This window comes from Aythya fuligula, chromosome 1, assembly GCF_009819795.1.
Source record: "Aythya fuligula isolate bAytFul2 chromosome 1, bAytFul2.pri, whole genome shotgun sequence".
NCBI classification, from domain to species: domain Eukaryota; kingdom Metazoa; phylum Chordata; class Aves; order Anseriformes; family Anatidae; genus Aythya; species Aythya fuligula.
The window spans coordinates 60,955,753-61,068,806 of record NC_045559.1 but is presented as its reverse complement, the minus strand read 5'-3'; the positions used below and the strand labels follow the sequence as shown (position 1 = coordinate 61,068,806).

Below are 113,054 nucleotides of genomic sequence, written 5' to 3'. Positions count from 1 at the left end.
CTGTGAAGAGAAAGAAGCTTTAGGGAGGACACTGAGCCATGATGAGCGGGGAACTCTTGCAAAATAGACTACAGTGGCATCCTTCTCTCATTTCCACCAAAGGTAAAATAATAAAAAGGCACTTGCATAGATGAATTGGGCATAAACTAGAAAGAGTGTCTGCACACCAAAACTCACCATTAGCTCACGGAATCAGGCACACGTTTCACAATCACTAATGTGAAACACCTTTTTAAAATGGCACAGTGGGGGTTGATCCAAAGCCCACTGTAATCCACCAGATTCTTTCCACTCCCTTCACTGAGCTTTGAGTCAGGCCTAAAGGCAGGCAGCAAACGGGATATCAAAGGGAAAAGGTCTAAAGAGAATGAAGAACAAGGAAGGAGCAGGTATGGCAGCTGCTGTAATAAAATACAAATCCAATATTTTACAAAATAGAATACTTGCAGGAAATATCTACTGTACATAGTAAAAAATTACTTGTAAGGCTAGGTTAGTTTTTCCCTTATTTATCACAAGAAAAAAAAAAAAAAAGCTACATTTTTTTGTGTGTGTTTTTGTTGTTTTTCTTTTTTTTGTTTGTTTTTTTTTTTAATTGACTTCTGGTAAACCATAAAGTAGCTATGCTAGCCTGCTGAATTAGGATTTCCCCATTAAATCCATCCTCAATGGAGTCTGAGTGCCCTTCTGAGCAATCAGATAAAACCCAGCCCAAATCCTGGGCTAGATTTGGCTGTGCCAATCCAAGGATAAATTCCAAGAAGCACAGCTCAGACAAAGGCATGAGCAGGGTACCAAAGGGACACAACCCTTAAACGCAACAGCTATATGGGACAAGAAGGAAACAGTGAAGAAAGAAGTGTACTGGACCAGGATCAAATGTGAATACCGCTCTTGGCTTTTCCACTAGACTTGGGCCAGTCGCTTCACCTCCCCGTGTGCCTTTCTCAGCCCTCTTTTGCCCTGTCTGCTGCCTGCATACAAAACCCTTCAGGTCAGGGACTGTCTTGCCATGCAGTCACCTCCAGGCCTGAACTGTACACATCTTTCTGGCTAAGCGGTTGGTCTGAGATCACATCTCTGGAAAAGGACATAAGAAGAGGAGACCCATAAGAAGAGGTGGGGAGGAGGTGGAGGAGGAGTGGGTGTTCAGTGATATTTGTATGTCCAATTTCAGAGCTTGCCCAGACCACGTGCAGGGTTAGGGAAGGTTAATTCTCTTCATTGTGACTGCTTGAACAAAATCTTGCAAAGCTAATAAATACTATTTACAACAGTAACAGGAAGATGGCAAGAAAAAGAAAACACAGGACAATTTGAGACCTGGTCTACATGAGAAATTCCATCAACGCATCTAGAAGCCAATAAATAAAATCCATACGGTGCTCTCAGGAGGCACTTCTGGTTTAAGCCTTATATTGATTAAGTTTGTTGGGAAGGAATTGATCCAAACTAAACAGATTAGCCTTAAGTAGACTAAAGGACATCCACCCAAAACATTGCATGAAGTTAACAAAACCTGCTTTCTAAATAGATTTAGTTAAACTAGTCTAATTCTCCCACACAGACAAAGTGTGACCAAGACAGTGACTGATCTTTGCTTGAATTCCACATGGGTGGAAGCAGTAGAGATGCCTACCAGGACTGCTTCCAACCCAAAGAAAAAGCTAACTCCACTAAATGACAAAGGGGTTGGTGGGGAGAAGAGAGGAAGATGTAAGGGAGGACAATGCAGCACCATCATTGCACACCCCTCTCCTGCCTGTGCTGTTCACAAAACAGAACTGGGGCCCGTTCTTGTGCCTTCAGAGCAGATGAAGCACATGTTTCTCAATCTTCCCCAAAAGGCTCAAATGCTACAGACCAATAGGCATGGAGCTGTGGCTAGATTCTGAGCAGCATCGTGCCGCCTCTCCTGTTTCTCTCAATTACCTCCTCCCAAGGATCCCATCACCCACATGCTCCCATCGGTTTTGCGTATTCCACTCTTTTACCAAATGTCTTTGTGCACAGATGATGATGTGTACATGCAAGCACAGGCACACATACACAAATCAATCATCAGCACACTGCTGGTATCTTTTGCAATCATAATTCAATCCTGCCCTTGCAATATCAGACAGGAAAGAAATAAAAGCAAAGAGGGATTGTGTGTGAAGTAAGGAAAGGAGTTACAAGACAAGAGATCCCATCTGCAGTCACAGCCTCACCAGTCAATGCAGAATTTGGTGAACTCCCTCTCTTTTGTGCTTTGGTTCACTGAGGATGACAAGTCAGGGGGACTTTGGTTGAAAATATGTGGGAAAGAGGGAAGTCAAGAAAAAAGGCCTTTTTATTTTTAAGAGGTGGCATTGACTCTTCTATCTATTTCAATTATCTTCAGTGTTTCATTTCCTTCTATTTCAGAGTTGACTCTGTAGGAAAAAAACAACAACAACAACAACAAAGGTTAACACTAATAGTTAGTCATTTTTAAAAGCACATATCCTGCTCAAATTAGCTAATGCTAAAAAGGCGCTCAGTATTTACCAGGTACCCATCAGTTGGAGTACGGTAACACATTGAATTAGTCATCTCTTTGGCCCTGGGTATAACTTCGACACAGACGCTCAGAAGGCACGCTTGGTGTGATATGGCTCAACCTAGGCCTCTGAAAAGCATACTTCTAAACACAACCCACCTCCACCGTTTGGTGTGCTTGCTACTGCTTGTTAGCAGAGACCAAGACTTGAGCCATCAGGATAGTGGTGGGACAAACAAAGTTACAGTGGAAGGAAAACTGCACCCACATATTTAAACCAGTAAATTTGTCTTTTTGCAGAGGCTCCAAACACAAACTTACGTTAAAAATAAAAAATAAAAAAATGAAAGAACTTCATGCTAAGAAGTTCAGATAATAGATTTGCCTTTTAAGTCTGAATCCTGCAAACTTTCTGCAGCATGCATTAGTAAGATCACTGCTGTGAGAAGCTCCAGCTCTTCACACCCTAACCTCAACAAAGCCCAGTGAGTCACAGCCTCACACTTCCACCCAACTGGTAAAAGCTTATTCCTTTAGGAGACACGCAACTAAGTGCTTAAAGAAGCGGAGTGGGCATAACTAACAAGCCTACAAGGGCTAGGTTTCTGGTAGAAGCACCGAGCTTGGCAGCTTTGTTACTAAAATATTGTTGCAATCACTTCTCCAAACAAGAGCAGCAATACCTTTGTCTATAAGCTCCCCAGACAGAGAGTCCAAACTCTTGTTTCACAAGCAGCCCATCCGGCACTCACCTGTGCTGCTGCAGGCCCAGCAGCACTGATTTCTCTAGCCTCGTCTCGTTGGCTATTGTGAACTCCATGATATCATCCCGCTGCATCCCCGGCACAGCTTCCAGAGCTAGCGCCGTGTACTTGGAGCTGTCTGCGTGCCTGTCGTTTCGATCTGCAAAGGAGATCGGGCTTGACGACTCCTCCAGCTGGTGAGGCTCTTCATATATTAGCAGACTCCTTGATCTCACTGCATATAAACAGAAGGGAAAAAAGAGGTGAGAAGGAGGCAGGTCAAAGAGAACAGCCCTGGTCATTTCAGGAAATGGAAACCATCAGAGCAGAACTAGAGCTGCAAAGGTCTTGTCATTGCAATTAACTGGGTAGGTTGATAGCAGTGGGAAGATACCACAGCAGTGGTCCGAACAGGCATCAAAAAGCTCTAAACTCTTCACAGAACAAGAGCAAAATGAAATAATCACTTTAATAACATACGTTTAAAGCAACTTGTTCTGAACTGGCATGCAATACTAACAGCTTCTCACTCAGTCCTTGGACCTTTAGTTGACACTGGCAAAGGAAGCACCAGCTGACAGCCGCTGTGTTTCCTGACAGTATGAGCAAGTGGTACAGAGCAGAAAGCAAACTCTCCTGCTACCTTTTACAGACTACTAGCCTTAACTCCTCAAATAGAAACATAAAGGCTTTAAACAGAAGTACCAAGCAGGCTAGTGGAGAAAGGCTTTGCTCATCTTGATGAAGTCTGCTGCCATCAACACACTTTGCCAAGCTATCTTTCTTTGTTATATACCCTTCTTCTATATTGATGCATGGCCAGCTAAGGAGCAGAAAAACAAGAGGTGCTTGGGGATGGCTGTGGGGATGGGGGTGAAAAACAAATGCCAAAGAGCAAGACTGAGGTGGTTGTGACTTACCAATGGAGTCTGTGTAGGACTCTGGTGAGGAATGTTGCCTGGGCAACACCATCTTTGTAGCAGAAGGATATGGCCCATAGCTCTGAGAGAAGCTGCCAAAAACTACTGCAAAGCACAGCACCACCATCTGGCAAAGGGAAGAGGCATAAGAGGTTAATTGCACCACCTCTTGGCCCATGCGTACACATCAAGACTAAAAATCGACACAAAGCAGATCTCATAGGTCTTTGAAACAAAAGACTTGAGGCTATTTTCATCGCTATCTACCATGCCTCTTAGCAAAGGCACATACACAAGAACAATTCAGTGCTTTAATCCTGGGGTTTGTTTTCAGTGTCTGCCATCATTTTGGCCTGTTGCCTTATTTACTCCCAAAGTTGAAAAGCAGACACAACCGCCATGTGTGTTTTACAGATACTGTCGGGAATTTCCGAGGTTATTTCTGCTGCTGGCCCCAGTCTTGCTTCAAAGTGACAGAGAGGCTGGCAGCCAATGAGAACAGCATAGGCCTTGAATATCATTTCCATCAATTTATAGCACCAGCATAAAGGGAACTTGCTGGCTGGGTGTAAGGTGGGAAGAGCTTCATTCTAACCCTTTTCATATCCTGACAAATATTACTGAAATAGGAGAGAGGTAGATTTACAGCCTCAGTCATATTTTCATTTGGATGAAAAGGTTTATTTTTACTGGTATCTGAAAATCCAAGCATCAAAGGGCACCCGTGTTTTCATTTTACAACTCTAGACACCATTTCTCACATAAAATATTGTAGGAAATAATAAAACAGGTTACTCAGAGGAGCAGTGCTGCTTCTTTCATCACTGCAGCACCCCGCCAAAAGCACAAGCCCAGTCTCCTCCAGAATTTAATGCCCATTAACAATCATTAATCTTCATCAGCCAGGATTCTCACCTATCTCAAAATTAAATGTGAAATTATCAAGAGAAGTTTCCCAACCTGAGCATTTGGAAGTGAAGGGCTTCACAGAACAGAGGATGTGCCTTTGAGCAGTGGGAAGGGAATCTCATTCCCCTACAATTCCCAGTTTTAGGGAATACTCACCATAAGACAGGTCCCTGTCTGTGTGCTAGCTGCCTTACATGAACGGGACACCTTTCCAGCAACTATGGCTTGGAGTCTCTGCAGCTGCTGAAGAAGTGTTCTGGAAAGCAAAGATGAGGCATGACCATCAGACGTAGTGATCTACTTGCTGGCTAAACAGCTTTTTGCTTCACATTCCACACCTGGCAATAATGCATTTAGTTCTTGTGACAAGGTACAGATAATTAAAATCACCACCTTGAAATCAGAAGTAAGGAATGTTTTTAACTTTTACAAAGTTCTTGCATGCATTAGCAATGAATCTTTCAAAAATATCTTTTGCCTTACCCTCAGCTGACGTCCCTGAACAATGACTTATTTACCTTTTTCAGAAAGTTATTACAAATAAAAACTGCTTCTAGGGTTTCTATGGGAAGCAACTCTGGTAGGTGTACGAACAACTGAAACTCTCTCCATGCAAGTGACTGGCTACTTATATAACCTGGTTCTATGGCATGAATTGAGCAGGAGTTTCACCATTATTTGAAGTGGTGCAAAAGCAAGCTTGTAGTTGCTGTAGTTGATGGTACAGGTATATATGTCTACCCCCTTTTTCTGAAAATGCCCTGTACAGTGAATTGCTTCATTTTCAAAGAAAGGGATTTAAAACACACACTTCGTTTTCCACAATTTCATTTAATAAATAAACTATTTTATTGCAATTTGTTAAAACCTCCAGGAGTTCATGAAAACCACAGTTGCTTGAAGCAGCTATTCTGACTGTGCCGTTCAGAGGTAACCTCCATGGCAATTCTGTTCTGGTTGGAGTCAGCAGTCATGGACCAGGAAGGTATTCTTCTGCTTTTCTGACTATGTTTCTTCTGCTGTAGCATCATTACTTGCTACAGTCAGGATATTAGTCATTCAAGACGGCAATGATCTCAAAGAATAAATGGTATAGGGTTTTCACAACTGTTTTCATTAAAGCTTTTTTTTTAACAGAGGAGTAACCCAAATGCCTGTCCTCATCACAGTCAGATATAGTACTATTTTGCCTCAAGATGTTAACTTTGCTGTTTGTTTCCAATTTTACTTTTTGCTTCTCTTGTACGTCTCACTACCTATTGCTGAGGGTAACCCTCGCAAAACTCCAGGCAACAGCTTTGGAGACCATGACGTCAAACACTAAAGCAAGAAGCAAGGTTAGGGTGTCAGAGAAAATAGAAGGTTTATTTTAAGATCAAACCAGCTAAAAGCTAATTGTAGGACAGACCCAGAGGTGCCTTTACAGCTCAATATATACTTGTCTGCCTATTATTATAGATTTTTTTAATCATCAATGATCATTGCTAATTAGGGTTTAATGAATTCAAGGACTTCAGGAATGCATTCTGAAATGAGCACAAGGCACTACAGCACATTTATCTGGGCCAGCAGATCCTTCCCAACTTATTAAGGAAGGATGTCTTGCATGCTCTTGAGAGCACCCTTTATTCTGCAACTCAGTGTTAAAAAGAAGAAAGCGGTTTCCTTTTTCCTTCTTCAGTCCTTTATTCACAGTTAGAGACCATAGGCAAATTAAGAGATGGAAACAGCATCCATCACATAGATGAGACCAGCCTAATGCTCTGCTCCCAGCTAACATTTCTCCCCAGTGTCTCCCTTCCGTCCACTTCATGGCTTAGGGGTCACACAGACTTGCATACAAGCTATGTATCATCTTCTGGCACCGAAGAAACTATTCCTTCCATATGCCATGTTACACAGCAATGCCTTTTTAACCCTGCAATCTCTGAGCTATTACAGAAGACTAAATCCCCCCCAACCTGCTTCAGGCCTGAGTCACTGCGACTGACAGAGAACAGCTCTGAGGCATGAGAGGAAGGAGCTCTCCTCCTCCCCAGTTTGGGGGCTGGCAGCAGCAGCAGACTTGAAATACATATCACTCCTGCCTCTTTTTGTGGAGGCGTCAGTGAGAAAACAGTTAATGGCTGTCGAGGATAACGACAGGGAAGAGGCGATTCTCCTTGGTTTTGCTCATCTCGGCCTTTTTGTGTCCAATTTAAAAAACCTGCTGGGCAGAGCGGGCCCAGAGAGCTGACACCAAAACACTCTTGTTTCGGAAAGTGTAATTAAGCAGGTATTTGAATCTGAAATGTTGGAAGATTGGATTCCAGGATGTGAAGACCTTTCCAGCACACCAGCTGCCTTCATTGTTACTGGATGGCTACAGGGATGGTCTGGTCTAAGAAGAGAGGACCAAGGAGCAGTTCTCCACTCTGAAGAACAAGAACTTGGGTTATACCGTTTCCTCTAAATATCATCAGGAAGGCCAAGAATGCTCTTAGTGCAATGTACTGCCAATGGCTAGATCCTAACAGGAGAAAATACAATCCCACGGCAGCGTGTATAAGGGGCTTTGCACCCACAAGGATTATTTTCCACTGTGTCTGACACATTTCCCAGTGATATTCAATTAGAGGGTCACCTCTGTAGGAGGTGTGAAATGTGCTTTCACGCTTTTCCCTGCCAAGGGAAGCACCTCAAAGGAAAGCTGTAAAGTGACTGAAGACTCCTGCTCTCCTTTCCAGCACTCCCAGCAAATCCACTCTGCCCATGATGTCTTATTTTCATGTGTGAATTCACATAATTATCTTCAGAAGGACCCCTTTCACTACCAGAGTGAGGAACAAGTCAAGGCTTCCCCTCTGCTTCCAGTGACACTTTCAGTATGGAGAGGAAATCTGTCACTGCAGGACCTAGCCACCTGCGAAACTTCCTCAATACAGTATGTAAATTTAAAATCCAACATTGATTTAAATAACAGCAAATAGCTTCTAGGGGAAAAAAAAAACAATGTTTATTTTGACCTTTTTTACTTCAGAGAATGTATCTACTTTGCGAGGCACAAAACTTATCATAAATGATTAAAAAGCAAGAAAAATATTCTCTTTCTTTCATCTCTACACACAGAGTCCTTCTCTGCCTGTCCTATCTGTAGGACAAAGCAAACCCCAAAGTAAGGTTTTCATTTAAAGACCAGAATACCTCAAAGGAAAAATAAACCCAACAACAACAACAAATCATGATTCTTTCTGTTTTGAATTACAAAGGAAAAAAAAAAAAAAGAAAAGAAAAAAACAGCATTTTTTTTTCATCAGTGTTGCTTCAGCACAAAAACACTGTCCTGCTGCTTTCAAAATAAAGAGTTGGGTCCAGGGCTGTCAAGCTTTGTCAGCTGTTATGGGGGTGGTCTGAAGCGAAGTGCAAGATGTCTCACTGTATGTAAATCCAGATCCTTCTCGTCTTGAAACAAGACTTGGTTAAAGGGATTTATCAGCCTCAAATGAATGAAGGGCCATGTAAATCAGTACCTTTCAGTACCCTAAAGGGGGCCTCCAGGAAAGCTGGGGAGCGATTCTAGGTCAGTGAGTGTAGTTATAGGACGAAGGGTAATGGATTCAAACTAAAAGAGGGTAGGTTTAGATTAGACAGGAAGAAATTCTTTACTGTGAGGGTGGTGAGGCACTGGCACAGGCTGCCCAGAGAAGCTGTAGATGCCCCATTCCTGGAGGTGTTCAAGGCCAGGTTGGATGGGGGTTTGGGCATGCTGGTCTGGTGGGAGGTGTCCCTGCCCATGGCAGGGGAGCTAGGATTGGATTGTGTTTAAGGTCCCTTCCAACCCAAACCTTTCTATGATTCTGTGATTGTCTATTTGTGATAATAATATTTATGTACTCAACCATATGCTAATTGCATCCTATTTCTATCTACTTCTCCAGGAGAAGTGAACATCAGTGTATTTATTTATAAATATAGACTTAACAGAATCGAAAAAGAAAAGTACATCTCACATGTCATACACATAGTACCCAGTCTTTCAATTCTGTCTCTTTAAGCCCAAATAGCCACAGTTTCCAGTTAGACAACACTGGTGTATGGACCACAGTAAAAGCCTAGACTAACATCAGTTTCTGTCTTCGGTCCCAGTGCCACCATGTGAGTGGATCAAGCCCTCTTGGTGACAGGGACAAGTCGGTTCAACTCTTGATGTCAGCCTCTTCTCACACCCTTCTGATACAGCAGTGCTCAACATGTTTGGACGCTACCCAAACCAATGAGACCCTTGCTCACTTGCGGCTACAAGGCATAAGAGACGTGCATATAATAATGTGTTCCTGTAGTTTTGAGAAAACTCCTTAGAAAGGAACTTGGATGGGTTTCTTGCAAGGCACTGAGTCACATAAATTAGGAGAGGAAACATATGCCAGTGTTCTAATACTGAAGATGCCAAAAATGCTGCTGTCACCCACTCACATTAATGAAAATTAAAAACTCCCCCGCATCTTGATCCCACAGCCTCCTGCCTTGCCTTATAAGATACATGAAAGTCAAGGAAGATTCTTCTGGATACATTTTTTTTGGACCACATTTGCACCTCTTACATCCAATCTTTTCAGTCCCAGAATTTCAAGCTGAGGCAGGTTCTTGGGAAAGATTCTTCTAAAATTTTTTACGCTGCTTTTTTTAGCAAGAAATTGTGGTGCTTCCATGGTTTGGAGCCAGACTTTGAAATGTAAGCAGGGTTTCCCTGAAGTCCTAGGTATGTATCTGTGTAAAATTTGTTCTATATATAGACTAACAACATGCTCTGAAAAACTGATTGCACATACTGAAAGAAAATCCTGCTGCTCAATAGTTGTATGTGCTGGAAATTGCCTGTCAGCTCTCCTCAACTCCAGACAGACTATAAAAACACAATAGTGACTGCACATGCATGTCCACAAACTTTTAGGTGAGCAGCTATGGCTCACTTTTCCAACAAGGAAAAAAAAACAAACATAAATTTTGTCTTCATCCACACTGAATGCAAAAGGATTTTGTATGTAATCAAAGTGCTATTTTATTGTTATATTTTTCCAGTCTTACATTTTTTTGCTATCAGAAACAGCTCTAACACTTGTAGATCTACTTTCATATAAAACTGTCACTGAGGTCTTTATTTTTTTTACTACATTGAACACTCAAAGTTGCAGCTGAAGTCAACTTGGACTCTGATTTGAGCATATTAAATAAGTCACGTATGACTGCGTGCTTAGGAACTTTGAGAAATAAGGTCCTAGATATTTAAATTTGGACATCCAAGAATAAAATTGGCAATGCATAATTTGACCTTCGCTTCTCTATGAGCTTCGATCTCTGACTGTAAGTATGAGATGAAAGTACCAGCTATAGGATGCTATGAAGACAAGTTCTGAAACATTTGAGTAATTTCTGGATGACACATCAAGGCAATGTACCAATGAGGAAACTGGTCATTTTGAGTTCAATGTAGAAAAATGGATTATGTATATTAAGCAAGGACCTGGAATCATTCTCTGAACAAGACGTTTACAAAGCTATACACTAAATTAAAGAAAGTGTCTCTTTGGGGTGAGGTTTAAAAAAAATGGTGTTACATAATTCAGGCTTGATGAAAGCAGGCACTCTTACAAATCTCCCCATACTTGGATTTGCAGCCTTCACAGTTTTTAGGTACAGTTTGCATCTAAATACCCAAACCAGATCACCATGAAATACAAGAATTTCTGTGAGGAGGGTCAGGAACATCTGTTTCTCTGCAGGAGATTACAAATCAGCACTGATGCTCGTGCAGAGAGAAGAAAACAATGCAACTCATCCCATATGCCCAGAATATGAAGATTTCAGAGATAATATCATGTAGGTAGGTAAATAGTTTTAGACCAGTTAGCTTTAGGGAACTAAGATTATACAATAACAGAGAAGAGGTCCTAAAAGAACGGAAAATATTATTAACAAAGCCATTCTCATGACTTCATCCGCAACAAGAGATGTAAATCTGGCCAAATTTAGCCAAACTAGGGAGAACAATTCAAGGCTTGACAACTTCTTGTCCCTGAGTGGATCATCCACAGCTGCACCCTCCCTTTTAGCAGCTGTTTTCAGCACCTACTGGGATGGATCCTAGGAGAAAGAACCCTATTCCACACCTGCAGAACAATTCCTGGCTCTTTTACATAAAGCACTGCAGGAAGATACAGGAGGGACAGAAATGGCTTGGCTCTCTTCAAACAAGCAGCAGATGTCTTTATGCATGAGCAGTGTGTGGGAGACACTCTCTAGCAAATTACAGTGCTACAGGGTCTGGCTCCATGAAATTAGAGATTGGATCCGGAGATTAGAAACAACACATGCCACTCAATTAGCAATACATTGGCTGCCAGACAAGCTCTGGGGCCATTTTTCACGATCGTGGGTCTTATCTTGAAAACCAAGTTGCCTCCCACTTCAGTGCTACCATCATGTTTAGTGGTAATATTCAGCCATCACTTCAAATGCCTCTAAACAGAAGGTGTTACCAGTGGGCTCACCTAGTACCTACTCCTTGGAATTTGCCTTCAACAGAGAACATGCTGAGCATAAGCCATGACTGACACTCCATTCTCAGCTAACATACAATTCAAAGCTCAGCTATAGATCATTTTCTGCCACGTATCCTTTGAGAGTCACCATTGAGACACCTATTTACTCAGAAATGAAAAAATGAGAAGAAGCTGATTCCCCCTCCAAAGGAAGCAGTATTTCCTAAAATGACAGATATTCTGTGGTGTCAGATGATCAGAACAGCGTACAGTAACTGCAATGGTAGCTAGTAGTCCAGAACAAACTAATACTGACTCTTGAGCTTCAACAGTAAGTTCTACGAGTGTCATGTTCCTGGTCACGGCCTCCTGTCAAAGCAGTCTTTCACAGACAAAAGACAATTTGGAGAGTTGGGCTGCAGTCTTTTGTTTGTTATGCATCACTAATCATGTTTCCTTGGGCAGTGGAAGAGCTCAAGGAAGAATACTAAAAGGTTTCTCAAACACACCACAAGCTAGGAGACAGTTTAGCAGCTGACATCAAAGGCCCTGCATTTTACATCGTGCTGCACTGTCATGGTAACTGTTCTCCATCATCTTTCTTTGACACTAATCAGATCAGATACAGCTATTCTTCACATTTCGATTGATCTCTTAACTTTAGTGTTTTCCTTTTTCCCTGTAAAATCATGCTACAGTTTTGTTTTATTCCCCTCACACCTTACCTGTTAGTATTCTCCAAGACTTCGACCTTCTTACGCAGCTCGCTATTTTCATTTGAACAGTTCTCAACTCTGGAAATAGCAGAAGGAAAAAAGGATATAAAAAAATCAGTCCTTTATTCAAGACATTCTGAAACAAAACAAATTTGCTTTCACAGAGAGCTCTGTGATTCTGCCTGTATTTACAAAAAGTTACACCAACTGACTTTAGTCATAACCTTTAATCATGCTTCAAGGTGCAGAAGACATTGCATTAGATACTACTCGCTATAGAGCATCTGCTTACAGTGCTCAACTACAACCAAGTAGGTGCAGCTTATTCAGGGTAATCTGTAACTACTTTTTGCCCCTTGAAATAGCTACAGCAAAGACCCTGCTCCAACCTTCTCTGTGCATCAGGCCACAGGACAGATACTTAAAAGTCACTGAACATGTTCCATCTGTATTGTTAGCAATTATTTTGTGCAAGGGTGTTCCATGTGTGCATTTCATTTCTAGGATGAAGCACCGAATAATTTAACAAATACCATGCTTCTGAAATCAGATCCTTGAGTTTCATAGAGGTTCAAGTAAAAATATGGCATTCCTAAAAGACAACTATGCTATTACCTGCCTGAATAGCTTTAAGAGGAAAAAGGCAAAGGAAATACTTTCAAATCTGTTTATGTATGCTAGAATTTCACAAAAGTCTAACTCTGAGAAAGCAAGTCTCACCCATAAAGACATGAGAAGAACAATAGGAAATTTAATCAAGGATATCACTAAAGATAGTACACAAGAGTTAGCAGATCCATCTGGTGAAGTGCATAAGAAAAATACCAGAATACTTGTCTCTTGGAAGACAGATTAATTTGGGATATAAATCACTAACTGGGGATTTGGCTCCTTCTTGTTAAAGGAAGTCAATTGGTCACATGTTGTTTTCCTGAGCCCTGCTTATTCTCCCAAGCAGTCTTGACTCACCCACTTCCAATTTCTGTCTCCATCTGTGCTAGAAGACAGAATATATTCCCTCTGACCCTGCCTTTTCCTGGACACTGCCCACCCACTAGACCAACACAGTTGCACAAGAGAAAGGCTGGTAGTAGATGGGTCTTGCCTTATTTGAGGTTTAAGGTCTTTGGCAGCATGTTACCTAAGCGTTGGAGATAGACACAGTTATGTATGGAGCATCTCAGCACATGTACCACAGAAGCCAGAAGAAGGGCCTTTTCTCAGTCACAACCACGAGATGGCAGCTGGCACTTTGTGCACGAAACAGTCCCAGCATCAACAGCTGGATCCCTTCCCACTGCAGCAACCAGTGCTATTGGAACGTTTGAAACAGGAGGGAGGCTGGCTTACTTTTTTTCCAGACTGTCCATGTATTCTTTCTTTTTTCTTCTACTTTCCTGGGCAGAGATCTAAGGAAAAGGGAAGAAAAACACCAAATATTTGCAAAGAAAAAAAAGCAGCAGAGATGAATTAATAAACTGGTAAAGAGCCCTGACATTATTTGATTCAAGCCTCGGTACTGTTCTCATTCCTATTCCTGGCAAGCAAAGCACTGACTTGGTCTGTTTCCACATCCTGAAGCAAGACTGCTCCCTCTCAGTAGTAGGAAAAAGATCACTCTGCTCTTACAGAACTATCCTTAAAAAGCAAATCAGATTCATCTGCAGAGAGTATCTTAGGGCAAATACTAAATACTAAAAGATGATGCCAGGAGAAAATCCTGCAACTGGGAGAAGAAAAACCCATGCATAGGTTAGAAAGCAGCTTTGCAGAAAAAAGACTTGGGGAATCCTGACGGACAACCAGACAAACATAAGTCAACAATATGCCCCCATAGCAAAGAATGACAACCAGAGCTGGGGCTATGTTAGCAAGACCATAGCCAGCAGGTCAAGGGAAGTGTCTCTTCCCATCTATTCAGCATCTGCAAGACTGCAGTTGAGAACTGTGTGAAGTCTGGGGCTCTGAAATAAATACTTTGGACATATCGAAGCAAGTCCAGAGCACGGCCATGGCTATAACAAGTATGCTGGAGCCCACGACATAGCAGCAGAGGCAAAGAAATCTGGATTTGTTCAGATTTAAGAAGATAAGGAGGGAATCCTATTGCTAAAACAAAAATGAATTAAGTCTTCTCAGAGGTGTATATCAAAATGAGAAGAGCACTGAATACAAGTTACAACAAGGGAAATTCCAATTAGACATGAAGCTTTTATTTTATTATTTTTATCCAGAAAAACAGCCTAATTTGGAAATAGGTTGCCCAGAGAGAGGCTGAGGACGCAGCACTCAGACAGTAAAATGTGACTGGACAAGTCACTTAGTAACTTGATCTAAGCTGCCTGCTTTCACAGCAAGGGGTTGGACCAAAGGACCTGCAATGATACCCTTGAATACAAATTAGTAATTATATGTAAGTGGTACATAAAAAGCACAAGGAAATTTAAAATATTTTTGAAAAATTGTGTTAGACCAAATTTCAATTCAGTGTGGGTAAATTTACACCTGTCTGCCAAACCAGTAACAGAATGCATTAACCTTCAAAAATGTGCTAATATCATCTAGAACAAGCAAATTTGCCAGGTCTGAAAAAATGCTTTCCTCCCCATCGCTAGCCCTTTGCCATCTTGGGAGAAAGAGGACTTGCAAGGCATTTCACAGCCTTGATATCAACCATTCATCTAAAGGTCATGGAATTCAGTGATAAAAAGACTGGAGTGCTGAAATACGCAGTCAAACTTTAAAACATGAAATGGTGAAAAACACCTTCATCACCATGGAAAGGACACAGAGGTTCTTTGCCTACCCATAAGAAAAAGATTGTACTGTTTTTAAAATGGAGCCAGGCAACAGCAACTTGATACTCTACTTACTAAATACTCTATTGTTCCTGTGTTCAGGTAAATACCTAGACAGAGAGGCACTGTCACAGTGACAGACAATTTGATGGATGTGTTAAGGAGCAAAGAAGAATACTTTGTTAAAAGACATCTTACAGCATTCAGCAGTACTACAGACCATTGCTACTGAAATGTTGCAAAAATTTGTAGTGAAGGATGAGTAGGTATTACCCAGCAAAACTGCTAAACAAACATTGATTTACCTTGTTCTTTATTTTTCTGCGGATTTTCTTCAGCACTTTCTCCTCTGCTTTTGTCAGGGGCAGTTTGGTAGGGATTGGGTACCCCTCTGCTATAAGTGTCCTCTTCTCTTCCTCTGTCAGGATGAGCGGGCCAGTCCCCTGCAATTTCTGCAAGTGTCACAGAAACAAAATAACATCACAGTAAGAGCACACAGCCCTAGAGAAAGGGGGTTAGGGAACAGTGCAAGGCAGCAGCTCTCCCACTTCAGAGTGGATTCTGTCTACTAACCCAGCAGTTTCTTGCAATTGGGAGTGTGTGGAAGGGGAAGACCTTTTAGGTAGCTTCCATTCAGAGACTGAACCTTTGGGGCAGGATTGCCTCAAAACAGCTGCTTTCAACCCTGCTCTGAAGCCAACAGAAAAACTCCCCTTGGCTCAAATGGGAAGGAGACAAATAAGAAGCACTGCTGAAAACGCCTCCCTAAAAATCACCACTTGATTTCCAAGACATAGCAACAAGTGGACAGATCTACCAGTGACAAGTTAACCCAGCAGAGCTGGGTGCTAATGCAAAACACAAACCATGATGCGAGAAATCTCCTAACACTGCTCAACCCTGCCTCAAGTCAGAGGAGAGGCACGCACCATTGCCAGTGGGAACAGGACAGACAAGAGAGCAAGAATTGCTGGATCTCCAGTTTTGACCAGAGCTGGACGCATCCAAAAAACAACAGAAATTAGCAAATGTATGGCAAAAATAGTAATTAAAAAACAAAAAACAGATTCTAGAAAAACTGAGCCCAACTTACATGTGGTGCAGTCAGGAGAGGGGAATTGGAAAGCGCTGAAGCTGTGCGCGACGTGACTTTAGCCGTGGCTTGCAGCTGGATCGGGCTTGAAGGAGGGAGCGATCTAGCTGGGCTCTGCCCTCCTTCCGAGTCACTGCCATGACTGCTGGGAGGGGTTGGAGGCAAATGCAGGGGGTCGACTGCTGAATGGCAAGAGAGAAATACAATGTAAGATTTGGAGGTGCTAACCTAAACTTCCACTAGAGCCACTGCCGCCACCACCACCAGCAGCTTTCCAGGGCTAGGACTGTCCGCTAAAAGATGGGTCAAGCAAAAGTGGAAACTTGAAAGATTTTCAGAGCATGCAGGTCTCTAAAGGAGGCATGAAACACAGCAGCTCTCTTTAGGTTCAACAGACAAAGCAGGGCTATGATCATGTGCTCTGATTATTTCTACCTACCCCTTCAGCTTCTCCAAATGCCTTGAGATTTAAGTATAAACCTCCAGTACAAGTATCCTACTTGTGAAACCACATTAGCAGAGAGGGCTCTGAGCCACTAGACCTTTCCAAAAACAACAGCCTTTCCCAACCTTTCTATGGATTTAACAAATTGCCACTATTTTTCAAGAGAAGATAACATGCCCAAGATGTTACATCAACAGTAAGAGAAGAAATATTTTAGCCCCTAAGGATCTAGTCTGGCACAACTGGCAGTTAGTGACAACCTTGTGATTGCTTTGCCATACCGATGGAGCAGGAATAGCATAGGTAGCCACCGCAGGAACCTCTTTCATATTGTGCTCTCCAGAGCTATAAGCAAACTTCTACTGCACTTGCAGACAACAGAACTTGTGCTGCAACTGGCAAGCAAAGTGCTGCTTATGACCAAATGGGGTCTGGACCAAGAGAAACGGTGCAGTCTCAGATTACATGGACAACTTAGTTATGGCTCTTTTGGATGTCCACTAACTCATTTTTCCTCTGATACATTTACAGCAATCACAATTGGGAGTAGGAAGATACAGGGCTCCATTTTCCACCTTCCACTTCTTTGACGCTTTGCAAATTTGAGTTGAAAAGCTCAAATCGGTGTGGGGGGGAGAAGGAAAAAAAAACAGTAACAAAAAAGTTATTACCAAAAAAAAAAGTTATTAGGTCTTTTTGGCTAGCATCTTAACACTGGTTGCCAGATGTACACTTGTAAAACAGTAATGCCCTTAATTGCACAAATTGAGCAATCCCATCTATGTTTTGGATTAAGATATAGGCTTTTTTTTTCCACCTGCTAAATCAATTGCCTCTCTTCCTAGAGCAGTTCTACTTGTCTACATAAACGAATTCACTAACAGAACACCAAGTGTTCCTAACTGAGATACAGTTATCTCCTTAAATTTCAGTCAAAATACTTGGCTTTTTCAAACTTTTCCCAGGTTAACAGATTATACGCCACAATTCCATGTTTTACATTTGGGGCAGGGAAGATCACTCCTTCCCCCTCAATTTATATATTTCAAAGGGACCCTGGTGGTTTTTAAACCTGAACTGTAACAAATATGCTAAAACCAGATGTGCCTAACTTAATTTCATATACACTCTCTTCCTTGCTTTTGCAGCAGAGGTCAAAGAGGTTAAAACCAGCCAAGATTCCACTTGTGCTCTTCGTATTTTCTGTGCCTTAGGTAAGTTCCCTCAAGCTGATTTCTCTCCTAACCTAAATAATCCCATACTTTAAGGATTCATGCTCCCTCCAGCAACTGCGTTAATTGTTAGGACGTTGCAGACAAAATAGAGATAGTTTTCTTTGTGATGCGCAAGACAAAAACAAAGAAAAGGAAGATATAAATGGGTCAGAAAGGCTGGCTTTTTAACCGCCTGAGTCAAATCCCTAGAAGGCAACAGCTTCAGCCTAAAGTTTAACATGGTAAACAAGGAAGCCAAATATTTAATCAGGGTAAAGTACATTCATCACGCATTCTGGTCATCTCCTTTGCATGTGTTGGGTTGGTAATTAACAGACCTTCCTTAGAAGAGAGGTTCAGAAACTGATCCACTTCATGGGGCTCCAATTTAATCTCCGGAAGCACTTTCTGGCTCAGTGGTTTCATCTAGAAAAGAGAAATTAACAGCATGAAAACCCAAAGCACACTTCTTGAGGTCTTTATAGAAGGATACAAGGATGATTTCTCCATAAATGGAGAGCTTTCCCTCTCATACTCTGCTACAGGCCATGCCTGAACTGCTTTACACAGTTTTGCTAAGCCAGGCTACAGAGAATGCTGCCCTGACTAGTCCTGCCATGGCTTTTCTTATTACTATATTTAGCTAAATAAAAGATTACGCCTCAGAGATGACATTTCAGACTGAAAGCTAGCAGGCAACCCACTCAAATTACTTCTCTTAGCAACAGAGCTGCCGCTAGGATTTGCCGGACTGCACAGCCAGTTTGAGCAGAGACAGAAATGCTCCTGGAGGCGGGGGAGAGCCTGTTCAAGGCCATTGTCACCTGGGAGCGAGATCCAGGTGCCACTCACTGAGCCCTGGGTTGTCAGACCCAAGTTCATTTCACAGTTAGGAGGAGAAGGAACAGAGACAGCCATGGCCAACAGACTTTTGGAGGACACCTGACTTGCCCTGTTGACAGGGCTGGTTCACCAGGCTGCCAAGCTGCTGGCCAATCTGCCTGAATGCTGCATTCCCAGGCTTGAGGAAGTCAGTCTGGCATACCAGCATGCTCAGTGCAGCCAGAATCTCTCCCAGTAACCTGTGTAACTAATCCATGAGATGGTAGCGAGCCACCAGTTAGTCCCAAGATGCTCTTTGTAGTATCACAGCACCCCAAGCTACAGCAAGGCTATGTACTGGGGACAGTGCATGCAGGCTACAAGAGAACTATGGGAGAGATGTGTTTCAGTTTTCCCAGTTTCTCATGAAACAGTTTATGTCGCACATATTTCTGACCCACATCCTAGTGGGAATGTTTATTTCCAACATTTTCTAGCTCCAGATGGACTGGGCTGCCATCACACCCTGGGGAACAGGGATGTCACAGTACTTTCTCCACTGGTGGGGAGCTCTGGTGAGCCATCAGCTGCTGCAGTTTGTTCTCCTAAACAGCCAAACTAAGCCCTTGTGAATGCCCACTGGCTGCTCCAGCTGTGGTCAGAAAGGGATCACAAACACCTTACTAGGCAGGCTGGAGTGAAAGCAGCAGCACCTCAAAATGTCAAAGCTTGACAGGCCTGGCAAAAGTGACTTAGTAGGCAAAAAGAAAAACACTCCAGTCACCTCAAACAAGGAGTCTCACCCTGATGAAGGGAAGGTGCAGCACTAAAGCAAGTCATTGTGGAAGACATTTAGCTTGTCAGGGCAAATGGGTTAGTCACTTAAGGTGAGGAGAGGAGAAGAGAAAGTCTGCAAGTACCAGGGCATCAGCCTGCAGCTCGGCTTGCTCCCCGTCCAGCGACGTGGCCGTGACAGTGAGACTGACGGAGGGAGTAAGGCCTGACGTCTCGCACAAGGCTGGCTCAGTCTTTATTGCTGCTGGAGTCAGCTCGGTACCCAGACACCATTCCTCATTTTCCAGGTCACCTGCCAGGGAAGGAAATTGGACACCACATGTTTAGGTCAGAGACAGAGAGACTACAAACGAAAATAATGTCATCCCTCCTGCAGAGAAGGGAAACAAACACAGAAGGTATTTCAGTCCATCAGCAACACTCTGCCCTTACTATTCAGCTCTCAGTCAATGCAGACAACTGTTTTGGGGCTGTAACCTAATCTTAGCCCCAGGATACAGAGAGGAGCAGTGAGGAAAGACACAGAGCACTAATCACTGCACGCTGCTGAAAGCTGCTTACACCGAGCAGAGCAAGACTAAACAAGCCTTCAGGTAGAGCAGCCAGGGAGCCACATCCTACACACGCTAATGCCTGTTGACTCAGTTTTATTCCTCCTTGCAGAGGTAGTGCTTAGCCAGCCCTCTGCTCCTCTCACTGCCTGCAGTCACCACATACCTGGAGTGGTGGCATTACACTTCTAAGAACAAAGGATTTCACACTTTCAGGAGCTTTCCCCAATGACTCATTTAGTAAGTATAAAAGAAGGCAGTGGTTTTGATGATTTCACAGGAGCACCAGTGGCATGGTGATGACGCTCATTTCCTCCCCAGAGCATCTGGGGGACACAGCACTGGATGCATATTTTGGCAGCAACAAAACATGCATCATATGTTGGCAGAGCTGGCCCCAGCCCCCACTTACTGCAAGCTCACTAATCAGAAGAAAGCCATGCAACCTTTAATTGAATAAAGCTGACCAGTTTGTCTTGCACTGTCAAGAACTGGAAGAAGGTTGGGCTGGTAAGTTGCTAGCTCCCTGTTTCCATTCCTGGGGTAGCGACTGGGGAGGAAAGATGTTTGGCTTGCTGAAAAGGGATTTATTTTCTTGGGTACAGAGTATGACAGAGGACCAAGAATTCAGGATTCAATCTTTAAAATAATTTCCCAAGGCCATCAAAATCCTTATTAAAAAAAAAAAAAAAAAAAGGCAGATGCATTTTTGGCAGTTGCAATTCTACCTTTAAAAAATCCCATTCCCATTGCTGCTGCTGGGGTTCAGTTGTATACGGTGGTGTCTCCTCCTGTGGCAGATTACCCCACCTCATGACCCCACCCCTCTGTACTGTACCCCAGCAGCACACAGCGCAGTCCTCTGCCACAACTTGTCAGCAGCTGCGAGAAGCGCGTCCATAAATCAAGCAGCTGGAATCCAAGGCCAAACATACAGAAGGGAAAAGGGTGTTGATTTTCCTTTCAGAGCTCTCTCCTGCCTTCATCCTGCCTCTCCTGCCTGCAAGGCTGATACAAGACCTTCACACATCTCGGCGGACCATGCTGGTGAGATGCCACCAGAGCCGAGCTGCAGGTAGGTAACAAAAATAAGAGCAGTCTCACAGCCTCCGTGTTCGCCTGCCGCTGCTGTTAGGACCACACAGACAGGCTGCAGGATGGGAGAGGTATGCACAGCGCCGGGGCTGGTCCTTGCTCTGTGGTGGGACCTAACCTCCGCCGCTGGCAGGGAAAGGGGTAATCTGAGCAAAGGCACAGCGAGGGATTAAAAATGAAAACACCTATCCTGTAATCAGACGCTCCAGAGCTGCCAGCCCAGCTCTGCCAAGAGGAGTAGCTGTACAGCAAGGGCTGAGCACCGTAGTTAAGTTGTTGAAAGGCTCACTCCCAAAGCCTTCCGGGAAACGCAGAATTATAAAAATAGAAGTATTTACAAAAAAAAAAAAAAAAAAAAAAAAGAGGTAGCATTGTCTAAATATTAACTCAGGAGAGAAGACGTTGCTCTCTTTCCACCCTCCCTCCTGCACCTCCCTCCTTACACACACAGAAACGCCATTCCCTCCCCCTGCCAGTTGTAACGAAGTATTTGGTGGACTCCCTCTCGATTGGTGTGTGTAGATCATTCAGATAAGAGCTTTAAAGGGGTAAGTTTGCCTGAAAATCCCGAATCCCTTGGCAAATGCAGCTTTCAAATGTTTATTTGGATAACTTCTGCCAAAGCCTTCCCCTCGTGGTACTGCGTGGAGGCTCCACTTGCTGCCTGTCTCACCTCAGGGTCGAGCTGCACTGTGGCAGTGCCAGCAGCATCCACAAGCTACCTCAGCCTCCCTTAGGGACGGCAGGCTACTTTTAAATGGGAGTTGTCAGTGAACCAAGTAATTAGCCCTGAACTTTCTGAGATTTCTATCATCATGCAAGTCAAAGAGGCTTTTTCCAAGGCCATGGGTGCCCAGCAAAACAGGGCACATCCTCTAAGCCTGCGGGTCTTGATGTTTATCACCTCTCATCCCCTGGCTCATCATAAGGGCTTAGCTGCTGTAAGGCAGCAAGACATGCTAGCCTTCAGCCTGTCTCCGTCCTCCCTGGAACCTGACCGTGCTGACAAACCTGACGTCCCTGCCACCGCCACTTAGCTCCGCACTACCTGCTCCGAGTTATTCGAGGCATTAAAGCCAGTCTAACCAGTTCACGGGGTTACAGATGGTTTTGGAGACAGCAACACCGTGCATTTGACACTGAGGTAACTTTGAAGGACTGCATTTAACTCTTCTTTGACATTGCCTTTCATGCGTGCGTGGTGACAGCTGTCATTCCAGATGAACCCTCTTGAAGAGCAGTGATGGAGCAGCACACTGGTCAAATCCTACCTCAACACTCCCCTCTCCCTGCTTTTTCCAAGCCCCTACAACACAGTCACCACCTTGGTCACCAATGAATCACTTTCTTCTGACGTCTTCCAGGTCCTGAAGTCGCCGGTGATCTCTCCTCCAAGCCAGGAGAGCTGCGAGTACATTTCCCCTTCCCCTTTCCCCTCTTTCTGAGCACAGTAGTATGACACTACCCGAAAGTCATTATAAGTTTATTATTCTAACAACCCCTAAGAGCTTTAGTCTACTCTGCAAAGCCCTGTACTAGCCAAACAAGGAGCCCTTGCCCCAAACTCCTTGAGAATACCGCACAAAACAAGATACATTTAGGCACACAGGGGAAAAACTGACCAGACTACACAACACTGGTCATATTGAAAGGCATGGCACACCCTTCATGACAACATTATTTCTGATGGAGAGGTCTGAAGAACCATGACAGAAGGTTTATGGGGGATGAGAAGAAGCAAGAAGGTGCACATGAAACCTTGAAATGAAATACACACTGGAGAAGAAGGGCAGCGTCTTCTCCAAAACAAGCGAGACGTTGTAAGAGTAGACGACTGGGGTCTGGAAGTTAAAGGTGAGTATTCATCTTTATATCTGTCATAATCTAGGAGGCACACATGAAGTATTGAGACAGAGTCCAAAACAACAGGCTGAGAAAATGCCCTTGGTGACTGTATTGTGGATGGATATGGACAGGGCAGCACTGCATTGCCAAGTTGAGATAAAATACGCTGCAAACCACTCAAGAATAAGAAAAGAAAGCCTGAATGAGAGATTTAGCTATCCAAATGGCTAGGAAAATCCACATCCTAAAGATGGTCACTTTGGCTGTTAAAGATCTCTTCTCAGCCTTCAAATCCCTGACACCAAGGTTCACTGCCGAGCAAATGATCCTGGCTGCTAGGACCCCTTGCCCAGATGAAATTTCCTATGAACTTCACAGCTCTGTCATGCAATGACTCTCTAGCTGAGAAGCATTCCCCTTCACCTACCTTCTCAGTAAGTCCACAAATGCGAGGCCTTTTGGCACATGAAATCTGTCACTTAAGCCATCCATATACTTTGTGAAAACTCAGCTAAAGATCCTACATGCAATGTACTAGCACTGTTAAATTGCACATACAGCGTATGTTAACTGAACATACTGTTACAGCTGCAAAGCACCCTGGTATTCAGAAATACCCATGAAGGTTTATTTCAGTGTGTCTTTGCATATTATATAAATCTAAAAATAGCAATGTTCCTAATGTGATTGAAAACGTTCTCTGCAGCACCTGAACCTTACCCAACACACAGAGTGCACGGCACTCCCTTAGCTGGGGTGAATGCCATGTTTTGTTATTCCCATTGCCTCTTGCACAGCCTCAACTCTCCTTTACCAAATACATTTCAAATTCAGTTCCTACAGAGTTGTTTAATTCCCTCCTAGGGAACAATCAAAACGCTTCGCCAACTGGAATTAATTTCCACAGCAGTCCTGAAAATTCAACTGAGCCACAGAGAGATTAAGGCCAAAAAGTATCTATTAATTTAAAATGACCAACTGGAGACAACCGGAATTGGATTTTTAAGATGATTTAGCACTGTTATTATACTTCACTTTATCAAAACAGTATGCATTGAGTTCAGGTGCAGCTGTGAGCATCTAGCACTTCTGCAAGTTAAACTTCCATTTCAAATCAAGCATCCAGAAAAACAATTCACCACAGTACCCAAGAGTTTGTGACATGCATCTAAGATCTCCCACGTCCAAGACCAAAATTACATTTCTTTAGAAAGCTTTTATGTGCTGCTTTGGTAATTAAGCTGCCTCACTTTTCCTGAAGGCTCGTTTAGCATGCCTCTTCTACCTTCTTTTTTTAAAAAAAAAAAGAAAACAAAAACAAAACACAACAAAACAAGGCAGGAGCCTTACAAAGCACCAAAGAAATTCAGTCAGTGTAATGAACAAAATTGTCACTGATAGGAACAGCTTTTAATATGGACTTTTCTTTGCCAGCTGAGCTCATCGTGTGTCCTGCATGGTCCGAGGTACAACACTGATAACACGTTCTAAGAACCGGTGTATGCAATAGCACAGGAGAAGAAGCTCAAAATAAGATGCAATTCCCTCTTTGTGTGTTTAAGTACTGCACATGGTGCATATTTACACTAACTGTCCAAGTAGCAAGCAAACCCTTTCTGTCCTCCACCTTTAGTTTAGAGCCCCTAATCCTACCCCAGGTTCAATCATCTGCAGTTAAAATGGACGATGCTAGTAGGACCTACCCAACATACCACAAGTGGACTTTCCCTTTTTCCTTTCCTTGCTCCACATCCTTATATCCAAAAGGGAAAAGGTTGTTCAACGTTTTGCTCAGTGAAAGCTTAAGATCTTTAAAATCCATTATGAAGACTGAGTCACGTCAAAGTGCTTGGCTTTCGGTGCACAGCACACCCAAATTCTTAATTTCTCTCTACACTGCTCACCACATACATTACAAAAGTAATTTGCAACAAAAATGGAGTTCACTGCTTCTCTAAGCATCACAGCTGTAGCAATAATCAGTACATGTGATTTAGGCATACATGAAAAACATACACAACTAAAAAAGGCTGTGTTTGTACAGAAACCAAAATACCACCTCTACAGGTTCCTAACTTTGTCCTTTCAGCTGCCAATATTTCCTGTGAAGAGTCCTGGAACTAGAGGGGGAAGGAAAGCAAAATAAAGCAACCCACGTGCTTTGCTATAAGATGTTTATCAGGTCCCTTTTCTATGCAAATCAGTCAAAACTCTCCCACAGAGCTCTCAGGTAGCTGCCAGCTGCTAAAGTAAGAAGCCAGGTTTCTTCGTTCTTTCAAAACAGCACTTAGGAGGCTGTGGTAACTTAGAGAAAAGGACAGAACTACTTTGCTCCTCAATGTGCTTAAAAGGCTGTTAAGAACCTATAAAAATATGTCAGGATTAATATATATATATATATATATATATACACACACATACTACTTCTGTATTCATTAAAAAACATGTACACACATACATATATACATTTATATATTTAGACATATTCTCTTAACAGCACCATGTGGCACTTTCTGGGATACTCATATTTCTCTGATGACCTACAACATTTTACTTCTTCCTTGGCTTTCCCTTTCCTTTTTTTTTTTCTTTTTTTTTTTAATTATTTATTTCTATCCAATGTATTGCTTTGCTTTTTAAATACAAATTCTTCAGTCTCACCCAACATACCAACTCCCATCCTCAGAAAATATGTGTTCTCCAGTGTCAACTGAATTTCACCCTCCACAATAGACGTGCAAATAGAGCTTATGAAATAACTGAAAAGACATCCCTTGCTCTTCACGTTCTGCACTATTCATTGAAGAGTATAACAGAGGCACTTTTTGCATGCATAGCCAAGTTGAATCATGAACTTGCTCTGTATCTGAAATGAAATTAGAGATGCGCTACACATCTCCACCCGTACCCAGACAAGTGGTGAGAACACGAGCATTCAGCAAAACACCATCTTTTTCACCTCTTTCCTGCAGTAAAAAGGAAGGCAGCACCACTAGGCAAACTAAGCCACACGAAGGATGTACCACAGAACCTAATCTTGATGGGCAAAAAAAAGAAACCCAACCAAAAACCAAGGCATACCACCCTTACCATCATGTCAGATGGCAATCACACTGAAAACAGATGTGTGTGCTGCATCGTCACTTGAAACAAGCCTGCAGGTAAGACATGTAAAAGCATCAAGGGTTATGCTTATATGTATAAGCAGAACAAAGAGGCTGTCCTTGCCTCCTCAAAGTTCACTTTCCAAGGAAAAGATAAAATGGCTAGAGAGGGACAGAACGGGAAGCTTAAGGAGACAGCAACAGTCTCCTTAAGAGACTGTTAGATGTGCTTTGCACATCTATCAGAAGAGACAACTCAGGACAGCATAACACTAGAAGACCCCTAATGTCTCCAAGTACTCCCCAGCTCCCATTAAAAAAAATCCCCTCTTCAGCTGCTTCATGGATTTCAGCAAGAGGGCTTGAATTTGCTCCTTTCAGTCCATGACAGACCTCGCAGTGCCTCCCAACGCAGCACCCATCACACGTTAATAAGTGGCTCTCAGTCAGAGCAGGAGCTATGCTCACACCAAAGGCCTGCGTGTGCCAAGCATCCAGCCCTCCGCCTGGCCCCACCAGCAGCAGGATGACTGCTCCCTTGTCCTTGCAGGGCCTGGGCTCATGTAACCGCCCGTCAGACATAAGACACCTTCACAACACCCGAAGCACTCAAATCCCACCTCCCCTCAGCGAGGCGAGAGCCCGCAGCCATGACAAGCTGACACCGGGGCCCTTGAAATGGCCTCCACAAAGAAGATGCTGTTTGACTGCCAGACTGGGGGCCTTTTTAAAACATCAGGAAGGGGAAATTAAATAAACGGGGAGAGATACAGAGCGAAATAAAGCAGCAGCGATACACGGACATCTCAATGCACGGCAGAAGCGGCCTATCATCTAACGAAGCCTCCTCCCCTCCAAGCAACCCAGAACCCACCCAAGCCCCTCACATTACTTGCAGCACTACCACAGTTGTTAGGACAGAAACAGGGACACATTGTTCCTCCCACACCTAAAGAAAGCAAGGTCAATATCCTCTTTTCTGGGGAGAACTTCATAGTTTTTAAACCAGAATCAGCTTCTCACATAAACCCAGTCAGGAGGTATCTCAGGGTTACAGGCTTTGCTTCAACCACTCTTCAGGCTGAGACTGCACAAAAACACAGTTCTCGGTAGTTTTATTTTGTTTACAGAGAATAAAATGTTATTTTTATAGCATCACCCTTAACACATGTGGGAGCGAGATGCTGAAATAGGGGCAAGCTCTCAAATGCCAGCCGCCCAGTTGATGCTCCGCAAATGGGCTTTTATTGCCTCCACAGATTTGCTCATGCCTGACAAAAAAAAAAATTCTGAGAAGCAAAAGCCACCATAAAAGAAGATAAATTCAGTCTTTCTAATCATTCCAATCCCTATATAGGCTCCCCCATCACCTTTCTGGGCAAAGTACACTTTGCACTGTCAGGGAGGTCAGTAGAAAAAAATTATATATATATGTATAAATATATATATATATTTGACTTACTGACAAGAGGTGCAGACTAAGGTGGTGACTGGGATTTACAACCTTAAAGCTCAACAGTATAACGTGCTATGAAAGATTTATTTTTTTTCCAGATATGTGACAATTACCCATAGAAGCACTGTGTTCAATTTAAACAGTTCTCTCTCGGCACTCTGAATTTTTCTCCCCACACGGATGCTGTGAAGGCACATCTGCATTAAGGCAGCAATCGGGCTTTGACGCACATTAAAAGGACTTAATGCTCACAGCAAATCACTAAGTGAGCATGAGCTCCCAGTGCAACAGTTCAGCTAAAAGAGAATGAGATCACTGGTTCCAGAAACAGCAGGACTGGAAGTGGGAGCAGTTATTCCCCTAATATTCATCATCTGGGACATTATTCCAGGGAAATCAGCTCCCACAGTCACTTTATACAGAGTTTTGAAAAGGAACTGCAAGCGTTCCTTTGTTTAGAAAGGAAATGCAAGAATAGCTCCCTGTCCAGAAGATACACCATATAGGGCAGCACCAAAGTGCAGTTCATTTAAACTGTATCCAAGCAGAAATCAAGAGGGAACATAATCACAGCCTACAAACACCTGGGGAAAGAGGTTTCTGAGCACAGATGGTTCTCTACTCCAGCAGGGAAAAGGCCATAAAGAGATCTCACATGTGGAGCTGGAAGCTAAAGAGGGTCTGACTGCAAATACGGTTGTCAGTTATAACAGTAAGCGTAAGTGATCACCAGAATGCCTACCTCTAAATCAAAACTAACATTTTTCAGACACGCTGATGCAGAAGTAGAAGTTCCAGCTTGATTCAGAGTGACCTATTGAGATTTTGGACCTCAGACATATGGAAGGTCAAAAGTCTTTTCATCCTTTCGAACTGCAGATGCTGATAAAGCCTGATTGTTAACCTTCCACATAAAAATCACTCAAATACAAGTTATCATCACCAAACAGCTTCCTCCCCATAAGGAAACAAACAAAAGCAAAAAATCCACATAAGAAAAAAAAGTAAAAAAAACAAGTGCAAATCAAGTTGCATTGGCATGCACTCATAAAAATTATCGGTATGTTTTTCAAGCATCTTTTCCAATCACATATGAAATTATTTAAAGAAAAGGGAACTGGACAAAGGCAGCATAGAAGAGATTCCACTTCCATTGTTCACATCCCATGGATTTGGAATTGGGAGAAAAACATTGTCCGAATTGTCCGAAGCAGGACAATGCATATAAACTATATACATATAACCTATTATACATATAATAAATACATGAAATATCAGTTATACATATACTATATATAAACATATCTATTAAGTATGTATATTCGTATAAAAAGTATGAAGACCACCCTGAGCCTAAAGCCCATGGGTACCTCCTGTGCAAAAAGGTGGCACGCGGCAGATCACTGCATTGCAGACTCTACACATAAGGAAGCATTTTCCTGTACAAAGCGCTGTCTGGGATGAGGGCTGGATTTGTCATTGCCAGGCTATTTGCACTGGAGAAGTGGGAGCCATGCACAGTGATTTTGTGGGTGTTTCTTTTTCTTCTCCAAACCATGTAGGGAGATTGAGTTGAAGCTTACAAGAAAATTTTGGCTTTAAAAGCACATTGCAGGAAAACATAACCTCAACAATAAAAGTTAAAAACACAACAATACAGGTTATATTCTGGGGCCAGCCCCAGCTTTGGCACAGGCAAGCATAGAACAGAAACACGCCATTTCTGCAGAAATCACTGTCAAACCTTTAGCCAAGGCAAGCTGCTTCAAATCCAAGTGCAACTTCAAAGCATTCCTGAGAAGGAAAGCATGAACAGGAGGGCAGGTGGGGACCAAGACAGGCCTCAGAAGCAGAGCCTGTGGGGGACTAGGAAAGGAAAGCACCCAGCCACCTGGCCCCAATCTGAGGAGAAAAAAACAAGTAAAGGACTAGTCAGCTGTTCACTCTCTCACCTCTGCAAGGCTCACCAAGTGAAAAACAAACAAAAAAAACAAATGCACCCATTGCTAGCCACTGCCTGATCATTGTAGCTTATCCCAGTGGATTAAAAGCCCCACACAGATGCTGCAGCCCCTGCCCTGTAGGTTTTCACCTACTGACCTAACAAGTCCAAAACAAGAGGCAGCTGCTGTCCCAAGGAGTTTGTCCCTTACAGCAGACAACGAATGGTGAGAGGGCAGGGCTGGACCCCAAGCCATACAGGAGGCTAATCACAATCACTGCTGAAATTTCTGGCTCACCTTGCTTGCCTTCTTTTCCAACCACTGCAAAGACAACTGGAGAAAGACATGCACCAACTGTAACAGAAAGCTTTTCTTCCCTAACCATTTACAACTACTGGAGGCAAACCTGTGCCCTGAAAGACCCCGATGGGTCCAAGAAGTTTCCTTACCCACCAGCCTTGTTCTCAGTCTCCCCTCTCAGCTTCTTCATATGTTCTTCCAAGAAGCATTTTTCACTTCATAAGAATCTACCATGCATCCTCAGAGCTACTCTGCAGTTATGTCTTAAAAGCTGGGGCTCACAACCAGAAAGCAGAAACCTGCTGTGAGCAGGGCAGCAGCCAGTGGTGCTGTCAGTACCTGGGATGCAGTCTCCTTTCTTGTCCTCCCCTGGATCCCTCCCCAAGCCAGGATCCTTACTCACCGACTGGTTCCAGCAAACAAAAGTGTATGGTCAGCCAGCTGCAAACAAGCAGACCTATAAACCTTTCTCTCAAGTATCTTTAGTCTTAAAAGTTTATGCAAAATTGAATATAAGAATAGATTCTGGGGAAAAAAAAAAAAGGCAACAACGTACCAGATGTCTTGCACACATCTGCTTTAAAATAGTTACACCTGCGAGCGCATTCATAAGCTGGAGATTTCAGGACTGGTGCTTTCAGAGAGTGCACATGTTAGCAACAACCTGTGAGTGCTTGAAAAAGCTCTTCTGCACAAAGCCAGGGAAATAATCTGAATACAAACAGGTCAGAATGAATAATTGGGAAAAACTGGCGCCTGGACCTTGATCTTATGAACACTTATAAACATTTTCACCTTGCAGTCAATGGGACTTCTCAAAAGAGCTGAGCCTGGGCTGACACACTTGCCAGGCTTTATACCTCCAGCACTGTTTTTTTCTGTTGTTGTTGCCCTTTTTTTTCTTTTTTTTTGACTCTTTAGCTAAGATTGCCCAACAGGACGCTGCTCCAGCTGCCCCAAGGTGCTGCTCCCATGGGAGCCCCCAGCCTTGGCCAGGTTGCAGGATGCAACCACCATCTGCAACGCACCCATTGCCAAGGAAACAAACTTCAGGCTATTTTTAAAGGCAGCCAGGCAGGAAAGGACACCAGGTCCATGCCAAAAAAGCGCCTTCCCGGCCCCCACTGCCCTCTGTGGGGGCATCCTCCTCCCTCCTGTCCCACCTGAAGGCTGGGCCAGCACAGGGCTCACCAGCCACCTCCAGCTCTCAGATAGCACCCAAGGGCTGAGCAGCAGATTAGTCTCACGCAATTAAAATGCACTGAGTTAAAAGCAGCGACGCGCTGGAAGCCAGCTGGCGTCTAAATATACCGAGGCACATTGCACTTGAGACTTTACCTTTGTGGCAAGGAGCTAGCAGCTCCAGGTTACACTGACAGAACGCTGCTGGCATGACAACTCCAGCAGGGACCAAAACAGGTGCCTTTGCCAAGTACATATTCACTACTCGTACAGGCTAAGGGGTCTGGCCCTAGAAATCCCTCCTTTTCCCCTCCCCTTGCACGTTCTCCCTATTTGCCTGCCCATAAACTCCCCCTGACAGAGGGGCCAGCAGTGCTGCACACCCTGGAGATCCAGCCACCAGCACTCATTGCTAGGAGAATTACAAAGGGTCTAAAAAGAGAGTTAGAAAGAAGAAATGTCGCATTATTGACTTTACTGTAAAACGAGGACAAAGCCTGTTTACCACATGCTTTGTGCAAAACCCCAGGCCCTTAGTCCTCTGGAGCTAAAGGTGAAGATCTGAAACAGCATCCAAGCTCCGCTTGATCACTGTGTGCCCTCTTCTTTTTTGCACCACTCCCACCGCAGGCAAGTGCCCATGCATGCACACACGCATGCAAGAACCTCACGCGAGCCTCCTCATCAGCCTGTTTCTGCCCTCGGTCCTGCAGGGCTGGATCCATGGAAATGATCGTGGAAACACAACAGCAAGAGCTCAGCAATCTGCCCAGTAGGGTAGTTATTTGGAGAGGCTGGATATTTTGCACATTTTTTGTATTAGCCCCTTTGCCAAGGGAACTGGAGTTCACCAGGGTTGCCAAGAGCATTGTGTGCCTCCGCTGTCTAACAACGAAGATGCTTTCAATCTTCAGCACCAAATCCTGCAGTACTGCCACCTGCAAAATACCCCCTCTCTCTCCCTCGTGGGCTCGAGGACTGAAAAATTATCAGCATGATGCAATTTGAATATATATTTCAGACATCCACGTTAACTGTAACACTGTGATTTCCTCAAGTGTTTCTCTGAGCTTCAACATTTTGAAGTCAATACATATTGAAAGGTTCATGAGAGTCATTCCAGGGTGAAGATTAAATAAAATCCCAAACACCAAGAACAACTCCTCCTCCTCCTCCTCCTCCTCCTCTCTTACGAAACACTGCAGAATGAGCAGAAGATGAAATACTTTCCATTCATTTTCTATTTTTAAACCCACTTGTTAATGTTTCTTGGCTTTTTAAAATATCATTTGACTAGAGCTCTATTAATTACCCAGTAGTCTCAGCAGTATGAATTTCTTCAGGATTTTTCCCCAAAGGAAACTCCCCTCACTTTTAGCCTAGTTTGGAGCTTCTCTCCGTTAACTTCTGGGGAAGCTTGTTTTCTGAAGTTTCTTCTGCTTGTTCTCCTGCCACAATAAAAGTTTCTATCATCTCCTGTGTGTATTAATTTAAAGATATTCACATAAAACAGTTTGGAAATACAAAAAGGGAAGGCTTTATGTATATGATGTTTCCAGACCATCTCTAAAAACCCGGTCTCACCTTGAAAAGCCTTCTCACAGGTTTTACTTGTTGTCCTCAGCGAAACACAGCCAAACTTGTGAAATCTGCAGCAGGCCCCACCTTGTCTGAAGAGAGTGTTTTGGACTACAAAACTGTCAGCCTTTGTAAACTCATGACCTGGTGGATCTTCATAAACAGCTTAGCCTGTTAATGCTCAGACATAAGCACTAATCTCTCTCTGCCTTTTATTGCGATGTAGCTTAGTACTCTACTGCATTTCACTGTAAACCTCATGTTGAACACATAAACAGATCATTAGGAGTGAAATTCTGCCACATCGAGTAGTCCTAAGAGATGCCAGTTATTCATGTCCTCACTCCTCCACCAGCACTAGCTTTTAACTTGAACTCCCCTCCCTGCCAGCAGGTATCTTCATACCAGAACAAACAGGTTGGATCCCATCCTCCCACCGTTCCTGCATTTCCATTTTTTTCCCCTCCAGATGTTTATAACAGCTGAATTAAACATGACTGCTAAAAAATGCCAGCGGCGTTCATCATATCCTGTGCATCACCATTTCCCACAACATTTACAATGCTGCAGTCACTGCCTTCACAAAATCACCAATGGCTTCTTGATGCTTTTCATTCTTTGCCTTTGTTTTCTTCTTTTCTTAGAAGTATAAAGACAAAAAAAAAAAAAAAGAAATAAAAAAAAGAAACAGGACTTCAGCAAGACAGCTTTAAAGACTGGAGCACCTGAAGTTGCATTCCTGCACATGTATTTAAAAAATAAAATAAGATGAGCAAGTTTTCAGTTGGGGATACCAGAAAGCTCCACATACTCACTACTAAAAATAACTTTAGTTTAAAGGGAGGGGGGTGTTTTTTATTAAACCTGAAGTGATGTAGGTTGGAAGAGACCTGTGGAGATCAGCTTTCCCAATCCTTTGCTCAAAGCACAGCCAGCTCAGATGAGATTACACAGGGCCTATTCTGGCTCAGCCTTGGATACGTCCACAGACAAAGACAGACTCTGACACCTGTTCAAGCATTTGACCCACTCGTGGTGAAAAGGGTTTTCTTAGGATCCAACTGGAATTCCCCTTCTTGCAACTTCTATTGTTACTCTTGTGCTATCACTGTGTATCTCTGAGAGGAGCCTGACTCTGTCTTCTCTGCATCCTTGCATCACGGAGCTGTAGACAGCAATAAGATCTCCGCTCTGCATTTTCTGCTGAAGACTTCCTTACATGTCCCATTCTACAGTACCCAGACTTTACTCATTTGGTTTATTGATCTCCATTTATCTTCAACAGCCACAGATTTGGATACACGGAAACAAGTGTATTTTTGGACCTTCTCCCATTTCTTTTGGATGAACACTTCAGTTTAATTCAATACGTTAACAGTGAGAAGTTAGTGATTTCTGTTGAACACAATTTCCTTGTGTGTGGACAAGTTTCTTTACCCACAACGCCCACAGACTTAAAGAAATCCCCTCCGTAACTTCACTGTAGGTATCCCAGCTAGCACAGAAAGTCCATATGCACCCTTGGTGCATCACCACCCCACCAGGAACATTTCATTACTCCATCACCATGGCAAGCAAATGAGGACTCAGTGGAACAACATGATTTTTGCACACATCAGTACTACCTTCATTGAAGTTGTCATCAGTGGAGATGTGGGTGAGGGGAGACTGGGGCCGGGAGTCCCCACACAGGGAATAGCTGTGCTCTGCCTGGATGAGGGGCGCCGGGGATGCTGGAGACAGCTCCACCTCCATCACTTCATTCTTCTCAGACAAGAAGGGATCGTTCAAGAGCTGGCCTAGGACATCTGGAGAGAACTCATCCAGGAACTCTGTGAAGTGCTGTGGAGATAAAAGGGGGAAAAAAAAAAGTCTATCTCCTTGTCTGTCTGTCTTGTCAACAACAGGAGAGCACTGATCAGAAGAATCCTAGTATCTGCACCAGGCATCTGTGCCAGCCAGCAGCAGGAACTACCAGCCCTGCTTACAGACCTGCTGCTACAATCACTTCTTCCAGTTGAAAAACTACAGCTAGAACAGCTGTCCTCTCATAGGCATACACTGAAACAGAAAGGTCTGTGATTAACTCACAACAAAAACGGAAAATAGAATATTTTTTAGTAGCCATACCCTGAAGCAAGCTCCTTGTTCGCCCCAAATGTACTCAGCACGCCACCACCAATGTGCTACCACACGTCACCAGACAGCGTGAAAGCTCCTGCAGGATTTATTGTCAGAATGCTTTGTGTGTGGAATCGAACATACTGGGTTAATGTTCACTGAAGTACAGAGAAAAAAAAAGGAAACGTACCCCGGCACAGACCCTCTGCCACTGCCAAATGACAATTCCTACTGCCAAGACCAGGCGATGTGCTCTAGCAAAACAGGTCCACACACGTCTCCAGACAAGCAAGCAATGCATTTGCTATGCAGTAGATTTCCTGGCCAATTTATATATCTATTTCAGAAGTAGCATTCCAGCTAGGACAAGAGCACTCATCCAGTTTCTAGGCCCCACAGCTGGAGCTCCTGCCAGCCAGTACTAATTACCACTTTATTTATTACACTGGGTGCATTACACTGACAATGCATGGTATGTCTGTGTGCACCACAAATAACTTTGTGCTTGTTTCTTATTCAAAATGAGCACAAACCAAATCTCCTAATCATGATTTGCTTCCTTGAGACCCCAGTGCAGTTCCCATCAATATCCAACAACTCTGTGGCTCTTTCTGTTTTCCTTTCAAATGTCAGAAGACATCTTCGACAGACCAAGAAACTGCATTGCAAAAAACTATTCCTGCTCATCTTATTCACACAAAGAATTCTATTTTAGTACAAAAATGTTTGTACAATGAATTATAATGAGTTTTTCCAAACAATCAGGCATTATCTACCATTTTATATAGGAGTCTTTGTCAGCTGGGGCACAGTCCTAAGTCTGTTTGATTTGCTCTGTTTTTGCAGGCAGTATTGATCTTGGCTCTTCGTCTTGCTCTCTCCTGCAAAACAAACACTGAAATTCAAGATCTGACTTCCTGTAGGCTAAATTAAGAATTAAACTAGTCAATATTGCATGAATCCACGAGGGAAGCGGTGTGCTTACACCTCTCGCATGCACATTGCACAACTCCAGCAGCATTTGTGGCCTCAAGGCCTGATGCTGGAAAACACTGAGCTCAGTCATCTCTTACAGAGCCCGTGATACATTTGAAGGGACACCAGCGCCTCTTCCAAGATGCTCACTAATACTAACTGGAACTTCTTTCAAAATTAGAAAGGCTTCAGTCAATTCTGACAGACACTGAGGGAAAGAAAATATTTACTAAACATAAGGCAACAAACAGAGAACCACAGTTACTATGCACAAACAACAAGCTGGCTAAAATAAAGCATTTACAAATGGCAAAATGGATTCATAGTCTTGTATTAGCTTGCTGTGAATGATAGCTGTACTAAAATTCTCAGACGACTCAGCAAGAAGGTCATCACCACATTAGAAAGGCATTTTTATTTTAATTTCAATACGCAAGGACTCACTCTTCACAGCCAGGGCTGCTTCCCAATATCTGCAAGGCTAAATGTATAAACTACTGTTCCCTACTAAGCAAAGCAGAAAGAGAAAGGATGCTCAGGACTAGCTGAATACCCTCATGTAGCAATAAGAACACTGAGTAAAGCAGGGTAAGCAGCTGTCAAAGTGTGAACAGGGGACAGTAATGCTTCCCCACCATGATAAAAGGCAAGGATGAACCTACAAAAAGCAGTGCTTTGCTTAGAAATAACTTTTTTCCCCATAGTCTACGCGCTTCTTTTCCTTCAGGCTAGTAGTAAGTGTCAATTATATTTGCTTGCATATTGTCCTAAAACTGGCTAGAACATTTCCCTCTATCTAATTCCTGCATACATTACTCTGACTGATGACTAACATAAGCTGAAAATGGGCTGCTACTGCATTTGTACACTGGTTTCAAGACACAGCTACATTACCAGCAGCAGCATCTAACCTGAGGATGTCACCCTGGAAAATATCATACCTAAGCGCTGACTTAGTCTGACACAATTCAGTTGTTCTAAATTAAAACAGACCCAGCTGAAAGACAAAGTGACCACAAACTACTCAGCTATTTTTGGCAAATTCACACAAAGCTTTCTGCTTGCTTTCTACATAACACTGCTTCAATACGGACGAAATTCGTATCAATTGCTATTTTACTACTTCCACTTGCTTAAAGTTAGTTTAGATTTTTTTTTCTTTCTACATGAGAAATTTTCCTAAAACCAGTTCAGGGAAAGCAACAGAGGAAACAAACATTTAACTTCCCGAAACCAGACAAAAAGAGGAGCTTGGGGTAAGGAAGGGAGTTCAACATGTTCCTCAACATGCGTCCTTTCTCCTTCTCAATTGCAGCTGCAAGGCTGACAAGCAGCAAGCTGTGAGGAAGAAAAGAAAGTGCACGTACGACAGAAGTGTCTGACAGTAAATAAATGCTCCGGCCATTTTTAAAATAGTTCTTTCATTTTGTTATCACATTTTAATCTTATTTTTAGTGATCTGTGATGTAACTTTGAACACTGACCAACAAAGAAGCCTCCAACAAGGACCACAGGCCAGACTGGTCTCAGTGAAGAGATTCAGTTTTGGGGGACCTGGACTTCTCAGTCATTAGAAAAAACAACAGTGCTTGAATCACAGGAATATTTTGTTTATACACGTCTCTACTACAGTGAACACGTGAAGCTATCTTGCTTTTTTTTTTTTTATAAGGAAAACAATAGTCTCATTGAAAGCAGCCCTGTTTGCTTACAGAATTAAAAAAGAAAAGGCATTTAAGCAGCAGCTACAGCTGAAGCTTTTAGTAGTTAGGCAGCCAGCTCCTCACAGTTTCCACCTAACCCTAAACTGCTCTCCTATACCTTTTCAAGGCACATCCTCCCATCACCAACCCTCCTCCTCTCCTCACTGTTTCCACACACACTGCAGGCATCAGCAGCCACTTCCAGAGCCGAAAAGCCACCGAACAGCCCTCCATCCTGACAGTGCAGCAACCACCCCTGCACTCAGGAAGAGGAAAGGGCAATTTCGGGAGGAAACGGAGAATTTTACACTGCCAGAAAGTGAATATACATTTGGTTGGAGAAGAAAGAAGTCCTTTGTCTGCGGCTTTCAACTTGGCATCTTTCCCCACCAAAGTTTACCTTTTAAAAAAAAAAAGACAAAAGAACACTTGCATGAAAAAAGTGCTTTTCAGAAAACAAACAAACAAACAAACAAAAGCCTCTGCAGAGAGCTCTGTTGCCAGCTTCCTGCTATCCTCACACACCACTGCCGGTGACAGCACTAATTGCAGCTACACTGCTACAAGGAGTCCACTTGAATTATTAAACTCTCCTCCCCACAGAGCAAAGTGATGTGTTCAGCTGGGATTTTAACCTCCGTAAAAAGTCGTGGATTTAGGACAGCTGTAACCTTATCTTCCACTTCCCCTTCTCCCAGAGCACTGCAAAGACAAACAAAACACCAGGGCTCGCGTTTGCAGGGGGAAAGCTGCAGCTCCACAGAGTTTCGCCGCCAACCTGCTTGGACGTGGGCTCCCGCCTATGAGCCAGGTGCTCTGGGGGAACACAAAACACCTACAGACATCGGCTCCACGGTGAGCAAACAGGAGAGAGCTCTTGCATCCGGGCACGCGGTGGATTTTGGATGGCTCTTAGAAAGTCCTATCTGGCTGCAGGCCAAGTGAGCCGCAGGCTGCAGCTCTCACAGCCTCGGACTGTTCCTGCCAGACAAAGCCCCTTTTCTCCAGCTCTGCCTAAGGGACAATTTTTTGTCTTGCTTGTCTGCTCAAATGAGCATCTCTGAGGTAAAAGACTTGGTCAGGTTTTGGTAGTTTCGTGGGAGGGCTGGCTTCTGCAGCAGATAGCCTGAAGGGCAGAGATAGCGCTGATTATCTCAAGGTGTCACGTTATCAGGACAAAGAATGAAACAGGCGTGCCCAGGAAAATGGCTTTCGAAGAACTCACTAAAAAAGGAGTGAAGCCGAGAACCCCAGACATTCCGTAACTACGGTTAAATTATTAATCAAGTGACATGCTTGGCTGAGCCTGGAAAATGTACTGTGTCAAATAGGAGACCTACTACGTGCTTCCCACAAGAGTACACACAAGGTTTTCCAGCAAAGATATCCCAGATGGGAGCTGCAACAGCGGCACCTTGGCCCACCACAGGCACCAGGACCCTGCTTGCCAGCCAAGTGCTACAAGCAGGCCGTGCCCCGCACTCCAGACAAATCCTACAAGCACGCCGTGTTCTTGAAGTGTCAATCCAAGAGCAAGCCAGCCTACATGCAATGTGCTGGGGCGAGAAACAGACACAAATTTAAGATATTCCCCTCCAGGGAGTCACTGCTCCTGCCCAGCTCCCTGAGTCAGGGCAGCAGGCCTGCTGCTCCTGGAGGGATGCACAACGGGAACCCCCTGTGTGGGAGCATTGCTTCTGTCCACCAGGCACTTGGGATAAAAGTGAAGCCCACCATTGGCCTGTGGGTAAAAAACTGCCCAATATTAACCACTTGTAAGGTCTGAGCTTCAATAACGGGAGCAGGGAGCAAGGCAGAGACTGCATCCTTTCCTCTGTACCAAAAGAATACGCATAGTGGACATCATGTACAAGGCAGTACTCACAGACAAGATATGGAGATAGGGGAGACAAATCAGTCCCCATCTGTAGGGATGTAGATACGCACCCCAGGCATGAATTTGTCCCCACCCACAGTTTCCTCTCTCCCCCTAAGTTAATTGGGAGAAGAGGGAATCATCTCTTCCACAGCTCTTTCATGGTTTGTATAATCAAAGGTGTGTAGGAGATAAAAGAGCATCACAAAAGACAGCATCATTTCCAGTTAATAGCATCAAACACCAAGAAGAGTGGCTACATGGAGATACCATCTCCTTTTCAAGGAGCCAAACACATTTCACAAGCATCTGGCAGCTGCTTATATGGTAGCTGAGGAGGTCTGACTAGGAGTCACAGCTGTTAACACAAGGCTTCAAACCCTGGGGCGTCCAGGCAAGGTGCCAGTGGTTAAAGATGGCACATACGTGCTATTCTGTCTCAGTGGGCTCAGCCCTAGACTTGGTTGTATGACAAGAGCTGTCAAAGGCACCACACACAGCTCTACCTGGGTTTGAAAGTGCGGCATCTCCCTAAGTCCTGAAGCAGAGATCTGCCCTCTCCAGCTAATGAAGAACCATGCCTAGAGACGTTGCTCATGGAGGACTGCATACACAATCCTACCAATGGTGATGATGCAGCAGAGAAGTCCATGACTTTCTGCATACCCCCCCCCCCCCGAAGGCAATTTCTAAAAAGCTCTCTGAACACCTGTGTTTTCTTCCCAGACATGTTGCTGGTGGTGCAGTTGGCCTTCCTGTTTCAAGTTCACCAGCAATGCCCTGGAGGTGTGAGCCAGCTTCCAAACAACCAAGACAACTGTTCTGAGCACTCATCAGCACTTGGGCATCAGTTCATTTTCACATAGATTCAAACACGAACTCTGCAGATTTTCAGGTACATCGCATCCCTCAGCTTCTTCCTCTTCTGGCAATTCTTTATTTTTGCAGTAGGGAAGCTGGCCAACACACATTTTTCTCCAAACTCAGCCACGGCTTGGATCACGCAGTATTCATCTTTGTCAGCTTTGAGAAGAGCTACCAATGGAGCCCCCTATAGCCTCACCTCCACAACTCACTCACATATACCCTTGAGGGAACAGAAAAGCTCATCTACTGGCATAGGATGCGTTGATACATCACTGTTATGAGGCACAGATCCAAGCTCCTGCTGAACTGCTCTTACAAGGATGAAAAATGAAGGACGACCTGGCAGCAACACAGTATTTTTCCAGCAGACTGATTCCAAAGATGGGGGGCTGAAAGAGAATCAAGGCCAACTCTCTCCAGCACCCCCACAAGGAAAAGAGTGGAAGAGCAGATGGCTGCACACTATACGATTTGATATACTAGGGTGCTTACCTTTGGTATGTGTTAATTTGGGGAAGGAGAAGAATAGGGGAAAAGAGAAACCAACTATGTTTGGCAGTGTATAATTGAAAAAAAAAAGTCATCTGACTGTACCTGAACCGGCTGAAATTTCAGTTCCCCAGAAGACCTCTTGGACAGACCATAGTATTAATGAGGATGCAACTGCAGGCACATCTAACTGCTCACTCTTAAATGAGACACAAAGACCCTCCCTTTTGGCCTGATTAAGAACCAGAATAGCTGGAAGAGCTCTCTGATGGCAGGAGAAACATCTTACACACAGCCACTGCAGAGAACAGGGAGACTGAGGACTGTAAACAGTGCCCACTAGTCACGCCTCAAACAAGCTGATAAAACAGCAGAGATTGGCTTATGTACCTGCCCAGGACAAACAGAAGGAACCTCAGATTTCTAGGTGTATATCTTTTACAGTGTAAAAAAAGTCAAAACCAAGATGCAGAGGAATAGTTGCTCAATTTTTTTACTCTACTATAAAATTCTTTACTATATAGTCATTGACTACACTGAAATTGCCTCATTTGCAGGAGGATGTGAAGAGTAACATGAAAGTGGTATTTGAAAACAGCGAAGAGATCTACCATAACAGCAGATCGGATCATTTGGAGTCTCACACCAGCAATTACTCATTTTAATCACAAAAAAAAAATAAAAAAAAATTGGATGGATTAAAAAAAATCCACTAAGTGAATAACATTCAGGTTGTGTCATCAGCAAAACAAATGCCAGGAAATTCAGAGCTAATGGATTTACATGGTAATTAAATCTGCACATCTTCCCAACTTGCTCAGGTTACACAGCTGGAAATGCTGAAGTTCATGCTGAGCAAATCTTATAATCCACCCCATTATGCACACATGCATGCACACACTTCCATTGCAAACACTCAAGTATTTCCAACCCACAATCGGCAAAGCAGCAGCCTACTTATTTTTAACTAATGGGGGATTTTTCAAGCAGCATATTTATTCCTTCGCCGTTCCTCGTTCAAAAATATTCTTCTACTTTCTGTAACCTGTCCTCCTCCAAAGAACTTTGGATTTGAAGAGGGAATTAAAAATAAAATTAAACTCTGTAATAACTAGGGGTAAAGAGGAGTTGAAAGAAAAAGGAGGAGCCCCTGCACAGTCAAGGCAAGGGTGAGAAGAGGGTGAACCCTGAAGTTCAGTGTCTCTTAAGCCCAGTGTCCGCAGACAGAGAAAAGGATGCTATTGCTCATTCCTAGCACAGGCCTCTTGGGAGCCATTCAAAATAGGAAAATCCTTCTCACATTCCCCTGCCCTCCCCCCAGTGCACAATTCTTGGACCCAGTCTAACTTTTCAATAGGCTGGGTGCATGTTTTTCTATTTCCCCTCCCCATAGGAGCTAAAGTCAGAGAGGAGTGAGTCACGGGGGGCAGCACACCAGCGCGGTGACTCAGTGAGCTGGAAGCCCTTCAGGAAGGCTCCCCATCTGGGTCCCTGGGCGAGACCTCAAAAAACATTATCAATTTTGTGTTGCAAGTGTCTGGATTATGCGCTCAGGTCAGACATATTCATTTGTTTGTTTCAACTACCGATTTTTTTTTCATTTTTAAGGGATTTTTGGTTTGAAGATTTTTTGTTTGTTTGTTTGCTTGTTTGTTTATTTTTCTCCTCTGACACCAGGGTCACTGCTATGCACTTCATTTGTCTCATAAATCAGCTCTTGGGCTGCCAGCTTGAGCTGCAGAACTACAGAAAACTGAAGCTCTCCCTCACTTTTCCCCATGCCCTTCACTCCATCCGTGAGCAGCATGGCCACAATTATTTACTCAGAGTGATTTGAGAGGCTCCGAGACAAGCCTGGCTGACAGGTCTGCCTTTGACAAGCCTCCGAAATGCCAAGAGCAGCAGCAAGCCTCCCCCTGCCACCTCCAGCTGACGTGACTCACCCTAGACAGAGAGGGTAGTTGAGCTTCCAAACCTTAGTCATTCGTGTCTCTGGTGGTTTCTGGCATCCAGGCAAGGCGTTTAAACAGACCAGTTATGTCTTTTTAAAAATCATCCAGTGAAGAGCAGATGCAGCTGGTTTTGTTTGTTTTATTTTCTTTTTGCCCCAGCTATGCTCCATGCATTTCATGCCAGTCAAAAGCATTTGCTGTGCGGGTTGGTGCACCTACTGCCTCTTCGGAAGGAACTTACATTTAACTTATATTTGCTGCAAGTTTTGCATCGAACTAGCGTCTTCTGGGCAGCCACCCAGTGTTTAGCCAAAAACAAGCAGTGAAAGAAAGCCTTCAGACAGGCTGAAATCTCTGTATACAAATTTTACAACTCACCAGTGGGCATTTATGGTCTTGTTAGCTGCCCAAGAGCTAGGCAGCGGGGATAATACGTTTTGTCATTGCACAGCTGGTTTAACTTATTGCCACTTTTGAAAGAAAACAGTTACTTTAGTTTCTTCTTAAATACACACAGAACGGCCTTAACATTAGAGCACTATTTCACAACATTTGGGCACACTGCACTTGGTTTCATTTATCACCTTCGCTCACCGGGGAGGTGGGAGGGGGGGGAAAGCAAGGAAAACTTGTCTCAGTCCTGGTGTATCAGCATGGCTTGTTGAAGGGCACAAATAAGCCCTTTGTAAAGGGCCTTGCGCCCATCTTAAAGTGTAGCAGGAAGAAGAAAAGGATAACCAAGAGAAGAAATCAGAAGTCACGGGGATTAACCAGCGGGACTACAGCGGGGCAAAACCCTGTCCCCATCACGGACTAGCACCACACCAGTCAGACAGTTACTTAAAGCAGAGATGCTGTAACCTGCCCTGCAAGCACTTGGCTCATCTGCTCACCCCACAAAGTCTCATTACCATCCCCATACATCAAAAGCAACACCTGAAGCTGCCAGCCTCAGGCCAGGGGCACAGCCTCTCAGAAACAACCACCCCAGCGGGCACACTGCACGGGGATGCTGGCAGAGCCTCGTCTACCTTCCCCTTTGTGCAGAGGGCTCCTGCAGAGCACAGATGCTCCCCAGCTCTGCCTTTTTCATGTTTAAAGTGTTCCCAACAGCCTCCTCCCTAAGGACCAAACCAGTATCTTTCAAAGGAGGATCCTAAATTAGTCTGAACAGTGTAGGTAGGAAACAACAACTTCTGCTCCATCGCTGGAGCTCGCTGCACGCTCTTGCTTGCCACTCATGACTGACAGGACACTTAACATTTAAACCAAACATCGCTATTTTAGTCTCCGAGAACTTTACTTCTTTAAGGGCTGCGAAGTTTAAATGGCAGAGATCCAGCTTGCAGAGGTTATCGTTCCTTCTTTTTTCATAGCAACAGCTGCAGACCTACATTATGACCACAGTCATCATTCAGGTCTTTAATTAAGGTTTTCTGGTTATTATAAAATAAGTAAGGCTTTACTACTGGTATTGGGCAGCTTAAGGGTAGACTTAAGGGTAGAGTGGGCGTTTTATTTCACTAAAGAGTTATCAGGTTTTGTTTTACAAATGCATTTTTAGTTGGAGGGAGGGGTGTCTTTTGGGTGTGCTTGTTTTAAGAGTAGGAGTATGGAAGCTGAGGCTGGAAAAGAAAGGACACAAAGTTAAGCTCCTAAATGTTTATTTAAATGCTCTTGATTTTTGAAGAGTCAGGCTCTCTCCAGGTGTCCAAATGTGGACTCCGTAAGTTGATTATGGCGAACATGATAGCTTTTATAAAGTGCTGCCTAATGTATGTAGACATAGGGGCTAACATTGCAGATGCATGTAATATTTTAGAAGCAAAAAGAACACCGCACACATATAATCCTTCCTTGAGCTCAAAACAAAAACAAAAGCCAGGTGCTTGATCACAGGGCAAGGAGAAATAAATAAATCAATAAATAAACAAACAAACAGTGGTTCCGCAAAACAAATGTGAAGAAATCCACAGGTCACAGCACCTTACCTGGGAGGTGAACTGCCCGGCCTGAATCAGAGCTCAAGGACCAGCAGCCTTTGGCTGACGATGACCTCAGCTGCCACGGTGCTTAGACCCTGCCCAGCAGAAACTGCTGCCCCCTCTATCAGACAGATATCTACTATCAGGCAGGAAGAGAAACAACACTGGCAGGACTTTGTGTTCTGTGCTGCTATCGTGGAGCGTTACACATTAAGCACTGTGCACTAGGACAGGCAGTTTGATGTCAAATCCCACTCCAGCATGTGATCGAGCCAGACAGTGGAAAAGCCATCATGTTAAAGAACCCCTTACCTGTAAGCAAGTCCTACACCTTGCTTCCAGTAAAAACATCCTCGGTTTTGATCTGATATACCTCTCATCCCTCCCACAACCTTGCACTGTGGCAAAGTATCGTCTCTGTATGCACCCAACACCGGGTATAATCAAACCCAGACCTTCCAAAACTTTTCCAAAACTTTCAAAAATCTTTCACCTTGCACCTATGCCCTACGCTTCGTGTCCACACAGCTACTGCCCTGGGAAGCTAAGAAAGCAGAGTAATAGGACTAGTGAAGACACCTGGGGGGACTGCCCCTATCTTGTACCTGAAGCCATGACACTAGAGAGCTGCACTGAAGCAGCGAGCTCTGCCCAAACCCACCCCACAGAAGTACACCTTGCATTTCAAGCTGCCTCCAGTGGCCCTCCTCACCATGAGATGGAGGCTTCAAAACACCCACTGCACCGGTACATCCATAATTCTGCAGAAATCCACAAAGAAATTCACAGAAATAGTTCTGGCACCGTGCTTTGTATGGACCAGTACCTTCACCAACCTCTAAGAAGAAGATGCATTTTGCATTACATCACCATGAGAGCGGTGGGGGTCACTTGCTATTACTTGTGTCGGAGGCAGACCAGTTTGTTTTGAAACTGTACTGAAAGCTGGAGAGAGAAAGGAAACAAGGAGACAGGATGTGAACGAGATAAAATAAATATACATAGAGAAGTATGCGCAGCATTTGTCTAGACACATTATTTTAAGGCACCCCATACTTTAGAGACAGAATTCCAATTTCCTACAACAATTCCTTTGTCATGGAGCCAGAAAACATTACTTCAGTCATCTTTATTTATATTAAAAAAAAAAAAAAGGAAAAAAAGGAATGGTTCTGAATGAAGGTTCAGGCCTTAAAATAGCAGTAGATGGAAACATCTGTATCCTAACACACGGTCTTAAAAAACGAAACAAAACAAAAACCAAAACAAAGTCTGTAAGCTTCGTTCTCCATGCTTTCCTGAGATACAGGAACCAGGGGAACAGCTTATTTAGTAGTATGTGCACTGTCTCTCTCTCTTCACAAGTCTTCATGATACAAGGGAGACTTTTTAATTTGGCTGTGAACAGGCATTTCAGCATCTTCTGACAGCCCTCCCCCATTTAGAGCGTCATAAATCATAGGTTGGAATAAAGCATGGGTTTGAAGGGACCTCAAAGATCACCTAGTTCCAACCCTCCTGCCATAGGCAGGGACACCAACCACTACACTGGGTTGCTCAGGGTCTGATCTAACCTGGTCTTGAACACCTCCAGGGATGGGGCATCCACAGCAGAATTCCTGCTGTTCCTGCAGTTCCCTGCAGACCTCTGCATCTCACAAAGGTCTGGACATCAACATTTCATTTCCAGACCTTTGCTCCCAAGCAGCAGCACTTCTCAGGGTGTAAAGGAGTTCCTGGGAATTGGGAATGATGCTCCAAGCTACAGGCGAAGGCTCCAGGGGAGGAGCAGAGCAGAGGCATAGGGGCAACAGAGCCAGAAGAGCAGAGATGCACAGGGAAGGCAATGGGATGGGAAAGGGGAAAGTCACCATGCTTCAAAAGGAATAAAATTAAATCTACAAAAGATATGCAGCACTCTAAGGTTACACAAGAACTTCCTCTGTCCCCAGTTACGTATTTTTGCCAAGCATCACTGACTTCTGTGCCATGATATTTAAAAAAAAATAATAAATCATAAAATGGTCATTCTTGCCACTGTTATGGACTTACTCTGATTTTTTTTCTTCTTCCACACCTGAAGCGAGTTCAGGAAAGAGATCAGAAATATTAGGGTACTGCTGGGGGCTCCAGCATCCCCAGGGCAGGGGGAAGCTGGCATTCTGCTGTGGGAACACCACCGTCAGTGCAGCCCAAGCTTGACTTCACTGAGATTTCCCTACCCTTCTGCAACAAACCACACAAAATATACACATTTCCTCCAGCCCATGCTCTGCAGTCCTGATGAGCTGGTCAAGCTCTTCAAGCTGCCCCTGTACAACAGAGGATCAAGAGAACCCAGGAGAAGGCCTTTAAACAAGAAGGCATCAAGGTAGAACCAGATGATCTCTGAGGTCCCTTCCAAGCTGGGCTTTTTGGATTGTAAATCATTTATGAACACTTCAGTATATGCCTAAATAAACAAATAACAACAACAAAAAACCCTGCCAACTCACCGTGGCAGGTAAAGAGAAAGCCATACGAGGCAAACAACCCTGCCTACCACAGATATAAGAGCACTCACAGGACTCTTACATATTTAGGCTACTGGAAGAAAGGAGAAAATTAAGGAGAGTTAACATGTATCAGAACGTAGAAAACAAGAAAGAGTTAACAGAAAATACAATTCAGAGGGAAACAAGACCACTTCTGAGCTTGTTAGGCCCTAGAAGAATGTTAATTATATATCGGGCAATTGCTTGGCTGAAGCTTTGTGGGGGAAGGGGAGAGGACCAAAATGTTTAATTGAACACTCCTGGGAGGGGGCGGTTCTGAATTACTGCTCTTTATATGAGAAATAACAGATGATACAGCCATCCCACAGGATGGTAATGAACCGATTTTCAGCCCAACAACAACGAAGGAGAAGATAAAAACAACAGCTACTCAAAGCTGACCATTTTAATTAGCAGGCCTAGAAAGCCTCCATCTGAAAAGTCTGAGCAGAGCTGCTAAGGAGGTCTTGAAACTATTTTCAGCAAGAGACAATACTGATGGACTGAAAAAAAAAAAAAAAAAAAAACCACAAAAATATTTAAGTGTAAATAAGGCAGCCGAAGTAACAGCAAATTGACCTACCTGCTGTTCATTCCTGACTAAGGGAAGAGATGGAGAAGGAAGAGAGTAGAGTCCAAGAACAAAAGGGAAAGAAGTCTAATTTTTGCTTATAATTCCAGAACCATTTATAATCCAGCTTTGCAAATGTTACCTCTTTTTGTAATAATCTTACAAGCTTAATACACCTTTTCTCTGGTAAGGCAACTCGCATGGTTGTACAAAAAATGAAGCCACAGCGATACGAAGTCAAGATGACACATTCAGTGGGCAAAATAAATAAGAAATCTTTTGATGTGAAACATAAACCAGTAGATTGCGCCATATGTTTTCAGTGGGTTCCCTCAGGGATCAGTTCTTGGCCCCAGACTCTCCTATTTTATCAGTGACCTGAGAGGAGAAGTCACAACCACTGAACTTTGCAGATAAGGCAGCTCCAGCAAGAGCAGTGAGTAACGAGGTCAGGTCACAGAAACAAAACGCAGATTAGTTGACAAGTGGCCATAAACAAGCACCATGTGTTAAATAAAGCCAAAGGTAAAAAATCTTACTGCTACAAAAGAAAGGCCCCCAGTCACGCTCACCTGATGGACGAGTGGACAATCAGAAGTGGAGATCTCAAAGTGGAGTTGGGTTTGTGGGAGGAAAGTGGCCAAAGGAGCACCTGCCAGGCAGGTGCTGCAGGCTTTGGGGCCTGGGGAGGAATTCCTGCACCAGGAGAGCCCTCCCCTCCCTTCAGCCCAGCTCATGCCCTTGGCCAGAGCCAGAGCATCGCTGCCTCACACAGTCCTGGGCCCAGCCCTGGGATGCTCACGGCCATCCCGAGATGGGGGCTGGCACCCGGTCCCCACAGCTAAAGAACTGGAGGGAGGTAACAGTACAGCCTGCCATGCAAACCTCTTGCTTTTTTTTTTTTTTTTCTTTCTTTGTATTAAATGAAGGAGGAATTTATTTTCTCCCTGCTCATTGTGGATGAAGCTGCTACTGGCCACAGCCACGCTCAAATCCTGTACTGCCAAATTCCAAAAAAAAACCAGCAAAAGATGTTGATCAGCCAGGGAATTCCAGAGGATCGTCAGAATCACTGCAGAGCTGGAAATCCTGCCTCAAAACAAAAACAAGTAACAAAAGCAGAAACCAATATATTTAGCTTGTCAAAGAGGAAATGAATGCAGAACAAGAACTTCAACTACTGAAACTGGGAGTAAGCACTGGCGAATGGCCCTACCAGCTTGCAGATAAGTTTATATGTTAAAGTCAGATCCATTCATAGTGGTTATAAAGGAACATAATATTAAAAAAAAAAAAAAAAGAATAAAGAAAAAGGAAGGATGATCAGTCACCATTGACTTTCTAAGCTGAAGCCAGATCCATTCATAGTAGTTATAAAGGGACACAATATATGTATTTATTTTTTTTTTAATAAAGGTGGGGGAGGATAACCATAAAGGAATGGCACGAATTCTTTGACCCAAGACATTCTGAATCCAAGATTGGAGGTTTCCCCACAAAGATATGCAGGAATTCAAACAGGAAACAATCTGGGGAAGTTTTACAACCCTCGATTTACATAAACGTAAACTAATTAATCATAGTAGTTTCCTTTGGCCTTCTTGCAACAAAACAAGGCTGTTTACTAGAGCAGCAGCACGTATAGGAGAAACCTACACATACTCAGAGCTGGGAAACCTGCTGATGCTGCTTTGCATTCCTACACTCCAGATAACTCGCTATCCTTATCAGGAAGGCAGACAGGGAACACAGTTCAAGACCCAAGGTTTAAGACCAAAGGTTGCTGCGCTACACACAACCCACCCACTCAGGAGCAAGCTCCAAGCGAAGCGCTCGATAAACTCAGCACTTCAACTGGCAAAGGCAAGTGGCAAACACATCCTGCGGCACCAGCCCATGGAAAGCCTTCTCCCTGCATTTATTTTTAAGGCTGGGCTCCCGAGCCCTGCTGTGGGAGTGACTCAGTGCTGCTCCCCACACCCGAGCTGGTCTGGTGAGGGCTGTGGACACCACAGGGAAAGAGAGGCAGGCAGGGGCTGTGAGAGGGAGCACTGGACTTCAGGGTTTCTCAATCAAAGAGATTGAAAACAAAATCAGCCAGCAACACCCACACATACAAACTGTTCCTTACCCTTTTGATACGGATTTTTTTCCTTAGGGGCAGCTGCAGTTGTACCAAAGCAAAAGTAAACACTCGCAACAACCTGCAAGGACTCACAAGCAAATGCTATGTGATCGTTTTCAGATCCCATACTGAATTTCCAAACACACCACACATGATAGATGCCTGTTTTCAGTGGCAATGGGAAGTTCCCAGCAGGCTGGGTGAGGGCAATGCCGGGGCACGTGGGGGAATTAAAAGGAAGCCTCCACGTGGAGGGAGCGATTTCAAAGGAACTCATTCAGCAATTGCTCTTTTCAAAGTCTCCTTTACACTTCCTAGTTAGCAAAGCTGCACAAGTCTGGGCATCTCTTTAACAGCCTCTCCTCCTTTCCAAACACTGAGTTTGCAGCATCAGAAGGCTGTCCATAGCAGAGATCATCCGAGGCAAGTCATTTTATTCTTGCTTTCAACCCAAGAAGGAGCACAAACACAAGCATCCCCAATTCAAGCACACAGAGAACAAGATACTTTGGGCTTTTAATAAATAAAAGGTCAATAAAACTTCCTTAATGTTTTTCTTTATAAAATTTAAAAAATAATTAAATAAATAAAAAATGAGCGAGTGACAGAGAGGAAGCAGAGGGAGCATCTAAGGGAAGAAGGAGTTTCATCCTGTTTCAAGGATTAATTACAGGATTAACTCCACCAGGCGATGCGAGTTTCTGGCACTAAAAGCAGAGCTGCGTTCTAGCCAACGCCTCCAGCCAGCACACACACACGCACGCACCCCTTCCCAATCCACATCCCTCAAATGCTAATGCACAAACAAAGGCACTTTCCCTCGCAGCACTGTGATTTAATTAATTGCCTGTATCGAGCGAGCGCACCGCGCGGAGCAGAGGATGACTCTCCCGAGACAGCCAGAGAAGTTTGCCAGAGTCCTGGGGATAGAGACGGGCGGAGGGAAATTTCAGACATTGCATAAGCACCGGCACATGTAATCGCTCCCTGGCGCTATCCCAGCCAAGGCAAACGCAGACCTGTGCGAGCTGCAGCCAAAAGCTTACTCGAGCCATTCAGAGGCAACTCGGTGCCTGATGAGCAGGCAGGAAAGGGACCGAGAGGCGCAGCCCGTGCGGGAAGGACGGGCACTCGGCCTTCTCTCAGACATCCGCCCCAGCATCCAGCAAGCGCTGGCTCCACGTCCCCACAGGCTGACCCCTTGGCCCGTGCTTGTGTAGTGATTATCCCAGAGCTCAGAAGACAGAAAATGGTGTTCTCTTCCAAGTTCTGTCAAAATTTCTGTAAGGCATGAAATACTGCCTGGCACCCAACTGCCCCTGCCCAGCCTGCAGGGCCACCAGGCTGGGCTCCCCTCACCAGCATCCCTCCCACTGCTCAGCGAGGGATCTGAGAGGGGGCAGGCACCCCTGCTCACCCATCAGCCAAAACACCCTGGCACGTAGAAAGGATCACTGTGAAGCAACAGGCCCCTTTCCGGACCGAAGCAGCAGCAACCAGAACACAATCCGCATTTAAATGGAGGACGTCATGTTTTTTTTCCACGCATTCTGCGAGCCAGCTGCAACGCACAGCCATGTGAAACCCTGTTTATCTCCCAGCCAGCACTGCCCCCGGCATTCTGCCTTCTGCTAGCTCAAGCACAGAGCACCTGGCGGAGGGAAAACACTTTCCTGGAACCAAATGAGTCTGTCTGGTTCTAGGAAAAGAAAGGTATATAGCCAGACAAACAAACGAGGGAACCTTGCACTACCTATCTGCAATGCACAACTCCAAAGCCAGTTAAGGCTACGCACACATACACACACAGGAAGACATATACTTGTGCGTGCATGTGTCTCTGTGTGTATTAAATATAGTTTAGTTTTTCATACGGCACCGTTGGCTGCGGAACAGCTCCAGCGAGCATCTGCTACAGACCATCTGGGCCGGGAGGGAACGAGAGAGAAACGTTGCAGGACTCCTGAGGAATTGGAAACTTGCTGAGGATTTTACACACAAGGTCGTTGCGCAAGGTACACCAACAAATGTGCGATACCAGGAAGGTTCTTGTAGTTAGAAGGGGGAAAAAAAAGAGAGAAGTTATCCTGAAACTGCTACTTTCTGCTGGGGTTGGAGTTGGCTGCAGACAATTCAGCGATCTCACTGTCTCACTGTGATCTCACACCGCTGAAATTCAGCATCATCAAAAGAAACAAAAATCAGGTTCTCAGGGCACGCTTCAGCATGGCAGAAGATGTAGAGCTAGACTGGGATTGTCCCGAAGAACTGAAAATGGTGCTTGAAGTTAAATGAGTTACAATGGAGTATCTTAACCTTCCATTGAAAAAGTTAAAAAAAAAAAAAAAAAAAAAAAAACACAAAAAGCAGTATTTTTATTCCTTACATTAAATTAACAAGCACACATGGAGATGTTATTTAGCTGTAGTCTTCTCCAAAGGCTACAGCTAAATTCAGTAACGGAGCAAGATGTTATAATTCAAGGCTCACGGTGACCATGCCTCATCTATGCAGAACCAATACAAAGACCCTTAGATGTGCCAGAACTAAAACCCTCTCATTTTCAGTCCTGCTGAGCACTCTCCTCTGGGTTTTTTGTTGTAGTGGTGGTTACAAGATCTACAAAGGATAACAAAGGAAACTAAACAACATCAAGTAAGTTCAAGTTTGCAGCGTCCGCCAACTTCCCCAGAAAATTGTTCAACACACAAAAACAAAAAAGGGCTTGAAAAACACTGCTCTGGTTCTACTGAGAAGCTGCAGTTTCAGGTGGCTTGGGAAGATCGGGTACTTGGCAAGAGCCAAAATGACCACAGTTGGCACTAATGCCAAATGGGAACTCAGCATTTCTGGGATTTCCATAAGCTGAGTTGTACTTGTTCTGTAACAGTCTCGGGATGAGAGTATATTGACACCAGGAATTCAAAGAGAGGACAATACAGAGGAATAGCAACTTGTTTTTAGAAAGAGTAGTTCCCCTTCTTTTCCCCACTACCAATCATGCTTATTTTCCCAAGATTGCAATAAACTTTATCTAATAACACTTCAGAAGGGGCAGCAGAGCAGCATTTTGTGAAGGGAGCCCACAAGCCTATTTCACAGAAGGGCCTAACAGCTCCGTTCCACAAAAGGATCCAGTTACACAGGCTTCCAGTTTGAGCTTTATGGAGACAGTCAACCATAGAGCAAAAAGCCTGCAAACAGTTGGAGATAATAGAAATGTAAACGGACCAGCCAGCTCTCTCTCAGTATAACAACTGTATGCGATATTTTAGAAGTTGCCAGGTGAGTGGGAGGGAGGGAGGGAGGAAATAGAAGAGATCATTGGTGTTGCTCCAATCTCTGGTTCACGCAGTGCCAACCAAAACTATACCCCTCTTGAAAGGGATTGCTAGGTCTGTCACGAAAGGTCAGGCTAAAACGTGGAAATAGATTTAGACAAGATGTCCATGCTAACAGCAATTCAAACTCCATATTCCTGACCTAAAATGCCAATATCAAATAAAAGCATGACATTTTGATATGCTTTTAAAGGTCTAGTGCTCTAGCCATTTTTATTTAAGCAATTTGTCTGATCTCAATGCTAACCAACGTTCAAAAATTCAAGAAGCGAGGAAGGATGCACACTGAGAGGCAACTCTTTCTCATGTGTTGAAATCTGTGTTCATGGCTTTTTGGTTGGCAAGACAGCTGCCACACACAGAGCTAAAACTGCAGGAATAAAAGCTTGATATGAGTTTTCATACCATATAATGCACTGTAAATAAAGCTTCCTATTATTAGGCAGCATTGCTACCATACAGCTCCAGGAGGTGCAACCAGAGCAATAGGAAACGAGTTGGCTTACTGACCCAGACAAACCATGTGAAATTTCTCATTGCTGTGGGATGCCCATCAGACAAATACCATGTGTGTTCAGATGCTTTCCTAATGCACTCTGAAGCTGATGTTTTGTTTAGGGAAGAAATTAAGCAGTTAAGAAGGACTACAAAGGAGCTGCCTGCTAGTACCTGTGAGAACCATGGTACTGACCTGGCTAAGGCCATTGGTGATGAGACGGGCAAAAAAGAGGTAAAAAGGCACAACAGAGGAGCAGTTAAGGAATGCACACAGCTCCTTATCTTGCTTTTCAGTGATTAAATTTCCCTGTCAATGACTGTTTCTTATCCCAGACACCACTTGCATAACTAGCACAAGAACAGCCACAGGCAAGCCTCCTCTGCTGAGATACCCAAGTTTCATACCAGGCAAGATAACCTGGAGCAGCAAAGAGATCATGCAGTCGTTCACCTTCTTCAGCCTCTCTGCCAATAATGCCACAAGAGCACTCTGCTTGTGATGGGGAGAGCCCTGGGGGTATTGGAGACAGGGATGATACTTAGCTAAGAGCCACCCAGAGGCACCCAAGGTGCATTTTGCATGTGATACCTGCCCAGCCTTGGGATACCCACACCCTTCCATCTCTGCAGAAGAACTAACAATTTCTGGAAGAAAAATCTACAAAAACAGCCCTTGTTCAAGATGACTTTGTCCTCCTGCTCCCTGCTCCATCCGCTGCCTGCAGAACTATCACTCTCACACAAGGAGGAGCACATCTTTACCCCAGTCATTTCTGCTCACAGGATGGGACAAGGTGCACAACTCATCTTCCTCAGTGGTTAAACTAAAAAAAAGGGCTCATGAGGCCTAGGCAGCTCCTCCCAGGGAAGTCTCCAGCAGAGAAGCAAGACAGACAACCAGAGGTGGTGGCAAAACTCCCCTGCCATGGCCATCAGTAGACATACTTTAAAGTGTATTTTGAATTGCAAATTTTGTCTACTCAAAATAATACAGTCATTCACCTTTCCTCAGTCTTTAGAGCAACACCAATAGCTGCGTTTCAAAGCCATCTCTTTTAACAAATTAAGTAAATACAGCGTCTCTCACACTCAGCACCACCCCTTAGGAGAATCTACGGTTTGGAAAGCAGCAGAGTGACCAGGACAGAATGCAACTGGAGTGGCTTCGGAGCTATTTTGGCCTGGAGCACAGACACAAAAAGAGCTACTGTCCTCAGAAAGAGCAAAGAGCATCCCCACAATTCACCGCACGGAAGCCCCAAGCAGAGCCCCAGCCCTATTTGCACCACGCTCGTGCTTTACGCCCAACTGACACCACCTGACGTGCTAAAACCCCCTGGTTTTAAAACCCAGAACTTACATCATCCAAAGCTACACACGTACGCAAGGCTCAGCAGCCCCAGGATCTGAAAAGCCCAATTGTTGGCACCGAGCCCTGCTCCTTCCCCACCAACCCAAAAGGAAACACAGGCGCGTTTGTTGTGGCAGCACTGCCAGCACACAGAGCAGGGGCTGTGCGCAGGCGGCACGGAGCCCAGGGGGCTTCGCCTCGGGCCCAGCCACCCCCAGCGCGGGGTGGTGTGCTCATTTTCCCCTTCACATCGGTTTCTGAGGCTCCTTCTTTCGTTAACGCAGCCTGCCCGTGGCTTATAAACTACACACAGAGAGAACAAGTGTGAAATTCCTGCGCTGAGGTAGCTCCCCGGCACAGCTGGCTCGCATGTGCCTCGTGCAGACAAAGAGCTGGGGTCAGCCCCAAAAGGCAGGGGAGAGGAGCGGCGCCAGGAGCTTGGAAACCCAATTTCACTGCTCACAGAGAAGGAACAACACCCCTGGGAGGTGAAGCCCAGCAGTGCCTGCCAGCCCCCCAGGGCTGCCCAGCCAGGGCCCAGGCATGCACGCTCCCCAGCCAGGGGCCCAGCCACCCCGCGAGCCTGCAGCTGCAGGAATGTCTGGGACCGAGCAGGCAGCTTTTTTTAATTGCAGGCTCACTGGCTCAGTCTGTCCCGGCTGGGTGGTTTTTTAACGTTTCTTTTTTGGTCTATTTTTTTTTTTTGGTGTGCTTTGTTTTTGTGGAGGGGGAGAGGAGCAGTTATAAGGCAAGCCGCAGCACACTCCCCAGCCTATTCTTAGGCCCAGTCCTGGGGGCTTTGATGGGACACCCTCCATCCTGTTCGACCACAGTCTTATCTAACCCTCATTTTTGTGTAACGGTCTCCTTTTAAAACTCTGAGAAGTCAGTTTTCTCTGTGATAGCGGTGGAGAAAACAGGGCTTTCAGGCTATACAAACCAGTGCAGTAAAACCAAAGGAATACATTTCAGAAAAACCTCATGTGCATGAAAATCTAGTATGTACAGAGGAGTGTTATAATGGTATCAAGCTACACAATGTACATTGGGCAACTGGTCTTTTACAGCTCCAGAGGCTTAACACAGCCCAGATGCAGTGCATGAGAGCACATCTTGAAAACCAAGCAAGTCTGGGCAGTTGCATGCAAGTTACTCAGGTACTCCAGCTCTGTAACCAAAACTCAGACTGAATACAACTTAGAGGCATGTTCAATCTCCAGTATTGGGTTTGATGCCATCATACCATATTTCAGATACTGAAGGGGTTGATAAACATGCAATTTCTTACATCTTGATCTGAGGATCTGTTTCACCAATTGGCGTGGTCCAGTTCTTTTCAACATCCTGCAGCAGCGGTACTCCTCACGAGAGTATCACCAAGAAAATCCCAGTGTTGCTGTCACTTGAAATTCTGAGATAAAGTTATTTAGCAGACATAATCTGCAGAGATTAGTACTCCAGCTAACAAAGACCATCTTGGCAGAGCAGTATGAGGAAGCTGCTCCAGGTTCAGTTATGTCAGCAGATGTAAACGGGTCCTGTGTTCCCAGAAGAGCACACCTGACCAGAGTCAGTTACCTGGTTGTTTCTTGCTTTCTTTCCCAAGGATGGTTCCTGCCATCTCTGACCTGTGTGGCTGATCAGGACAAACCTCACTTAAGAAGCCAACGAGACAGCCCGCATCTCAGACATCTGACAGCTGCTCATTAGCAGCCTAAGCATTGAGTGCTGCATTAATTCAAGCTTTTCCAAGAAAACGGGCATTTTTTTCACCCACCTCTCAAAACTGCATTGCTTACAGTGGCAGCCTGCCTCACAGAGAATTTCTGCACCTGGGGCCTGCCTTTTAGCTGTAGGCATTCCCACAGCCTTTGACCCTTCCAGAAAGCTTTCACTGCAATGTCACCAAATCCAGAAGTTGTAGCTCTGACTCATGGGAAGTGTTGCAAACACATACACTCATCAACTGACAACAGGGTAAAATCTGATCAAATCCTGCAGGGTTTGTTCTCCTTGGAAGCTGATGCTCATCCACATCCACTTTTGGACCCACTACCTGCATGGGCACCATCTCCACACCAGTTTGCTACCAGCAGAAACCAGCTTCCATATGCACGATTGCCTTGCTCTGCTCAGGCCTTAGCTCCCACCAAGGCAAACCAAAAATACCCTCTTAACAGGTGTATCATTTGATCAAAAGGAGTTTTCCTCCAACAGAAGTCAGATCACTGGATGGGAAGAACCTCAAGAGAAATGCCCTTGTGGCTGCTACAAACGTGGTGCTGTTCCCTATTAACAGCACTACCTTGCACAAAGCACAGCCCCCTTTACAAGTGTTAAGGATGATGCAATGTGTGATATAATTGTATCAACTAGCCCATTCTGGCTGAGATCAGCTCCACAGAACTCATTCAAAGTGTGTTTCTCACCATAAAGCAAAAATAAGAGCCATATTCTTGCAGCATATCTTTCTCAACAACTTGGGCAACCCTTCTTTTTCTGTATTTACTCAATAAAACAAAACATTGAGAAACCTCTTTATTTATTTTCCAGATACAGCGATGCAAGTTATTTCCTCAAACTAGAGCAGCATTTGGCACTGGAAATGAAACAAGAACTTGAATATTCCTGTACAAGGATATGTAAATCTACCTATTGCTTTGTATGAGGCTGGAACTCCAATGTCCTCTCTTTAGCCCCGAGAAAACCAGTACAAAGAGTAGACATCTTTACAGGTTCCCTACAATGAATAAATTCCTACTGACGTAGGATGAGTGATTTGAGCTCTGTCAGCAGCTTCACAAAATTTTTGCGTGTGAAAATGCACTTTACAGACCAATTTCACTGCATTGTCATCCTCTGATCACTTGAGGAAATTTCATGTTGTCCAAGTTTGCGTTGTGCAATCCTAACGCATCTCCAGGCTGAACTGCTGTCTCGTACAGACCTCTGTGTGGTTCCCTTTCCTCGTGAGCTCATGGATCAGCCTGAAACTTCTCCGGCTGTGCTGCATCCTGATCGGAACATACCGTCTCTCAAAATGTTGCAACAACGACGTTTAACTGCCTAGCATGATTTTGCAGGCTACTTACCACAACCCTGAAACCCCCAATGGGTGGAGCTGTCAGAACTCCTTTAAATCAGCAGGATCAGTCCGGCAGGCTGTATTTACAAGGCTGCCACCACAAGCCCTAGGAGAATGCTAGTAATAATGCTTCTCTGAAGCGTGAGCACTCATGTGTGTCATCCCTCCCTCCTGAAGGAAACATCTGCTTCCAGCCTATGATGTTCCTAAATGCCATCGGAAAAGACTTGACTAGGTGGCAAAGTGCTTTATGATCAACACAGAGAGCCTCAAACTGAACTATCTGCTGGTCCCTAGACCACTTGCCATCCATCAAACACAAAGTACTTGACTTGCTTCTTACTACAGAAACGATCCAGACATGCTGAAGCAATTAGAAAAGAAAATTCAGCTGAGGCTCTTTTGGTAAGCAGCCTGACCACTGCAGTGTTTTTTTCTGGTATTCCATATATAGTTGTGACAATTGCAGTAAAATATTCGCTCAGCCGCCCTCCCCTAGCCAGCCGAGTCTGTAACCACCCTCCCACACCGCAGATGTACCCTAGAAGCAACAAAACCCTCCCTCGCTATTTACACAGCATGACAAACTGGGATGTCGCTGCTGCTGCAGCGTTAGTGCTCCAGCCCTCTCACCAGATACCAAATCTGTGTCTCCTGAGCAAGGGCGTACCTACACAGTGCCCAAGGAAAACAGACAGGCAACTTGGACAGCACCTTCTGTTCAGCAGCAGGGTACTTCCCATGTGGTTCTGGCTCACTATAGGATCCAAGGTGGCTACCAACAACTGAAAACTTGTAACAGGAATGATTTTAATAAACAGTTATTACATCACATTTTAGTCTTAGCATATATATATATATATATATATAGGGATGGACTGCGAAGTATTTCATGCCTCTATGCTTTCTTCTTCAGATAGGCTTCCATCTAGTGGAACCCCACAATATTAAGGGGTAAAATCTTCACCTTACCTTACCGCTATGCATAATCACACTAAACAAATGTGTACCAGTGGCAGGAACAGAGTGATGCCCTCTGCAGCATGGCATCAAATATGCCCCTGCGTGACACAGCATCCAGGGCAGGAGTTGGCCAACGCAACGCACGTTTCTCAGTCTCTCTTTCACTTCCCTCTGCCCTTCCCTGGTGTCCCTCACCACGTCCTGCAGCTAAATCCTTTCCTAGTACGATACCAGAAGCCCTTTTTGCTCCTGGACTTGTTACACTGGCGCCTCTTTATGCGAGCCTGCTCACAAGTGAAGAAGTTGATGCTGGTCTTTAGCATTTAAATACCTTTCTGCAGACTGCTTGCCAGGTCCTAGTATAGAGGCCCTGTCGTTCAGTCCGTATGTGGGGAACATCCCTGTTTGGCTTGGCTCGGCTCCCCGGAGCGCCGCGTCAATAACTGGAAGCAGCCAGGCTTGCACGGAGCTTCCAAGAACAGGCTCGGAGGAATGATGCAACGCCAGGCACCCTCCCCTCAGAACAAGCAGGGGGGAAACAGGGAAGGCTTGAGGAACTGGGCCTTCATCAAGTCCCCAGCTAAAGTGACTAGCAGCATGTTCTGGGAAAAGTGATATAATTTCGTCGGCGTGTTTACTGACGGCTGGGGCTTAGGTGTCTCTGTGGATCGCAAATGGAACTGCTGTATAGCCACAGCCAGAAGCCTGAAAGCGCTGGTTACGTTAGTCATGCTCTTTCACTTTGCAGAGATCCTTGACAATCTGTTTAGAAATCAGAAAACCATGAGGGCTACCTCTCCTTTCTGTTGCTACGAGACACTGCATCAAGCTATATATAACCCCTGGGCTATTTCAGCTCCAGGCCCCCTCCTCTCCAGAGTCCCAAGGAAAAGAAAAGCGCCTGCATGCATACGACTTAGAGTGGGGAAAAAACCTCTCCACTTTGAGGTACGTTTCAAATAACTCTGCTTAATGCAAGTACTGAAACAAGGCGGCACACAGACACTTTTTGGGTAACTATACCATGACCTCAAAGTTCACAGACGCTGCAGCATCTGCTTGTTACAGACCTTTTCGACAAGCTGTTTCTCAGCACGCGTTTCGCACGGCCATTTCTCTCGGGTATGCTTTGCACATCGCAGGAGTTACAGCCTGGTCTGGTTTCTTCACACCCCCGCCTGGTCCAGAACGCCTCTGGAATCTGTTTCGCTCACTTCTGCTCACCTCCCGGGCCTTTGACTCACATTCCTTCCCTGCTGCTAGACTAAACTGGCGCAGCACAGTCTGCCTGGCTCAAACACCAGACCTCTAGTCAGACATCTCTGCAGAAGCATGAATCAAGATTTTTGGGACACCTGCCTGAAAGCGCCTTAAAAGGGCTCAATTAAGAGAGGGCACGTAGCTGAAAAGATTCGCCTCTAAGGCATTCTAGCAGGACTATGAAAAGTCAGAGTAATTTAAAATCATTCCCTGTTCCTAGGAAGAAGAAGAATAAAAAAGAAGAGAACTTTACAACTATCTTCTGCTTTTATTTCCATCTTTTCTGATCCGTTTCACTGGCTGTAGCCCAAGTGTCCAGCTCCCAAGTGGGTGCTTCAGCGGTGAAGGCGGCAGCAGCCCCACCATATGGTTTCTATATGGGCACATGTGCTCCAAAAAGAGATCTGTTCCTCATCTGCCAACCATGCACTGCTGTTCCTACTGTCGTGAGGAACTCAGCTCCACGACATATGCCAAGCAGGAACGAAATAAGGCAGCTTACCAAAGATAAATCCACCATGTGTCCATAGCAGGAGAAAGCTTAGCACACATTCAGGCTACGGGCATCTAGAGGGGTTTGAGGTGTTGCATCCATCTTGTACTATTGCTCTGCTGCTACAGGTGATCATTCCACAGCAGAACGACACAGGAGCACTCCTCTGCTCCACGGATTAACTAGTGCTGAAGGACTCAGGTTGCTCATCAGTTCTGTTCTCTGGGGGCTGGAAACGGTGATTCCCAGCAGGACACTTGATGCTGAGCAGCAAGCCAGGAAGGGCGTACTTCATGAGCTTAGCTCCCTCCACACCAACAATTTGCAGGTGCACTGGGTGCTTTATGCTGAAAGGAGAAGCAGCAACACTGCTTTAAGGAAGCTGAGCATGCTTCTGGTGACTGTTGTGCTTCCAAGACAGATTTCATGCAGTTTTTCAAACCATACCTGCTGTCCACACCAAAGATAGTCTTTTTTCTGCTAGCACATTTCAAATAAAAAAAGCTAAACAAAACAGTACAACCCCTAGAAAAGATTATACCATACCATGAAAGCAGTTTAAGGCAGCAGCTTCTGTCTGCCAGCTATCTAAATACAGAGCATGTCAAGGAAGAAAAAGTTCTCACCCTTCTCAAACATCCTGGGCACTCTCCTCCTTCTGTCTCAACCTGCATGCCAAAATTAAAATGGAGTCCCCTAGAAAATATGGGAGACTGCCTCCACACCAAAAAAACAAGCTACTCATCTCATAAAAATGATGCAAAGCTTCTGGGTAGACAGTACTAAGGTAAAGTCTGCCACAGGCAATGGATTTGAAGTCCCCTCCAGGTGGTGGTGGAGCAAAGCATAGGCTTGAAGTATCACAGCAACACAGGTGGAGGGACAATGACAGGCTTCCACCGCTACAAACTGGGGTAAAAGTCAGTACAATTGGTACAAATGTGATCACATTAGCAGCCACCTCCACTACCTTTACTTTGAAAGCTAGAAACCTTCTTTTTGTGCAGGTATTTACCCACACCTCCATATTCAGCCTATTGGCTTTTCCTCTTTCTCATCGTATTTGCTTTGTTCCTTTCCTCTGCCTTTACAAGAACAGACTTCTTCCACCTGAACAAACTGACACAGATCAGATGTATTTTAGCAAATCCATCCAAGCCAGGTACAGGGAACGCAAGGCCATTGTTGGTACTTGACTCCAACAAGGGAGCATACGTAAAAGTGACCTTTGGGACAAATGCCTTTCTCTACCAGAACGTTTTACCCTTTCCCACATGTTTTGTGTGTTGTCCCCTTTCTTTATGTGCCAAGAGATGACATGATAAACAGAAGCAGTTCTGAACAGCTCAGAGCAATTAAAACGTTTATTTGAACTTCACTGAAGTCATCGCAGTTTAGGTGAACGGCCAAATGCTGTGATGCATTTGGAGAGATAACGGGAGTCACTACGTGTGCTGCTACTCTATGTTCTGCCTTGCAGCACGCAGAGTCAACAGGTACAGCAGTAAAGTTTTATAGCATTTAAAGCCAGGAAGGACTATGAAACCTGCCTAGTCTGACCCTCCAACACATCCCAGTCTACTGTTTCCCTGAGGTACCCTCTTACAGGGTCTGATAATTTGCCCTTTGTTGAAATATAACCTCCAGAGAAGCACATGGGTGAGCTACAAAGATCAAGAAATGACCATTTCATTAGCTAGCCCTGCAGTTTGTTTCAGCAGTGATTGTCTCTGCTAAAATGCCAGCCTAGTTTCATATTTGAATGCAATGGGCCTTGAAGTCCAGCTGCTGATTCTCGTTCCGTGTTTTTCACAAGATTAAGGCTTTCTGCTTGGTATCTTTTTGCAGAACCCAACACATTTATCCTCTGATACCATCTATTAGCAACTACTTCGAGTCAGTCCTTTAATTTCGTATATATTTTATAGTAAGTTTTTTAAAATATGTTGAAATAAGTATCCAATTACTTCCAAAGGGTTTCCATTTGCTTTAAACCTTTCATCTGAAAGAATCACAGAATCATCTAGGTTGGAAGAGACCTCCAAGATCATCTAGTCCAATCTCTGACCTAACATCTGACCTAACACTAACAGGCAGCCTATTCCAGTGCCTCACAACCCTTTCAGTAAAGAAGTTCTTCCTAACATCCAACCTAAACCTCCCCTGGCACAACTTATCCCATTCCCCCTCGTCCTGTCCCCAGGCACGTGGGAGAATAGACCAACCCCCACCTCGCTACAGCCTCCTTTAGGGTACCTGTAGAGAGCAGTAAGGTCACCCCTGTGCCTCCAAGACATTGTTCATCTGACTGTATGTGCTTTTCATAAAATGATTTAATCCTGGTCAGCAGGATATCTCTATCCTTCTACTTTAACTACAGGATGCTACAACAGCTTTCATATATTTTTAATACATTTGGTACCAAGTTTCCCAGTGTCTATTTTTTATTTCCTTCCCTTTACTCTTCCACTTAATCAATTTAACATTTTCAAACCTTCCACCACGATGGCATGACCTAATGAAAATCAGTGTCAACAAGCCAAACTTCTCCTTTGGGACCTTTTAGCCTATTTGGATTTCCAGACTCATTGGTTTCAAGGGGTTCTGTAACCTGCTTACTGGCAATGGTTCATTTTCATTAAAAAAAAAAAAAAAGTCCCTCTTCTACACTTACACCTGCCAGCGCTGCATTTTCCCTTTGGTTTTCTTAGCTGATCATTATCAACTCCTCTCTGCTTCACCAAGTCTACTCTACATTGATAGTTATTTACTCCTTTCTTCTCTACCCTGTGAGTTTACTTGGCGCAAAAAGAGAAAAGATATTTTCAGAGGATATCAACAGAAAAAAAAGAGTAGGATAATGATAGCTTAAGATTCATATACCCCTTCACAATAACGATAATTTTATTCCAAGCACAGAGCTCTGAAGACATCTTCCTGCGAGTACAATGATATTCATTACCTTTGTGTTACAAGAAGCACATCTGAAACCAAAGCTTTTGCAGATTCTCTATTCTGGTGTTGATACCGAAAATTGCCTTATATACTTCACCCTCATATGAAACTGAGAAAGAAGCCTCTATAATATTAGTGTGAACATAACATAAACTGTTCTCATCACATCACTTCTACATCCTCTTCCAAACACCTGTCAGAGCAATACAGATTGAATGTTTTTAATCTTTCCTAGCAGACCAGCTACTTCAGCCACTTATTTTTGCTGTTCTTCTTCGAGTTCCCCCAAATTAGTCTCTCTTTCAGATATCCAGGTGTCGAGAATTACAAAACCCGCAGCCAACCCGTAGCATACTAATGCCTACAAGACGCAGGTTTCCATGCATCTCCCCAAACTGTACTTTCCAACGCCGTGATCACCACTGTAACTACACCACTGCCAATGGGCCATATGCAGTTACAACCCTTGCTCCTCTGAAATACAGACTTTACAGCTTTATACACTGAATAACATTTCAGTTGTCTATCCCCTTCATCTTCAGTGCTGCAAGTTTCTGCAGATTCCCATGTCTTGCCTCTGTTTCCAACCTCTGTTTTTTTCCTCCCCCTCAAATGCCTACACATTTGAAACACAAAATCAAATGTTTTTTTTCAGAGATTCCCTGTAGCCCCACCCCACCACATCACATAATGCCCCTCATAAATACTGAAGCTCCATCTTAAAATCAAGTAGGGTTTTTTTTTATCCTCAATTAATCTTGCCAGAAAGCTGCTCCAAGCAAGGTACTGAGGAGGGGGTTGCCCATATGTCTCTCTTCCACATCTATTTCATCAAAGCTAAAAAAAGATGTTCTGGACACAAAAAGCCTTTAATTTTAGTTTTTAAAAAAATAAGGCATTTACTACACAGTTTTCAGTATTATAGTGCCACTTTTCTTTTGGTTTTGGTCTTGCAGACATGTTTGAATTTGAGAAAAAACAGCAGCATAAATCGAGTCCCCCTCTCCCCTGTGATTTCACAAAATATTTGCAGCAACCCAACAATCAAGTAAAGGCCACAGGAAAACATTCCCGATTCCTGAGCAGACTCCCTGCAGAACTTTGTCAGCAGATATGGACACAGTAGGCAGGAAACCAGCTGAAATTTTGCACAAAAGCAAGACAGCTGAAGTGGTAGCCACAAGCCACCCTGGGCAAGATCTAAGGCAAGGCTTTTCTCTCTCCTTTGGTCCTCTTTGTCCGCAAATGAGGAGCATCCCCTGAAAGCTCTGAGGAGCAAAACCAAACAGAATTGCAAGGCAGGAGAGGAAGGCAAGTTGTGCATCCAGACAGCTCACCCCTTAAAAGCCATATCAAGGGAAATTTGGCCGCATTGGCTTCTCCGGGGAGCCACGACTGAGCGCAGCCTTCCAGCTGCCGGTGGTGCGAGCCGGCTGGGCACCCCGAGGGCAGGGCTGAAACACAACGAAACCGCACATCTGGAGGCCTTCTGCAGTGCAGGCATCAGCTCGCTCCCTCCCCTGCTCACTTACGAGTTTTTGTCACTCCATGGCCATGGGCACGAGCCCTGGGTACCCAGCTTCATTTCCTTTTGGGTGTGGAGGAGGGAAGGAGAGGGGTGCCGGGGGAGAAAGGGGCAGGAGGAGATGCAGGTGTGCTCTCCAGAGTTGAGGGGAGAAATGATTTCCATAAGTCACATCCCCAAGGCCGGGCAGAAGGCACGGGGCCAGCTGCCATGGACATCCCTCACGGCATGCTCAGCCCCCGCAGCAGCACATCAGGGAGCACCAGAGCCCCCGAACAGAGCCTTGTGTGGGCAGGTTCGGCTTTGTTTTCCTTCACATCTATGCTTTGTGAAAAAAATACGGCTTGCCAGCCTCCCCCAAACACCACACCATTCCCAGCCCCTGACCACCCGTGCTGCTGTGCGAGGGGAGATGGTGGAGAGGAGGATGAGGAGGAGAGAGGGTGAGGGACAGGAGCTCAGACAAGACACAAAGGCAGTGCTGATGACGAGGACAGTTAAACCCGAGATGAGAAAGACAGATGTTTGTAGAAGGTCAGCTGCTGCCTCATATTACAAGGAATGAAAACAGACAATTCAGACGCCGTATTTTCCTCCATTCTCATCTTTTGCTAGCAAGGACAGATTCAAGAAAGCCAGCTATCTCGAAATAACATCCTTCTCAGCCTTGATTCCTCGTGAAGGTCTCATCTCGGCCATACTACCAGAAGCCTTCCCCACAGGCGCCAGCCCTGTTGCTGCTTCTGCTGTGAAAAGGCAGGAGGAGCAGTTCAGTTCACTGCATTTTGCTCTTAAGTTTTGGTTCCACAAATACTTAGGCAAACGCCTTCTTCGTGTGCTAGAAGCGCCAGAAATGAAAACGCACATTTTCAGACAGCATTAGAGGGAAGCAGATTAACGAAGCTCACAGCAGAACCTATCGGAGGCCGGGAAAAAAGCAGCCTTGGGATAAGCTTCCCCTTGTGCCTGACGGTAATTGCTGGACTGTGGGGAAGAAGGAACAGAGACACGCTTAGTATTCCAGCCTTGGGATTTGTTTTAGGGTTATTTTTTTTCAGTTGGCTGTTTTTTTATGTCTACAAAAATCCCTGTGAGCTAGTCACATGAACTCTATGCAGGGTGGTCTCTGCCCACAACGAGCGTTTTGGGGTTAGCCCTGACAAGCAAACAACGCAGGCAGGAGACAATCCTAACAGGCATTAGGTTGGACAAAGAGCCTTGAAGCAGGCTCTTACACAGTCGTATCATACAACAGAGGAGCAAGGAGGAGTGGTGCACAAAACTTTCTGAAGAAAATTACGGGTGCATAAACAAACCCCAAGACCAACACACGACCCTGCACATCATGTTTGCTGCACAGAAGCAAAACGCACACACAGAGCAGCTGGAACTCGGTGCAGTTTCCTTCTCCCATTTCAGTAAACCCAAATTAGAAGTGCAAAAAAGCAAACACACCACAACCAAGGCACTGCTTCTGCAAAACCGTGTTCATCAGGAACACCAGCTTCCTAACAAAAAACCAGCAACACCAGGTGGTCTCCTTTGCTTAGTAGTTTAATGAAGACATGGAAAACTTGGGGATCGGACTCCTGCCTCCCAAGGCAGTATCTCGATAAGGCAGTCCCTTGGGTTCACGACTGCTGTGGAAGTGAAGGCTGGAAGGGGCCTCAGGTGGCCTCCACCTGAAGCAGGGCCGGCACTCAGCTCACCCCGGGTGGCTCGGGGCCTTATCCAGCCAGGTCTGGGAAACTCCCAAGGATGGAGGTGGTGGCAGCTCTTGGGCAGCCCGATCCAGTGCTCAGCTGTCCTCACACCAGTGCATGCTTGAAAGCATTTTGCCACAGCTGAGGGCCCTGCTTGCATCGCAGCACTCTCAACACCCTTGGTACAGAACAAGGGCATGGGAACATCCCCTCTGTGCTCTAGATCTAGCAACACCAGTTCATTTCCCTCGTGCCCCTCGCTTGGGACACATTGGAATTGGCAGAGGAAGGAGGCCAGAAGCTCCCAGTGCCCAGGCCCTGCCCTAAGAGCGGCCTGGTCTCCCTCTTTCACCCCATATGACTAACAGATCGCACAGAAGGACAAGGCCAGCCCCAGCGCGACTGCTGCAGGGGAATGTTTTTTCTTGGCAGAGAGGAAAGAGTTGAAGTGGGTGTCACATTTTTCCTTCAGATTTTTGCTTGTCACCACAGCAGAGCCGGATCACACACACAAGGTTGAAAGCTGGTTAGTGGCAGATGGCAAAAAAAAAAAAAGGGAGTAGTTTCCAAGACACAGCAGAGGCACAAGAAGGTCAGTGGCACTATTAAGCTACAAATTCAGACAGGTGGCAGCTCTGGGAACAGCTCTAGCAATTCAGGTCCATCCCATTTAACCTGTCCTTATTTTCTCCCATTGCCTTCCCTGCTTCCCAAATTGCCCTCGTGAGAGGAAGCAGTCCTTATTTGACGGAGCATTAGCTCCCGTACTGCACACACGCAGTACTGAGATTACAACCCAGCTCAGCTTTCTGTGGGCACAAACTACACCTGACAGCGAGAACAGCAGCCCCAGCACCTCAGGCCACAGAAGGCAGCCTACACACCTTCACTGAGCCTCGCTAAGCCTCGCCATTTTTGACCTGCTTTCCTTACCAGCTATTACTCCAAGTGAGATGAAAGGGCAATCAGTCTGCCAGGAAAAACGTGGCTCTCAGCCAAGATTATTTTTTGCACACCTTGTTTGTTTCTGTTGCCTTCACGCAAGACGAACAACGCTGCATCCTCTGCTTCTCACCAACACGCTGCTCCGTGGTGGTGCCATCGGCCAGGTCCAGGAGGAATGTTTCTTTGAACCTGCCTTCTGTCCATTGCTCTTCTCAAACAACCTCTCTTCCTACTGACCCTTGAGCAACTGCCTCCTCCAGGTAACCCCCTTCCTTCCTGAGGAAAACAGTCCACTGGTATCAAATAAATACATAGGCTCTTATCAGGATTATACTTTGTACGCTTACCAGGACTACACCTAGGCACAGGCTCCTGAAGCTGGCCAGATGACTCCCACTGCACGTTCCTTTAGCCCAAAACACAACTCCACCACCCTCTTCCCCAGCCAAGCATTCTCACCTGCCCTCTCACCTCAGCACCAGGACCTGGGCTGCCACAAGGTAAGCTGCATTGGGAAACTGATACCACCGAAAACTAATTTCTTGCTTGCAAGAAAGACATTTTTCAACTGGATGAGCTCCCAGGGAGCTGCCACAACAGCCTGCAGTTATATCCAGGTGCAGAACTGCACTGTCAGGTCTTGTCACTCGGAGAAAACACGGCCAAAGGGCATCCAGACAGCGCTGATTTCTCACCTGCATGATTCAGGGAGAGATGAAAAGGGAGCAACAGCAGAAACGAGCGTGCCTTCCCTGGAGAGCCAGGTGCAGAGCTCTACTGCAAGATGATCACTGGGGGATGTACCCTGAGTCCATATCCCGTGGAAAAAGAAAAGCTGCACCAGGGAATGGGAGGAGTTAGATCCTGTAAATTCAGTCTGAATTGGCTGTTCTCCCTGTGAAACATGACACTGTGCTAGGAAAACCAAGAAAGGTGGCTACCCATAATCATCAAGCCTCACCTACAACATGACCCTTCTCCAAAAGGGAGCGAAGCAGCCCGGGACAGAGGGAAGAGAGGATGGCTGTTTACACCAAGCACTACAGAGCGAGTAGGGAACAACTTCAGGGAACGCAGGGAAGGAGGAGCGTGGTCAGAAACGAAGGGCAGCAGGGGTAAGCCTTCAGCCCCTCCACTTTAAAAAGAAAACAAAAAAAAGCCTCACAGGAAGCTTAGGGCAGCAGCTGCCTCCCTTCCACATCTGTCAGACAGTGGTGCAGGTGACAGCCACACAGCAAGAAGCAAGGACAAGGAAAGAGACCGCCAGAGCTGGTGGTATGCCAGCCAGCGGCCTCTTTGCTTTATTTTCATATTTATTATATCTTTATTTGGTCTGCCTTTGCTGGCACGAGGTGATCAGCTCTGACAGAGCAGAAGCAAAAGCGAAGGCAGGGCTGCGGAGAAGGAGCACGCTAACTGCTGCGGCTGGAGCCATGCCTGGGAAGCCAGGGGGACAGAGATCCGACCAGACCGCACCACCCCAGCCGGGATCTGCAGCTAGTCGGCCTCCTCAACAGGCACAGATGCTCCTAAAAAAGTGAGAAAAGACTGCTTTAATAAAAAACTAGGTTGGTTGGTTGTTTTTTTTTTCCTTCCCCCAAAAGGCTGGCGGAAACTTACTTAACCCCAGCCATGAAAGAGCCCCTAAGAAGGGACTCCTGACAGCACGAACAAAGACCTGCAGAGAGCACAAGTTCCCACCATCCGTGCAGGAAAGTTCAGCGGCTCCAGACACAGGAAAGCACTGTCTGGTAGTACCCTGAATGAAATTCCTTCACCCCGGCTATCACGCACTATCAGCCCCGCGCTTAACAGCGGCCGACCTTCCAAAGTAAGGCAACATTTACGTAGGACAGTGCAGAGCGGCCGCTTCCACGAGGGGGGAAACAAAAAGTAGTGTTTTCATACGCCAAACACTGGCTCATTCTTATCGACCACGCTCCAAAGCCAGTCCCAGGACAGACTAACATTTTTTCCAGCTGCCGTCCTCACGGCAGATCAAGCTCTTCGCTGAGACCAGCCAGCAACTCGATGCGCTTATTTTTCTAATTTTAACTGACAGAAAATAGGAGGGTACAAAAAGTAAAGTTTCAAAGCATCACGTGTGTGTTTATCTCAGCTTTCAGAGGAACTGCGGATTGCTTAAATCCATTCTGACTATCTGGCATGGCCCTTGGCAAGCTGGAATGGTTTTCTTATTTAAATTCAGGAGGAAAACATGGGGGAAAAAATGACTTTCAGCACAAAGCACCAAGTACAACCAGTTCTGATGTTCATCAGTTGTGACCCCGAAGCTTTTAATATGGAGAGCTAGTCTCAGAACTTAACATTTTGTAGAAAGTCTGAATACAACTATTTATAAAAAAGAATCTCACCTTCATATTTTCCCCTCTTTGCTAGAAGAGTTGGTCAAAAAAAAATCCCTGAAAGTACTGATTTTAGATAATTTGAGGTGAAAGATTTCTATCTAATCCTCCATTTGCAATTATATATAGAAGAAATAATTAGAGATTTCAGTTTTCTTATTAGCAAGCAACAGGCTAAATCCCATTTTCAAGTAAATTTACTACCTTCCCCTCCAAAAAAAATGGATTAGCCTGTATCAACGCCAGATTTTACAGAGAGCCACCTTATGTACAGGCAAGCACTACAGAGTAGGACCCAGCCAGCTCTGCATCCACACACGCCGCGACAACCACAACTTTTAATTAAATCCACACAGCACATAAAAATGAAGCACTGTATCCCATCTAAATTAAATACTGCCACTGCCGTGCTCCGAGAACTACAGGCAATCCACGGCAGCTCGCGCAGACGCCCGATTTCTGCAGAAATCATCAGAACACGGAGCAACAGCCCCCAGTGTTTTTGTGGCAGAGGAAATGAGTCACCGCGGGCTCCCGGTGGGGCTCGGAAGCTCGCAATGGGCAGTTTTTAATCTGAAGAAGGAAGGCTGGCTCGAGGTTTTTCCTGACCTATCTTAGGGGACAGGCGACGATGAAGAGGTTGCGGGACCGACGGCGCGAGGTGTGCCACCCTGAAGCATGTGGCACACGTGTGATTTGAGGGTGGGATTCCCGTAGCACCTTCGGAGATATGGAAAGGGGTTTACCGAGCTCTAACACTGCTCAGAAAATGGCACTGACACTGTGGTGTTTGGGGCATTTTGGTTTGCTGATGATGAGCCTCCATAGAGCAGTACTCAGGCCTGCTAGCAGGAGAGCAATAGTCTCCCGCTAACTTTGGGCTACTTTGAAGCAACAAGTAGCTAACGTGTTTAAAAACACCAAAAATCATGAAAATGGAGGGGGAAGAATAAAAAGCCTGCCTCTTCAGGATTAAATAAAGAGGTTTTAAGTGTCCAAAGCTCGTAAGAAGCATCTGCCTTTCAGCTGCCCTCTAGCAAGGGGACAGGTAGCTGGCATCTCACAGCGCGTTTGCCAACAGCCTTCTCCATCTGCACCAGACGTGGCATTTGCCCACCAGTGATGCCAGGACGTGTACAGCCACGGATCAGCCCCAGCAGAGACCTAGGAGCCGTGCAGCTCTGCCACTTCGAGCCTGCTGGCACAGCACACAGGAAGCAGGCAAGAAGGTGAGGAGCCTGCAGCCTGGCCGTGCTCCTGCTCCCTCGGGGCTGCTGCAGGCTTTGTGCTTCCTTTCTGGTTGACTGCCAGGAAAAAGGAAAAAAAAAAAAAAAAACAACCTTATAATGCGTTGCAAAATACTAGGGTATGGCATTACCAGCACACAACCCCAGCAAGCCACGGGCCAGATGAAGATCATACGCAGACACGCCACGCGTGCCGTGAGCACACCCTTGGGAAGCCTTTCAGCCTTTTCTTCCATGCGAAACTCGAGCGCTCTGGAAAAACACGCTGCTGCAACCTATCTGGCAGCCAGGTGGCTACCATAAAGCACGCAGACTCCAAGGAGCTGCCAGAAGGGCTGCTGCTCGCCCCGGCCCGTTCGGAGCCCCCTGAGGCAGCGGTTTCTCCCAGCACAGGCGATGAGCTCACCGGCGGAGCAAGGCTGCTGCGGGCGCTGGTGAAGTCATCAGCTGGTGAAAGAGAAATGTAAGTCCCCGGGAGGCTGGAGTTCAGCCCTGGTAATTAGGGCTGGAATAGTTTAAAGTGGAGGCTGAGTCTTTAAGCATATGCATGCTTTCGCACTTGCCTGCCAGCTTCAAATTCACCAGATCCACGAGCAGCCTTTAGGGTTGTTTAAAAAAAAAAAAAAAAAAAAAGGTTAAAATTTAACTTAAGATACACAAAAGGCAGCTGGCACGGCACTTCCACCCTCCCCAGCCTGCACATGGTGGGTCCGGCTGCAGAAGGAAAGGGACCCGCTCGGTGCTGCTGGTCTGTCCCGTATGGTGATGTTCATCCAAGGGAGGAAACCAACTTCACGGCTTCAGTCACAGCTACGGGGAGCCACAGGGCACGTGCTCCTCGGCTGCGATGGTGACAGCGCCGGCAGGGTGTAGGAGGCTGGGCTCCACACAATAAAAACAGCTGGGGTAGACCAGTCCTCCCAGGCTGGGAGCATCAGGCGGGAGGTAACTGGTGTTTCGTCCAGAGGGTTTTTTGGGTGGGTGGCTTTTTTTTGTGTTGGTCTTGCTTGCTGAGTTTTTTTTTTGGTGCTGTTGTTTAAGTGATCCTGTGAACTTTGAGCCAGAGGTGAATGGAGAGTTTGTTTCACGACGGCAAGCAGGGTATTTTCCGCCACACGGCGGGACGCACTTCCCAAAAGAAATGAAGTTCAACGAGCAGAAATGTGCGCTTTCTCATCCCCGAAGAGCGATCACTTCGGAACCTTTTTTCCCCATTAATGACCCCGATACCCTGCTACGCTTACTTCACCTGTAGCGCTCTGCTGCTTTTGCTTTCCTTTACCGATCGATCCGCTTGGAGTTCTTCCAAAACCAACAGAGCAGGCAAACACCTTCCACGCTTTTTATTAGGCTTTAAGGTGGCCTTTTCTTTCCCAGTGGCCCCTGAAGGATCCTCTTCTTTACGAGTACCCAAAAAAAACCCAACCACCAGACCCCGGAGCCACGCTGAGGACAGCACGTTGCTCCCAAAGGAAGCGAGCCCATGGTGCTGCTGCCTCCTGCGAGACACATGGTGGGGGAGCGCTCGAAGCCCCAAAACCCCAAGAAACGAGGGGAAAAGCAGAGGGTTTGATGCCGTGCTCCTGCCCACGGGGCACCGCGTGCTGTCACCTCCACCCGCACCACGCCGCCGGCCCCACGAAGCGAGGCGAAGACACACGGGGTGAGCCCCAAACACAGGAGCTCATTTAGGGCGCTAATTAGGAGGGCGCTAATTAGGACGGAGGGGAGCTCCCCAGCCCCAGGGCAGCCCCCAGCAGGGGGGCAGCACCTCGAGGGGCACTCCGGGGGCCTGCAGACAGCGGGCTCCCCACGGCAGCGCCCCGGTTCCCTGCCCCAGAGTGGGGACAGCCCCACGGCTCGGTTCCTGTCCCCTATTTCCCCCCGGTTCCCGGTCCCGTTGGCGCTCACCGTGTGTCCCAGCAGGGCGTCGGGGTCCGCGGGCTCGCACAGCTCGCTCAGCTTGCGGTCCCACTGCAGCAGCAGCAGCGGGGGCTGCTCGCCGCCCTCGCACGCCTCCATGGCGGCACCGACACCGGACCCGGCCCCCGCCCGCTCCCTCCCCGCGGCCGCCGCCGCCGCCGCCGCCGCCACCGGCGCCGCTGCCGGGAGTGCCCGGAGGGGCGGGGCCGCGCCGCCAGCTGCGCGCCGCGCCCCCGCCCGGCCCCGCCCCCGCCGAGCAGGCAGCCAATAGGAAGGCGAAGGAGAAGGCGGGCGGAGGGGCGCGGGCCAATCGCCGCCCGCCTGCCCGCCCGGCTCCAGCTGCGGAATGCGGGCGGGGACCCGCAGGGCGCGGCGTGGGAGAGGAGAGTCGCCCCCCCGCGGCGCCGCTCGGCCAATGGAGAGGAGGGGGCGGTGGGAGCGACGGGAGCGACAGCCAATGGGGCAGCGACAAGACTGCGGCCGCCGCGCGGAAGCCCGCCCCCCGGCTGAGGGCAGCGGGAGGGGGAGCCCCTGAGGAAAACAAAGTGGGGGGAGGGCGCTGTGTGGGGCAGGGCCGGCCCGAGGAGATTCGTTAATCCTCCTCTGACGTGACCAAACAGTAAAAGATTAATAAAAAAAAAGTTTAACAACAGCTGTGTCCAGTGGTCAGGAACACGAAGGGAAGCCCCCCAGTTGTGGTACGCAGTGCTGCCAAGTCCTCATAAACACTATGGAAGACTTTCTTTTGGCCACAGGAATATTTTAGTACACAGACACTACCCATTTGTGGGGCTGCACACTAATCTAAAGCATGACATCGGTAACTAATAACTAGACAGTGGTAACCAGGTGTCCTGTGCCTGCCACTTTACTGGTATTGATATTGAAGGCTACATTTCATTTGAGCTTGAGTGTTTCTAAAACAACTCCCTGGGACTTCATAATGAACCGTGACCAAGTGGCCCTGCAGTGGGACGACTAACATAGACCACACTGAAGTTTTTGTGCTGCAGAAGCAGTTATTCTTGGGGAAAATAAATGTGTATTAGAAAGTTTCTGCTAAAAATTGGCAGCGCGTACAGGGCATCAAGAAGCAGGAGATGAACGTGAAGGAAAAGTAATCCTGTCCAGAGGATATTAATCAATCAACACACAGGACAGCACTCCAGTGCCTTGTGCATTAATGGTCACAAACTGACTCTACACCTGAAACACACACACTGGAAAGACAGCGCCACAGAAACATCAAGAACATTACACAGACACAACTCTCCTCCTAACTTTTCCCATACTGCTTGGAGGATTTTAAACAGTGTATTTCAACAGCTACTAGCATGCTGAAAATCAAGGCAGTTTTTCTGTGTTTCATAATTTTCCTCTTCGGGCAGATTTAGCAGCAGTTTTAAATTCCAGCTCAGCTAATTCCGTGAGCATTTCAGCCTCTCCTTTTGCATAAGACCATTTCCTCACCACAGTCTTCTGAACTGTGTTCAAACCCACCCTACCCTCCAACGCAGGGGGACAATAGAAAACCAGACTGTCAAGCTAGAAGAAGAGAAAAGGTGGGGTTTTATTGCATGCAGAGATGCAGCTGAAGGGAAGAAGGGAGAGCTCAACTTTCTTTTACTCTTCTGTTGCCTGTTTGCAAGGAGCAGAAAACCCACACTGAAAAGCCACACACAAAACCAAGCCAGCTGAGAAGGAGGTGGCTGGTAAGAAGGTAGAGCTCCAAACAAACATGACTTACTTTAAATATCAAAGAAAAAAAAAAAAAAGCTAGCAACAATACAAGCCTGTAAGTTAAGTCTCAGAAAGCCTGGCAAAGGAAAGGTGCTCTCTTTTCCTTGCAGATCCGGGTTACAGAAGTCACTCCAGTGACTGCATCGTTACCCAGTTCTTGATCGGGTCAGTTGCACAAAGGCTCATTAAATATTTACAAGTGACATTTTTCTGACTTGTGACAACCAGGATCAAGATAACCATCCATTTTCTAAAGCCATTTTGTTCAGGTGAGTTTGAAAAGTCAACCAGCAAGAAAAGGACAAATAGCAACAGAGCCTAACCTATAAAAGGATAACAACCGTGTGCTTTTTTTTTTTTTTTTTTTATCAGCTACAAATGAAAAATCATACTCCTTAAAAACCATAGAAAATGGCCATATGTAGAAAAAGTGAGTTTCTTCAGCAAAATTAGCACCTCTTAAAGAGCACAGGGCCCAAATTTCAGGACTAAGAATGACACAGAGAAAGACCAGGCTACCAACTTCTAATCACAGTGTTTTCTGGAGATTGTGCTGAACTTGCAAAGTATGGTAACAAGCTGTTTTTTTTTTTTTTTTTTTTTTTTTTTTTTTTTTTTTTTTTTTTTAGGTGAGAGACAAAGCAACCAGCAGAAGAAAAAAAATTTACATGCACCAACGCACGTTTCCCACAAGTGGATGTCTTGGTAGAAATCCCATGAAAGGTGATTTCTTTGCATATTTATCATCTGCAAACACATCACTTACACTAGCCAGCAACTGATAACGCACTAACAAAGGGAATTTATTGTGTAAATGAGATCTGCCATGTGAAGAAGCTCACCATCCCCAAGGGAAAACAGGACAAGACCTGGTCAGAACAGCCACCAAGTTTTAGTTTGTACACACAGGCATGCTCAACTATTTGCAAAAATGCTCCCACCACAGAAATTTCAGTTAAAAATAGAAGGTGTGCTTGAGAATAGCAAAGTTTTCTTCCCACAATCCTGGCATTATTTTTTTTTTCTGACATGAATACTTGTGAAAGATGTGGGATTGCCAGTACTGGAGACAGCCCACTGCTGAAACCACATAATAGGTACACTGACAGAAACACAAGATCCCTTTACCAGAATATTCCTCCCTCCTGTACCTAGGGACTTCTCAAAGCACTAATTCAGCTTTCTTGCCTTTGCAATTCAAGACCTCTCTGCATGAGCTTTTACCAGGCTCCCACAGGCAACGCCAGCCACACTCACCCCTTCATATGAGACACCAGTCACACCTTTTGGCTGTGACAGAAGTCAAGGCAGGTTCTCGTTGGTTAAAAAAAAAAAAAAAAAACAAAAACAAACAAACAAAAAAACACTCTAGTAATTCTGTACTAGTCCAGGCCCTCAGTCACGTTTAATCGTGTTCTTATTCTGTCCTCAGAAACTGAGTCCTGAACAAGAAGCAAGAGAAGCTGGTTCAGTCAAAGACATCCAGTCCTGCTTCATGAAGCAGCCCTCAAGGTACCATGTACGTTGTGGGTGGGTGGGGATTGTATCTACATTATCAATTGCACGTCACACTTCCATTAAATATGTTCTTTGCTGTCTGACGTTTTGAAAGCTCTTAACAGGCACAATGCCTGCGGTATTTCCCTCAAACCAGAGCAAAACAGCCACTGAAATGAGCACAGAAGAGGGTTTCCTACACCTTGCACTACAGTGACAGAAATAACTGAGTGGCACTGAGGTGCCTCACTGACCAAAGGAGCTCTGTCTCAGCTCTCTTAAGAAATACTCCAAACACGTAAAAGAGATCTGTATTTATTTTATTTTTTTTTTTTATCTCTTCCAATCTACCTGAATAAGTACATAAAATAAATTCCTTGGGAAGGTCAAACATGTCTAAATGCCCCAGCTGTTGCAAGCAAACAGGGCTTTCCTGATCCAGTTTACACAAGAGGTTATCAGGGACAATCAAGAGCTGAACGCCATTCACCGAGGGACAGCACGGAAAAATATTGCCCAGCTATAAACAAGGTATCATTGTATTCAACTTGGTGGATACCGCTCCACTCTAACATTTCCTCACACAAGAAGTAACTAGCCATAAAAAAAAGACCCATCTGCTAGATGAACGTTGATTTCACACCTTATTTTCTCGTAAGCCACATTACTCACTTATACATTAACTTCACCCAGTAGCTGCAAGGTGGAGTTGAACACACAACTTTTGCCACCAGTTGCTTTTGCTCTATGTCTATTGCTAGTAGCATCTCGAAGGAAAATCCACCCTAATGCAAAATAGTGGTGAACAATTAACGTTGCGTGTGGCCTCTCAAACACTGCATTCTCACTGTAGATGTGTGTTGTCTTTGTAGCAGGTACAACACAGCAATCTTTAAAAAAATTACCAGCAACTTTAAGTAGAACAACTGGAAAAGCAAGAAAAGTTGAAGCTCTTAAGCAAATATTTTTTTTGTTGGCACCCAGTCATACACCTTGTGTTTGCTCAGCTCCATCCCCATCCTGTGCCATGGGCAGAGACTAGGATGAGCCCTTTGGCACTCACCGAGAGTTGCAGGTGCAGCAGTGAAGGCAACCATTACTGCCACCTCAGTACTCTGACTTCAGAGCACAAAGCCAGCTCCCAAGCTCCAAAGCAGGCAGTCAGAAGCAGCGTTGAGCTACACTGTCACGGCAGGGTGTAAATAAGGAGGCAACAACTAAATGAACAGGCTTAGTACATTCACTCCAGGCCTCCTAGCTATGAAAAAAAAAAAAAAAATCTTAGGAGAAAGCTCAGCTTTCAGCTACCAGGAAACTTCTGCATGGACCAAACACAAACTGTGTTTGGATGATCACTGTACAAGTGCACCACAATAACCCTGTGGCAGTTCACATTCTTCTCGCCAGTGATCAGGAAGAAAACAATGCCACTTTCTACTCCAGCATCCGTAGTCAACCCTGCTATTAGTCACCCTTCTCAGAAAGTACTGTGCACTACAGGAACCTGTTATCAAGTCACACAAGCACCCTTGGAGGAGCTTATTACCTGCCACCCCTGGAACCACCTGAAGGTCTGTGTTATTAGGGGTTTACCTTACCCCACAAGGACTTGGTCTTTCTGTCCAGCACTTCCTTCAGACAGAAAGAACAAACGCAGAAGAGTTGTTTGATTTTAATACTTAAGTGCTGACCTTGCATACGTCTCTCAGTCGTGAAGATCTGCCCCTCACCTAGCGTGCTTTGCTGTAATAAATCAGTTGAGGGTGAAAGGAGTATCACATTCCTGCGTGACTGTACTTCTGCTGGCCTGACTTGAAGCAGGGAGAGCAACATGGGATCACGCCGAACTAACAGCAGTGTTGTGTTGAACCAACTTTGTGTAGAGATGGAAGAGCCAGCAAGCAGTGGGAATTGCCAGGTTCAGCCTTGGGACAGCTATGTTTTAATGCACGCTGAAGGTCTAACCATGAAATCTTTGCTCTTTTCTGCCTCTGAAAGCCTGACGTACTCCTCATGCAGATAACTGCACTAAGAGAAGAGACACTTCCCCCCTCAGTACAGATCAGAGCCTCCCAACAGACTCAGATCTAACAGAGTAGCTATTGGAATTCAAATCTGAACTTTCTATTTTAAAAGATACCACATTCTCGTGTGGATAGCACAGCGAACTAAGCACTTCCAGCACATCTAACACCTCAGCATGCCAGCGATGGGGACCAGGATACTAGCTGAAGCAGTAACTCCACCCAGAAGTAAATGCCAAAATGAAAGTTTTTGGTAGTACTGCCAGTGCTCATAAAGAGGAACGTAAGACCATTCTATAGGGGGAAGAACTGAAAAAAATACACATAATCATGCTTTGTACTGGAATCAAGGAGAGATGAAATAGCAAATCCCACCAGCTTTGAAGGCAGGAAATTGTCACCCCCTACAGTTTCCTTTCCCTGTTCACGTCTTACCGTTACAGTGGGAATTTTACCACTTCTACATGTAATAATGAAGCACCTTTTAGCTTGCATATTTTTTTTTTTTTTAATAAAAACACTAATAATATTCAGTCTGATACTTGAAGTCAAAGCACAATAACCACCACTCCCCCAGTAACAGAACCTAGGATCAGCAATGTTTTTCACAGTACCATTGGCCTCCCTTAAGGGAGGGACAAGGCAGTCGTTCTGCCAGCTCCTCCCGATGGCAAATGGCAGGCATAGCACCCTAACACAGCACTGGGTTGGGAATACGGTATCATATGGACATAGTATGTCAAAGGCCATAATAATGAAGACCTAAGCCCGTGACCAAAGCAGGCTTTGGTGAAAGACAACATCTGATTTGATCAGATGCTAGAATCGACACAGGGTCAGAATCAAACGCACAGAAGGTGTTTCTCCTCCAGGACAGAAGAACAATTAAGGCAGATGAGGATATAAGGTTTGAAAGTGAGGATTAAGAGAGGTGATTTCAACTTAGATATTCATCAGCTCAATAATTAATATAGTTTCCTAGGTTATCCTTTCCTTTAAGGAAAAAAAAGGTCCAAAGTAGAGATGATGATGAAGAGAGGAAGCACACAGGAAAACAAAACAAAGCACACACATAACGGGTATCAAATGTTATTTATTTTTTTAAAGAAACTACAGCAATATACATGATTACAGGATTATGAAGCACTGTGATGCACAAGGAATGAAATGGCCTCAAGTCCAAGCACTAATGACCTCACACCTTTTCTTTCACATTATCACTCAGAAAAATTACGTTATCTGAAAAGAAATAGAGAATTTATACTTCAGGATTATTTTGCGCTGTTGCACGCCTGCACATCCACAAAGACAACCTATTTCTGTAGAAATAAGCTGCAAAGACATGTATTTCAGAACAGAACATTTCACAAAACTGTCCAATACAGGGTTCCAGTTTTATCTCCCCAGAAGGCTGGGAATTCAAGACAACCACACGCTATGGAACAAGTGTGCTAAACGTGATGAAAAGTTGCTGAACAAAGATATCAAAAACATTTCAAAATAACGTTTTAATTCTTTAACTATGATCTCTATCAGTTACAGCTTACTTTGTTTTTATTTTCGCATTTTCATTACGCACTATCACATCATTAGCCCATGGGACTATAGTATTTTTTCATCATTATTTACAGTATTAGTATTTCATCAAGCCTCAGTTTCTGCAGCATCTTGAGACCAGGGATTTTGAACACTAACAAGAAATCATTAGGGAAAATACCAATTTAAAACAACAACAACAAAAAAAAGGATTTGCTTCTCTCCTCCAGCTACTTATAAACAGCAACCAATTGCTCATAGCTGCAACTGCTCATGTGAAAGTTTGATTGCTATCGTTTTAAGGAGGTTGAACTGTATAAACATCCAGAATATTTTTTTTCTTTTTCTCCTCTATTTTTTTTTAGATATAGCTGTATAACAGAAGTGTTCGCTTTACTACCCAGTTATTTCAGCCCTTCTTCAAAAGCCACGAGACAGTTGCTCTACCCACAGTAAAGGAGTAGGACCAAGTTGTTCTTGGCTATCCTCATGCTATTTAAAGACAGTTCAGTTTCCCAGTTCTATTCTTCACTGTGTTTGTTCAAGGGACAACACTACTCTGTCCATTCTGTGCTCTTCTTACCACTACTGGCTACAAGACTGAGGTCTTTTTAAGTTCTCCATTAAATTATCTCTCCATAAAAAATCTTTCACAAACAAGGGTCCTTAAAGTTGGTGAAGCCTATCTTGGAGGAAGTAAAAATTTCTGGCCAAACTTAAGAAAAAAGTACTGAATGAACTCTGGTTTGGCTAGAAGAATCTGCCTGACCTGCAGCACTACATGGCAACATTCTTAAAACACGCAGTATCTGCCTGTTGCACCAACTGGTTTGCATAAGCGAACTATGCAATAGTCTGCAACCAGAAGCTCTCACTTTGTCCCTTCACACACAGTGCCAGAGGACATCTAGTGGCACAAGCTGGAAACTGAAGAGAGCCTCTTCATTCTCTCAAGCCTCCCCAACTACAGATTCTGAGGATGAAGACAGACTAAGCCCTATTTCATAGGTCCTCCACCCCCTCCCTCTCCATTTTAAAGATACAAAGTGGACTTTGGTGCACTGTTCCTTACCTGCGACAATTGTTGTTGCCTGCCGCCTCACGTTGTTTTTGTCTGTATATTCACCATAGTCTAATTTCCCTTCAACGTAGAGTCGAGAACTGAAAAGTCAAGAATTTGGTTCTGGTCAGAAAACTGTACCACTCTTTTCTCATTTACATCTGATTCTGAATCCATAGGCTTTTGCATCACTTGTGTAGCACATTTGCTAGCTTACTGTAAGGCACTTCTATCTTAGTACAGCTCCTGCTCACCATAACTGAGCAAGAATGTCCGTAGCATCCTGGCTTGTACCAGAAATAGCATGGTCTGCAGGACTAGGGAATTGGTTGTCCCCCTGTATGTGGCACTGGTGAGACTGCACCTTGAGTACTGTGCTCAGTTGTGAGCCCCTCGCTACAAGGACATCAGGTTCTGGAACGTGTTCAGGGAAGAGCAACAAAGCTGGTGAAGGGAGTAGGAAACAGCAGTTATGAGTGGCTGAGGGAGCTGGGACTGTTTAGTTTGGAGAAGAGAAGCCTGAGGGGAGACCTCATCACTCTGTACAACTACCTGAAAGGAGGCTGCAATGAGGTGGGTGTTGGTTTCTTTTCTCAGGTGACAAGTGACAGGAGGTGAGGAAACAGTCCCAAGGTGCACCAGGGGAGGTTTAGACTATCAGGAAGAAGTTCTTCACAGAAGGGGGTGGTCAGACATTGGAGCAGGCTGCCCAGGGAAGCGGTGAGGTTGCCACCCCTGGAGGTATTTAAGAGACATGTGGATGTGGCACTTAGGAACATGGTTTAGTGGTGGTACTGGCAGTATTACGTGACAGCTGGACTTGATGATCTTAAGGGTCCTTTCCAACCTAAATGATTTGGTGATTCTATGAATTCTTACATCAACTAATTACAAGGGCTTTATATCCTCTACCACGTTCACTTACCCTTTCTTCACATACTGATACGTAACATCCCTGAGGCCTGGTCTGAAGACTGAGATCCTGTGCCATGTTGTCTTCTGACTGATATCACCTAAGGTACATAAAAATAAGTCAGATGCCACATCCTCTTTTTCAGGCAAGCCTCAGAAATTAGTTTCAACATGTTCTCAAATTATGAAAAGTGATTTAAGAAGCAGAAGTACACTAGTATCCGATGTTCCACCCATCTGTGTCCAAACAAAAGCGCAGGAGCACAGTTCCAACCAAGAGATCAGTTTCCCTGTAAGCCAATGCTCATACTACAAGACTTTTTTGCCCCTTACAGACTCCACATCAGACAAAAGTTAGAGGAAAAAAAAACAAACAACTGTAGCTACAGACTGATGGAAGAATCATAGAGCAAATGTATCATTGTTTTTTTTCCCCTCTTGGAATAGAGAGTACAGAAGCTGCTGCACCTCTGGCAACCCCAACAAGGCAGAACTGTCAAGTCAGTGCTCTTTCCTTTCCTCCAGAGGAGGGTCAACAAGCAAACCCCTATTCAGCACACACTGTTGAGAATGAGTCTGGGACATACAAACATCCTTACTGACCTCAGAGGAACTTCTCTGCACCTCAGAAATTTACAGAGCAGCCTGAAGGCAAAGCATGGTGCTACTGAATATGCAAACATGACCACAAAACAGGGCAGAAGCAGGTTGCTCAGTGCAAACTCACCTCCCTGGGCTTCCTCGTTTTCTCCTGTTCGCCACATCTCATTGGTTGCAAGAGAAAATATGGTGACAGGGTTTTTTCCATCCACTTGCCTCATGATTGGGTCCTGTCCAACGCGACCAAGTAACTGAACACGATTCATGGCTGAAACACAAGAGAGTAAATGCAAGAGGAGATGCACTACTGAGTATGGGACAGAATCCTGAAGACTCAATAATCATTTTCAGTACTAGGAAGAGATTAAAGATTTCAAAGAGGCTTACACAGGTGAATTATGATCCCTCTAATCTTGGCAAATTGTAATCAGAAACTTTTGTCAAGGACTATAACAATCACTTTCCTCAATTTCTGACCATTTTTCCAGCTTTTATCACTTTTGGCTAATCAGACCCTGCACTGGTTACTATTTTAGTATTGTTATCACTGCTGAATAACCTCATTTAGGGAGATGAAGGTGTGTTTTTTTTTTTGTCATCTTTTCCACAGACACATCCATACGTGCTTTGAGACTATTTTGCATTAGTTTAAAAATACCTTGATTATTTAACTATCATAAGACCATAGTATATCATTGCTCTTTTTGTAAAGAAAATGATATACTTTCAACAACATTGCATTATTACACCACATCCTCTGAATTACAGGGTCAACATTTTTAACAGATCTGGATGGACACAGGTTATTCCTTCTTGTTGAAGGCAGAAAGCTGGAGGAGATAGTGGAGCACCACTCCTACACTGTGAGCATGTGAACTGGAAGGTAAACTCTGAAACCTACACCCGGTGTGGCAGCAGCAGCACCCAGACAAGCACTGCAGGCACATGGAAGTCCAGGCAAAGAGCACACAGAGCACATAGAGGCAGGTGCTGGCAAGCACAGCAGCATACCCACCTCACCACGCAGCAGCTACTTACATCTTTCCAGGACCAAGGAGCCAACCGTATCGGACTCATGCCTTACAAACTGGCGGAACACCTGCAGGAACAGACAGATATCAGTCTCTCTGACACAAATCACACCCACCACACCGCATTTCCTGAGCCCCTACAGAGACTTTGCAATCCCATTCTCTCCCAGCAAGGCACGGGGGCTGGGGGAAGAGCTCAGCCGCACCAAACGGAGCCGGGAGGATTATTCAAAGCCTGTTTTGTTCATTTAAGAGGCTATTTTGTCAAGCTGGAGCCTGACAGCCGCCTAGGAAGAACATGAAGCTCAGAAACCCGCCGCCTTGTTGCACGCCCCCCTGACCCGCACGCACACAACCCGCGGCGGTCCCACGCCTGGCGCAGCCCTCCCCGGACACTCCACAGCCGCAGACCGCGGAGTACCGAGGGCCAGGGCCCGCTGTCCCTGAGCACAGCCCCTTTTTTCCCCTTTTTCGCCCCATACCCGCCATGGGGCCGGTCGTAGCATGCCGCCGCCCGCGGGAGGAGGCCGGGGAGCAGCGGGCCCGGCCGCGCCCGGAAGCGGAAAGGAGCCGGGGGGAGCCGCAGCGCCACCCCCCGCCCGCCAAAAGGAGTCAAAATTCACAGGAATAAATAAAGATAGCCACTCGGTCTGAAGTAAAAATAAGCGTTAAAAATCTTTATTTGCACATTTCGGGGTTTGAAAGGGGGTAGGAGGTTAAAAGGCGCGGCTGTGCCAGCGCTTGAGTACAAACTGGTAGTGACGGAGCCATCGCTTCTCGCTCTCCCTCACAGAACAGCACGGCCACCGGGTGTCACAGCACACAGCTACCGACAGGAACTCGGGAAGCTACATTTAGCAGGGGGAATGAGATTTATCACACACTTCACAAGGCAACTCCAAAAGAAACAGGACTGACAAGGCCTAAATGCTTTCTAGGCAGCCACGTGGATAGCCCAGGCAGGCCGTGGCTCCATGTGGGAGATACCTGCATGGAAATAGTGCCACAGATCCACCTGCCAGGACACACTGAAGTCATCCCCTCCCCGCTTGAAGTGTAGAGTCCTTTCCAATCAGCATAATCCACACCAGGCTTCAGGAACCCTTCTGCTAAAGCTTATCGACTTCAGTTCCATAATTTCATGCTGAGAGTTAAGGGAGGGGAAGTTTCCTTCAGCTTCCTCAAGTAAAGCCCCCTTAACCAAAAGCACTTCCTTCACTCTTTATCTCCCTCAGTGAAACACTGCTCCAAATTCATCTAAAGTCCATCAGGACCATGATGTAACAGGTCTACCTCCTGACATGTAGCTAAAAATATTATTCTCACCCCCCTCAATGATGCTGTACTCCTCACACAACCAGATTTCCTTCAAAAATACACAGGTGGCCAAAGTGTTAAGACCACAGAAACATCAATAAAACATTAGTGGGGTCTAAACAAAGGGAAGCAGAAAAAAATGCCATCCTTCCCTTTGTATGTGAAAATATTCTTAGTCTAGAGCAAGACCAGTTACACAAGAAATTAAACAGGTAAGGCTGAGGAAAATACACTTGAAATCACATCTTACACTTCTGAGCTAGTCATTCTTTCCTTTCCTCAGCCAGCATCTCATCATACTAAAGAGGGAAACAAAAAAAAAAAAAACAGGGAGAGCTAATATGGGGTGTTGGTCTGGGCAGACCCTCTGCTTTCACAGGGCCATTCAGCAGCCAGAATTTTCTTGGACAACACAAATTCAGTAACCCAAAGTAAAGCTAAATGAGCGGCAGTTCTTCCCTCCCACCAGGCGTTTGCTGTTCTGCTTAGAAGAGGTTTCAGACTCTGGTAGCTTGGCACTTAAGGGCTGGTCCTTCATGAGGCTCTGGGCAAGGCGTGCTGCTTTTAATTCCCTGCAGGGAAGAGACAAAAAGGAGGAAAGGAAGAGAACTACATTATATATGAATCCCCATTATCTGTGAACAATTTTGCACAGGAGGGTTACTGCAGTACTGCTGAATGGTTACTTTTGGCACTAGGTTTGACATGAAAAGTACTACAGGTTTCTCCACAGTTTCTGTTCCTGACTGGATTGACTTTAAAGGTTTAAGTAGTCCATGCCTCAGGTCATGAAACACACAGACCAGTATGAAGAATCCCTACCTCAATCTTCCCCCTCCACATTGTTTCAGTATTTGTATTGTTAGAATCAGTGTCACTCCAAGCAGCAGATATCTAAAAAAGGCATTTACTTCTCCTCCATTGCTTTCCTTCCCTGATGCTTGCTGCTCTCCCATAACATGTGCTCTTTTGTCTACACTGAAAACCTATTCCCCAGCTGAGTATTACATTATTATATTATGACTATTATTATATGGTTGGGTGACTATCTAAGCACCTGAAAACATTACTGCCAACAACAGCAGCAAGTGAGCATGGGGAAGGAGGATGTCCGCCACCACCTCGCATTTTTCTCATCTTGCTGTGCAAGATCACTGTCTGTTCAGTAGACTTTTCTTATCTGGCAGTACATTGTATCAGTATTTTCCATCACCCATGCTTGCAGTAAGTGTGCAAGTTCACTGCTCTAGTTCAGCCAGTGTCTCAAAGCCAGAAGTGAACCACAGCTGCCTTGGCACCGCAAGTCCCTAGCTACAGCCTCACAGCCCTTCCAGCTCCAGGCCCTTTAACTGAGTGTTCCTGCATGCTGGGTCTCCCAGAACTGCCTCCCTGCATTCAAGCCTGGTGATCAGACCTGTCTTCTCTCCCTTGTGCCCACACAAGCCCTACCTTTCCAGCATGGCAGTCTTACACTTCTCCACATTCAGCTGCTTCTGAAGCTGCACAGTTTTTTCAAGTGAAGGACGGAGAACTGGGTGCTTCGTAAGAGCTGTGGCAGAAGGTCTTTCCGCTGGGTCAGGATGGATCATGAGCTAGAAGGCAAAGGAGTTCAGGGTTTAAAACTCCCTTGCATGTGAACTGGAAAAATCCTTATCCTGTTAGGCTACTTACTCACCTTGAGGAGTTCAAGAAAGCCATCGGGAAGCTTCTGAGGGATCGATGGGACATTCCCTTTGCGGATGTGGTGCCACATGGACCCGTTGTGAGGCAGTGGTCCTGCACCTGCTGCTAAAGCTATTGTGAGTGACAGAGCAAAGATGTCCGCCTTTGGCAAATGGCAGTATTGCTGCAGAGAGGAGATGAAGTGTTATACAAAGAAAATACCTTGTTATAATTAGAGGTGTTGGGCTATCACCTCAAAAAGCAGCAGCTAAACAAGTACATGATACTGCCTCCACTGTCCCAGTTAGTTTTCTCCTCTTTAGAATAAGAACTTTGGCCAGTAATATTGAATTTTGTAGTATTGTTGGCTAATTGTTAGCAGCACATTAGCTTTCACCCACTCGTGAGGAGCTTGCAGCCCACACTAGAATCACCAGAGCAAGTCTAGGGGACAAACACCTAACAAATATGTGCCACCTGCCCTTTACCACAAGGCCATAACCCAGGCATACCTAACTCAAACCAAAAGACTGCATGTGATATATTGACCTAACAGTTCCTAAATCCACATGCAGCACAGGAAAAATAACATCACTTAAATACCTGAGCTGATTAACACATCCAACCTGGTTGTTACATACAGATTCCCTTTCTGCTCACTGGCCAGAGTGACAAAAATACTACAGGTTTAAGAGGACTTGCATCATTCCTCAGCTGTGCCTCCTACCTCTCCACTACCTAACTGGTGTTTGTTCCTAATTGGTGTTTGTTGTACAAAGCATTTGCCTAGATGCATATATTACGCAGTGACGTACAACAGTTATGTCCTCTGGATATGTCACATGAAGGGGACTTAAAGTTTTTGTCCCCTTTACTCATTGCAGGTAAAATAGTTGCAATAATCTAAAGTTGCTTCTGAAGCACAATACCCAAGCCTCTACTATTTCAATTATTAACTTCACTGATTTCACAGCCAGACCTGGCACAGGAAAGAGGAGATAAGATGAGAAATATGCCAGAATAATGGTTTTACTATGGTTGATCTCTCCAGCTGCTCACCACCCTGTTCTCCCACCAGCAACTTTACCTCTTGCAATACCTCATTGGCCAAAAAACGTCTGTCCCCTTCCTCCACTTGGGGATTTGTTATTGATGTCACATGGCCAAGGTCACCTAAAACAAAAAAAAAAGTGACCAACAGAGCAGACAGAAGTAAGTCTCCAATAAAAGCCAGCTTTTTAAGAGCACCTTTTAAGAGCACCAACAGAATGATCAGAAACAGAATAAGAACAAGCCTGCTTCTACACAGGATTCTGGGTTTGGAAACACGCCAACAAGTTTTCTAATGCTTGTCACTGCAGAGGAATTAATTCTGGTAAGTACAAGAGGTATTTAGGATGATGCTATCAGTTCTGTTATGTAAATCCCTTCAACAACTAAGACATAGCAATATCAAGCAGTAACGGGCAGCCCTAAATTTAAGTCAGTTGTAAAGTAAGCAAAAAGCCTACCAATCTTATACATCACACCAGAGGAGAATTCATCTTCGCTGTCGCTCTCTTCCTGCCCAGCATGGCCTTCAACTGCCAGCTTGTGACAGATGAAGATATTGCCTGCAAGACAGTGAAGTTTAGCAACTATTATTTGAGCAACCTGACTGCAGCAGTCAGCAGTCTGACAACTCCGTAGAAATCCCACCTGTCAAGCTAGCTAAGCTTTGCAGCCAGAGAAATTATGCATGTGCTTTCTGCCCAGCTTACATATTCAGCAATACAACTGACAAGACAGTTGTATCTTATGCATAAAATATCCCAGCATAATCAACTTCTCTGCCCCTCCCTTTGCTCCACAAACTGGGAGCATGATTTCAGCATACAAGGAGATCCTCTGTTAAGGATGCACAGAGAAGAAAGCTTGTTACTATGTTTTACAGAAACTTCATCCCTCTGGGTAACTACAGAAGAAATATTCACTTCTCACTGCAGCTCTCACAAAGGTTGAGCACTGTGCAACAGAACTGCAGCAAATAATGAAGTCCCTGTCTTCTTTAGCAATCCTACTTGCTCCACCAGTAGGAAAGTGATTCCCATGAACCAGGATTATGAGGATCATAAGAATTAAAGTCTGCCAATTAACAGAGAATGTTCTGTTCTAGAGCCACAGCAGTGGAAAGCTTAGAAATTCACAAGACACATTCACTTTCTAGGGCAAGATACTTTTTCCCTTCAAAGCACTGTAATGCATCCAGCCAGCAGCACTCACAGGGCAGGGGGAGAGTGTTACACTTACTAGGTTTGATATCCAGGTGTACAAGGCCAGAGTTGTGGATGTATTTTAGCCCCATGGAGACCTGTAACAAGATTTCCTTCAGCTCTGCTTCAAGGAAATACTGTCCACGTTTTGCATTTTCCAACAGTGCATCTTGGAGACTTCCTCCTAGGAGAAAATAGTCAAGACTTTATGGAGCAGCATGTTTAGACTATAAGTTATGGACCAGAGCACTTGCAGGCTTACTAGTGACAGCCCTGACCAGACCTGGATATCACTGCTTGGCACCAGCCTTCCCATTGCCTTGGAGCACCCTGCTGCCTGCCAGGCATTAAGCAACTGCAGTTCTACCTACAGCACCAGAAGGGCTGACCTAGTAGCAATGCTGCTGCTACAAGTCTACAGGGGAAAGGTTCATTGCTTTTATCTTTACAAGCATAAAGCAGGATGTGAAGAGTGGAGCAATAAAATTAATCATGTATCCACTAGTGGTAGTTTAAAGAATGCAACATCTGACAAAGCAGGGAAATTCTGTGGGTCTCCATTAAGGCAGCTTGGCTATTTCACTTTTTCACAGGACTAGCAAATAGCATTGCCTCACTCCCCATCAGTTTCCTTTTCACCACTTCTCCTGTAGTCTCAAATGTTCATTCACTAGAACAAAAATACATCAGTGATCCCCATGTTCCATGGTTACCTCCACCGGATTTAGAGTTATTACTCCAAACTGCTATCACCAATTATCACAGCTGCCAGACTAACACCAGATAAGCAAGGCGAGCTATACACTGGCCTTCACAGCTCCTCTGGCAGTCAGGTGTCTTTTCCAGTATTTCCCAACAAACCATACAGCCAGAGCAAACCTGGATGAGCGTACCACCCTGCCTGCAGCACCAATGGACATTTCACCCCATTATTTAACTCCATTCCTCTGCAGCTGATGAGGCCTTTCTCCTAGCCAAGAAAACTGTAAGATACTCATCTTAAGTACACCCCATCCCAACACCTCAGCCTTCAATAGCACTGCTCTTACCATTACAATGCTCGTTTTGGATAATCATGTGATCGTCCTCTGCCCACGCTGAGTAGTAGCGCACAACATGGGGGTGGTGTCCAAGGACAGCGTGAGCATAAACCTCACGCAACGCCAGCTGCCTAGAGAAGCACGCACAGAAAAAGTATTGGGGACAGGGCATCAGGGGCTGCTCGGGTTGTAGCCTGTCTTGGGAGATGGAACACAGAGGTATTTTGGACTTTCCCTTGTGTTTTGGCAAACTAACTAGCTCTCTACTACTGAAGCAAAATCCAGCCCTTAAAAAGGGTGTTCAGAAACACCTCAAACTGGTTGAGTAGCTGTCAAAAATACTGAATGAGTCTTTTATTGAAGAGGAGGCTTTGAAGCCATCACTTCAGCATGTCAACATGCAGGACAACTGCCTGGTCAATACAGATGCAGAAAGGCTGCACAGCAGGGCAGGGCAATGCCACAGATGAGATGTTTAACAGTTATTTTAAAGACAGACTGGCTGTATGGATCTGAGGAGCTTGGTAAGTTGCCATGTTGCTTTATAATGCCTGGGTATACTTCTCTGACATTCATGCTCAGCAGACCTAAAGCAGTAACTTTCTCCACCTTCCCACTTGATAGTGACAGCAGCCAGCTTTTGCTCCTACCACACTTCTCAGATACCTTTAGGTCTACATTGCCTCCTTCTCCATCACACCTCCCAAAAACATGTCCATCATTTCAACCAACAGTTTCTAGCCAGCACACTCACTCATCCGAGGATCCTGCCAGAGGCCTCTTGGAGCGTTTGATGGCATAAACGCATCCATCAAGGCGCTTGATGCACTTGTAGACAGAGCCAAATTCTCCCACACCAATCCTTTCCAGCTCCAGAAATTCCTTCTTGTAGCGGGAAACCATATTGCTCTCCTTCAGAGGACATCTCTAGAAGGTCATAAAAACAGCAGAGACAGCAGGATGAGTTGGAAGTCAGGTAACACTTGCCATGTTTTTAGAGATGTGTAGCACTTACCTATACAGAGCAACCATCTTACTCCCTCTCCCATTCTGGATTCTACATATGCATGCAGATACACTTCTAGTCCTTCCACTTAAAGAGGTTGCACTCTTCCTGGCAACCTAACAAAGGCCACCTTGACCTGACTTGGCCAAGATTTTTTTTTTTTTTTTTTTAATTTTTAAATCATGACCTGCTAGCCATAGTTAGAAATCACTGCCATGACTACCCTGGGCTCAGGAGAAGCTTGGTGCCCTAGCTTAACGCAGCCCCAGTAACATAAGAGCTGCTTTACTCTGTTAGTCAAGAGTGCCTGCAGCAAGGGCATTCTGCATCAGTCCAGGCTCTCATCAGGCTTGATGCACCAGCTGTGACTAACTGCATATCATCAGGTCTCAGTATTTGTATTTCCAGCTATTTCCTCACCGGGAGCCACTTTTCCACAAAGGGCTGAAAGCCTGCAGAGCAGCTGGAACATTATTGCTACAGTAATAGTCCCCAGGGAAATAGAGAATGCTGGTACTGCATGTAGAGTCATGTCTACTGGCAGGGGAGGTAAGTAAAGAAGAAAAGATAAGCAGTGGAGCATGAAGTGAACAAGAGAGAATGGGCTAAGTGGTTTTTCTTTATCATCTGCGTCCCTTACAGGGATAGGGGCTCACGTTGGACTGCTTTCCAGATAAGCCACCGCTGTGATTGCTGCTAGACTGACGTGACCTTGAAGCAAAGAGGTAAAGAGTTGGTTCCTACAGCCAGTCAGATGGGGCCCATATGAAATTAACTCTTCATAACAGGTCATCTTTCATAAGGCAACTGTATATTACACTATCTTAACTCAGGAAATAAATACAACTCCAGGTAGTTTTATACCTGTAACATGCTCATTATAATCATTGAAGCAGAGTAATATTTCAGTAAGTTATTTGAGGCTTCCATCTACAGAACACAGCAATTGTGGTAGCCCCAGATGTTGCATGATAGAAGAACTACAGCTGCATAATAAATCTGCTGCAGTGATTTTTCTGCAGTACCAGTTTTCTCTGCTAGAGGGTACCGTTATTCTTCCAGTAAGCCTAAATATTTCACAGTTACAACAAACAGTTCCACCTACCTGCACAAGAGATGTTTACTTAGAGGTGCTGCTCAGGAAAAATGAGCTTTTTGTCACACCTGAATACAGCTGTGATCCAGAAGTCACCCGTTTAAGTGGTTTTCCCCCAGATAAAATGGGAAAGGAAGGGCAACTGGACCCAGCTCTGCCAGCATGGCTGGGGTCACGGAAGACCTTGTTCCTGCCCCATGCAGCCAGGCCAACACAGCCTGCCACAGAGGTTTGTCAGCAAAGCACAGGCAACAGCAGGACAGTTTGGTTCTGCATTTCAAGGCAGTATCTGCTGATCTGTTGCTAAGCAAACCATAGTGGGATCTTATCGTGGACCCAGAGAAGCACAGACACACCAGCTTTCTTGTCCAGCTCAGGGCAGGGAGCAAGGGGAAGCCCAGAGCCCTTTGCACAGCTCTCCCACCACACCAAAGACCAGCAGGAGCAGAGCAAAGGGCAGCAGCAGGGAGAGGCCCGGCAAGGGTACACTGAGCTCTTTCTCCAGCACTGCCAGCAAAGCTTCAGTGTGGAGCCAGATTAACACCCATTCACAGCTGGCCTCATTTATGCACTGGTCAGAGTGGGATTTTCAGCCAGCAAAAACTTGTTTTCCATACTTGCTATAGCAAAGTACACAGGTCCATGGATATAGGTAGCTCTGCATTTACTGACACTATCACTTTTCTCTAGATTAGTCCCTTTTTTTCTGTACCTCAGCTTTCCTCACATAATAGTTGTACACAGTAGCCAAGGTAGTTAACTAGCACAATATATTGTTTGTGGTATTCAAAAATTAGAAGCATCCTCTTGGCTCACCTGACAAGAGCTACACCAAAAAAAGACATTTGCCTACTGAAGGTGAATAAAAAGTTTGCTGTCTCCTTTCAGCAGTTTGCCATTGTGACTACTGCAGTTGAAGCTCAGACCTTGACACTCATCCACACCAGAGCCATTCAGCTCAAGTCTGTGTGTTTGTGGTACAGGTACATATATTATTTGCAATATAGAAACCATATTACCTTTACATCCGAGGATGCTCAGTACACTTGTTCATAGCTATGGTAATACACCTGCTTCTTCAAACCACAAAGGTACTCTCATTATTTACAGTAATATAGCAACACAGTAATTACTTTCTCCCAAAGACAAGGAGCCCAAGTTATTATAGTTCCCAGAATGCCCTACTGACCAAAATAGATGAGTCTTAGGATCACTTGTCAAAGTTTCAGATTTGCTTTATCACAAGTTTCCTTTCACAATTATTTCCAAGTTTGCAGTCTCAAATGTTAACATCACACATCCAGCTTGGAATTATTCTATCAGAGGTACCCATCTTCTGTCACAATGCCATGATTTAAACTCCAATAGGTGAATAAATTTCATCAAGCACCAAATCTTTGCTAGTATCTTATGCTCTCTGTGGAAGATTATACAGAGGCACTCACCTTGGTCTGTAGTTCCTGTTTTAACTGGCTTCTTGGATCAGGATTCCTCCTGTAATGGAAGTTCAGGAAAGTCAAGATGCATCACTTCAGCCCAACAACCAAGATTTGACATGAAAACATTGCACAGAACAATCAAATCCCATCCTACATATGTATTTTGTAAAGGATTAATATGCAGTGAGGCTCTAGGTGAAGCCTGAAAGACTGCAGACTCAGGCTAGAAACTCTCAGTCAGAAAAAATCTTGCATAAGTCAATTTTTGTAGTGTCCACAGGACACAGAAGCATCATCCAAAGCATCATTCTGCTGGCTACCTTATTTCTGGTGAAGCTACATGGAAAATAGCCTTGCACAACAAGCTCCTAGTGATGGAGAAAATTGCACTGATATGCTTTCAAGAGGGTAAGGGGAAGCCTTTGTCCTGTTACAGCTGGGACTATGAAAGAAACACCATTGTAGTGCACAGGGACTTGACTAAGCCTGTGTGTTGGCTATCCCAAACCAGATTTGGGCCAGAGCTTTTGCAGGTCAATGATGTCAAGTTCCCACCTTAACAATCTCCATTACATCCAAACATGCACATCTTCCAAGTCCCAGATATGGGCATAAACCAACCTAACTCCACCCCACCCATGGTCAGGAGACAGTTGCAGTTTTCTTCTGAATCCAAAACACTGAGGTGAGCTGTTTATCCCCCACTTGCATTTCTGAACAAGTGAAACTACTGGTTTTACTCATATTTGTTCTATTACCCTCACGTCTGGTGAGGTTTGTTTTTCATCAGTGAACACTACTGAAGTGGATGATTCATCACTAGCAAATAAGTCCGGGTACTGGATGTTTCCTTCATTACTTATCTCCTTCAAACAGACTCCTTCCCACCTGTTATTTAAGAACAGTTCACTTACATGTCTCCTCTGACTTTCCGCTTGCCATTAGGAAGAAAGAGCATTTGCCGGTATGACTCCGGTGTAAAGGGATTAATATTGACAAGAGAAGATTGGGTGGAGTCATCCGAGTCAGCGCCAGGAGTAAATCTCAGATGTCGGAAGCCTTTGGGTGGGACCTTTGACCCAGACGAAGGGAAAGCTGTCTTTGATAACAGGCTCTGTATTGAGGGGAGAAAAAAAAAAAAAAAAAACACACACAGTAGATGAGCCAACAAAATGTGTTTGGTTGCTGCCATGTCAGAATAAAACCACTGCTGTCTTGCAAATGAAGGAGACCTCAGCTCCCTTCCTCAAGACAGGGAAATCTCTAGAGCTCTGCATGCTTGACTTAGCCCTGACAGTTTTCTTCTTCCACAAAATGCTACAATCTTCACCAAGCCCTCTCTCTGTTCTCTGCTGTCTCGGGTGAGAGCTGCAAAGACACTTCTACAAGCTCAGTCCTCAAGAGGAACCAGCTGTTCATCTTCCCCACCTACAGAGCCACAGAAATTGCACCATGGTTGCATTAACACAAGACCAATTTCATCAAACCTGGACTGTTGCATCAGTTTGGTCAGGACAGGTTTGTCAGGAAGATGAAGAGGGACATGACCTGAGTTCCCTTCTGATTTGAACCCTTCAGTTACTACCAGCTTTTTTTGAAAAGAAGTCTAGCTTTTCAGTTTGCATTCAACTTGTTTCAGCTTCAGGGTGGCAGCATAAGGTCCGCTTTTAATACACCTTTTTCCTAGAGAAAGCCCTTAGAAAGGGCTTTAAATCCAGCCCAATTTACCCATGAACCAAGAAGCTCTGTAGGCTTGTGGCTATGTTCCAGTCTAGCCACAAGTCAAGAAAAGGATATAAAACACCATTGCAGCCTGCTGTTGCATGCTTGCAGTTCCCATCTGCTTTACTGGAGCTCTACTCCATAATCAGACTTGTCTCCTGTAACATCACCTGAGAGCAGCTGCTAACACAGGGTAAGCAAGGCAGCTGCCACAACTAGCTGTAGCAATTTGTTCAAGGATGGGGTATGGCCACAGCCTGTAGTTGTCTGCCTGCTCTGCCTTAGAGGAGACTCCAGAGCTCATCTGCATGCAGTTAGATGTGGCTCTGCTCATACTCTTTCTCCCACCTCAAAGTGTTCCACAATCTGTGCTCCCAGCCACCCTCACAGGCAGATTGAGGCCTCTAGAGCCTGTCTGCTGCAGCTTGCCAGAAAACAAAGTGGAGTGAGGCCCTTTACAGCCACTGCCCCTGGAGAGGGGCAGGGCACTCCGCAGCACCTATGGCCATGTAGTTGGTCATGTGTGGCCATAGGGCCACCCTTCTCTCCACAAAGCCACATTTCTGGAGGGGAGCAGAAACAGAAGCCCTTTGATAGAAGCAAGAAGTACAAATCCTTACTTGTGAGGCCTGGAAGAGCTCCATTTCATCACAAGTCTTGAATGCTAGAAGCCAGTAGACACAACAAGAGATCTTTAGGGGCAGAGAAGCTGGCTTCAAGCCCACACTTGCGCTCACAGAAGGCAGGATCAGCTGTATTATGTTCTATACAAGAAGCTTCACAGAAAATAGGGGGCTGAGACCATTCTCCCAACAAGCCAGATAAGTAGATAAACGACATCGCAGAAGAGCAATGCAGAGGAAGATGGGCTAAATCTTCCTCCACAAGCACACATTGATTTGTTGCCCTGAGAACAAACTCCTGCCTTCCCCAAGATCACCGAACAGCTCAGTTACACGCTAAGAGAGAAGCAACATCAATGAACAGCGAGCTGGTTGGAAGCCTTCCAGCGTCACTAGACAAAGTAAACCCCAGCAGCAACATCACTCCCAACGTGCTCTTTGAAGAGAAAACTCACTTTCATCCAAAAATGAGCTGAACAGAGCACGCAGTGTGGGCAGCTGCCTGCCTCCAAGCTCCCCCCGGGGGTGATGAGCACCTCAAAGAGGCGCATTTGTCCTGCTGGGAGCACAGCACATGCTTCCTACAGGTGATACAGATGTCCAGTGCCCCAAGCAGAGCATGGGCAGCCAAGGCACATGGCTGCTTGTTTTCTGTGGTTTTTTTTTTTTTTTTTTTTTTTTTTTTTTTTTTTTAAATCTGGCTGAACTAATACCAGTTAAGTAGTTTCAACAACAGCTTGGAAAGAGTCAAAACACCTGCTCCCACACACAGGTTTCTATTCACACTTGCAGAATAATCACTCCTTAACTAAGGAGCCTGCGGTCCAGGTTTCTAACAGAAGAGAAGGCCAACAATCATTAGCAGTAAAAACATGTTTTCCACAGAGCTAGCAACAGACTCCCCACACCACACACACAGAGCAGCACCCCAGGGATGCCACAGACCCTGATTGCTGAGACACAGAGGTGGGTGACATTACCTTGGGAGTGTATGGGGTGTCACAGAGCCGCAGCTTCTTCCAGGTGATGTGCAGCGGTGTCTCAGCATTGCCACGGCTCCTGGTCACACCCACAGGAGACTTCAGGGTAGGACTCACCCAGGCTTTCGTCCTGCTCAGGAAAATCTCACCGAGTTTCCTGTGAGGGGTTGCAGGGAGAGGGCTGTCCCCTTGCCACTTCTGGGAGTCGCAGCTCCTGAGAGGGCTCAAGGCCAGGGCATCCTCCTCGTGTATGCTTCTGTCTTCACCCTCTTCGCCACAACTGGAGAAGTCCAGCTTCTGAATGAAATCATCGCTACTGTCCCAGTCATCCATTTCACCATACGAAATGGAACAGATAGAGCTGATCCTGGCCTGTTTGGTTAGAGGGAGAAGAAGGCAGCATTATTTACACAAGCAGAATAACTGCCCCCTCCCTTAGGGCACACACAACTAACATTTAATTGCATTGATTAAGGATTGTCCCAGAACTCCCAACTATAAATCCTCCCAGCTATCATTCATAGGACAACAACAGCTTTGACTTCCGCTTTGCTAGTGCAAATCAAATAAAACCCAGAACTCTCTACCTTTCCCAGTGAGCTTCCAAGGGAAGTTCTCCACCTACCAGCACTTCATCAACTACTGCCATCACAGAGACTGAGCTACCAAACCCTACAGAGCAAAGCACGACAGCCCTCCCCCTCCCTTTTCCCTCTCCAATTCCTCAAGCAGAAAAAGGAGACCCCACTCCACCTACAGCTGTAAAAGCAGAGGGATCCCTAAGCTGTTACCAGACACCTTACAGGGAACCCTCCTCCTGCGCATTTATAACCACCTTACACCTGCCCCATTGCTAATGGGAAGCAGCTGGAGCTCAGCAGCACCTGTGTATGGCTGCTGTGGGTCTGGATCTGCCGTGGGTCTGCAGCCAGCTCTGCAGGGAGCCGGGGCTCCCTCTGAGTCATCCCCTTGCTTCTGCACGCTCTTCCCTCCTCCAGCTTGCCGGCCCTGCGGGGAGGTGATGTTTGCTGACAGCCAGGCTGCTTCATGTTAATCCCACGGGGGATGCAGTCTTCGTGGGCTCAGCTTACATAAACGATCAGTCTGATGGGGACGGACCCGCTTAGGTCTGAATTTGGGCTTCCTGCATTTAGACGTGTGTTAATTTGGAAAGCATTGCCGCCTGCACTGGGAGGTTCATAGCCTAAGTTATAATGTGCTAGACTTCGTGAGGGGACCATATGTGGGGCTCACTGTGGGTTCCCATCTCGAGGTGTCACGTATGTGCCCAGGGAGAGGAGGGGGACACTGGCCATGCTGATGCCAGTGGCACACGCAGGTGGTCTGCTGTCGCTCAGCAGGAGCAGGATGAAGCCTGCATTTTGAACAGGGATCAGAACAAGCTTTAGTGAGCTGGGAACGAGGTTGGAGAAGCCTTTTCTCTTAGCATCAAGGAGGGCTGCTGGAGGGATGTGCAGAAAGTGGAGGCAGTCACAGCCCAGAAGAGACCGGGGCTTGTCAGCATTGGCGTGTAGTTACCAGTGCACAGGTTAAAGGGAAATCCCTCCAGGAAATAAAGGGACATGACAATCTGAGGTCAATCAACCCTCATAGGCTGGCCTTTAAATTAAAAGCGTGGCCATCTGGGTCTCTGAAGTTGCCTGCTAAGACCATGGCCAGCAGTTCCCTTGACACACACCACCAAAATGGTATTAGGACATGCCAGGCGCTCAGCCTTGTTTTCGCAGCTCGCGTCTGGCCCAGAGGTTGCAGCGTTTCTTCCAGGCTCTTGCTGCCGCACAGGCCCACTTCTCCCATGGCACTTGCTGTCCCGCTGTCCATTTTTTGCCCTTTTTTGTTGTTGTTTTTGTTGTTCTCAGGGGCTGTGGGTAGCTGTTCCTCTAAGGAGGAATGGGAGGTGTAGAGGAGGAAAGTTGGACGGGGTGTGAAGAAGGCTCTACTCATTACTCTTGCATCTACCTAAAAGCCACCACATTTTCACTTCTTATTTTTTTCCGGAGGACTACTAAGATATGGAGACGATTTTCCTAGCCCTCAACTGGAGGGAAAACGTGCTCGTTTTCTGTCAAAAGAGACTTTTTTTCTCCTCAAACAGTCCTATTCCCTCTGAGCCGAGGTCTTTTGGATTCCTAGCATGCGGATGACAGAGTGGGGAGAAGGGAGCTCCCCTATTTTTGCACAGCAGCTGCCGGAGGTGCAGTTCAGAGGGAACAACCCCTGGGGGGGCACAAGACGAAGGGAACAACCCCAACCCCAACCCCAACCCCAACCCCAGCGCCGTGCCTGAGCCTCAGGCCCCGCCCGGCCGCCATGTCCCCGCCCGCCATCCCCGCCTCCCGCCGGCCCGGCGCTGCTGGGCCCGGCCCGGCCCGGCTCGGCTCGGCGCGGCCATGGTGGAGCGGGGGGACGAGGCGCCGCTGCTCTTCTGGGCCGAGGGCCCGGCCCTGGGGGTGCCGCCGGCCGCCCCCGATGCCGGAGGAGGAGGAGGAGGAGGAGGAGGCGGGCGGCGCCTGGCCGGCGGCTGGAGCGCGGCGCCCTGGGGAGGCGAGGAGGAGGCGGCGGGGCCGCCGCGGGCGGAGGAGGACCCGGACCAGATCGTGGCCGTCTTCGTGGTCACCTTCGACCCCCGCACGGGTGAGGGGGGAGACGGGGATGGGGCGGCTGCAAGGGGCCGCGCGGGGGTCCCTGAAGCGCCGTGTGGGGGGTCGGGGTGCTGGGAGGGACGGCCCTGAAGGGTGGGCTGGAAGGTGGGCTCTGTGCCCCCACGCCACGGGGCTCCCAAAAATGTCCCCGTCCCGCAGCCCGGGGGCTGCCGAGGTGGGGTTGGTGGCATCTCCCCAGCTGGGGGGGTTTGTCCTCAGTGTCCAGAACAGCAGCAGGTTGTGTGTCGGTGAGCTGCGTGCCTGCCACGACACGGTGAGATTTCCCTGGCTGGCTCCTGGGGAGCAGCCGCTGCTTTGAGAGAAGTCCCGGGAGAGTTGGGAACTGCTCCCCTCACGTCCCGTCCGCAGTTTGCATGGGGTGGCATCGGCCTCGGAATAGCCCGTCACGTCCAGGAAGATTTGGTAGCGGTGCTGAAAGTAAGGGACACGGTAAGGCTGCGAGGGACACACCGACAGATCGCAGCGTCACGGGTGGGAGGCGTCACCGTGGAGGACATGGGCTCGGAAAGAAGATTTTGGAGCTGCAGTGGTGTGGGGTTGTTGGGGCCAGGAGCAGGAACTCCTGGGTCAACTGCGTCACATCTTGGAAAGGACTTGTGCAGGGCACCTGGAGTACCTGGTCCCCGATGTGGTAACTGGGCAAATACAGACCGTAACAGGTTCCTCCCGAATTTAAAAGGGTTTGAAGCAGACAAGATCAGTGCCTCTGGCAGGTGCATGTGCTGGGCATGACCTAGGGGTCAGAGGCAGCGTCTAGACCAGTGGTGGTCACCCCACTCCCAGCATGGTAAACCTGTGGGACTTGTGAGGAGCTCTTTTCATGGCTATTACAAGGACAGCTCTTGCATTAATGTGCTGCGAGCTAAGTGCAGAATGGTGGCAGCCCGGCAGCCAGCCACGCAGCCTTCTCTTTGCTCCCTGACCGTCCGCAGCCCTCTCCTTAAGGGAGTAACGAGCTGGGAATGTCCTGAGACTTGAAAAAGTGTGAGCGCCTGGTCTGTGCAAACACTGCCCCACAAAGAGCGCAGTCACAAGGTGTTTTAACGAGTTTAAACTGAATTTCCTGGTACACGTGTTCTCTCGGGCAGTGAGTAACTGGAGGCCCGAGATTATGCTGGGCAGCACTGGGGATACACCCGCTGGTGTGACCTACTTGGCATTAGGCTCCAGCCCATGTGCTCTGCTAGACTCATATTTGTCTTGGGTAAAGCAAACAAAAGTGAACAGGACAATAAATTCTGCTGTGGGAAGAAGATAAAGAAAGATAAAGTGAAGTCAATGGCCACATCCTCCCTATCAGAATACTGCAAAAGAGGCAGAACCGTCTTTTCTGCGATGGTGATGACAGACAACCTTGTGGAGGTCCTGCGCAGTCTGTTGGCTTACGGGGTGATGGGAGTAATGGGGGAGGAAGCGAGGGAAGAAATTCTTTTTCTATCAGTAAACATAAAAGTGATGGTTTTCTGTCCTGCAATTCTTCCATGTGGGAAACTGAGCCAGAATACTGCTAGGTCTCGCTTTGTGCTTCTCCTGTCCTGGCACAGCACAGTAGCACTGCATGGCTGGGGACCCTAAAGACCTTGGAAATCCTAGTGGTGAGGAGGGCCAGGTGATGACTACACTGCAGCCACCAAGTGCTAGCACTGCAAGGATATAAAAATCCAGAGGAGAGAAAGGACGAGGAAAAGAGGAAGAACATCCTTAACTTTGTACACCAGAAACCAAGAGCACAGTTTCTGACTTGGCCTGGTGCTGGGAGATCTCCAGATTTGTCTCAGCAAAACCTCTCGCCAGCTCTCTAGCACTGCTTGACTCTCACTTGGAAAGTTTCCTGTGCGCACAAGAGCTGCTCTATGCCCAGAGAAGGGAAATGCTTCCTGTTTTTCTGCATTACTCTCTCCTCCCTCTTGTTTTTCATGCAGGCTGGCAGTTGCTATTGCATCTGGGTGAAGTCTCTCCTTTGTTTGCTCTGCTGTTTCACCAGACTGACTTTCTTTTTTTTTTTTTTTTTTTTTATCTCCACGTTTGCTCTCCGACTGCCACGTCGCCAGTACATTCATAGGGCAAGGTGGCGTGAGGAACTGCCAGGAGCACAGGTGTGGATTGCTTATGTCAGCTCCCAGTGACAGATCCCAGGGAAAAAAAAAAAAAAAGCTACCTGCTACGCAAGTAGGTTTCATGGATATGCATAGGTTAAGGCTCTGTTTCAAGACATCTTTTCCCTCCTTGCTGTTGCAGCACACCTGTTGTTGGAGCCATGTCCACATCGATGCCTCTAATAAATGGTATAACGCTTCGCAGCAGTACTTCTGACTAAACTGAGTAAAGTTTCCTGTGCTCGATGGTGCTCCTGCTTACAGATGTATTAATATACAACCAATACAACCAGTAGGTGATTCTCTGTGATGCGAGGCTTAAAAGAGGATCTAGCCCTAACCCCAGTTTTGCGGTTACCAGGCGATAGCCTTCCGGGCTTACTTCCTGGCTCTGCCAAGGAAGGGTCTTGTGCCTTTAAAAACAAAACGAACCCACACAACAAAAGCCAACATCTATATATAATATGCAAAGCCTACAGGGGACCGTGCAGGCTGCCATGATGTCACTGGCTTTCTCTGCCAGCCTTTCACACTTCTTAAAGGCGACGGTGCCTCCGCTCTGTGCCTTCCCCCGGCGGTGCCCAGGGTCACCAGGCTGCTGCTGCTGCCCCCCAGCTGGCTCGGCGCCGTGGGAGAGGTGTGCTCGGGGACTGGGAGCTCTCAGCTGGATGCAAACTCTCTCTGGTTGCCGCACTTCTGCTGCTGTGTTTTGAAGTCCTTGCCAGGCAAGGCTGGGGGAGGTCTGCTGAATACAATATCTGTGTGAGAAGAAAAATAGCCCGCTTAAATGTCAGCAGCTAAGCCCAATTCCTGTGCGAGTTTGCATGCATATACTTATGCGGGATGAGTAATAACACAAGAGGCAGGCCTCAGAAATAGAGCTATTTAAACATGAGGCATCTATTTCTAAAAGTCTGGGCTAAGCACAGGGCCCTTTCAAACGTACGTGCTGTGTCCACGCAAGCGCGGCTGCGAGGCTTATCCCTAAAGGCAGGAGGAAGGACTGGGCCAGTTGAAAGCATCTTTGTGCTGCATCTTCCATTGTGTTATATACCAAAGAACTTTGTTTTTCCATTTGCTTTTAAAAATAAGTTGCATTATTTCAAATCCATTCAAATGAAAACATGATTTCAAATACCATGGCCTGAGCCTACAGCACACGTAGCTGCAGTAGGGGTGTCCAGAAGAGCAGGTTAGGCTCTGAATTGTATGGAAAAGCACAAGAAGTGCCCATTTTCATCTGTCGTAAACTTGCCAGTGGCAAGGCAAGACTTTGTCAGCTCTAGGGACTTCTTGTGACCGCTCTGGTATCATCTGTTCCAGGATCAGGCCCCTCAGGTGGCCTTTTCTCTTGAACTGCGTGCTTTCTGGCTGGGCTGTCAGGTGACAGGCGTTTGCTAGTTTTGATCTAGTTTGTAATTCATGTGCTTTTTGTGTGGTTATTCTAGCATGCACAAACATGTTGCAGCGCTTGGAACTCCCCAGCCTCCAAATCAAGCTTTAGCTGACTCCTCCTTCCCTTCCAAAAAAAATAGAGAGAAATTCTAGGGAGTACTGACGATCAGGATGCTGGTTTAGGGGTTCCTGTTTGATCCTACAACGCGTAGTCAAAGGGAGATACTGATGCTGCTATGATCTGTCACATAAACTCACCCTAAAGAGCAGCAGTCCATGGTCAGGGCTCTGTCTGTATCAGATACTCAGGTAGGCAGCCTGAAGGGAACAGTACTGGTGCTACACCCTGTGCACTGTCGGAGTGCCCGGTGGGGCAGAACGGTAGCTGCTGTGTGACACTGTATAAAGAATAAACCCATAAAGTACCACTAGGTTCCAAAACAACCGGGAAGTTTTTGCAACATCTGGGTGTTGTGCTGCAACAAGTAACATTTGCAAGAGATGTGTTGAGTACAGTATCACTGCCTCTGTCCAAAACAGGTAAGGAGTTCAGGGGCTGTGTTGGTTCAGTGACGCTGGCATCCCAGCGGTGTAAAGGCAGCAACTTGCAATTGCTGGTGTTGACCCTTTGCTAATGAGCACTGCATCCACGCTCACTCCAATAAATTTGCTTATTTGCAGGCAACATGGTGGAATGGTGTTTACCTCAAGATATCGATTTGGAAGGCGTGGAATTCAAATCCATGGCAAGCGGGTCCCACAAAATCCAGTCAGACTTCATGTGAGTATCTCGGAGCTATCCTGCTGCTTCCCTGAGCTGTGCATCTACACCATCCCTTGATTCAGGACATGCAAGGAGAATACCACCTATGAAATTAAATTCCTGCACTGCTGTGCTGCCAACACATATCTAGCTAAGCAAAAGATACTGATCAGATTCGCTCAACAAGGTACAAAGTACCAGCAAACTATGTGGGATCTGCTGTGTGACAGCTTTGAGCTGTGGAGGTCAGCCAGTGAATGGGGAAGGCCAGCTTCTCGGTGATGTGCAAATTTTAATGCTTATTGGGCAAATCGCACTGCACTGCAACCTTTCAGACAGTCAGCAGAGACATGCTGTGAAGGAGAGAGAATGGCAGGAAGGATTTTGCAGAAAAAAAAAGAATTTAGAAATGCTGTGGTTCTTAATGCTGTCAGTGTTTTTGATCCTTTAAACGTTGTGTTAAATGGTCCTCACTTACTTCTCCTCCTTTGGTGGAAAGGCTGATGGCTAGTTCTCCTTTCTCATGCTCTTGCTAGCCCAGTGCTGCAATGCAGCACAGGTTTGCAATGAGTTGCACTTACACCATGGCTTTTGGTCAGGAATAACAGTTACTTTCTCAAAGACATATGGATTTAACCTTGCACTCAGCTAGAGCATGCTTCCACGTGCAGGCACCCAAAATATGGCTGGGTAGCCAGACTACTCACAACTCCATGTGCTGTGGGGTTCTCTTCCTTAAAAGAACACCGCTGTGTTGATTGGGTCCTGCATCCTCACCTGGCTTTCCGAGTTCTTCCCGTACTGGCTGCCATGCTGTGACGTGGCTGCTGGGGCTTTGGTGGCAGAGGCACTGGGAACTCCTGCCTTAAATGTCCTGGCCTGTACCTTTCAGATAGCGAGGTGGGATTTCAGGGGGTTCCTTAAAGAAGGAACGGTGTTCCCAAATCAGTATTTCGGGTGATGACATAGATAGATACCTGTCGTTCGTTCCCATCTTTTAACATTAACTCTTCTGTCGAATGTCTGTCCCCAGTTATTTCCGGAAGGGGCTCTGTTTTGGCCTGGCCTGCTTTGCCAACATGCCCGTGGAGAGCGAGTTAGAGCGTGGTGCCCGCATGAAGTCCGTGGGGATTCTGTCCCCTTCTTACACCCTGCTCTATAGGTACATGCACTTCCTGGAGAATCAGGTCAGGTAAGTTCCCTTGGCTGTGGGACTGGCCACTCCACCAGGAGAAGGTAACATTGCCCCGATGGAGAATGGTTTTAGGTGGGAGTGAGGACATGGGGAAGATGTCAAGATACAATTTGAATGACAGGCTCACTGGAGAGAGGGTTACAATTCACAATGGGGAAGGAGAAAAGGAACCCATTCAGCAGCAGCCTGCTTGTTGCTGACAGCCTAGTGGAATGCTATCCAAACCCTACTTATTTTGAAGCACAGTGGGGAAAAAACTGTCAGGGGAAAGCACAAGAATTTACCATCCTCTTGTTGAGAGGACAACAAGTTCTCTCTCCTTTTGAAAGCTATTTTTGTAAGGGCCCTCAAAAAAGCCTGTCATGGTGATCCTGGCCAGGTGTATGCCTCAGCTGCATTGAGTACACCTGGCCAGGAAAATGGTTGTGGTAGCAAGGAAAGCTGTTCCTACCTGAACATACTTTGGAACAGGATCAGTCCTGTGCATAAATCAGCTCACTGTCTGCTTCAGTCCTGCCCGTGTTCTTTGACTGTGTTGAAAGTCGGTGTTACCCCTGATCCTCAGGCTGCCCTCCTAGATTAAGTCTGTGCAACTGAGGCACCCGGGGCTCCTTTGCCACGCAGGAAAGCAGATACTGCCTGGGGCAAGGCACTAAATGAGCAGAGTCTGGAGGTGCGACAAATCTCCCTTTTCCCTTTCTTTTCCAGACACCAGCTGGAGATGCCAGGGCACTACTCCCATCTAGAGGCATTCTACGATGACAAGAAAGGAGTTCTCCCTGATGGCAAGGGCACTGCATCCCAGCAGCCTGTCCACTGGCTGCCGTCCATCCACAGATACATGTACCCCGAGATGAAGGTGAGGCAGGGCCTCTGGGGCTTGCAGGAATGTGCAGCGTGCTGCTGCTTTTTACTGGTGTCTCCTACTTCTTTACATAAGCAGTCACCCCAGCACTTTGTAGGCTGCTTTAGATGAGATTTTGTTACTTGGGCTGCTCGAAGCTGCCGTTCCCTCATTGCCGTGTGCTGGTCTTGCTCCCACATTCAGACTTAGACATCTGTGCATGTGTCCCTGTTTCACCTCTGAGCTGTTTTCTTCCCTTTCCCTCCACCTGCAGATCACACACCCTGCTGGCTGTATGTCTCAGTTCATCAAATTCTTTGGTGAGCAGATTCTTGTCCTCTGGAAGTTTGCCCTGCTGCGCAAGCGCATATTGATATTTTCACCGCCCCCAGTTGGAGTTGTCTGCTACAGAGGTACGTTTCCAGGGACATCACGGAGCCCTTATATAGTAGGCTGAAGAACTGCAGAAATGCCTGTGGGTATTGAGGGTACAGACATCATGCAGGTCTTAAAACCCCATCACAACCATTCCTCATGGAGATACAGTTTGCCCTGCATTTACCTATTTCTTACAAAATGCTTTTCTTCGGGCCTTTTGGGTAAGGACATACCTGGGGCTGTCAAACACGGGAAAATAAGACTGCTGAACGATTCTGTGGGATCCAGAACATGCGATTCCTGTGGGAAAGCTGATTATTTCCTATCCAGGATAAGATGTTCCCACTTGAGAAGTTCTGGTGTTCAGAAGTACTTCAAAGCCTTAACCATTGTTTACATAGGAGCGTGTGGGAGAGCTGGGTAAGCGGGGTTCGTAATGCCCTTGCAGAGACTACTGAAAGCATCTCAGCACATCCTCCTCTTGTCTGCAGTGTACTGCTGCTGTTGCCTTGCCAACGTTTCTCTACCTGGTCTTGGAGGAACCGTCCCAGAGTCCAAACCGTTCTTCTATGTGAATGTGGCAGACATAGAAATGCTGGAGACAGAAGTATCATACGTGGCCTGTAAGTATGATGGGTTAGACACAACTTTAACCTTGGGCTGCAAAATGTCTTGAGACACCGGCCTGTGAATTAAAACTGAAGATAAGATGTGCATGGAATGACTGTCTGCAAAGGCAGGAGAGAACAGTTGGTCTGCAGGGAAAGCAACACGCTGTTCTGACAAACCTTCTCTGATTTTGGCAGGTACAACAGAAAAGATCTTTGAGGAGAAACGGGATCTCTATGATGTCTATGTGGACAACCAGAATGTGAAGACACATCACGAGCATTTGCAACCACTCCTGAAAATTAACAATGCTGACAAGGAGAAGTACCGACGGCTCAATGACCAGAGGTAACACTAGAGATCTGAGTGGTCCCGGTTCTGTTAGCAGAGCAATACTGTGTGGGATAGAGAGGACACTCCTCTTTGGTACTTGCCACCTTCTCTTAATATTTTTCAAGTTTTCCACTGCTTCAGCTCATCTCTTTGATTCTGGTTCCACTGTAGCTGGCTGCTATGAGACTCCCTGGATACTCTGCATACCTGTGATCACTCCATCAGTGAACTGGTGGAGCAGACAGAAGGCAGGAAGAGAAGCAGAGTGTGATTCTGTGACTGATCAGTGACGCACCACTGATCAGTAGCAGAACTGAAAACATGACCCTTCTACCCTGATTTCTAGTCCCGTGCCTTATAAAGGCTCCCTTGCCCCAGATACTGGGCCAGCGGGGCTAATCTGACTTGTCACCAAGAAATGGATGTGAGGTTTTCATTGTTAATCGTTATTTCATAATGCTTTGGGCTTCACTGGAGGCACGTGCATTTAATCCGTCTCCCTTCTCTCAGGCAGATGTTAATGTATTCTCAAGAAGTGGGTGAGGATTGTAGCTCGTGTGAAGAGGACCTTTTCATCTTGTAAGTGGCTACCTCTAACACGTAGTTGGTCACTGTTGGGCTTTGGGAGCATCTTTCACTGATTTCAAGTTGCACTAGTGTAGCATATTATCAGACACCATGGCTAACACAATTCCATAGTCAGTTCTGTGTTTCTCTAGGGATCTAGAAGCCAAACTGGTTCTACCTTTTCAGCTCATCCCTCTTGCAATTTGAGATGCTAAAGGCAGCCATGTGTGTCTCCACGGGGGACTCTTAAGTGCTGGAACAGAGAAAGAAACTTCTAAAACAAAATCAGAAATGCAAGAATCCCCTCCCATTCTTGAAAACGTAAACACCGTAGGACTCTCCATGCAAGAAACATTTGGCTCAGGAAAGCACAATGTCTGTGGGAAGCAGGCACTGTACTGCACTGGGGGAGGTACAGCGTGGAGATAAGACCTGAGTGTGAAGGATTAGCCCATTGATGCAGCTGGCTCTGTACTTGGGACACAGAGGAACCAGAACTGGATGTAGACTGTGAGGTACAGAATGAGATGAAAACCACACCTATACCACCTCTGAAGCCCTCCACTGCCTGTTGCTATTGTTCACAGGCTGCAGCAGCTGGCGAGAAGTTCTAGGATGAAATTGTTTGAGGGACTGTCAGGGCAGAACTTTGTGTTGAGCTGCACAGCCGTAGTCAGAGCTCTTTTTGAAAAGCCTTTTGTGTTCCTAGGAAAGCACTACGTAAGAAGTAGCTCCCATTGTTGTGTTCTGCTCCAATAATGGAGAATTTATTTACCCAAGGGCTTACTTAGATGGATAAAGCCATTGTTTCATCCTTTGCTTTACGGAGCTATAGGTCTGATATACCCACTTAATTACCACAAAGTAATTGTCAGCTCTAGCTGACATCGTGGTTTTCTTCTGAAAAGTGAAATGCCTACCATAACTCAACCAGACAAAAGCACCACTGTAAATTAAAAGTTACTGCTTTGTTTATTCCACCCTCTGTTACAGGGTGGATAGAAACCTACTACAGTATCACCTAGCAGGGTGGGATCTGTGCTTAAAGTGGGTTAAACATGATTCTGGGGCTCTGCTGCCTGTCTGGTAAATATGCTGTCTTCTTGGGGTCCAATGCCATCATCTCAGCTGACTTTACCCTACAGGTTTTTCATGGAGCAGAACAACCGGATATTTCAGACCCTGATGGAAGTGTCAGCCAGCCAGGACAAGACGCTGACAGCTGACCACGCGCGAGGCATGGGTCTGGATCCCCAAGGGGATCGAAGCTTCCTTATGGACCTCCTGGAAGTGTACGGCATTGATGTTATGCTAGTCATTGACAACCCCTGCTGCACTTAAACCAAGGGCCAGAGGGATGGGGAACAAAGATCACTTTTTAAAGACTATCAGACATTGCTTAGGGGCATCACTGGAACTCACCACAGCCACTGGACAGATCTCTTTTTATTTAATAACTCTATATGGAAAGTATTTATAATTGTACAACAAAATGTGATTTTATTTTTACCACCTTGATTTCCCCAAGAAGTACCTGCTCCATTTTTTTGTTGTTGTTTTCGTCTCCCCTTCTTTTTTTGTTTTGTTTTGTTTAGATAGGACCAGTGGCACCCCTGCACCAACCCTCAGTGGTGCCAGTGATAGCTAAGTTTTGGCCTAGTCTGGATGCCTGAGGGCTGAGGCCTTCAGGAAAGCACTTTGTCTGATGGGGACCAATGTGAAATGCTGTTGCTGAGCTCTCAAGACTTGACTGGAAAACCATCCTATCATTCCCTCCTCTACGTGGGGACTGAAGAGAGCTTCAGCACAGGCTATTAGCAGCCCAGTCTCCTCAAACATCTCCTGTCCCACCATGCTTTTGGGTGGGGACAGTTAAACCAATGATAAAGAACGGGACTCCTTTAAACACCCCTCAACCAGCTTTCAGCAGCTGAATTGGAATAAAGCCACCCTTCCTCATCAGTGGCAGAAGCAATGCTGGGCTGAGGGGGTGCTACAGGAACTAATGACTTTGCTTACCCGAGCGGCACGGTTTCACTTTCAGCACTGGAGGTGGTGTAAGCTGTCAGAGACTACACCTACCTGTCTCTCAGCTGGAGAAGAGCACCATCTCTACCTAATCCCTCCTTCCGCTTCCTCTGGTTTTCGGTTGTATTGAACCTGCTGCTTTGGATTCAAGTCTTCAAACCAGCAAGACGGTCTCGCACTGCAGAGGGACCACCGTCACTGAGCCACCTTGCAGTCACTATGCTCGCCAGTCTCAGCTCAGATGAAGCTGGGCAGGATTGGGTTGAATTAAAGTGTATTCCAACTAATGCCACTAGCCCTTTCTTTGTAGCAGGCAGTACTTGCCCCTCCTGTGAGTTAACACTGTCTGCCAATCCTTTGTCAAGCAGCCTCCAGCACTGCCTGCCACTGTCCTTGTCTTCGGTGTGAGACAGACAGCAGTATGCGACCTTCCAGCTGGGACAACTTCACGGTTTGCAGGCGGCTCCCTTGGAGTTTGTTGTTCCTAACTGGCTAAAAGCTGCAAGCCTTTTTCTTCCTGAGCAGAGGAGCTGCAGAATCAGATGAATAGCGTTCCTCGGTCTTTTACTGTGAAAAGATAGGATTCACCTGCTACAGGGCCAGTTTCCCTCCAGAAAGGCTATGTCTGCCAAGACTTGGCCACACCAAGTCCAAGAATGGTGCTGTGGCTTGTAGGTGTGACGTACTGCTTTGTCCAAAATCCTCTGGGCAGTAGTAGCATCAGCTTTAAGCTACCTGTTCTTCCTGAACTATCACCAGGCCTACTGAGCTGCTGCTTCTACTGTAAGAGACTTCAGCACTTTGGAGCCTTTCTGCAGTTTGTAGAAATGCAAGCTGCAGTTGGTGTGTACATTTACCATAGCATTTTTATAGAACGGGACAGCACCCGAACCACAGAAGTCTCACCTGCTAATTCTATAAAACAGGTAAAGTAAATCTCCAGGAAGACCCCCTGTGGATTTTGTCACTCAAGGAAGGAGGCTGGCATTATTCCTTGACAGCTAGCTGCAGCAAAGGGGTAATTTTGCTTGCTCTGGATTCAGAGGTTTTAGTGAAATGTGGGATCAGAGGCTTCACAAGATTTATTGCACAGTTCACTGGTATGAGCTTCAGCCTATTATGTTCTTGTGATCTGTTTCTGAGTAGTTGCTTCACTGCTTGCTTTTTCAGTGCTTTGAATGTTTTCCTACAGGGCAAAACATGCTGCTGCTTGTATTGCCAGTTGCTCACAACTGTAACATGTTCATCCTTAAAAGGTTAGGGAAAAATAGAGTGAAAAATGGGACCTGAACATTGTGTAATGGAAGGGTCAGGTTTTGTTTTTTTTTTTTTTTCCTCTTTTTTTTTTTCCCTTGAGGAAAGGCTTTGTTTTAAAATTGACACTTCTGGTATAAAAGCAACTCACAACCTCCAAGCCTTCCAACTTCCACTTCAATTTTAACAAGGTGTCTGCACTGAAGACCCCTGGGAAAGTGTAGTGGACACCACATTACTGTGACTTAACTTCCTTCAGATATTAAAAAAAAAAAACCACAACTGAAACTAGTCTCTAGCAACTCTTCATTTCCTATGCAGTTTAGCTGTGATCAGCTGTTAATGACTTTCTGTTCTCCTTGATATCAGTAATTCTTTTGCTGAACTGAGTAAGAACAAACCTTTAATATGTCATTGAGATTTTACAGCCTCAGCAGTCAAGAGTTTTTCTAACAAACTACATTACAGCACCATGTTCAGGAGCTGTCAGAACATCGTGGCTACAAGACAGCACTGCTAGAATCTATTGAGCAAAACCCCCTGAATTTATTATTTAGCATTTATCTAACCTCTACTTTTCAGAAAGTAGGTCTTCAGCTGCTAGCAAGAGCGTGGGTGCAGATGCATCAAAGCAAGCAGATTACTGTAAAAGTACCATCCACATTACATCCCAGCTGGATGGCTACAGCCTATTTTGCTCTTCCTTGTAAATCTGTTTCTCTACAGCCTTTCTTGGAAGATGACTGCCACAAAAGCCAGGAAATATCCAGACAGAAAACAGAACAAAAAAGACTTCTCTGTCCTAGCCCTTTTCTTTTTTAATTAATTCTCTGCAAATGAACTCTATCAGCACTATCTGTCTCTCTATCACTCTTTCTCTGTCCTTTTTGAATATAATCGACGTTGCTTTTATTGGTGTTGCATGTGGAAAATCCTTGATAAATGGGTACTGAATATAAATGAATGGCTACAGCTTGTCCCATGAAGGCTTGTTTAGCAGGCTGGTTTTGTTTTCTAGCCTTTGAGCTAATTTCACTGAATGTTATCTGTCCAGGAGCTAACTGTTATACCTTGAATGAAGTACAGCTTTTTAAAATCCCCTTCTTGGAGCTTAACAGCTCTTTTTTTTGGATACTAGCAGCTGGAAGGGAGTCAGCTATTTGGTATATTTTGAATTAAAAGAGGAAGGAAAGCGTGGCATAAGGTAGGACATTGCTGATTACTGCAAGATCCTCTTCTGCATTTAAAGTACTTTGCCTTTACAGTGGTGCCTTTGATTTCTTTGGTGTGATGTCTGTGGTCTGTAGCTGGTGATGACAGGCCAGGTTAAATGGTTTTAGTAACCATGTCTATCCAGTGCCGCAGTAAACAGCCTGGTATGTTTCTCTCTAACATTTAGGCCATAGTACAGCCGTTACAGATTCTCAATTTGTACTTGCATGGGTATAAACAGGAGAGCAAGAGCTTCACAGTTGTATCTTAAGTTGGACTAGATGTGTAATCAAGTAATGAATTATTACTACTTTACTCCGGAGTGGAAGGTAAAGCTCAAGAGAGAAATAAAGGCTCGATTTTTAATTTCAATAGTGGATATACTCTTCTAGACATTTAAATCATGAGAAAAGTCTTCCTTCCCACTGCAAGTTTAGGCCAAGCAGCACAGAGCTCAGCACAACTAACAATGATAATGGATACTAAGAGGGAGGTATTTTCTTGAATTACAGTTCAAATTTGTCTTAGAGACACGCTAATACCCTCTTTTCTGGTATAAATGAAGTAGTTACTCCAATGCATATTAGAGCTAATGATTCCATCTGTCACAGGAGATGAGCTCTCCTACCCAGCGTCCTTAAGGGCAAAAGAAAGTACTATTACCTTTTGAAGATAAAGTAGCTTACTGCACAGGCTTATTCTGGAAAGGGAGTGGTTTCTGAAATAGTGGGGCAAAAGTATTCTGTCCTCCTGCAGAA

General features: G+C 45.7%; 4 protein-coding genes across 4 annotated transcripts; 1 reads left to right on the top strand and 3 right to left on the bottom strand.

Moving 5' to 3' along the window:
• Positions 1-574: 574 nt before the first annotated feature.
• On the bottom strand, positions 575-73,510 carry CREB3L2 (cAMP responsive element binding protein 3 like 2). The gene is made up of 12 exons (XM_032187400.1): positions 73,390-73,510; positions 34,174-34,390; positions 19,620-19,786; positions 18,216-18,303; positions 16,219-16,400; positions 15,431-15,577; positions 13,678-13,736; positions 12,337-12,405; positions 5,250-5,349; positions 4,185-4,311; positions 3,274-3,499; positions 575-2,414 (listed from the first exon to the last, which is right to left on the bottom strand). Exons 1-12 carry the CDS (start codon positions 73,498-73,500, stop codon positions 2,339-2,341), a joined length of 1,569 nt encoding a protein of 522 aa, XP_032043291.1. The 5' UTR covers positions 73,501-73,510; the 3' UTR covers positions 575-2,338.
• Positions 73,511-79,737: 6,227 nt separating this feature from the next.
• SSBP1 (single stranded DNA binding protein 1) lies at positions 79,738-84,345 on the bottom strand. The gene is made up of 6 exons (XM_032196214.1): positions 84,284-84,345; positions 83,809-83,869; positions 82,898-83,038; positions 82,184-82,271; positions 81,271-81,359; positions 79,738-79,901 (listed from the first exon to the last, which is right to left on the bottom strand). Exons 1-6 carry the CDS (start codon positions 84,305-84,307, stop codon positions 79,858-79,860), a joined length of 447 nt encoding a protein of 148 aa, XP_032052105.1. The 5' UTR covers positions 84,308-84,345; the 3' UTR covers positions 79,738-79,857.
• Positions 84,346-85,467: 1,122 nt separating this feature from the next.
• Positions 85,468-97,271, bottom strand: WEE2 (WEE2 oocyte meiosis inhibiting kinase). The gene is made up of 11 exons (XM_032207467.1): positions 96,939-97,271; positions 94,528-94,727; positions 93,620-93,668; positions 90,827-90,999; positions 90,082-90,203; positions 89,070-89,216; positions 88,292-88,393; positions 87,868-87,953; positions 86,794-86,964; positions 86,568-86,710; positions 85,468-85,690 (listed from the first exon to the last, which is right to left on the bottom strand). The coding sequence occupies exons 1-11, from the start codon at positions 97,269-97,271 to the stop codon at positions 85,537-85,539; spliced, it is 1,680 nt and encodes a 559-aa protein (XP_032063358.1). The 3' UTR covers positions 85,468-85,536.
• Positions 97,272-99,349: 2,078 nt separating this feature from the next.
• DENND11 (DENN domain containing 11) lies at positions 99,350-112,668 on the top strand. Its single transcript, XM_032184309.1, has 9 exons — positions 99,350-99,593; positions 103,795-103,894; positions 104,910-105,068; positions 105,780-105,930; positions 106,190-106,328; positions 106,785-106,916; positions 107,100-107,250; positions 107,746-107,814; positions 108,948-112,668. The coding sequence occupies exons 1-9, from the start codon at positions 99,350-99,352 to the stop codon at positions 109,141-109,143; spliced, it is 1,341 nt and encodes a 446-aa protein (XP_032040200.1). The 3' UTR covers positions 109,144-112,668.
• Positions 112,669-113,054: the final 386 nt, after the last annotated feature.

Excerpts from the sequence above, each read along its gene's own strand:
- CREB3L2 (XM_032187400.1), bottom strand. The coding sequence starts at position 73,500 with ATGGAGGCGTGCGAGGGCGGCGAGCAGCCCCCGCTGCTGCTGCTGCAG. Across the intron at positions 19,787-34,173 it reads TGATGACAACTTCAATGAAG|GTGACCTGGAAAATGAGGAA; the intron begins GTAGTACTGATG and ends CTTCCCTGGCAG. Across the intron at positions 2,415-3,273 it reads CTGGGCCTGCAGCAGCACAG|AGTCAACTCTGAAATAGAAG; the intron begins GTGAGTGCCGGA and ends TTTTTCCTACAG.
- SSBP1 (XM_032196214.1), bottom strand. The coding sequence starts at position 84,307 with ATGCTACGACCGGCCCCATGGCGG. Across the intron at positions 83,039-83,808 it reads CTCCTTGGTCCTGGAAAGAT|CCATGAATCGTGTTCAGTTA; the intron begins GTAAGTAGCTGC and ends CTTGTGTTTCAG. Across the intron at positions 81,360-82,183 it reads TATCAGTATGTGAAGAAAGG|TTCTCGACTCTACGTTGAAG; the intron begins GTAAGTGAACGT and ends TTGACTTTTCAG.
- DENND11 (XM_032184309.1), top strand. The coding sequence starts at position 99,350 with ATGGTGGAGCGGGGGGACGAGGCGCCGCTGCTCTTCTGGGCCGAGGGC. Across the intron at positions 99,594-103,794 it reads CACCTTCGACCCCCGCACGG|GCAACATGGTGGAATGGTGT; the intron begins GTGAGGGGGGAG and ends GCTTATTTGCAG. Across the intron at positions 106,329-106,784 it reads TGGAGTTGTCTGCTACAGAG|TGTACTGCTGCTGTTGCCTT; the intron begins GTACGTTTCCAG and ends TCTTGTCTGCAG.
- WEE2 (XM_032207467.1), bottom strand. The coding sequence starts at position 97,271 with ATGGATGACTGGGACAGTAGCGATGATTTCATTCAGAAGCTGGACTTC. Across the intron at positions 87,954-88,291 it reads TGGTGTGATGTATAAGATTG|GTGACCTTGGCCATGTGACA; the intron begins GTAGGCTTTTTG and ends TTTTTGTTTTAG. Across the intron at positions 85,691-86,567 it reads AAGACTGCCATGCTGGAAAG|GGAATTAAAAGCAGCACGCC; the intron begins GTAGGGCTTGTG and ends TCTTCCCTGCAG.